The sequence below is a fragment of the Nicotiana tabacum genome, chromosome 3 (genome assembly GCF_000715075.1).
Source record: "Nicotiana tabacum cultivar K326 chromosome 3, ASM71507v2, whole genome shotgun sequence".
Lineage (NCBI taxonomy): Eukaryota > Viridiplantae > Streptophyta > Magnoliopsida > Solanales > Solanaceae > Nicotiana > Nicotiana tabacum.
The window spans coordinates 127,102,590-127,246,768 of record NC_134082.1 but is presented as its reverse complement, the minus strand read 5'-3'; the positions used below and the strand labels follow the sequence as shown (position 1 = coordinate 127,246,768).

Genomic DNA, 144,179 nt, shown 5'->3' with positions numbered 1-144,179 from the left:
AAATCGATCTCGCCTATTGTGTCTTTTTTGATGCCATCAAAGGCACGAACACAGACGTTGTTGGGCCTGATTCTCTCAGTCTCGATCTCCATTCTTTGCAGAGTTGAGAGAGGGCAGATATCTACTCCGGAACCGCCATCCAGTATGACTCTTTTCACATAGTACCCCTCACATTTAACTGTTAGGTGGAGGGCTTTGTTGTGGGTGGCCCCATCCGGTGGCAGGTCATTCTTGCTAAAGGAGATCTGATTGATTGTGAAGAATCTTTCTGCCATCCTCTCCAGTTGTTCCACAGTAGTTTCAATCGGAATGTAAGCTTCATTGAGGGTTTTGATCAACACTTTCAGATGTTCAGTTGAATTCATTAATAGAGACAACAAAGAGACCTGAGCAGGAGACTTTTGGAGTTGGTCAATTATCTCGTAGTCCGCAGTTTTCATTTTCCTGAAGAACTCTTCTGCTTCTTCGGCACTAACTGGCTTCTTGAGTGGGAAACGCTTCTTCGTGGCATTATTCACTTCCTCCAGATTGAGGTATTTCTCAGCCGGGTTAGTTTCATTTACTTCTCCCAGGACTTCTTTTCCTTTGTAGGTTACTACCGCCTCGTTATAATTCCATGGGATGGCAGTAGGATCTGCCATGGGCCTCTGCGGTGCGCGGCCAATAACCACGGGCTCATTCAGCCTTGGTGAAATTATTGGCCCTCGTACCACATAGGTCCCTTTTGGCACATACATTTTAGATCCTTTATTCATCTCAAACCTTCTTAGAGGGCTCAATGTCACTTGTCCTTTCCTAGGACCCCGGGGCACATAAAGCATGGCATCTTTCGAGGGTACTACCTCAGTTTTGGTTTCCACTGTTTTTTCTGTGTTTTGAGGGGTGGGTTTACTCGTCTTCTCCCTTTTTCTTGCTTTGCATCAGCCTTTGGCTTTTTCTCGACGTCAGCGATTGCAATGATGGCTTTCAAGGCAGGATCAAACTCTTTATCTTCGCAGATCATTCCAATAACCGGTCCATTATTGTGAGCCGGTAATGGGTTGTTGGTCACATTAGGAATGTCTTCATCCTTTAACACTATCCTTTTTTGTTCTATGAGATTTTCAACAACCCTTTTCAAAGTCCAACAGCTCTTAGTGTCATGCCCTTCCACCCCAGAATGATAGGCACATCGGGCACCAGGTTGGTAAGAGGGTGCTCTGGGTTTTGCCTATATGGGGGTACGGGTTGTAACAAACCCATTTGGACCAATTTAGGGAAAAGGCTAGAATATGACTCACCAATAGGTGTAAAGTTCGTCTTCCTGGGCGGCTCCCGAGCACGGGCATTGTAGGGGAAATTATTTTGTGGAGGTCGGGGATTATACTGAGCTTGGTGAGGAAGTTGATTTCTGGGAAATTGAGCTCGGTTTTGGTGAAATTGTTGTTGTGGACTAGCGTATGGTTGTGCATTCATCACTGCGTATAGCTGAAGATCCATAGCATAGGCCGCATCTTGATGGGGGTAGTAGTATTGTAGGGTTCTTTAAGAGAAATGAAGTCTGGCCGAATGGGGTTTTCTTACACTCGAAGTTGCCATTGCTACTTCTTCCTTCTTCTTTCGGTTTGCTACTCCTCCAGACCCATCTTGGATTGCTTAGGAGGTAGCCCTTATAGAAGACTGACTCAAGATTCGCCCTGTTTTCAACCCATTCTCAACCATTTCACCGATTTTGATGGCTTCGGCAAACGGCTTTCCCATTGCAGACATCATGTTTTGATAATAATCAGCCTTTTGGGATTGAAGGAAGACACTGACCATTTCTGTTTCATCCATTGGAGGCTTGACTCTGGCCGCTTGTTCGCGCCATTTGACAGCATACTCTCGAAAGCTCTCCGAGGACTTCTTCTTTAGATTTGATAATGAATTCCTGTCAGGGGCAATGTCGATGTTATATTGAAACTGCCTGACAAAATCCCGAGCCAAGTCGTCTCAGATATGCCAACGAGATATATCCTGATCCATATACCATTCAGAAGCAATGCCGACCAAAGTCTCTCCAAAGTAGGCCATAAGAAGCTCTTCTTTTCCGCCCGCTCCCCGCAATTGGTTGCAGTACCTTTTGAGGTGGACAATGGGATCCCCATGCCCGTCATATTTTTCAAACTTTGGGGTTTTGAAACCCAAGGGTAGATGTACATGCGGGAATATGCACAGGTCAGCATAAGATACGCTCTTTTGCCCACTCAGACCCTGTATATTTTTGAGACTTTGCTCCATGCTTCTCATCTTTCTGGTAATTTCCTCTTGTTCAGGTGTTTTTTCGGCTTTTTCCTGCCCGGCAGTTAACTCATACCGGGGCGGCTGAGGGTAAGCATTGGTAGTAAACTGGGTAGGTTCCAGTGGGAAAGATGGTGCTTGAAATGTGAAGGAAGATGAATCGAAGCTAGGCCTGGGTAAAGCAGGTTGTGCCATAGCTGAACAAGCTGGAGCGGTGAATATGTTTGAAGTTGCACCTGAAGCTAACACCTGGGGGCGAGACTCAGAAGGTGTTCCGGCAAAGTGGGCTGAAATGGTAGGATATCCCAGTGAGGTATTTGGATAACTCATGGGGATGTTGGAAGTCCCACTTGCCCTGGGAAAAAGCTCAGGGAATCCAGGGATCGCACTTGGTGGTTATTTTCCATTGGCCCAGGCATCCCACATTTTCATCATGCGGAGACGCAGAATTCTATTTTCCTCACCAGGTTCTGACTCAGAAGTGTAAGCACATGATTTTTGCCCTATATGAGAAATACTCCCAAAAATGCAAAATAAAATGATTTTCCTTGGTGTGCAATTTTGAGTATTTTTGTGACATTTTTGGATTATTATTTGTATTTGTCTGTGTTTGTTTATTTGCTAAATTAATAAAAAATACAAAAATATGTTGCATTTGCATGTAGGATTTAATTCTATAATTTTTAGTAATTAAATTAGTTTTACAAAAATTAAAAAGTTACAAAAAATATGCATCTTTTGCATTTTTAGCATTTAATGTCCAAATGAACAATTTTATGCTTAATTATTACTTAATTGTGCGTTAATTGTTATTGGTAGTTAATTTGCGCTTTTATAACTTAATTTAGTTCTTAATAATAATTTAAGTATTTTTATAATTTAGTTTTAGAAAATAAAAGAAGAAAAGATAACAAAAATACAAATAAAAATCGGATTGGGCCACTTCTTCAATTTTCAACCCCAGGCCCAAACAATTGTCCACGACCCAGTCCACTTCACACGGGTCGACCCGGTCCGCCCCATTAACCCATTAATCCAACACCCCTCTTCATTCAAAAAACAAAACAAAAGAAAAAAAACAAAAAGAACAAAAAACCCTAAAAACCTAAAACTAACTACCCGCCCCCCTCCATCTTCTTTCTCTCCCAAAACCTTCATCCCAAGCCATCCATGGCTGCTTTCCATGGCTGCCCTCGACCCCACTCCCTCACGTCCAAACGCCACTAACAAACAGTTCGTCTGCGTCGTCACTTCGTCTTCTTCGTCCTTCGTCAAGCTCGAGTTCGAGCTCGACGTCCATGGCTGCCCTCACCCTCGTCGTCACCACCAAGATCACGTCAAACCCCCAGCTCCCCGCCACCACCTAACAACCAGTCAAGACCACCCCCCGCACTCCCCAGCAGCGAACCAAACACCACCACCATCCACCACGAACAAAGCTCCAGCCATCGCCACCACCAAGCGACCCTTCCGGCGATCCACCATAACCCGTCACTGCCCGACGTCCAGTTCCCCCCCCCCAGCTGCTGCTTCTTCACCTCCAAACAGACCTCGTCGACCATTGTTGCTGCGTCGATTGCCTCCCCGTCGTCACCACCGTTACGCCCAGTCGTTTCCATGGCCAAGCTCGTCAACCAGTCGTTTTGGCTGTGTTGTTGCTGCCTCAACGAACAGCTGCTTCTCTCTCTAAGTTGCTGCCTCACTTTCATCTTCTTTGTCGTCCGCTTCAAGCTCCCGCTGCTGCTTCATCGTCCACCATTTCGTTCAGTTGAGTTGCTGCCACCATTTCGTTCAGTTGAGTTTTAGTCGAGGTCGTCGAGCGTAGTTTTGAGTTCACCAAGTTTACAAGGAAGTCGAGTTCGTCGTTGAGTCCGGGCAGATTTATTCCCATCTGAGGTTCGTCGAAACAGTCCATACAATCGAATCCGTCGTTTTTCATCTCCGGTTAGTAGTTTTTTTTTAGTTTTATTTTGTCCGTATTTTGTTTTGATATTTTCGAATCTAAAATCAACAAATGTTTGTGTTGTTTATCGTTTGAATTAATTTTTAGTTCATGTTCATGTGTTGTTTGTTGAATTAATTTTCAGATTCCAAATGAAAGATTAATTAATTGTTTTTCATGTTTATTTCATGTTTGTATTGTTGTTTAAGTGAATATTTGTTAGTTTAATGTTGTTAGATTCAAATTGAAATTTAATTAATTATTTCTTCAATTTGTTTCATGTTGTTATGAATTTTCCAGAAAATATTAATGTTGTTTGAATCGTTAGAGTCCGTCATGTTTGTTGCTTAAAAATAGATTTAATCCATGTTCATCTTTGTTTGAAGTTCATGTGTAAATTCAGTGATTTAATGTGAGTTTATGTTTGTTTGTGATTTGTTAATTTAATTTGAATCATGCATATTGTTGTTTGTATTGTTGTCTCTTTGTTCATCCATTGATGGTCTAAATTAACCAGGATTGGTTCCCAATATGGTTGATTTATTTCCATTAATTTGGAGTTTGTGTTGTTCATCATGTTCATATGATTTGTTGTTGAAGATTGTTGAGAAATTGGTCATCTTGACTATATTTTGGTTGAGTTATGATTAATTGTTTGTTTAGAGCTGAGGGGTAGTTTTGGTAAATTGCATTGCATTCGGGGGTAGAATGGTAATTGCAATATGGTCGGAGGGGTAGTTTAGGAATTGTACATTTTGTAGTTGTTTATTTGAAGCATGGAGGACAAAATGAAATGGGGTGGGTTGTGATATGGTTATTTAATATAAAGGGGGGACAAGACAAAATTTAGTGGGGGGAATCTTGTATTTATTTATGTTAGGCATGGGAGACAAAATATAATGGGGTGGTGTGATATGTTTATTTAATGTAATGGGGATGAGTGGGAAGATAATGGGTTTGGTAGAGAAAATGGGTTGATTTTAATTGATTAAAAGATTTATGGGATGGGATATAAGTAGAAGTCTTGAAATCAGATAGAGACACAGACAGAGAAAAAAAGAGAGATTAGAAAGAAATAAAAAGAGCTGAACATTTATTCCGAAAAAAACATTGAAACTCTCAAGAAAAGAAAAAACATACAAAGAAAAATAAAAAAAAGGTTGAAAATTAGAAGAGAAAGTAGTACACACCTGATAAATATTCTGGTATACAGGTGTAGAAATTAAGGGTTGAAGATTAACTAGCCTTTCAAAAATCTGAAAATTTTCCCTTGGTTTCTGTCCGTTATTTTCGGCATTCCTGAATTTTATTTTGAATTTTTCAAATCTGTCACTGGGATTTTCGTTGACTGGTTATTGCTGGTTATTGTTGTTGTTGATGTGTTACGTATTACGTTGCTGACTTTCTTCTTCTTATATTGACAATATCAGGTACACAACTGTAATTTTGGCATTTTGTAAGCTGAAATGAAGAATGGAGTGTTAAATTTTTAATTTCGTTTAATTTTTTTTGTATTGTATTTAGGTTATTCATGTATTATTATTCTGTAAATCACTGTCATTTGGCATAACTAGGCATATTATAGCGACATATTAAAAAACGCCTTAACCAGATTATTAGGAAATATATTTAAGCCTGATTATTAATTAAAACTGTTTAATAATAAAAAATAGAAGAAATAACGTAAAAATGGCGTTATTGAATCAGTTTGGCAAAAATTGACTAAGTTCCTTATTCATAAGGTTTTTCGTCAATGATAAGTTAATCGGAATTATGTAGTTAATTTCAGTTAAAACATGAATTAGTTTGCGAATCAAGTATTAGGACATGATGTGAATTAAAACAAAGTTAGTTAAGGTTAAATTGTTTAAATTTTTAGAAATATGGTTTAGTAATCAAGTTTATTTTTTCTTTCAATTTTCAGTATTTGTAAATAATTAGTTTCAATAAGCTTAAGTCTTACTAACAATTTGAATTTTAATCCAACTATGGGATAATTAGTTTTTTTTTATTTTTTATTTTATTTTATTCCATGTTGTACTTATGATTATAATTTTTATTACTTTCTGTTAATATTTGTTTTTCTCTTCTATTTAATATGTTATTTTCAAGAATGTAGATATTGATTTTATATTTATAGACAAACTTAGTAATAATAAAAAGGTAGTCATTAAAGGATATTCTTAAAATAAGGAAGGATTTCGCTAAAAATAAATAGATGTAAATAATACAAAAATTTACAGGATTCTCCAATCTCATTTATTTATTTAATTATTTTTAAAAAAAATTACTTAGAATTTGGGATGGATTGTTTAGTGAATTTCACTTCCTTCCCCAAAGATAATGACGCGCTAGACTCTTTGGGCGTGATTTAATTAATTTTACCTTCTTAAACTCGGATGCGCATTTCATGCGACCCAAATCTAAATCCTAAAATATTGAATAAAAATGTGTTCCGGATTGCGGGTGCATTTCATGTGACGTAATCTAAAGACATGTTTTAAACGATCTTCACAATTTTTTTTAAAAAAATAATAATTATTATAAGAATAAAGTGGTAAAAAGTTAAGATTGGCACATCGGTTCATAATTGTATTAAAATCAGATAAATAAGTTAAATATGACAATTGAGCGACCGTGCTAGAACCACGGAACTCGGGAATGCCTAACACCTTCTCCCGGGTTAACAGAATTCCTTATCCGGATTTCTGGTACGCAGACTGTAATATGGAGTCATTCTTTTCCTCGATTCGGGATTAAAATTGGTGACTTGGGACACCCTAAATCTCCCAAGTGGCGACTCTGAAATAAATAAATAAATCCCGTTTCGATTGTCCTTTAATTGAAAATAAAAAATAAAAAAAACTCCTACGCCCTTCGCGGGGTCGGAAAAAGGAGGTGTGACAGCTCTGGCGACTCTGCTGGGGATACGGACCCAGAATCTCTGGTTCAGGGTTCAGAATTCGAGCTTGGAATAATCGTTGTATTTGGCTTCGTTTGATTTTGTTACATGCTCTGTGCTTAATGTGCTAATTAACTGCTTTTACCGCTTTGATCTTATGTGAACTGTATATAAGCTGTGCCGAAAACCATCTCCTCTCTGAGTCTTCTAAATCATGAAGAAGGGTGCACTTCGTGTGACTTCTTTTTTGTATAGTGTCTAAATTCCCAATTTAGAACGAGGTTGGATAAGTTGCAAAGCCGGTGAAACTTCTGTATTCCCGGTACGCTGCCTCCCCCTCGGCTCGAGCTGTCCGCTCGGGTAAGCCAGGTCTAGAACAAACACCCAAGTTCTGAACCTAGAATAACTCAGTTTCATGTCGGATCCCTAATAGGAATGCTTATTTGCATCATGTGCATTTTGACTTAGGGGACTCAACACAGGGGTTGAGTCCGTCTAGGGCTAGCAACCTGAAATAAAGACCATCCTGATGCATCTTATTTGTTTTATGTGCATTTATTTGCTCAGTCTTGCATGTTGACCGGCTTCTGAGTCTCGGGAGTGTAAAAAATAATAATAATAATAATTTAAAATAAAATAAAAATAGCAAGTGGAGAGTTAGATGATTAATTTAGAAAAATCAGTGTCCAAGTACTGTCGAAATGCTGCCGAAATTTTGAAAAAAAAACATATATATTTTTACTTTTAGAATTGTTTGTTTGCCTAGAAAGCAGAAAGTGTGTAGGAATAAGTCTTTTATTTTAATTTGCTTTATTTTCAAAAAAAAATGAAAAAGGAAAATAGTTTTTTTTTTGCTATAAAAGAAAAAGGAAAAAATTTGTTTGTTTTCAAAAATTAGTTAGTTTATAGCCTGAACTACGCGGGTCTGATTCTCACCAGATGTGAAATCAGAGGCAAACCTCTTTGGTTTCGGCTCACCGTATTCAAAAAAAAAATCCAAAAATATTTAACATTACTCACTTCTTTAGAAAGTTTTTCTTTTAGACCTCAATGTTTTTTTTAAAAAAAAATAATAATATTTCCTTTTAATCTCAAAATCCCAATTATTTGTTTAAAAGATATTCAAAAGAAAATTCAAAAATATTTTTTTCTGTAGTATTTCTTTCATAAATTCAGAATAATAGTTCAAAAATATTTCCTTTCTCCTTAAAAGTTTTTTCAAAAAAAAAAAAAAAAATTAAAATCCAAAAAATATTTCTTTAGAATATAGATAGTTTTTAAGTCAAATAAAAGTTTTTCCTTCTTTAATCACTATAATAAATGTGCAGGATGAGCACAAGTCAAAATGAACCATTCTCAGTGTGTAGCGAGGTCCCTTTGCAACTCCACATGTGGTGGAATGATATGGGAAAGGATAGTATAAAGATAGTGGAAAGAGTTTTGGGAGGTTTTGTCGATCTGTTGAATATCAAGCCAAGGACAGATATCATCGAGGCTCTAATACCGTTCTGGGACCCAACCCGCAACGTGTTCCGTTTTGCTGACTTTGAACTTTCACCTACACTAGAGGAAGTCGCCGGATATGCGGGGTTGAATGGGAAACTAAGAGGGCAGTATTTACTTTCACCAAGATCAGTATCTCCGCACGCGTTCTTGGATTTGCTAAGCATTAGTCGGAAGGTGCATAATGATGATTTGTCGAAGGGATGTTGTACTCTTCAATTCTTGTATCAACGGTACGGAATTCCTCAGGGTTTGGAAGAACCAAACCTCGGATTAATTCACACTGGGAACAGAATCAAGTGGGAAGCAAGACGTACTTTGGCATTTATCACAGCATTTCTGGGAGTTGTGGTATGTCCCCGCAAAGATAAAAAAATAGAGATAGGCCTTGTAGGGATGGCCGATGTTGCAATCAAAAGAACCGACAGTACTGTGGTTCCTTTGATTTTGTCCGAAATCTACCGAGCTTTAACTATATGCCGAGAAGGAGGCAAGTTCTTTCAGGGATGCAATCTGTTACTCCAGCTGTGGATGCAAGAACACCTCCATCACCGAGTGGGATACATGAACCACGGGTTGACTGAGAGAAACTGCATTAGCGGCTTTGAAAAACGAATGACAGGCGTCATATTTCCCGAAGGCGTCGAAGCATGGCTTGCACAATTGAGGTCAACAACAGCCGACCAAGTTGAATGGGCATTTGGGTGGTTGAATGATACTGAGGTAATATACATTGCGGCCGAGGAATGTCATGTTCTTTTGATGGGACTTCGTAGCATCCAGCCATATGCTCCTCATCGGGTACTGCGCCAACTAGGAAGATTTCAGGTAATTCCCACTGATGAGGATCTAAGCAAGCACGCCATTGAGTTGAGTCCAGGAGTCGTGTTCCCCGAAGGAAAAATTAGAAAGTTGTGGCACGAATGTAGATTCCTTGAACCCAAGACTATGGTTCGAGAGCTGGCTAAGGGTGAGGTAGACCCAAAATACGATGTTTGGTTCGGGAAAAGGTTCCAGATTCGTCAGAGGCCTGCTAAAAGAGCTCACGTCCAACAATTTACGGATGATTCGCAGGAACAGTGGGGCTGGTTAGCGAGAGAGGAAGGCTACCGGGTTGAAATCGGGAAGCTGAAGCGACAAATTGAAAGGCTTATGTTTGAAAACAACGTTCAAGTAGCCTCAGAGCAGGGTGAGAAGAACAAATTAGCCAAAAAAAACCAGGCACTGAAAGCCCGAATTCGCCAAGTCGGTAAGAGTGATAGCGACCAACAGAAACGTCGCTCTGATGAAAGGTTGATAGCGGAATTGAGAAATCAAGTCAGCCAAAGCCGAGAAGACTTGGAGAGATCCCAGGCTTGTATAACAAGAATGCGGGTCAGGTGGTCCACAGTTACAACATCACGGAGAGAGCACCTATGGCAAGTAAAAAGGGACTACGAAATGAGTGTTGCGACATTGAGAGAGATAAACTCCATTCTCAATAATCGGGTCCTCAAACAAGCCCAGGATGCTAGAACAGATAGAGAACGCTGCTATGAGTCGATAGCCCGGATGGAAGAACAAATGGAGAGGTTCCAAGAGCAGCTCATTGACAATACTAGAATATTGGGACTAAAGAATCAACGGATAGAACAGCTGTGCATAGAGAGGGATAGAATCAGGGGTAGGATCAATGATATAGGGCGCTATATCACCACGAAGTACCTAACATGTGAAGAGATGCCTCGTGATATCCTTTTTGCCTCAGTCATGGGTTATGTCCATCAGATCATGGAGGAACTAAAAAGCTTGCAAAGAAGCCTGGCCCCCAAGCCCGCGGAAAGGCCGAATGATGCCTCGCGGGCACCAAAATTCAAAGCTTTAATGTATCCCTAGTTCAATCTTGCACTTGTTTGTTTTTCGAGTCTGTTGTCTACCCATATGTTTTTTCCTTTTCTTCAAACATTCTCAAAAAAAAAAAAAAAAAAAAAAAAAAATATATATATATATATATATATGAAGTCTGTATTTTTTTTTTGTGATGGCTTGTAATAGCATTATTTTGAGTAATAAAAAAAAATTTGGTCTTATGGCACGAACTACGCTTGGTCTGATTCGTGTGGGGTCACGATACGTAGGCAATCTCTATAGGATTCGACCGTAATTATAAAAAAAAGAAGAAAAAATATATATTTGTCAGAGCAAAAATAAGTCGGGATGATGCATGCGGTCAGAGCAAAAGCATGTTAGAAATGATTAACTGCCTAGGAGCATTGCATCCCCCTAACGTGCAATTACAATATCTGTTAAGACTCTAACACTGACAAGTTTGTTGTTTTTCCAATCAATATCAGTTAGTTGTTAGAGCGTACTGGCACCGTACCATTATCAAACAAGATCAAAAGGTCCTATACCAGAAAGCATGACTGGGTCAGACAACAGCGTTGAGTCAGAAAAAATGGCCAATCAGATGCTGAAGGAAGCCCTGGAGAAAATGGAAAAAATGAGGCTAGAAATGAATGAAATGCAAATAGCCTTAGCTAGAGCCCAGAAGGGGCAAGAACTACCCGTTACTCCTACCCTCCAACTAGTACACACGCCGGAATACCCCTCTCCCGGTCCTTCAACAAGTTTCCCAAGCCATCACTATTATCAGGGAAGAGAGGCTTATGATTCCCAAGCTCCACCACCCACTCAAAACCCTCCTCCACCAAATGTTCCCGTCTTTGTGGCACCTCCCCCAGCTCCACTACATAGATCATCCAGTGAGCCGCTATTCCAAGCTCACGACACCCAATATTACCCTCCCGAACCCACTTTCAAAGCGCCTGAGCCATATACCTCCTCTCCCCATTTTGAAATCCCGGGAGAAGTTGATAAACCGGTTAAGAATGCAGAACAAGAGGAGGTGATTCGTAAAGTCAAAAGCCTTGAGCAATCCTTCAGGAACATGCATGGTTTAGGAAACCAAGTTAGTGTCGCATACAAAGATTTGTGCCCTTTTCCTGATGTACAGTTGCCTGCGGGGTTTAAAATGCCGAAGTTTGACTTATATGAGGGGCACGGTGACCCAGTAGCCCATCTGCGTGGTTTCTGTAGCAAAATGAGAGGGGCTGGGGGAAAAGATGAGTTGTTGATAGCATATTTCGGGCAAAGCCTGAGCGGGTCAGCGCTAGAATGGTACATGAGGCAAGACCCCGGTCGATGGTATACATGGGATGATTTGGCCCAGGCATTCATCGGCCATTTTCAATATAACCTCGAAATAGTCCCTGATCGTCTGTCATTGTTGAAACTAGAAAAGAAGCCTGGGGAAAGTTTTAGAGAGTTTGGTTTCCGCTGGAGGGAACAAGCTGCAAGGGTTGATCCTCCTATGCGGGAGAGTGAGATGGTAGATTACTTCTTGCAAACATTGGAACCTACCTATTTTGGTCATCTAGTGACATATGTCGGGAAGTCGTTTAATGAAGTGGTAAAGATGGGAGCCATGATTGAAGAAGGATTGAAATCTAACAAGATCTTGAGCTACTCGGCGTTGAAAGCAACCACCCAGGCCATCCAAAGCGGTACTGGTGGTGTGCTGGGGAAGAAGAAGAAAGAAGAAGTTGCTGCAGTTGAAGCTAATGTTTGGTCCAAGCACAATAACCGTCCACTCTACTACAACCAACCCAGACCCCATCACCCAAACTATCAATATACCCCATATGGTCCACCGCAACACTATTATCCACCACCAGAACCACAATTTTCTCTTCACCACGCCCAGACCTACACTCAACCCCCAGTGCACTCGCAATGGCGTACACCAAGTCCCCAAAATACACAGCCACACCCACAAAACACCTATCCACCTCCCAGGGCTAACAGACCAGGAACCAGCTTCCGCCCAAACCAAGCTTCTAGAAATGAGAAGGCCCCAAACAAAAAAACATTTACTCCGCTGGTAGAATCTTACACTTCTCTTTTCCACAGATTGAAACAGTTGGGGATGCTGACCCCAGTTGAATCCAAAGCACCAAATCCTCTTCCCAGAAACATGGACCACTCTGTTAGCTGCGAGTATTGCTCAGGGATGCCGGGGCACGATACTGAAAAATGTTGGAAGTTGAAAAACGCAATCCAAGAGCTCATTGATAATCGCCGTATTGAGGTACAGGCTCCAGAGGCCCCGAACATCAATCAAAATCCGTTACCAGCGCATTATGAGGCCAACATGATCGAACTGATACATAAGGGGGCAGCGCCTAAGAAACCTTCGCAGGTGGTTATGGTGATTCGTTCTACGGAAACCAAAGAAAAGACAGTGAGTGCAAGGCCAGTGGTTCAGTTAAAAGCAGTAGAAGACAAGCCAGTGCTAGTAATGGGAAAGGGACCGTTTGTGGCCGAGAAAAAGCAGGAGCCAGTCAAGATAGTGGTACCAAGGTCAGTATCCACGCCCGTGGTGGTTGTGAAGGGAGTCTATGTAGAGCCGGTTGTCATAAAACCGGTAGTCCAGTTACCCATGGTTGATAGCAAAGCCGTACCCTGGAAATATGACAAAGTAGTGGTGACATACAAAGGAAAGGAAATTGAGGAAGAAAGTTGTGAAGCACAGGGACTGACCCGGTCAGGACGTTATTTCGCCCCTGAAGAGTTGAGAAAAGCTAAGGGCGCAAAAGACAATCCAGTGCCAATTAAAAAAGCTGTAACGGAAGAGGAAGCAGAAGCGTTTCTGAAAAAGATGAAAGGACAAGATTATTCCATTGTTGAGCAACTGAGAAAAACACCGGCCCAAATCTCGTTGTTGTCATTATTAATTCACTCTGATGAGCATTGCCGAGCTTTAATGAAGATATTGAATGAGGCTCATGTGCCTGACAAAATCTCAGTAAACCATTTAGAGACAATTGCCAACAAGATCTTTGAAGTGAACAGGATAGCATTTTCTGATGATGAATTGCCTATGGAAGGCACAGAACACAACAAGGCTCTCTATTTGACGGTCAAATATGAAGGTTCAATGGTTACTCGGGCACTAATCGATAACGGATCGAGCGCTAATATTTGCACGTTATCCACATTGAACAAGTTAAAGATTGATGAGGATAGAATCCAAAAAAATAGCATTTGTGTTCGAGGGTTCGATGGAGGGGGAACAAACACAGTAGGGGATATTGTACTCGAATTGACTATTGGCCCAGTCGAGTTCACGATGGAATTTCAGGTGTTAGATGCTGCAGTATCCTATAATCTTTTGTTGGGTCGACCGTGGATTCATGCGGCAAAAGCCGTGCCCTCCACACTGCACCAAATGATCAAATTCGAGTGGGACAGACAAGAAATTGTGTTACATGGGGAAGATCCCACATGCGCCGTGAATGATGCCATTGTACCCTTTATAGAGACCGAAGATGATAAGGGGCCATGGGTGTATCAGATCCTCGACACGGTTCCGGTGAGCAGGTTGCCTGAGGGTAAAAGCATGCCATGTCCCAGGGTGTCAGCTACGACCGTCATGGTAGTGTCAGAAATGTTGAATAACGGGTTCGTGCCCGGGAAGGGTTTGGGGGTTGAACTGCAGGGCATTACTCAACCTGTGTCTTTGCCCAAAAATCTGGACACCTTCGGGTTAGGGTTCAAACCAACAGCGGCAGATGTCAGAAAGGCCCGTAAATTGAAGAAGAAAGCTTGGGTGCTCCCTAAACCAATTCCTCGATTGTCCAGGTCCTTCGTCAGACCGAGTATTAAGAAACAATCATTGGCAAAGATGTCAGGTTCGTTAATTGAGGCGGATGGGAATTTGGATAAGGTGTTTGAGAAAGTATTTGCTGAAGTAAACGTGGTTGAGGTCGGGGAAGGGTCAAGCAGAGTAGACATACAGTACATCGGACCACATGCAAACATCAACAATTGGGAAGCTACTCCTCTTCCAGTTCGGAGGGAGTCGTGTTCTTTTTATGCTGATATCAATGACATGACATGCATGAGGAATCTTCGGCCCAGTTTTAAAAGCCAATCTAGTTCAGAAGTAATAATACAAGAGATCGAGTGTGATGATGGGATGGATTGTAATAATGATGAAGCTTATGAGGAAATTAGTAAAGAATTAAGTCACTTTGAAGAAAAACCCAAACCTAACCTAAATGACATAGAAGCAGTTAATCTAGGGGACCAAGACAATGTACGGGAAACTAAAATAAGTATTCATTTGGAGCCACAACTCAAGGAGGAGATAATTAAAGTATTGCATGAGTACAAAGACGTTTTTGCATGGTCATATGATGATATGCCGGGTCTAAGCACCGATTTGGTGGTTCATAAATTGCCCACTGATCCAGCACTCCTCCCTGTCAAACAGAAGTTGTGAAAGTTCAAAACAGACATAAGTGTGAAGATCAAAGAAGAGATCACCAAGCAGTTTGAGGCAAGGGTCATTCAGGTTACACAGAACCCCACTTGGTTAGCCAATGTCGTGCCTGTGCCAAAGAAAGATGGCAAGACCAGGGTATGCGTCGATTATCGAGACCTTAACAAGGCAAGCCCAAAAGATAATTTCCCACTGCCCAACATCCATATACTGATCGACAATTGTGCCAAACATGATATTGGCTCTTTTGTGGATTGTTATGCGGGTTATCATCAGATTCTAATGGATAAGGAAGATGCAGAAAAGACGGCATTCATCATGCCGTGGGGAACGTATTGTTATCGAGTCATGCCGTTTGGTTTGAAAAATGCTGGGGCAACTTATATGAGGGCCATGACAACTATCTTCCATGATATGATACATAAAGAAATCGAGGTATGCGTGGATGATGTGATCGTGAAGTCTAGACAGCAATCTGACCATGTCAGAGATTTGAGAAAATTCTTTCAAAGGCTTCTCAGGTACAATCTTAAGCTCAATCCTGCGAAATGTGCTTTCGGGATGCCATCTGGGAAGTTGTTGGGATTTATAGTTAGCCGGAGAGGTATTGAATTAGACCCGTCAAAGATCAAAGCTATTCAGGAGTTGCCACCTCCAAGAAACAAAACCGAGGTGATGAGTTTGTTGGGAAGACTGAACCAAAACTAGCAGGTTCATTGCTCAGCTCACGGCAACGTGTGAACCAATTTTCAAATTGTTAAAGAAAGATGCCGCGGTCAAATGGACTGATGAATGCCAGGAGGCTTTTGATAAGATAAAGGGGTATTTGTCAAACCCACCCGTGTTGGTCCCACCAGAACCAGAGAGGCCTTTGATTCTGTATCTGACAGTTATGGACAGTTCATTCGGCTGTGTACTGGGGCAGCATGATGTTACGGGCAGAAAGGAGCAGGCTATCTACTATCTCAGTAAGAAGTTCACATCTTACGAGGTCAAGTATACTCATCTGGAAAGGAAATGTTGTGCCCTAACTTGGGTGGCACAGAAATTGAAACATTACTTGTCATCTTACACCACTTACCTTATATCTCGCTTGGACCCGTTGAAGTATATTTTCCAGAAACCCATGCCCACAGGAAGGCTTGCAAAGTGGCAGATCTTACTTACAGAGTTCGACATTGTCTATGTGACACGGACTGCCATGAAAGCACGGGCATTAGCCGATCACTTGGCTGAGAACCCCGTTGATGAAGATTATGAGCCTTTGAAAACTTATTTCCCTGATGAAGAGATAATGCACATTGAAGAATTAGAACAAGCTGAGAAGTCGGGATGGAAACTTTTCTTTGATGGGGCTGCAAATATGAAGGGTGTGGGAATAGGAGCAGTACTTATTTCGGAAATAGGTCAGCATTACCCCGTTACAGCTCGGCTTCGTTTCTACTGTACAAACAACATGGCAGAATATGAGGCGTGTATATTGGGATTGAGATTAGCTGTGGATATGGGTGTATGGGAAGTCTTGGTCATGGGTGACTCGGACTTACTGGTACACCAGATTCAAGGGGAATGGGAAACACGGGACTTGAAGCTTATACCGTATCGACAGTGTCTGCATGAGCTTTGCCAGCATTTTCAGGCCATAGAATTCAGACACATTCCAAGGATTCATAATGAGGTTGCTGACGCTTTGGCTACTTTGGCATCAATGTTGCACCATCCAGATAAGGCCTATGTTGATCCATTGCAGATTCAAGTCCGTGATCAGCATGCTTACTGCAATGTGATAGAAGAGGAAATCGATGGAGAGCCGTGGTTCCATGATATCAAAGAGTACATCAAAGCGGGAGTGTATCCAACGCAGGCCACCGGTGATCAGAAAAGAACAATTCGACGGTTGGCAAGTGGGTTTTTCCTTAGTGGAGGAGTACTGTACAAAAGAACGCCAGAGCTCGGTTTGTTGAGATGTATAGATGCACGGCAGGCCACAACTATCATGACTGAGGTGCATTCCGGAGTTTGCGGACCGCATATGAGTGGGTATGTTCTAGCAAAGAAGATTCTCCGAGCAGGTTATTATTGGCTCACGATGGAGCGAGATTGTATCAGTTTTGTGCGTAAGTGTCATCAATGCCAAATACATGGAGATTTGATTCATGCTCCACCATCAGAATTACATGCGATGTCCGCGCCATGGCCTTTTGTCGCATGGGGCATGGATGTTATTGGGCCAATTGATCCAGCAGCGTCAAATGGGCACAGGTTTATCTTGGTAGCTATAGATTATTTTACCAAATGGGTGGAAGCGAAGACATTCAAGTCTGTGACCAAGAAGGCTGTAGTTGACTTCGTGCATGCAAATATCATATGTCGGTTTGGGATCCCAAAGGTAATCATCACAGATAATGGGGCTAATCTTAATAGTCATTTGATGAAGGAGACATGTGAGCAGTTTAAGATTGCTCACAGGCACTCTACTCCGTACCGTCCCAAGGCAAATGGTGCGGTTGAAGCGGCCAATAAGAACATAAAGAAAATACTCCGGAAGATGGTTGAAGGATCTAGACAATGGCACGAGAAATTGCCTTTTGCATTGTTAGGATATCGCACCACCATGCGTACCTCGGTAGGGGCGACTCCTTACTCATTGGTATATGGTACCGAGGCAGTAATACCCGCAGAAGTGGAAATCCCATCTCTGCGAATCATTGCAGAGGCTGAGATCGATGATGATGAATGGGTGAAAAGCCATCTTGAGCAGTTGAGTTTGATCGATGAGAAAAGATTGGCATTAGTGTGTCATGGCCAACTGTACCAACGAAGAATGGCAAGAGCATACAACAAAAAGGTACGTCCAAGGAAATTTGAAGTCGGGCAATTAGTACTGAGGCGGATCTTGCCTCATTGGGCTGAGGCAAAAGGAAAATTTGCCCCAAACTGGCAGGGACCATTTGTGGTAACCAGAGTGTTGTCTAATGGAGCATTGTATTTGACAGATGTGGAAGGAAAATGTGTAGAAATGACCATCAATTCCGATGCGGTCAAGAGATATTATGTATGATTTCTTTATTTTCTGAATGTATCTGTTCATATTTGGCATATCTTAAAGATTGAAATGATGAAGGCATTTTGTTCTGCTATCCAAACACTCATATCCCTTGTTATCCCCTTCGAGCCTTACTTATTTTTCATACACCTCTTTCGGAATCAGCAGCATTATCAGAGAACACAAGTGCGCGCCAAAAAAAAAAAAGAAAGAAAAGTGAAGAAAAAAAAAGAAAAGAAGAGAAACATAACAACGTAGTCTCGCCAAGTGAACTACGTTTGACTTGATCCCGAAAGGGTACGTAGGCAGCTTTACTCCGAGGTTCAGTCATACCAAATAGAAATCCAAAAATCCCCAAGCAAGAAACTGGGGCAGAAGTGGTGATTGTTATGAAAGTTGGATTCCGAAAGTTGTAATTTGAACCCAATTGAATTGTTTTGAGCCTTTTATACCTTTCTTTCTAAATCAATCCAAAAGCCTACATTACGGACCGAAGAAAGACCTTATGATCAGTTTTGAGAAATGCCAAGATGAACAAGTAGGAATAACCCACGACAGGGGCAACACTCTGGTTCGAGCAAGAAGAACAAAAATAAATAAGAGAGTCTTATGGGTGAAAACCCTCATGGGCACCGTAAGGCGACGGGAGCTGAGAGAAAAATAAATGAGAGAGTCTTGTTGGTGAAAACCTTTACGGACACCTCAAGGCGAAGGTGAGATAAGAAATGGAAAACTGAGAAAGGTCTGTTGATAGAAACCGTTTCGCGGTACCGCAGGGAAACAAGGTTAAGGTCTGGATAAATCAAACAAGTGATGGAAGTTCTGGGCAGTGAGGTACGGCAATTGAGAGTTGTTTATTTGGACAGATTGGGCTGATTAATCCAAAATGCATGTCTTGACCATTGGTACTAGTTGTCTCGTTCAGATAAGTTTCTTTTCCTTCTCTTTTCAAACAGTCATCTGGTTTTGGATTCTTCTTATCCTTAACTCAAAAATCATGGCATTTCATTTTCTTTTGAGGGTTTTATCTAGCTGAGATGTTTCAGTGCCAGTTTTGTTCAATGCAAGCAGAAAGGACTTCAAAGTTCACTACCAGCTTCTAGAATTGTAAAGCACAACGTGGTCAGAGCATGTCAAAAACAACTTGATGTCAAGTGGAATACAGGGAATTAACGGAAGTTTCATCGGTGAAATGATTGGGAAATGTCGTAGGAAAGGCGAAAGCTCAAACAAAAAGGTCAGAAAAGTGAAATAACAGCAGAGGTGTAAAACATTTAGGTTGCCAGAGGTTGGGAAATTTAAAAGTTGGTCAGAAAGTCAAGCGGTTTAGGGTCAGTGCATGGAAATTAGTCAACACAAAGCAAGGCAGTGGAAGGATTTTTCAGCAAGAATGCCATCAACTAACCACCGTTTTAAACTGACAAAATTTTCTTTGATTGAGCAGGGGGAGAAAAGTTAGTTGTTGAAGAGGAATTCTCCAGGAGGGAAAAACAAGCACTAATCAGGATAAATGCAAGTTGTCAGGAGTCCGCCTGGAGAACAGAGACGTATTTTTCAAGTTTGACGTCAGGAGTCCGCCTGAAGAACGGAGACATATAGTTTAAATTTTAAAAATCAGGAGTCCGCCTGGAGAATAGAGACATTCATTTCAAATTTAGCAATCAGGAGTCCGCCTGGAGAACAGAGACATACTTTTCAAGTTTGACATCAGGAGTCCGCCTGAAGAACGGAGACATACAGCTTAAATTTTAAAAATCAGGAGTCCGCCTAGAGAACAGAGACATACTTTTCAAGTTTGACATCAGGAGTTCGCCTGAAGAACGGAGACATACATCTTAAATTTTAAAAATCAGGAGTCCGCCTGGAGAACAGAGACATACTTTTCAAGTTTGACATCAGGAGTCCGCCTGAAGAACGGAGACATACACCTTAAATTTTAAAAGTCAGGAGTCCGCCTGGAGAACAGAGACATACTTTTCAAGTTTGACATCAGGAGTCCGCCTGAAGAACGGAGACACATTGTTTAAATTTTAAAAGTCAGGAGTCCGCCTGGAGAACAGAGACATACTTTTCAAGATTGATGTCAGGAGTCCGCCTGAAGAACAGAGACACATAGTTTAAATTTTAAAAGTCAGAAGTCTGCCTGGAGAATAGAGATATTCCATTTCAAGAGTTGAAGTTGGGAGCCCGCCCAGATAACAGAGGAATACATTTCAGTCTTTTCATTTCAAACATTGAAGTTGGTAGCCTGCCCAGATAACAGAGGCATACATTCAGTCTTTAATTTCAAATATTGAAGTTGGGAGCCCGCCCATAGAACAGAGGCATACATTTCAAGATCAAGTCAGAAGACAATAAAACAGAGGGTTACAACAAGAATCCCCAGCAGGAAATAATAAAATCCCAGCACCGGGAAACAGAAGGTCACAAGAGGTCCCAGCACAAATTCAGGCGCATGACTCAAAAGGAAGAAAAGACGCGTCTTGAAAGAAGCAGCTGGTGAACATTAAATCATGCCCAGCATAACAAGTCTGATGAAGAGAGCCGTACCCACCAGAGGAACCGCCAAAAAGCTTAATGAAGAAAGCCATGTCCCCAGCGGACCGAGCAAAATGATGAAAACTGGTATTCAGAAAAGCAAATGGTCAGTATCATTCCAAAATTCAAGGAAGAAAAGCACCGGATGAAACACAAGCCGACAAGAAAGCAAGGCAACAAGAACAAATTTTAGTCTAGCCTAGCTTCTTGTTTTCTTTTAAGCACGGTGTAACAAGGAGATCGGTAAGCAGTGATAACAGCATGCAACAATAGTAACATTGCAGTCCCACAGTAGTCCCAGCTACCAAAGCTTCCCGAACTACATTAACCTGATTCCCCTTTAGCCAAGGATATGTAGGAAACCTTTGAAGCAAAGGTTCGGTTAAATATTTTTCAAAAAATGCTTCACACGGAGTACTCGGATAGGCAAAAATCGCTCGCTTTATCTTTGCACGAAAACCTTTCGTGTCTCCGGGCAAAGAGGGCAGCTGTAAGCACGTAATTTTTGCCCTATATGAGAAATACTCCCAAAAATGCAAAATAAAATGATTTTCCTTAGTGTGCAATTTTGAGTATTTTTGTGACATTTTTGGATTATTATTTGTATTTGTCTGTGTTTGTTTATTTGCTAAATTAATAAAAATACAAAAATATGTCGCATTTGCATGTAGGATTTAATTCTATAATTGTTAGTAATTAAATTAGTTTTACAAAAATTAAAAAGTTACAAAAAATATGCATCTTTTGCATTTTTAGCATTTAATGTCCAAATGAACAATTTTATGCTTAATTGTGCGTTAATTGTTATTGGTAGTTAATTTGCGCTTTTATAACTTAATTTAGTTCTTAATAATAATTTAAGTATTTTTATAATTTAGTTTTAGAAAATAAAAGAAGAAAAGATAACAAAAATACAAATAAAAATCGGATTGGGCCACTTCTTCAATTTTCAACCCCAGGCCCAAACAATTGTCCACGACCCAGTCCACTTCACACGGGTCGACCCGGTCCGCCCCATTAACCCATTAACCCAACACCCCTCTTCATTCATAAAACAAAACAAAAGAAAAAAAACAAAAAGAACAAAAAACCCTAAAAACCTAAAACTAACTACCCGCCCCCCTCCATCTTCTTTCTCTCCCAAAACCTTCATCCCAAGCCATCCATGGCTGCTTTCCATGGCTGCCCTCGACCCCACTCCCTCACGTCCAAACGCCACTAACAAACAGTTCGTCTGCGTCGTCACTTCGTCTTCTTCGTCCTTCGTCAAGCTCGAGTTCGAGCTCGACGTCCATGGCTGCCCTCACCCTCGTCGTCACCACCAAGATCACGTCAAACCCCCAGCTCCCCGCCACCACCTAACAACCAGTCAAGACCATCCCCCGCACCCCCAGCAGCGAACCAAACACCACCACCATCCACCACGAACAAAGCTCCAGCCATCGCCACCACCAAGCGACCCTTCCGGCGATCCACCATAACCCGTCACTGCCTGACGTCCAGTTCCCCCCCAATTGCTGCTTCTTCACCTCCAAACAGACCTCGTCGACCATTGTTGCTGCGTCGATTGCCTCCCCGTCGTCACCACTGTTACGCCCAGTCGTTTCCATGGCCAAGCTCGTCAACCAGTCGTTTTGGCTGTGTTGTTGCTGCCTCAACGAACAGCTGCTTCTCTCTCTAAGTTGCTGCCTCACTTTCATCTTCTTCGTCGTCCGCTTCAAGCTCGCGCTGCTGCTTCATCGTCCACCATTTCGTTCAGTTGAGTTGCTTCCACCATTTCGTTCAGTTAAGTTTTAGTCGAGGTCGTCGAGCGTAGTTTTGAGTTCGCCAAGTTTACAAGGAAGTCGAGTTCGTCGTTGAGTCCGGGCAGATTTATTCCCATCTGAGGTTCGTCGAAACAGTCCATACAATCGAATCCGTCGTTTTTCATCTCCGGTTAGTAGTTTTTTTTGAGTTTTATTTTGTCCATATTTTGTTTTGATATTTTCGAATCTAAAATCAACAAATGTTTGTGTTGTTTATCGTTTGAATTAATTTTTAGTTCATGTTCATGTGTTGTTTGTTGAATTAATTTTCAGATTCCAAATGAAAGATTAATTAATTGTTTTTCATGTTTATTTCATGTTTGTATTGTTGTTTAAGTGAATATTTGTTAGTTTAATGTTGTTAGATTCAAATTGAAATTTAATTAATTATTTCTTCAATTTGTTTCATGTTGTTATAAATTTTCCAGAAAATATTAATGTTGTTTGAATCGTTAGAGTCCGTCATGTTTGTTGCTTAAAAATAGATTTAATCCATGTTCATCTTTGTTTGAAGTTCATGTGTAAATTCAGTGATTTAATGTGAGTTTATGTTTGTTTGTGATTTGTTAATTTAATTTGAATCATGCATATTGTTGTTTGTATTGTTGTCTCTTTGTTCATCCATTGATGGTCTAAATTAACCAGGATTGGTTCCCAATATGGTTGATTTATTTCCATTAATTTGGAGTTTGTGTTGTTCATCATGTTCATATGATTTGTTGTTGAAGATTGTTGAGAAATTGGTCATCTTGACTATATTTTGGTTGAGTTATGATTAATTGTTTGTTTAGAGCTGAGGGGTAGTTTTGGTAAATTGCATTGCATTCGGGGGTAGAATGGTAATTGCAATAGGGTCGGAGGGGTAGCTTAGGAATTGTACATTTTGTAGTTGTTTATTTGAAGCATGGGGGACAAAATGAAATGGGGTGGGTTGTGATATGGTTATTTAATATAAAGGGGGGACAGGACAAAATTTAGTGGGGCGAATATTGCATTATTTTATGTTAGGCATGGGGGACAAAATATAATGGGGTGGTGTGATATGTTTATTTAATGTAATGGGGATGAGTGGGAAGATAATGGGTTTGGTAGAGAAAATGGGTTGATTTTAATTGATTAAAAGATTTATGGGATGGGATATAAGTAGAAGTCTTGAAATCAGATAGAGACATAGACAGAGAAAAAAAGAGAGATTAGAAAAAAAAAGAGCTGAACATTTATTCCGAAAAAAATATTGAAACTCTCAAGAAAAGAAAAAACATACAAAGAAAAATAAAAAAAAAGGTTGAAAATTAGAAGAGAAAGTAGTACACACCTGATAAATATTCTGGTATACAGGTGTAGAAATTAAGGGTTGAAGATTAACTAACCTTTCAAAAATCTGAAAATTTCCCTTGGTTTCTGTCCGTTATTTTCGGCATTCCTGGATTTTATTTTGAATTTTTCAAATCTGTCACTGGGATTTTCGTTGACTGGTTATTGCTGGTTATTGTTGCTGTTGTTGTGTTACGTATTACGTTGCTGACTTTCTTCTTCTTATATTGATAATATCAGGTACACAACTGTAATTTTGGTATTTTGTAAGTTTAAATGAAGAATGGAGTGTTAAATTTTTAATTTCGTTTAATTTTTTTTGTATTGTATTTAGGTTATTCATGTATTATTATTCTGTAAATCACTGTCATTTGGCATAACTAGGCATATTATAGCGACATATGAAAAAACGCCTTAACCAGATTATTAGGAAATATATTTAAGCCTGATTATTAATTAAAACTGTTTAATAATAAAAAATAGAAGAAATAACGTAAAAAATGGCGTTATTGAATCAGTTTGGCAAAAATTGACTAAGTTCCTTATTCATAAGGTTTTTCGTCAATGATAAGTTAATCAGAATCATGTAGTTAATTTCAGTTAAAACATGAATTAGTTTGCGAATCAAGTATTAGGACATGATGTGAATTAAAACAAAGTTAGTTAAGGTTAAATTGTTTAAATTTTTTAGAAATATGGTTTAGTAATCAAGTTTATTTTTTCTTTCAATTTTCAGTATTTGTAAATAATTAGTTTCAATAAGCTTAAGTCTTACTAACAATTTGAATTTTAATCAATGGAAAAATTATTAGTTTTTTTTTTATTTTTTATTTTATTTTATTCCATGTTGTACTTATGATTATAATTTTTATTACTTTCTGTTAATATTTGTTTTTCTCTTCTATTTAATATGTTATTTTCAAGAATGTAGATATTGATTTTATATTTATAGACAAACTTAGTAATAATAAAAAGGTAGTCATTAAAGGATATTCTTAAAATAAGGAAGGATTTCGCTAAAAATAAATAGATGTAAATAATACAAAAATTTACAGGATTCTCCAATCTCATTTATTTATTTAATTATTTTTAAAAAAAATTACTTAGAATTTGGGATGGATTGTTTAGTGAATTTCACTTCCTTCCCCAAAGATAATGACGCGCTAGACTCTTTAGGCGCGATTTAATTAATTTTACCTTCTTAAACTCGGATGCGCATTTCATGCGACCCAAATCTAAATCCTAAAACATTGAATAAAAATGTGTTCCGGATTGCGGGTGCATTTCATGTGACGTAATCCAAAGACATGTTTTAAACGATGTTCACAATTTTTTTTTAAAAAATAATAATTATTATAATAATAAAGTGGTAAAAAGTTAAGATTGGCTCATCGGTTCATAATTGTATTAAAATCAGATAAATAAGTTAAATATGACAATTGAGCGACCGTGCTAGAACCACGGAACTCGGGAATGCCTAACACCTTCTCCCGGGTTAACAGAATTCCTTATCCGGATTTCTGGTACGCAGACTGTAATATGGAGTCATTCTTTTCCTCGATTCGGGATTAAAATTGGTGACTTGGGACACCCTAATCTCCCAAGTGGCGACTCTGAAATAAATAAATAAATCCCGTTTCGATTGTCCTTTAATTGAAAAAAAAAACTCCTACGCCCTTCGCGGGGTCGGAAAAAGGAGGTGTGACAAGAAGTTGGGATGGTCGAGATCGCACTATCCTCTGGAATAGGAACTGTTGGCAGAGGAATTTTCGAAGACATTTCAATACTTCCTTTTGACCTTGTGAAGTATGAATGTGAAGCCAGACTACCACAAAACCAACCACCTTACTATAGAACCTAAACTTAACAATAAACAACAAACCGGTCAGTTTGAAGCAATTAACACATAGGTAATCGCACGTTGGGTGTGATGCACCTATACAGTTAAATGTGTTTCTACATGTTTCGCAACGGTTGCATGTTTCATCCCGGCTCTACTTATTTTCCCCAATTTTCTTTTTCTTTCCACTTTTGGCTTTTGTACTTCTCCTCTTATTCCTATTTCCTATTTTCCACTCTTTTCTTTCCTTTCTTTCCTTGCTTTTTTTTCATTTTTCTTTTGGTTTTTCTTTGGCTCTCTTTTTCACATCCCTCTCTTATTTGAGTTATTTACAAAAATGTGATCGGATCCGATGAGGATTGCCTACGTATCATGATGCCGCGTGAATCAGATCATTACATAGTTCAAGAAAAACAAATGCGAAAAATAAAGAAATAATATTTGGGAATTTTCAAATTTTCATTAATAAAACTCCTAAACTTTCTATTACAAAAGACTTCCAACTACTCATTTTCTTGGAATTTTAAAAACTACCAACAGACTCAAAAATAACTTCCAAAATACAGACTCAATAAATGAAAATTCATGATTACATCAATGCTTCGACTCCTGGGGACCGTGGGACATCATCCGGTCTCACGGGCCTACGTGCGAGATACCCTTGAAGCCGCTCCAAATCACTCATTATCTGGCGGACAAATGTCATTACAGCAGCGAAGAAAGTGGTCTGAGTCATATCCTCACATGCGTGGCATTTCATGACGATATAGTAGGCAATGGCTCTAACCCTCTCTCGGACAATACCCTTTTCCTGAAGTAAACGCCCGATTTGCTGATTTCGAGCTTCCAACACTTGAGTGTCATGATGATTTTGATTCCGCAATTGTTGCATATCTTCGTCCATTTGGGCCATCAGAGCATAACAATGTTCCTTATCGGCTTTAAAATTCCTGGCTTGTTTGTCCGCCTCATTTTCAAGGGTGGTTAGCTTTCTCTTTAAATTGGCGATTGTCCCCTCATATTTTCTTTTCATTTGTCGCACAAACTCTGCCCGCCCTTCTGCATTCTATGCCAATTGTGCTCGGATTTTTGCTAGACTAGCCTCAGATTTTTCTAGGTCATCTTGACACTCAAGTACTTTCTTTCGCATACCGCTTATAAGCATTTCATCTGCCTGGCTTCTTTCCAGGTTTCTAGCAACTATTCTCATTTTATGGATTTGAGCTTTGAGAGCTTCGTTTTCCTGAGTTAGCTTTTTCTTTTCCCCTTCATCTGCGGCAGCTTGGATACTGTGGCCAAATTTGAGGTCCCTGATTTGTCCCTCTAATTTACTTATCATGGCCCTATAGCTTTCTTCTTTTGCCAACCAGCCCCACTGTTCCTGCGAGTCGTTAGTGAATTGTTGGACATGAGGTCTTTTAGCAGGCCTCTCGGGCTCTCGAGGAATTTGAAACCTTTTGCCAAACCAAACCATATAATTGAGGTCCACCCCACCTCTAGCTAGATCAAGCACCATAGTCTTGGGTTCGAGAAATCTGCACTCATTCCAAACTTGGCGAACTCTTCCTTCTGGAAATACAGCCTTTGGGCCCAATTCGACGACATGTACACTCAAATCTTCGTCATGGGGGACGGTTTAAAATCTTCCCAGTTGGCACAAAACCCTGTGAGGAGTATATGGCTGGATGCTCCAGATGCCCATTAGGAGAAAGTAGCACACTTTAGCTGACATGTATACGACTTCGGTGGCAGGGAGCCATCCGAACGTCCACTCAATTTTATCCAAAGTTAAAGAACTCAAGTGTGCAAACCAAGCTTCGGTACCCTCTGGAAATTCAACCCCCACCACTCGGTTTTCAAATTCTTTGATGCAATCCAAACCGGTCATGTCGTAGTTCATATACCCGACACGGTGGCAGAGATGTTCCAGTATCCATAATTGTAGTAGTAAGTTGCAGCCTTGGAAGAATTTTCCCCCTTCTCGACAGATGGTCAAAGCTCGGTAAATCTCAGATAAGATCAGGGGAACCAAAGTGCCATTAGCTTTCTTGATTGCGACATCAACCATTCCCACGAGGCCCAATTCTATGTTGTCGTCTTTTCGCGGACATATTATAACACCCAAGAATGCTACTATAAAAACCAAAACCCCGCCTTGCCTCCCATTTATCTTTATTTCCGGCATGGGTCAGACCAGTATTCGGTGCTTCGAAACCTTGGGGATTGCCATAGCGTTGGTACAGGAACTGGAAAGTGCAAAACCCTTCAGATAAATTCCCATCCTGAATATCCCGGCTAATACTCAACATATCCAGAAACTTGTGATGAGATACTGGTCTCGGTGACACCGGGTACCGACTTCTAAAGTTTCCGCTAAGGTCGGCGTAACCCGCAATTTCCTCTAGCGTGGGTGTGAGCTCAAAATCAGAAAAGCGAAACACATTGCGAGTCGGATCCCAAAAAGGTATCAAGGCTTCAATCACGTTCAATCTTGGCTTGATGTTCAAAAGTCCGACAAGACCACCCAAAACATTTATCACAGTTCCTCGGCTACCTTTTCCTAGGTCATTCCACCACATATGGAGCTGTAAGGGGATCTCTTCAAGAGCTGCGAAGGGTTCGTTTTCATCTGTGCTCATCCTGCACATTTATTGGGGTGATTTAATTTAAAAGGTTATGACTCATTTTGACTCGAGAAAAGGTGATCACTATTTATTTTTTAAAATTTTCATTAAAAATCCGTCTTTGCAAATACGGTCTTTCAGCACTTCAGGGAAGAAGATTTTAACGTTGTGTTTGCTAAACAGCCAAAACCTTAAAAAAAAACTACTAAAGGTGGCTGCTCTTGCAAAAATGGCCTTCCAGCGACCTTTTAGGGACATTCAACTATTTTAGACAAGAATGACATCACCTTACTTATTTACAATCAAAACAAAAAAAATTGTTTTTTTCGGGCTATTTTTACAAAAATGAAGTTGGACCCGATAGGGGTTGCCTACGTATCCCACATCCGGTGAGAATCAAACTGGCATAGTTCGGGAAGACCAGAAATAAAGTAAATAAACTCACTCTTTTTTTTTGGGAATTTCGAAAGAAGAAAGATTTTTTAAAAAAAAAAAATTAGACTTTTATTGTTTGTTTTTTTTTTTGGAATTTCGATAGAAAAAAACTTCTAAAGAAGAAAGAAAAATATTTTTGGAATTTTATTTTAAATCTATGAAAGAAATGCTTCTAAAAAATGAAATATTTTTTAATTTTGAATTTTCTTTTCAATTTTGAAAGAAGAATGAAAATATTTTTGGATTTTTGGAAGAAATTAAAAGAAAATATTTTTGTGTGTGTGTGTGTGTGTATATATATATATATTAAACAATTAGGGTCTAAAGAAGCAGTAAAAGAAAATATTTTTGTATATATTGTTTTTAAATAAACAATTAGTTTCTAAAGAAGCAAGTAATGGAAAATATTTTATTTTTTTGGATTTTTTGAAAATTAGAGTCTAAAAAAAGACTTTTCTAGAGAGGAAGTAAAGGAAAATATTTTTGGATTTTTCTTTTTTTGAAAATTATGGGCCGGAACCGATAAGGTTTGCCTACGTATCTCACATCCGGTGAGAATCAGACCCGCGTAGTTCGCCAGTTTTGACAGAACAGGGGAAACATGGCAGTTGAAAACTTTGGCTCATTTGGAGATGACTTCTTTTTTTTCGGAATTTCGGCAGAGTTTCAGAATTTTCTAAATACCTACCTCTCACTCCTATATTATTATTTTTTTTTGATTTTTTGATTTTTTTTTGATTTTCTTCCTCTGTTCTAGAAGCCGGTCAACATGCAAGCCGAAACAAACAGATGCGCAAGTAGCACGTAAGATGCATCAGGATGGTCTTTTTCATTTGGGTACACTTGTCCTAGATAGACTCAACCCCTGTGTTGAGTTTCCAAGGTCAAATGCACGTGATGCAAACAAACGTTCCTACTAGGGATCCGGCATGAGGCTTGTTATAATAGGTTTAAAAACCTGGGTTTATTGTTCTAGACCTGGCTTACCCGAGCGGATAGCTCGAGCCGAGGGGGGGCAGCGTACCGGAAATACAGAAGTTTCACCGGCTGTGCAACTTGTCCGAACCTCGTTCTAAAATTAGGATAAGACTCTAACAGAAAAGAAGTCACACGAAGTGCACACTTCCCAGATGATTTAGAAGACTCAGAGAGGGGAGAGTTTCGTAGCAATTTATATACAGTCCAAACAATATCAAAGCGGTAAAAGCGGCATTTAGCACACTAGGCTCAACATGTAAAAATCAAATAAAACAAGCCAACTATAACAGTTATTCTAAGTTCGAATTCTTGAACCCTGAACCAGAGATTCTGGGTTCGGTCCCCAGCGGAGTCGTCAGAGCTGTCACACCTCCTTTTTACACACCCGAAGGTAGTACAAGGGAGTTTTTCCAATTAAAGTGATATTATTCGAAATGGGATTAATTAATTCAATTTTGTTCAGAGTCGCCACTTGGGATAGTTTATTTGGTGTCCCAAGTCACCGATTTATTTTAAATCCCAAATCGAGGAAAATTTTGACTTTCCTTTTGAAATCTGCGAACCAGAAATTCTGAATAAGGAACTTTGTTAACCCCGGGGAAGGTGTTAGGCATCCCCGGATTCCGTGGTTCTAGCACGGTCGCTTAAACATATTATAATTGGCCTATTATTTGATTTATTACATGTGTTAAACCTATTGTGCATTTTTCCCTTATAACTGCTTTTAATTATTTTAACCCCTTTTAGGTTTTATGGAATTATTTCTTGAACAAGTTACAATTGTCGTACACTTGCCGTTTTGGAACACATCGAAAATCACGCTACATGAAATGCACCCGCGATTCGCAATATTTTTTATTTTATTAATATTCAAAGTTGTTATGATCGGGTTACATGAAATGCATCCCCGAATTTGGGAATTAGGTATCATGACTATGCTACGGGAACCGTACCCATAGTCACGATAGTTAATTAATCGCGCCTAAAGCAAGTTACAATGTATTTATAAATTAATATTCTAGGCTAACTTTGAGATTATTTGTGAAGCAGAATTATGGAAATGGAATTGATGTAGAATTCAAGAAATATTTTAGCTAAACAATTCTAACATAAAACTTATGAATTACTACCAAATTCAAGGCATAATGAGTAAATAAAGCTAGGTTCTTTCAGTGGTGGAAGACAACGCTTCTTATTCCCTATTCACATGAATATTATGTTAGCACATTCATTCTAAAAGAACACATGTCTCTGCTAGAATTCAACTGAAAAATAGTCCTTCAAATGCATATAACTTGGAAATGACAGAGAAATTAAAAAAAAAACTAACAAAATCTTCTTTGATCAATCACAATGGAAAGAACATTCAATAACTAACGCGAAGTAAAACACATGTTGGGAATTAAACTCAAAGAATCACATACTAAAGAGTGGAAGAAATACTACATGAATTTATCTCTAAAAATTAAATAGACCAAAGCAAAATTAATCATCTTAGAAAACAAACAAAGCAGGATTTGAAACTAGAGTAAGAATAAAAATGGACCTTTATTAATGAATTTGAGGTTGAGAGTTTGCAACTCAACATAACAGAGACAACGACCAAAAATGAGCAGCAAATGAACTCAAACAACAGAAACCATCGACCAGAGAACTTCCACGCCGACCTCGATGGACTCGACCCTTTCACGAACCCATAGCACGAACATTGTGAGGACGATTTGCTGGTCTTTTACGAATTTTTGAACTGGTTTTCGAAGCTGTTGTGCTGAAGTTTTGGAGCTGGATTTTGGTGTGAACTCCAGCTCGTTTCATGGTTGTTTGGTGGCAGAATTTCAGCTAGATTTGGGCCGGTTTTTCAGGTTGTTTTAGAAACTTTTTTGAGGAGTATTTTTAGCTCGTTTTGAAGTTATTTTGAGCAGATTTAGTGGCTGTTTTGGGTCAGTTTGGAGCTGGATTTTGGGGTTGATTTGGTTGTAGTTTAATGATGGTTTTTGGATAGTTTTTCAACTCGTTTTTGGAGCTGTTTTGAGGTCATTTCTAGGGTGGATTCGAGCTCGTTTTTGGTGCAAAATAGGGGTCCGTTGGGGCTGCTTTCAGCTGTGTTTTTAATGGAGAGAATGGAGCTGGAATTTCTGCTTCCTTTTTTCAAGGAGAGAGAGCTGATGGGTGTCTTAAGGTTGGGAATGGTGTGAGTGGAGAAAATATTTTGGGGAGAGTGGGGAACATGAGTAGGGAAAATGGGGAAAGTGGGTAGTGAGTGGAGAAAGTGGATAGTGAGTAGAGAAAAGTAGGAATAAATTCAAACATGGTCAAAAATAAGTTGCTCACAGCCCAATAGAGCTTTTGTGTTTAAGGGGTCCTAGAAATATATATATATGTAATATTTTAAAAGTATATACACATAATATATTGATAATTTTTTCGAAGTTACCAGGGGCCGATGACCCCCTCCCTTGGGTCCGCCTCTGCCGGTAAGTCATGTCAAACGAAACACGAAACTATCAAAAGTAGATTGTTAGGTGATTTTAGCTATTACATTTATTTGTACTTATGTGACTATGTTAGCAGTCATCATGAAGCTTGATTGTGTCCTCTGTCCTGAAAACCAACACAACTTAAAAAGCAGTTGAAACTTCACTAGGACTCGTGGTATACAAAAATATACAAGAAAACTTAAATGAATTGTATCACAAAGAAAGCCCAAAGGAAGAGAACTTTTCTGCAGAAATTTATTCTTCATGTTCTGTGTACAGTGTACTAACTCACGACTAAGACAAACATAAAGCATGATTGCAGCATTTCCAAGAGAAACTCTGATACAAGATTGAAGTTGCAGAGAGAAAACTAAAACTAAAGCTAAGAGAAAAGAAAAACTAATGCAAATAAGATAAAAGGTTTTTCATTCAAGTCTCCAAAATGAGCTAATGCTCATTACATATAGCTCAGACATGAGCAAAGACCTAAGGGGCGAAAAACTTATAAGGGGTGATTTAATAATAAATCAATCTAGCTAAATGGACTCAAGTGCAAGAAACAAAATTGTTTAACTAATCAACGGACCCCTTCCGCTAACTTCACGGTGCAAGCTTGCAAGCCCATTGTACAAGCTCCACCAGTGCCTCCAACCTCTTCCATTTAAATCGTATCAATTCTTCCCCGTTAAGAACTTCCTTGTCCCCAAGGAAGGAGAGATGGAAAATCATCTCAAAGCATTCGTATCTTCCTAGATCAATAATTGCGCAAGCATTATGCACGTTTAAAACCATGAAATGAGTTGGTTTGGTCTTTTTCTTCCATGGCTTAGGAAACATCCAATGATATTTGTAATTAGTAGGACCGGCAATTTGTCAACTTCTGCTACATGCAATCCAACAACAACGTCATGCTCAAAGAGAACTCTTGCCTTTAAAGAACCAATCAATGCATATAGAGAAACTATACCTTTAATCAACCATAGATGCAAAGGACCACATATATGAAAATGTCGACTTGTCTGATCATAAGAGCCTCTCTCACAGTGTCAACTACACCTTTAATTTGGTTACAAAACAATACTTCAAGTAGTTTAATATGCTGCTCAAGCTTCTTTTTGCCAATTCCAAGTGTTCCCATTTGAAATTCTGTTACAAAGAGCTGGTAGATTACAGTAGCAAGAATGCTAGAACTAGTTCGTCCTTCAAGTTTGTCAATGAAACCACTCCATGAAATAATTATGTCAAGAGACAAACCAATTATTGCTTTAAGATCCTGTCGGGTATTTCTTTCACTTAAACTGTACATTGCCAAGCAAGGCATTTAAGCCATTCTCCAGGAAACATGAGATAGATGACATTGCTGTAAGTTCCCGATCAAGATAAATAGCAGTGCAACATATAGCTGCCATTTGAAATGATAATTCAAGGATGGAGCCTAAAATAACTAGCACTTCCTTCGGAGGGTTGCAGGTGAAAACAGATGCAAAATTAGCAAAAGCCTCCACCAGATCAGACTCTTGATCACATATATATAAGGAAGTAAGAGCCATGATTAATGTTGACTTGGAAAAATTTTCAAAGATGTTGTCAAAAAGATGTTCATGCTCTTCTCTGCTGCCAAATTCCTCAATAAGAACCAAAAATATTCTAATGTAGCAGCCATGGAATTGGGATGATACAAAGTTAGTTGACAAACAATTTAGCATTTTTGTCAAAATAGATATGAAGAGTTGACCCGCTGACTGAGTTGCTTGAGAAAGAGATCTACAAGTTGACATAGATTTGAGTAACATTTTCAATGTACTCTGACTGAAAAAGTTTTAACATTTTCCAGAATACTCCAGGCATCATAATAAAAGAATTGCTCAAATCTGAACCAGCAGAGGACTCTGTTACGAGATGGCTAAATTTAGTTCCCAACTTGTACACACCTCTTTTTGCAACATTCACAAAGTGAGAATAAGAAGCAGGATTACACTTTATAGAATAGTCCTCATTTTCAATAATCTCTCCAACCCAATTTAAGATCTCTAAGATTGAGTGCGTATACATATGCGTAGCGGCACCTTCACATAACTTGTACAGAGCAATATCCATGTAAACATCAGTTGGTTGCTCTCCAGCAAACGAGTCGACGGCTGCTACCTCCATACTATCGCTTCCTAGAACAAAAATGGTGAACAGAGCTTTTCCCCCTTCCATTGCCTTACAACTTCAGCGACATATAAACCAACAACGATAAAGGCATGTCCAAAGAGACTCCTTGCCTTTGAAATTTCAGCCAACGAACATACACAGACTGCTTGTCCATGCACATGAACCAAACGGAAGTCCGCAAACCACTTCCCGTCAAGCTACTCTTGTCCTCAAGGGTGATATGTGAAAATGAAGAAATAACCACACTTGGATCGAATGGAATCTTAGAGAAGTCCCCATCTATAAGATTCCTTCCTAACACCTTCTCGTTTGCAAAGAATTTTGCGCCTACTATTGCTGGCGCATCCCTTCCTTTCAAAAACATATCATCACTACATAAGAAACAAAGTTTCCCATGATATTGGCATGCATGCTTCAATAACAAAGGAAGTATCTTCAACTCCTTAATACCAGCATCATCTACAAACATCAAAATCTTCTCCATATGTTCAGTTTATATGTTGTGAGCAGAAAATTGTAAGAGATACCTCAGACTGTGAATATCAACATGTGAGTCATCACTAGAAATAAATAGATTTAGAGCAATAGAAAAATTGTCTTTCAGAAACTCGCTCTGACCAAATAATTCCCAACTAAAACTGGAAGCTCCTTAATTTCCTCAAGTATTGAATAGGAAACCACACCAGCCTTCTCTGAAGTTTTATAATAGGTGCTCATAAGAGAAGAACTATAAAGAACAAATGCTTCAAGTTTCTTGGAGTTCATTCTCAATTCAGAAAGTATTTCAAAGTAACGTTCATTAGCAACAACTATCCCTGAGTCAACATGATAAAACTCATAGAAGCCTGTTTGTCTTAGCTGTTCATATGACATAGGATCAAGGAACAAAATCTCACTTAGCGCCTTCAATAACTCATGGCTAAAGTGTTTCACTGCCTTTTGTATAGCTAATTCACAAGCTTTCTTCATAGTGCACTTGCCCATTAATAATCTTGACAAGAGATATTCAAGATGGTTTTCAACATCAGCTTCCCCATCCTCGTATTCTCTCCATAGTTCTTCAATCCCTTTTGTATTTTTCTGAAGGCTAGTAAAATTAAACTGGTCACTTGGCTTCAGTAAGGAAGGTCTATCTTTACCAAAACCAATTATCTCTGCATTCGAAAGAACTACTACTCCCTTATCCATTACTTGATACTCGCCGGAAGGAAGCATAGTACCCTCGGAAATACAATTGGTTGAACTAGAAACACTAGAAGCCTCGCCTACATTTGGCGTTTCCAGTATTGGTTCTAGCTCCCTGGTCGTGCATCCTTTTGCCTCCCCAATAGGCTCATATTGTTCAGTCTTACTTTCATTCGTCGCATCTATTCTCATACTTTTAACTTCAAGAATTAAAAGATCTGCCTCTACCATTATTTCTCCATGCTCCCCAACATTGTTCAAAATTAACTTCTCAAAATCAGAGTAAGTATCGAAAGTCTTCCCCACAGGATCCATAACTCCATTTTTTATTAGTAATTGGCATTTCACCAAACACTTGTTGCACATGGGTTCCGGAACCCATTTTGATATGCACAGCAAAGGGTGAAGACTATGCACACAACTCAATCTCAGTCTTGTCAACTCTGTTATCCTCTAGTCTATCCGCATCAAGCACCAACCCTATTTGCGTGGGACTATTATCTTTGTTGCATACAAAAAGTGATACCAAAATTAAGAGTTTCGGAAATACAAACCCTGTGAAAAACGTCAGGATTACTTGCAAATCCTGAGGCAGGAGAAGATATGGTTTGATGGTGCTGAGCTACGACACCACGAGATAACAACGATTCAAGGTTCTTTGCTGGACGACTTAGTCCATGGTCAGCTTCGACCGTTCCTGTCTGCTCCGGAAAGGACTTGGATATGGCAGAAATGGTAAAATTGCTGGTACTATTAACGATAACAGTTGGCATCCTCTCAACAAATGAAAATTCCGCTGGAATATTTATATCTATATATATATTATTAAAAGGAGAGGAAAAAACCTTCGTCAAGTGGCAGCCTAGAAAAAAGCCACTTGGCATCTATCTATATTATATTAAAAGGAGAGTAGTATTCATTGTGGTTGAGCCAAGTGTCAAGTTAAAATGAAGTCATTTGACAATTTTAAGACAACATTAATAATTAAAAATTATAGATAAAAACATAATTAATGAAAGTAGTTGAATTAATCTTATATATAATCTAAATAGATCTTAAACAAATTTTATTTATGTATTTATATTTATATTTATATGTATATTGGTATCTACATCTATATCTATATTTTGTATCTATATATTGATCCACACATAGATTTTCTTTATTAGCTGGAAATATGGAGGTGAAAAATTAATTAGTATTCATTGTGGTTAAGCCAAGTGGCAAGTTAAAATGAAGCCACTTGGCAATTTTAAGACAACATTAATAATTAAAAATTATAGATAGAAACATAATTAATGGAAGTAGTTGAATTAATCTTATATATAATCTAAATAGATCTTAAAAAAAATTATTTATGTATTTATATTTATATTTATATGTATATTGGTATCTACATCTATATCTATATTTTGTATCTATATATTGATCCACATATAGATTTTCTTTATTAGCTGGAAATATAGAGGTGAAAAATTAATTGAAAAGCTATAATATAAACTAAACAAAAAATATAAAAAGACATAATTGAGACAACATATGACTATTTATACTTTTGAGTGAGTTAAAATATAAAATAAAGTGGTGTCTTAAGAATAAGACACATAGTAAAGTAAGACAAAATAAATAATAATTTAGGAAAGACTTAGGATAAAGTTAAAAGGATAAAATTAAAGCGACAAAGTAGACTATGACTATTGAGAAGCTATAATATAATGTATTAATTTTGTATCACATTCGAAAATTTGAAAAATCTTCATTTTTAATTGGACTAATAAATGCCTAAAGTTATGGGATATTGCAAATCCTATTAAACCAACTTTGTCGCTTTAAATTAAGGCATTTAAAAAGGTTGTTTGCAAGAAATATATATATTTGAAAGGGTAACATCGAAATAATTTTTTTTTGAAGACTACATTCTTTTTCCTAATTTGACATTGAGATTTTGTAATATTGCTAACTTCTTGGAAAATCAAAAAATTTATAAACCAAATTCCAAGAGAATATGTGTGTGTATAAATTATTACAAGAAATTAAAAGAAAAGAGAATATATATATATATATATATATATATATATATATATATATATATATATATACATAAATAAATATTTTCAATGTAGAAATATATGAAAGGATAAGACTTATTTGATTTTCGAAAAGAGAATGTGTGTGTGTATATTATATTAAGCCAAGTGACAAACTATTATAGAGCCACTTGGCAATTTAGGATAATATTAATACTAATACTTAACTTAAATTTAAACATATTTTTTCGAATCTCAATGAAAAGAAAGTGAATATTTTTGTAAAGATATTGTCTGACGTATCTTAATTAATAAGATTTTAAAAAAAATTACATTGGAAGATAAAAAAAGGCATCTATCTTAGTTAATTATAAAGATAAAAACATAGGTATTATAAAAAATATGATAAATTTAAACATTAATATGGACAACAGAAATTTAAAAAATTAAAAGAAAAAGAGAAAAAAATATATAAATAAATAATTATAATGTAGAAATATTTGGAAGAATAAGACTTATTTGAATTTTGAGAAGAGAAAGTATTTTAAACAATGATGAATAAAATTTACATTGTGGTTAAGCCAAGGGACAAACTACTATAAAATCGCTTGAAAATTTGCATAATATTAATACTAATACTTAATTTAAATTTAATTTTTTTTGAATCTGAATGAAAAGAAAGTGAATATTTTTGTAAAAATATTGTCTGCCCTATCTTAATAAATAAAATTTAAAAAATAAATAAATTGAAAGATAAAAACAACGCCTCTATCTTAATTAATTATAAAGATAAGAATATAGGTATTATAAAAAAAATATGACAAATTTAAATATTATCTATATTATATTAAAAGGAGAGTAGTATTCATTGTGGTTAAGCCAAGTGGCAAGTTAAAATGAAGCCACTTGGCAATTTTAAGACAACATTAATAATTAAAAATTATAGATAGAAACATAATTAATGGAAGTAGTTGAATTAATCTTATATATAATCTAAATAGATCTTAAAAAAAATTATTTATGTATTTATATTTATATTTATATGTATATTGGTATCTACATCTATATCTATATTTTGTATCTATATATTGATCCACACATAGATTTTCTTTATTAGCTGGAAATATGGAGGTGAAAAATTAATTGAAAAGCTATAATATAAACTAAACAAAAAATATAAAAAGACATAATTGAGACAACATATGACTATTTATACTTTTGAGTGAGTTAAAATATAAAATAAAGTGGTGTCTTAAGAATAAGACACATAGTAAAGTAAGACAAAATAAATAATAATTTAGGAAAGACTTAGGATAAAGTTAAAAGGATAAAATTAAAGCGACAAAGTAGACTATGACTATTGAGAAGCTATAATATAATGTATTAATTTTGTATCACATTCGAAAATTTGAAAAATCTTCATTTTTAATTGGACTAATAAATGCCTAAAGTTATGGGATATTGCAAATCCTATTAAACCTACTTTGTCGCTTTAATTTTAGGCATTTAAAAAGGTTATTTGCAAGAAATATATATATTTGAAAGAGTAACATCGAAATAATTTTTTTTTGAAGATTACATTCTTTTTCCTAATTTGACATTGAGATTTTGTAATATTGCTAACTTCTTGGAAAATCAAAAAATTTATAAACCAAATTCCAAGAGAATATGTGTGTGTATAAATTATTACAAGAAATTAAAAGAAAAGAGAATATATATATATATATATATATATATATATAAATAATTTCATATACATAAATAAATATTTTCAATGTAGAAATATATGAAAGGATAAGACTTATTTGATTTTCGAAAAGAGAATGTGTGTGTGTATATTATATTAAGCCAAGTGACAAACTATTATAGAGCCACTTGGCAATTTAGGATAATATTAATACTAATACTTAACTTAAATTTAAACATATTTTTTCGAATCTCAATGAAAAGAAAGTGAATATTTTTGTAAAGATATTGTCTGACGTATCTTAATTAATAAGATTTTAAAAAAAATTACATTGGAAGATAAAAAAAGGCATCTATCTTAGTTAATTATAAAGATAAAAACATAGGTATTATAAAAAATATGATAAATTTAAACATTAATATGGACAACAGAATTTAAAAAATTAAAAGAAAAAGAGAAAAATATATATAAACAAATAATTATAATGTAGAAATATTTGGAAGAATAAGACTTATTTGAATTTTGAGAAGAGAAAGTATTTTAAACAATGATGAATAAAATTTGCATTGTGGTTAAGCCAAGTGACAAACTACTATAAAATCGCTTGGCAATTTGGATAATATTAATACTAATTCTTAATTTAAATTTAAATTTTTTTGAATCTGAATGAAAAGAAAGTGAATATTTTTGTAAAAATATTGTCTGCCCTATCTTTATTAATAAAATTTAAAAAATAAATAAATTGAAAGATAAAAACAACGTCTCTATCTTAATTAATTATAAAGATAAGAATATAGGTATTATAAAAAAATATGACAAATTTAAATATTAATATGAACAATAGAATAAAAGAATAAAAGTAAATAAAATATTTTACTAAAAGAAAAAAAAATATTTTTATTTGTAATGTATTATAATGGAAGTAACGGATACGAATATGATAATTTTAAGTTATGGGTAATGCATTATGGAGAAGAAATTATGAGTAATATTAAGAGATTTGAAAATTTTCTATTTTTTATTAACATTTGTTTAATGATTATATATAAATTTTATCTGAAAGATTAATATTTTAAAGTTATTTGCACATAAATCAAATAACTCAAATCATAGGTTTGTGTCTGCGCATCGCGCGGAGTAATAATACTAGTATATTATTAAAAGGAGAGGAAAAAGCACTCTCCTTAAGCCAAGTGACAGTCTAGAAAAAAGCCACTTGGAATAATTAGTTATTTAGTTAATAATTAGTTATTGGTTATTGTTTTGAATTTAAATATCTATAAAAAATGAAAATAAGAAAAAAAATTAACAATTTAAATTGGGGAGTAGTTTCTTCCTAATATATATATATTAATTCACTCATAGATTTTCTTCTAAATTACCTAGAAATATGGAGGTAAAAAATTAATTAAAAAACTAGAAATATGGAGGTAAAAAATTAATTAATAATGTATTAATTTTGTATCACATTCGAAAATTTGAAAAATCTTCATTTTTAATTGGACTAATAAATGCCTAAAGTTATGGGATATTGCAAATCCTATTAAACCTACTTTGTCGCTTTAATTTTAGGCATTTAAAAAGGTTATTTGCAAGAAATATATATATTTGAAAGAGTAACATCGAAATAATTTTTTTTTGAAGATTACATTCTTTTTCCTAATTTGACATTGAGATTTTGTAATATTGCTAACTTCTTGGAAAATCAAAAAATTTATAAACCAAATTCCAAGAGAATATGTGTGTGTATAAATTATTACAAGAAATTAAAAGAAAAGAGAATATATATATATATATATATATATATATATAAATAATAAATAAATATTTTCAATGTAGAAAAATATGAAAGGATAAGACTTATTTGATTTTCGAAAAGAGAATGTGTGTGTGTGTATATTATATTAAGCCAAGTGACAAACTATTATAGAGCCACTTGGCAATTTAGGATAATATTAATACTAATACTTAACTTAAATTTAAACATATTTTTTCGAATCTCAATGAAAAGAAAGTGAATATTTTTGTAAAGATATTGTCTGACGTATCTTAATTAATAAGATTTTAAAAAAAATTACATTGGAAGATAAAAAAAGGCATCTATCTTAGTTAATTATAAAGATAAAAACATAGGTATTATAAAAAATATGATAAATTTAAACATTAATATGGACAACAGAATTTAAAAAATTAAAAGAAAAAGAGAAAAATATATATAAACAAATAATTATAATGTAGAAATATTTGGAAGAATAAGACTTATTTGAATTTTGAGAAGAGAAAGTATTTTAAACAATGATGAATAAAATTTGCATTGTGGTTAAGCCAAGTGACAAACTACTATAAAATCGCTTGGCAATTTGGATAATATTAATACTAATTCTTAATTTAAATTTAAATTTTTTTGAATCTGAATGAAAAGAAAGTGAATATTTTTGTAAAAATATTGTCTGCCCTATCTTTATTAATAAAATTTAAAAAATAAATAAATTGAAAGATAAAAACAACGTCTCTATCTTAATTAATTATAAAGATAAGAATATAGGTATTATAAAAAAATATGACAAATTTAAATATTAATATGAACAATAGAATAAAAGAATAAAAGTAAATAAAATATTTTACTAAAAGAAAAAAAAATATTTTTATTTGTAATGTATTATAATGGAAGTAACGGATACGAATATGATAATTTTAAGTTATGGGTAATGCATTATGGAGAAGAAATTATGAGTAATATTAAGAGATTTGAAAATTTTCTATTTTTTATTAACATTTGTTTAATGATTATATATAAATTTTATCTGAAAGATTAATATTTTAAAGTTATTTGCACATAAATCAAATAACTCAAATCATAGGTTTGTGTCTGCGCATCGCGCGGAGTAATAATACTAGTATATTATTAAAAGGAGAGGAAAAAGCACTCTCCTTAAGCCAAGTGACAGTCTAGAAAAAAGCCACTTGGAATAATTAGTTATTTAGTTAATAATTAGTTATTGGTTATTGTTTTGAATTTAAATATCTATAAAAAATGAAAATAAGAAAAAAAATTAACAATTTAAATTGGGGAGTAGTTTCTTCCTAATATATATATATTAATTCACTCATAGATTTTCTTCTAAATTACCTAGAAATATGGTAAATTACTTAGAAATATGGAGGTAAAAAATTAATTAAAAACTATAATTGGAAAAAATAAAAAATATATAAAAACGTAAATTGAGATAACCTATGACTATTTATACTTTGAAGTAAGTTAAAATATAAAATAAAACTAAAATTTACTTATGCTATTAAAGATTTATTGACTTCAAAAATTAAAATATTCAAGCAGTAAAATAAGATCTTACATAAAGTATACAATTATTTATAAGATAAGAAAAAACTTAAATATTTGTATCTTCTATATATATTATATTAAAAGGAAGGTAGTGAGGCATGACATTAAGCCAAGGGGCATATTCAGAAAATGTCACTTAACATTTTTAAGATATAATAGAAACAATTTCTACGTATCTTCTATATATTATTAAAAGGAGAGGAAAAAGCCCTCTCCTTAAGCCAAGTGGCAGCCTAGAAAAAAGCCACTTGGCATAATTAGTTATTTAGTTAATAATTAGTTATTGGTTATTGTTTTTGAATTTAAATATCTATAAAAAATGAAAATAAGAAAAAAAATTAACAATTTAAATTGGGGAGGATTAAAACAAATTAGATTTGATCAAATTTAATTTATGATAGAAATCAATTAAAATTGACTCACATTCTTATAGTAAATAAATTTTGATAGCTTTCCAAATATAATTATTCACTAACCACTTGATCTGTTTTCTTTTCTTTCATTTCATAATTTTATTATTTTTAGAAATAGTACATAGAGAAATAAAATGATAATGAAAACATTATCATCAGATATAATGTGTTCAAACAAATAAGAAATTAACTTTTATGATTAATACTAAAATAAGAGTGGTAGAAATAGATACTAAATTAAACAAGCTAATGAAAGCCACATAACAATGTAATAATATTATTTATTGAACAATAGAATAGCAAAAATAAGGAATAAATAGAGAGAAATTAATCAAATCTTTCATCATAAAGAAAATGATAAAACTTATTTAAAATTGAGAAGAGAAAGTTGTTATTTATCTATTATGATAAGAAATATCATATTGTGGATAATACCACACAACTTATGTCTAACAGATAAAATAAGAACTTAATAATATTTAAAATAAATTAGAAATAGCGTGAGAATATTTATGCTAAGAATTGGTTTAGAAAATAAAATAAAGTGAAATAAAATAATTAAAAATACTATTGATAAATTTAAATAACTTAAGAATTCAAGAAATATTTTAAAAATAAAATAGATATTTATTTTAAGATTAAAAAATTTCTGGATTATCTATATTATATTAAAGGATAGTAATGGATAATAATACTAAATAAAGTGGCACCAAAAATTAAAGTCTTGCTAGATAGAGAATTAAAATTTAAAAATATAAAATAAATATCTAATATAAGTAATTTTATTAACTAAAATTAAAAGTCAAATTTTGTATGTTGAAACTAAAAGAGAATTTTTTTTATTGTATGTAATACAAAAAATAAATATAAGAAAACTTAATAGATTTGGAATATAATAATCAAAGAACTTATATATTAATATTTTATACTAATCAAAGTTACAACTTAAAGTCAAATATGATATTATTTTGATTACGGGTAAAATACTAATTAAAAATTTCTTAATAGGGAAGAGACTGTATAAAGAAAAAAATAGATACAATGTGAGAATATTTATACTTTAAATTAATTTAAAATAAAATAAAGTAAATAATTGAATTATTTTCAAAAATATTATTGATAGATTTAAATAGTAAAATAGATTTGAGTAAGAGGATAAAAGCGTAAAATATATTAAATTTCAAGAATAAAAAATATATTATAATTATTAAAAGGATAATAAGCAAAATATAAAGTCAATTAGTAAGCCGAAAAAATCACATGAAAGTATAATAATATTAAATAATAAATAATATAATAATTATAAGCAAAGAACAAAAAAAATTGTGTAAAATTTAAAAGAATAAGACTTATTAAAGCTTGAGATAAAAAATAAACTAATACTGAAAATTTTATTAAAATAATATAATTTAATATGTTCAAACGAGACAAATCACCACATGACATAGTTAGTAATTTTTAATATTGATAACGAAACGAAATTCAAGTACTAAAATTAACCTATTGGATTATATAAATATAGAAAAAGAAAACAGGTTATCCACTATGAGATTTGCGAAATGGTTTCATGTCTTGCTTCTTAATTAATATCTAATGATTATCAATAAATTTTATCTGGAAGGTTTATATTTTAAAGTTATTTATACATAATTCAAATAATCAAAATCACAATCCGACATGATTTGTGTCCGCGCATCGCGCTGGTACTAATATTAGTGACCATTAACAGTAGTGTTATTAGGAAGTTGTTCCTGTGGAAACGGCAAAGGCGACTGCCAATTACCAGATTGGGAACCTATCGCGTAGCCTCTGTCTGAAACCACACTAGCAGACCAACCATGGGAGAACTCCGGTGGGTGATACAAATAATGAGGAGACTGAAAATCAATGGCTTGTGAAGAATGTTGCGGACTAAAATTAGAGGTGTATAGAGGGTTTTGATTGGATTGTTGCCCCTAACCACCATCACGGGCGGCCCCTTCGCAACCGCTTTATTCCATGTTTGTAGAGGCCCCTTTTTTTGTTAAATAAAAAGTTTAGTAAAGTCTTTCTTTAACAAATATAGATAATAAGGATTTACAACTGTTATGACTTACTTGAAATGAATACTGAACCCGATTTTAAGAAACGTGTGATATGAGAAGTAACAATTTAACGTGAATGTTGATAATAAAATCTCAAAATCTTTCGAAGAGCCTTTTAGAGTTGATTAATTTTATAAATACTAGGCAAGACTATTTTTCACTTCCTAATAGATTTGAATAATTCGAAGTATATGAAAATATTTTTGGTTTTCTATTTGGCAATAAAAACTAATATCACTAGATGTTGGAAATTTAAAAAAATATTGCCTTAATCTTGAATGTTCCTTAAAGCATAATAATTAATTCGATATTGATGGTTTAGATTTATTTTCCAAATTAAAAGCATTAAGGAAAATAGTACAATTAAAAAATAGCAGTTTAAATGATACACTTAATCAAATAAAAAGATTTAATTCTTTTCCAAATGCCTAAATTGCTTATGAAATAATGTTCATAACTCATGTTACCATTGCTTTAGCGGAAAGAAGTTTTCAAAATTAAAATTGATAAAATCTTACCTAAGAACAACAATGTCACAAGAAACGTTAAATAGATTAGTTATATTGTCAATTGAGAAATACTTATTAGAAATTATTGATTATAAGAAAATTATTAATAATTTTGTATCTAAGAAAAGCTAAAAAACGTAGACTTCAAATAAATAATAAGAAAAAATAAAAATTTAAGGCCCCTTATAAAATTTGGCTTTAGGCCACAAACTTCGTCGGGCCGCCCCTGACCACCATAATAATTCTCATATCCCATATTGCTATAACCAAACGGATTACTATAACCATAGGGATTATTACCTTTTGCATTGCTGAAATCCTGCAATATAATTATAGGTAAAACAACTCGCAAAGAGTGACTGAGAGTGAAATTAGAGCCATATAGAGGGTTTTGGAATGCCATTAGTGACGACCCACAGAGCGAGGATGATTGCTCTGATATTACTGATATACGATTGAAATTACTGAGAAGAAAACTAAAGCTAAAGCTAAAAAAAAAGGAAAACTAATGAAAATAAGATAAAAGGTTTTTGATTCATGTCTCCAAAATGAGCTATTGCTCATTACATATAGTTCTTACTTGAGCAAAAACCTAAGGGCTAAAAGGAAATAAGGAAAACTTACAAGGGGTTATTTAGTAATAAATCAATCTAGTTAAATGGACTCAAGTGCAAGAAACAAAACTTGTTAACTAATCAATCGACCCTTCTGCTAACTTCACGGTGCAAGCTTGCAAGCCCACTGTACAAGCTGCACGAGTACCTCCAACCTCTTCCATTTTAAATCGTATCAAACTGAAGTGTTGAATTAATATGAAAATATGGCATTGAGCAATGGAATGGCTAAAATTTAAATATTTTATGAACGTCGGTTAATTTTGTAATAGCAGCCCTAGAAGTGGCTACTGGTGCATTTCTCTCTAGAACGCCGTCGTTTCGTTAGCCCAATAGCCTCCACGCCGATGCTTATGACAACTTGACTTCCTTTGAGTATTTTCCAAATTTTAACAAGAAATACCAACTGAGTTACAACTCTGGTCTTTCAAGAAAGGGGGTTTATCTTCATTCGCTTCAATTTCAAGCTCTTCTTTAGCATCCCAATAATCTGATTCCCTTCTTTATCAAACATCGGATGTTCCTTCATGCAAAACACTTGCGGCAATTCGTCTCCAAAGGTTGTGTTTTGGCCAACCTGCTCTCAAGCTCCAGATTTGTTCCATTCAACCTAGATAGTTCAAAAAGTTAGTTTTACTGTCTATTCATCACTTTAGATTGAACCTCTAATTGACTGATTTGCGGTTTTGTGATTTTGAACAAGAATTTTAATTGGTGATCATAGTATAGTGTAGTTGTTGATATTTGGTATAATTGATAGTTCTTTGCCAATTAAATACTCAGGTCAGTTTATGTATTTCTTTTGCCCCTCTAATTTTAATTTTCTTGCTAACTTTTATTTACTCTAATTACATCCCCATGAAATTATCTAAGGTCTCAATATACATCTGATTTTGTCAGGAGAAATCTGGTGAGTTGTTGAGAATTGGTTTTAAGGATCTTGTATATGATATTTACAGATATCACCACCAGAGCTTCAGGTGAGCTTTCCCTCTTTCTCCGAGCACATGCAATTATGCAAATACTACCTCTCTTGCTGTATCGACAGTATTGTATACTTCTTTTTGAAGATGATCAAGCCATATTGGAAATTGTCGATATAGTTAGCAATTGGCATGTATTGTCCACCATTGAAATTGGATCTAATATGTTGTGGAGATCCTTAATAAACAGATTTATCTCCTTCATTCTTTGTTTTTGTAGGAGAGCAAATGGAAAAAAAAGGTCTTTTAGTATTAACTTTATATATTTAGCGAAGAATTGGGTTGGGTTTTTAACTTATTTGGTGCCATTTACATTTGTTGTTTTATGGAAATAACTCCTCTGGTGATACTTCATTCTCATCAGTGTAGTCTCTAGAAACCCCTATTGTGGATCTGATATTGCATCCGCTAAAATACTGATGTGTTTAAGAATAAATAACTTATTTTGCAGCATATTTACAAGTAATGAGTCGGAGATATGATTAGTATTATGAATCCTTAATTGCCTGTTGACCATCACTGATATGTTAAATAGTGCAAAGATATCGATTCCGAGCTTCAATAAATATTGAAATGTCCAGGAGATGACTCCTTTGTAGTTTAAGAAAACAGTGCAGTTTATCACCTAGAAATAGCCTAAGTTTTTTAGGGCCAGCAGGCCGGGCCAAGACATAATTTTCATCATGGTATTGAATTCCAAAAGTTATAAGCATGTCGATGTCCTGGTGTCATTTTGTTGCTTATTGGATAATTTAGTTTTTTAGGTTGATGGTACTGAGAAAATTGAGAAGTATGATATTGCAAAGCGTTGGTAAAACATGCTCCATATATCCCAAGCTATGTGGCGATGTAAGGCAAAAAAAAAAAAGAACAAAAATTAAGAGGCAAATGTCTTCAAAATGCTGTAGACACTTACATCTACTGCTTAGGATAAATCCTCTTTCCGGTAGGTTCTCATCAGTTAAGCATCCTCCTAATATCACTTGAATTCTCTCTACTTAATTGAAATGGACTATATACCTGAATTATGCTTATAATATCAGTTTCAGAGGCAACAAGTTCAAAAGCAATATTTCAATAGTTGGTCCCTTTTTCTTGATTTCCTCATTAATCTTATTTGTTTGTAGAAGTTGATAGACACTGCTTCTGATAAAAAATTGTTCTATTATTACATAGAAAGGATAGAAGTGAAGTAGTACTATTTTTGCTTCAAAAAACTGCATCATCTTTTTGATAAAGATAACAGTATATTCATCAACACAAAGCTTGTGTTGGAAATCACAATTACAAAAAAAAGAGAAGAAGGAAGAGACCTATTTACATCTGTCCAAGATTCTTCTTACAAGGACTCTAACAACTCTACTAAAGTCTCAGTTTCATCTACGCAAAATTCTTTACACCAAAAGTAGAAGGACAAAATACAGTTGAGCTTAATTTTCTGTAAAGAACTCCTCCTATCTTCAAAACACCTATCATTTCTTTCCTTCCAGACATTCCACCAAATGCATGCTGGTATAGCCCTCCACCATCTCTTCTTCCTTCCCCAGCCACCTACATTGTTCCAGCACCTCAAAAGATCGCAAGTAGTCCTGGGCATAACCCAAGTTGTATTCACCAATGCAAGGAATAACTGCCACAACTGAGATGTAATAACACAATGTAGGAAAAAGGTGGCTGTTGTCTTCTTGCTCCGCTTGGCATAGGTAACATCTAGAGCTCAATAGTAGTCCTCTTCTTTGCAGATTCTCATGGGTAAGACAGGCCTTCTTGGCTACTAGCCATGTAAAACAGGATACTTTAAAGGGAACTTTTACTTTCCAGATAAGTTTCCAAGGCCAGGAGCATTGTTGTTGTCCAGGATTGCATAGAAGTTTGTAGGCCCCCTTGACTGAGAAACACTTGCCGTTGTTCCCTTTCCAGATGATAGAGTCCTCTGCTTCAGATGTTCCTTCGAAAACCTCCAGAGCATTGAAAAATTCAGTCACTCTTACAATCCCCCAATCATTTAGTGCTCTTCTGAAGTTAAGATTCCATCCCTGTTGACTCCAAACTTCCTGTATTGTTGATTCAGGTTCTACCACCAGACTATGTAGATCAGGGAAGTCGTCTCTAAGTGGCCCATGTCCCAGCCAGTTGTCATCCCAGAATGATACTTTCCTGCCGTTTCCAATAATGAACCCTATATTTACTGCAAATTCCTCCCACTGGTTTCTAATTGCCCTCCAGTTGCTAACCCCATAGGCTGTCCTTACAGGATTTGTACACCAATTGTTCAGTTGTCCATATTTCTGAGTGATCACATTCCTCCATAAAGCTTGGTTTTCACTGTTGTACCTCCATAACCTTTTCATTAGCAGACTCTTGTTGTGCATTTTTAGATTCCTAACACCCAGACCACCCGTTTTTTTAGGAGTGATAACTGTACTCCATTTTACCAGATGATAACTTTTCTTTTCTCTGTTTCCTTGCCAGATGAAATTCCTTCTTAATGCATCAATTCTCTTTTCCACCTTCACAGGAAGTGGGAATAAAGACATCACATAAGTGGCAATGAGTCAAGCACACTATTAACTAGTGTGGTTCTGCCTCCCAAAGATAGGTATTGGATCTTCCATGTTGCCAATCTTTTTTCACACTTTTCAATCACCACGTTCCATATTTCCATTGCCTTGTTTTTAGACCCCAGTGACAGCCCCAGGTATGTTGTTGGCAAGGTTCCCACTTCACATCCCAGAACCCCAGCTAAAACCTGGATTCTTTCCACCTCATTTACAGGGAATAAATTACTCTTTCTCCAGATGCAGTCCAGAGATAGCTTAAAAAATGACCAGAATTATTCTCAGTTGTCTCACCTGCTCCAAGTTGGCTTCACAAAATACCAAGGTATCATCAGCATACAGTAGGTGTGATATTTCCAGACCATTTGGTACCCTGTTATTCTCCTGGAAACCCCTCAACCAACTATTGAAAGTAGCTCTCTTCATCATATTGTTTAGACCCTCCATTGCTAGGACAAAGAGAAAGGGAGATAGAGGATCTCCTTGCCTTAGACCCCTTTGGGAAGGAAAGAACCCTTCTGGACTTCCATTCAACAAGATGGAAAATCTGACTGTACTGATGCAAAATGATATCCACTTTAACCACTTCCTTCCAAAACCCATGTCTTCCATGATTTTAATTAAAAAACCCCAGTTAACATGGTCATAAGCTTTCTCTATGTCCAATTTGCATAATAGCCCTGTAACCTGCCCTTTCATTCTTGAATCCTCACACTCATTTACAATTAAGGCAGCATCTATAATCTGTCTCCCTTTTATAAAAGCCATTTGTTGTTTGTCTACCAGCTTATCTATCACTTTTTTCATTCTTTCAGTGAGTAATTTAGCTATTATCTTGTACATACCCCCTACCAAACTGATTGGTCTAAAATCCTTCAGCTCTTTAGCTCCATTCTTCTTAGGAATTAGCACCACGTAAGTTGCATTAAAACTCTTTTCAAAATATTCCTGTGAATGGAAATTTTGCACAGTTTCCATGATATCACCCTTCAATATATCCCAGCAAGCAAGAAAAAAACCCATAGAGTATCCATCGGGGCCTGGTGCCTTATCAACGGCACAAAGTTTTATACTGTCTAACACCTCTTGCTCCTCAAACTCCCTCTCCAGCCACCCTTGTTCTTCTTCATTGATGCTCTCACTGTCCATGAGATTGAAATGGGGCCTCCAGTGTTCTGTTTCTGTATATAGATTCTGATAAAATGAGACAACTTCCCCCTTGATGCTCTCTAGATTTGTGATTTCTTCCCCATTTACCTCCAACTTGTCAATCTGATTGAATCTTCTATGAGCATTTGCAATTCTATGAATTTTTTTTGTGTTTTTATCCCCTTGCTTTAACCACATCACTCTTGACTTTTGTCTCCAGTCAGATTCCTCAAATTTGGCAATTTCCTCAAACTCCATTGCTAGACTAGCCTTGATCACCAGTTCATCATCTGTCTATCTTCTTTGTTCTTGTAATCTATCAAATTGAGCCACTTTTTCTAGTATTTTTGATTTTTTCTCCCCAGATTCCCATAATTTGTGGTGTTCCACTCCTTTAACTTACTTTTTAGTAGTTTCAATTTTGTTGCAAGCTTGTAATCAGGTCTCCCTTGTACTACAAAAGATTCCCACCATTCCTTAACCTTTGCCTTAAAACCTTCAACCTCCAGCCACCAATTGTTAAACTTGAAATATGTTTTTGTATTTACCTAGTCTCCACATTTTAGCTGTATAGGGCAATGATCTGAACCCAATCTTGGCAACAATGATTGCTTTATATTACTGAAAGCCTCATCCCATTCAGTGGAAACAAGGAATCTATCTATCCTTGATGCTGTACCCTCATTATTACCCCTGTCCCAGGTGAAAATTCCATCACTTAGTGGCAAATCAACCAATTCCAGATTATTGATTAAATCTGAAAATTCTAACATCGCCCTCGATAAATTTGAACTAAGACCTCTCTCCCCAGGGAATCTAGTGACGTTGAACTAAGCCCTCGATAAAAACTGCATCATCTTTCTTCTCCTCTCATCACCTTTTAGCTCCTTCAAGCCAGCGAACCCTTTCAAAACCTTTACTAATGAGTCATACTCACCAACAAGGTCCTAATGCATGATTGAAGCTTATAAAATATTAGTGGTTTCAGCTAAATAAGACTATCCAGGAGTATAATAATCTATCTCTGGCTCAAAGTACTATTTAGGGATGGTCAGAAGATTATAATTTCATTATATACTATGCATTGGTTTTCATATAATTTCTTCTGCCTCCAGGCATTGGATCGAAGGTGATGTGCTACTTGAACTCAAATCTATCTGACCTTCAATTAATCTTTGTCCAACTAGCTCATAACAAAAATATTAGACTAATCTTAGGGCTGACACAATCGAATTGGTTAAGGAGTTGAAAATACTTCTAGGTTTGACCAATCTTTCCTTTGTTCTTCAACAAACCACAATTGTAACTTTTGTACATATCTCTTTTTGGGTATTTTATACAAGACTTTGGCTTTTACAAAAATAAAAATAAACAGAAAGCACACTCTTCCAATGAAAATGGATAAGAAAAGTGATGTTTGAGGATTAAGATATAATAGGAAGAGGCACAAAGGGACAGAGCAATGCATGCTAGCAACGTTGCGAGTGTTAATTTTTTCCAGGTTAATGGCTTTTTGTGCATCTCTCACAAAAGACTTACACACATGTTAGGTCAAGATAGAGAAACAAATTCTTGCAACATTTGAATTTTACTCAAAAAGTTCCAACATCTTACATGTTCCTCGCAACTTTAATACTTATGTGATTCGGAAGTAAGTTCTTCAAAATTCTTTATTATTTGTGTCACTATTGAGTTATGATACTAAATACTGCGTTATTTATGTCACTATTGAGTTTATGGTACTAATTGATTGCTTGAACGTTACAGCAAATAGAGAACGTGGTAAATTTTCTGGCTAAGCTGGATTTTATGATTTATGTTACCATTGTCTACTGTCCGCTATTACTGCTGCCCTATCTATCTATGTTGGTCGACACACTCCATTGGGACAATTTGGAATGAGACGCTTAAGCTGCATACTGGTTTCTCTATGTCTCAATAATGCGAGTCATTCTTTTTTCTACAGAAAGAAAATGTCGTATTTTAGCATCTAATAGTATGATGTTCAACAATCCATGAGTGAATATTTTGTTCCAAAAATATATGTAAATAAATATGCAGCAATTAGTATACGATGTTGTCTATTATATTTTATTTGGCTTAAGTGCATCAACTTCTCTTCCCCCTGCAATTTCATATCAAGACAAACTTGAGCTCCAAATTTTATAATGTTGGGCCCGTGCTTGGGCACGGGCCAATACTATCTAGTCTTCTTTAATTTACAAAGACTCCATTTTTATCTCTTAAATTGCAGTAACCAAATCAATGGGGATGGAGGAGAAGCCAAAGAAGCTAGTGATTTTATATGCATCTCAGACAGGTAATGCCATAGACGCCGCTGAGCGTGTTGGTCGTGAAGCTGAACGCAGAGGATGTCCCGTCTCTTTGCTCTCCATTGACGATTTTGACCCTGTAACTTCTCCTTTACCCTAAACTATTACGCCTCAATCTTAAACTAGTTTAAATTCAATTTTGTCATAGTTGTTATTTTTTTAGATTATTTTTAGCTGACTGTCAATCTACCGGACCCAATGCCAAGTTCATTTTTTTCTTCGTTTTCGTATTTTGAGCTTATAGATTGTGATTAATTACCTATGTGTGACTAGTTGTTAATAATTTTTTTTTAGAGTTGTCTGCCGGAGCAGGAAATTGTAATATTTTTGGTGTCAACTACAGGTCAAGGGGACAACCCTGATTCTATTAAGGTTTGTTTGTTAGTATCTCTTTTAAGTTTCTCGTGTGTTTATCTATAGACATATCTGTACATATTTGAACTTTTTTTGTTTGTTTTATTAACTTGCTTGTATAGGTATTTTGGAAGTTTCTCTTGCAAAGAAATCTGACCCAAAATTGGCTTAGCAGTGTCAGCTATGCTGTGTTTGGTTTGGGTGATTCGAGCTACCAGAAGTATAATGTACGCATTGACTCTACCTAATAAATTCCATTTCATGGTTTCACTGCCTCTTTGGCAAAAGATTCTCTGAAAGCAACTCACTATGATTCAAAAAAACAAAACTTAACTGCTTCAAGTCCACCAGGAGGATCTCGATATCCCTAAGCTTTTACTACTCCAGCTTTTTCTTAAATATAACTCTGGTCTATGCATTTCTTATTGGGGTTTTAGGCTTATCATTTCATTATTACGAATTGCTTTTCAACTTTGTCTTTCCATAAGATATGTTTAGTCTCTTTATAACAAAGACAGGTTAATTTCTGTACTTTATGTGTTTCTAGATGATTTTTTGCTCGTTTGCTTTTTTTCCCCGACAAAATATTTAATTTAGAGAATATATTAGCTTTATGCAATTATGTATTCCATCTTTGAATGTTGATGTATGAATTTTATTTCTGCAGTTTGTTGCAAAGAAACTTGACAAAAGACTTTCAGATCTTGGTGCTACAGCAATTGTGGAAAGAGGTCTTGGAGATGATCAGCACCCTTCAGGGTATTGTTATGGTTTAATCTTGTAGAGGAATAGTTGATTCATTTAGTCGGTGAGGTGCGCGTAAACTGGCCCGGACACTACGGTTATCAAAAATAAAAAGTATGGATTTTTGTTGATAGTGTACGGCACAAAGATGGTGTTGACACTTCTGTACTGGTATAGCAAAAAGCAAAAGTATTCCCTTATATTCCTGTAGGGGTTCCAATTCCATGAATGCTAGTGGTGATTCAGCCTCATTTACAAATTCCTTTCTACACCAAAGTAAAACAAAATTATGCAATTAAACTTGATCTTTTGATTGAGTTAGCACTATCTTCAAAACACCTTATGTTTCCTTTTGTCCAAACTATCTTATCCACCAGATGCTGTTGTTTTCGTTTTTTAAAGCTGTTAAATAGGAGAATCCAATTTGATATACAGGATGATTATTTGCCCATTTATTTAACCAAACCATAGGGATTGAATAGCCTTAAATTTCTTCTATCTAATTTTTCAGGAGACAGATCTGAAAGAATTATAGGATCATGAATCTTCCTAGCTTTGTAAGAAATGGTGTTTTAAATATCCAGAAGGTTTTGCCATCAAGCTGATTGAGGTGGAATACATGCGTTGAAGCTTCTTTACTTTAGGGCTAGAATAGTTTTACTACTATGGCGAGGCTCACCTACTTATGTTGAATACACCTCTTCCCTCGCCTCTTCTAAAATTCTACAAATTCTCAAGTGGAGTTTCAGGTTAAAGGGTGAGGGAGGTTGAAGGGGGTAGAGGGGCAGGACCATTATCCACTGAATTCCGATGATGAAACGAGCGTATTACTTTGTTATCATAACAAAGAATTTCACTTTATAATGCTGTTGGTTATCATGGCACCTGAAGAGCGGCTTGTTATTTAGCAGTTGTTCTAGTAAAAGCTCTAATAGAAAAAAATTGCAGGTATGAAGGTGCTCTGGATCCTTGGATGCCCACTTTGTGGAAGGCAATATACCAAAAAAATCCGAAATTATTCCCTAAAGGTCCAGAATGCATGACTTCAAATACAAGTTTGATGGATCAACCTAAAGTACAGATTACATACCATGATGTTGATGAAGGGGCTTTACAATTCTCATCTATCCCAGGTAACTTGCTAAATTGGACTTCAGCAATCAACATCATTTTCATCTTCAGGTCATTGTGGGTTCAGAGTTCTGGCTGACAGTCAATAAAATATCAATGCATGAAAGCATTTACATGCATGGATTTATGGAGAAACTTACCCCTAAAAGTAAAGATCAATTTCTCCCTCTAAAACCTTGATTGATACAGAAGAGAACTCATCCACAAGTTTGTGTAGTTTGTTCTGGAGTATCTTCAATCAGGATACTTATCCTGAGATTTTTACTTTATGCTGTCACTATGGAGCTTTGGATAATCATTTTCTTGATATCATTTTGATGCACAAGTGCATCTCAATATTGTTCCTTGTGCTTTTCATATTTTGTTGTATGGTTTTGTTGGCTGAAAGGTTTTCTGACAGTTGTCTTCCAATATGTAGTAGCGACGAAACAACTGAAAATTGCAGATTTCAAACTTCTTGAGATGCAGATTGAGAGCACGCGCTTCATATTACCAGGAAAACTTTCTGGAAAGCACCCACCTGATTGCTTCTTAAAGATGGTAGGTGATCTCCATTTACATTTCTTTTGTTATGTCTCAGGGTTACTTTTGTCAGCCTAGTACTGTAGGGTTTTGTCTAAGATAGCTAGGGGCAATGTCGCGTCTTACTATTTTCTATTTTCGACGCAGGATACATTTACTAGCCATCGTTTTTGCTTTGCATTTTTCTTCTGCATTTTATGTTCCTATTTTTCCTATGATCTCCATGGTGATTCTAATATTCTCCCCTTTTGTCTTTTTATTATCTTGAGCCGAGGGTCTTTCAGAAACAGCTTCTCTACCCCTTCGGGGTAGGGGTAAGGTCTGCGTACACACTACCCTCCCCAGACCCCACCTGTGGGATTTTACTGGGTTGTTGTTATTGTTGTTATGTCTCAGGGCATACAATGGAGCTGTTGCCTGCAAAAGTTAAGGAACTCCTTCTCTGAATCTGGGAGTTCGGTTGTGGATCCACTTGTGGTTTATACCAAGCAAAAGTGGAGTTCATTACTCAAACACATCTATTCATGTCCTTAACCAGGAAAATCGATAGTGGAAGTTAAGTGATGTGACAAATTGATAGTATCTCACTAGAAGTAGCACATATACTGAACATCTCTAAGCTCCCACAGAAATGAGATATGAATGATTCCATCCTTGAATGTATCATAACTAGAAGAACAGTTTCTGAAATGAGTCCTCTATTCTACAAAGCACTGGCGTATATTGTGCATTTTCAGAAAGGCGGCTTTTATGATCTTACTTGAAGGTGTAAGATCCTTTTTCTCGTCAATGCGATGGCTGTGATCTAGTCATTGACATGTTTTTCTTATTCACTCTATTGTTGTAGGTTAAAAATGATCCGTTAAGTAAAGCTGATAGTGGGAAAGATGTCCGCCATTTCGAACTTGAAGCTATTTCATCTGTAAGTCACGTTGTTCATTTTTATATCTCTTTTACTCCTTCACTTTGTACAATACATCTAATGATTTCCTTTGTACTCTCAGTCTATTGAGTATGAGGTTGGTGATGTAGTTCACATTCTCCCTGCGCAAGATGCTGCAGCGGTTGATGCTTTCATGAAGCGCTGTAATTTGAACCCTGAATCATACATCAGAGTATGTACTTGTCTTACGTTCTTGACTTTCTTGCTGTCACTAGGACCCTGCTAGTCTTCCAATCTTCCTCCTAGATATTATTTTGTGTTCATGCATCTTTGAAGGTTTTTATTGTGTAAAATTTTCGTGGAACATGATTCGCATGATTTACATTTCCATGTTAATATGAGTCTATTATCATGTGGATTGTCCTTATAAAAAAAATTATCATGTGGATTGAAAAGTACTCTGAATTTTTAAGTGCCACTGGAAGGAGAAGTGTACAAGTATTGCAAAGGCTTTAGGATGGGAGGGATACCCTAGTGGTAAAGATCCTCCACCTCTAAGTTAGGTTCTGTAACCAAGGGAGCAAGTGGGAAAGGACCATTATTGGGCTCCCATGAGATGGAACCTCTTTAAAGTTGAAGAAATCAGAAATAGATAGGTAAGCAGCAGCAAAAACTGTCACAACAGAGGCACCACCAAGACCTTTCTTGTAGGAGAGCTGATATTGGGGGGGGGGGGGGTTGTACTTCTTGCATGGGTATCATATTGAACCAAGGCCTTTTTAATAAAAGTATTGAAGTGGTTGAAGCTCATTTTCTTTGGATTAGTTAATGAAAACATGTATACAAATCTGTTTTACAATGTCAAATTTAAGATTTGTTGTCTCTTTCCTTTTCTCCCCTTTTTGTGGTGAGCTTTGGATCTGCAGTGTTGGCTATTACATCAATTGAAAGGGCAAATTTATCATGTATCAACTCTTGAATTCATATGTTACTAATTATGAAATTTTTTTCAGGTTGAGCCTAGAGATAATAAAGAAAATGGACAAAGTCATGACTTGAGAAATACATTGAAGGTCCCCATAAGATTAAAAACTTTTGTGGAACTGGCAATGGATGTTGCATCAGCTTCCCCTAGACGATATTTCTTTGAGGTAAGACACTGGAGTGTCTGGATTTCTTGTCTTTCAAACAGTAATATCCGATGACATGGTATATTTGATATTTTCTGCTGTTGTCTTTATTATTTGCCTGTACTTCACTGATGCATGTTATGTTCATCTTCCTTGTTCCGCTTGTGGAATAGCATGTTATTCATGATCACCACATATCAGAGTAAATTAATAGGCCATTTGGATCGTCCATTTCTTCAGGTTATGAGTTATTTTGCCACTGCCGAACATGAGAAGGAGAGGCTTCAATATTTTGCCTCTCCAGAAGGAAGGGATGATCTTTATGAGTACAGTCAGAAGGAACGGAGAACTGTGCTGGAGGTGATGAAAATATTTCCACTCTTTGTATAGATTAATGAAGCTGCTTGCCTTTGAGTGGTCACTGACATTTTCCTGTACTGCCAGGTTCTTCAATAATATGGTTTCTCTTATGGTAGATTTTTGTTTCATGAAATGTATAGGTACTATAGTTTAAGAAGACATACTAAGACGCAAGAAGTTGGCCCAGTTCTTTTGGAAGTTAAACTGGTTAGCCAACACCAACTCTGTCATACGTTCACATTACAGCATCTTGATTGTCAAATTAGAAAACTAGTCTCTCTAATGTGAAGTCTGTAAGTGAGCATATCTTGCACTAGTCCTTTTACTTGCAAGCAATAGAAGCTTAATACTTAGTTAGGTTACCAACACTACGTTTAGCAAGCTACAGAATTCTAAGTTTTTGTTTTTTGAAATCATGGAGGCACTTGGTCTTCTCCTATGGAATGATCCATCTATTAACCAATAATGCCTTTTTATGGTTAAGTTATTGATTCACAGGAGATAACTTCTTGATTTTGAAATAAACTGTAAAACTGTTTTTGCTGTTATCTGTTACCTTCTTCTGAAAAAACTGTTTTTGCTGTTAATATCTCATTTTCTTTCGTTGTTTGATTTTTTACTCTCCATATTGTAATGCAGGTATTAGAGGATTTTCCATCCGTTCAGATGCCATTTGAATGGTTGGTTCAGTTGGTACCTCCACTTAAAACTAGGGCTTTTTCCATCTCTTCTTCTCACTCAGTTCATCCAAATCAAGTACATTTAACAGTTAGCGTGGTGTCATGGACAACACCTTATAAGAGGAAGCGCACAGGTCTTTGTTCATCATGGCTAGCTGGACTTGATCCTCAGAAAAGTATGGTTTTTGGAGTAATCTATAATTAAAACGCCTTATTCATTTACTCATGCACCTCTTGTAGCTCTCTGATGATGGTTTTTGGATTATGCTAAACAGGAGTTCTCATACCGGCTTGGTTTCAAAAGGGTTCCCTTCCTTCCCCTCCACCTTCACTTCCGGTTATTGTTGTTGGACCTGGCACAGGGTGTGCACCTTTTCGTGGATTTGTGGAGGAAAGAGCCCTGCAGAGTCAATCGGGTCCAACTGCTCCCCTTCTCTTCTTCTTTGGTTGTAGAAATGAAGAAAATGATTTTTTGTACCGAGATTTTTGGTTGTTTCATTCACAAAAAGGTGGAGTCCTTTCTGAAGAAAAAGGTGGAGGCTTTTTTGCTGCCTTTTCCAGAGACCAACCACAGAAAATCCACGTGCAACATAAAATGAGAGAACAAAGCGTTAAGATATGGAATCTATTAACTGAGGGCGCAGCTGTGTATGTTGCAGGCTCTGCCAACAAAATGCCTTCTGATGTGCTGTTGGCATTTGAGGAAATTGTATCTAAAGAAGGCGGGGTTCCAAAAGAAGCTGCAGCAAGGTGGCTTAGGGCATTGGAAAAGGCAGGCAAGTATCATGTTGAAGCATGGTCTTGAGCACTCCTTGGTATTTTTTCCAGTTATGATTAGCCAAAAAGCCGTGCCCTTCTCAGTCATGTTATTTCTACATGATTCTTATAAACCATATTCGTCCGTGAAATTTGTATCAAGTGTTCTCAGAAAGAAGCTGGTCTATTGAGAGAACAGAGTCGTTAGTAAGACGAGTTGATTATTCCCAAGGATGAGGTCTCTTATCAATTCGGAGAGGATTTTATCTGCTTGTTGGAATAAGTTCAATATGGAGTTTCAATAGGAGCTCTAAATCGAGAGCAAACTGCTGTATGTTGCAGCATTTATGTTGGATGAGATACTATTTATGATATGAGTATTTTGTCCGTGTAGGATTAAGAGATTTTGAAGATGTATTTATTGATAGCAATCCAAAAGCATAAAAGAAATAAGATTGAACCGATAGAAAGTATCTCAATATTTTCAAGTGGCTTGGTTGATACAGTGGCGGATCTAGAATTTTCAAATCGTGGGTGCTCAACTAATTTTAATCTGAAAATTGCTACTGAAACTGGGTGCTCAATTGATGTATTTATATGAATTTACTAATTTTTTGTACAAGTAATAGTATTTGGCTCTAAAAGTAATGGGTGCTCAAGCACCCATAACCCATAGAGTAGATCCGCCACTGGGTTGATAGCATGACAGGAAATTTAGAAGGATTTGGCTGAATTGTACAATGATCTATTATTTGGTCCTTCTCCTCTTCCTATTTCAGGCTTACCCTACTTGACAGTTTTTTTTTATTTGATTAAGAATGAAGATATATGAGCAAAGTTTGGAAAAGTGATTGACAGTCATTATTTAGAGATACGGTAGTCAAGAGGCTATAACTAAAATTGTAATGCTGCGAGGTCAAACCTAACCACTAACGAGTAAGGCACGCTTATTTGATGGGCATTTGTATCTATACTTGCTTTTTGTGTCACGTTTTAACTTGTGCTCGCTTTGCAAAAAAAATTGCAAGCGTACCCGTTTTTTGCATAACTTCAGCATACGGGGCTGAAGTAGCAAAGGTAATCACGCAAAACTTCAGCATTCTAAGCATTCTAGTAGTCGGGCCTAAAGTTTTTGTTTTGTAATTGACGAACTTTAGCTCTAGAGTTGAAGTTTTTGTTTTGTAACTCGCGAACTTCAGCTCTAGAGCTGAAGTTTTTGTTTTGTAACTCGCGAACTTCAGCTCTAGAGCTGAAGTTTTTGTTTTTGTAACTGGCGAACTTCAGTTCTAAAGCTGAAGTTTTCTATTTTTGGGGAGGAAGATTGACCTTTCAAATTCCATATTTTAAGTACGGAGATGACTTCATTGATTTATTCTGGATCAGCAGTGTTTAATTTTCTTAAACGCTCAGAGTTAGCAGCCAACCTCAGTTGGAAAGACCTTCATCTCCACTCTTGGTTTATACAATTTCTGATCTGAAGAAATTGATATGACATGAACATTGATATCATATATATGGTTGTATTTATCAACTTCTACAACGATAAGTTCTAAAAACAGCTGGCTGTATTAGCTATGATGTGTGAAGGACAAGTTGCTGCGGCAATGTTTGTTTTTTCAGTTCTAATGTTTTTGATAGAAATCTCTGGAGTAAAGACTAAAAATTAGATATGGTGGAATACAGAGATCTAAGAATCTGGAATAGCTAGTTCAATGGAGGAAGCTTAATTATGATGGCTATGGCGTCATTTCTTTTTGTAGGGGAGAGAACAAGATGATAAATACAACCATACAGAAGGAGAGATATTGTTACATCAATGTTAAGTTCAAGAGAGATATGGAGATCACTGGGAGAATGAGGAGGAGAAAGGGGGCTGAAGTTGTTTAAAAAGTGGGTACAAGTTAAAAGTTTTTAAAAAATGGGTATAGGTTGTGGCGAACAAATAGGGCGCTCCGTGCAATTTTTACTTATTTGATCCAGTTGACGACTTGACGTACATGAAGAGTTTAATTGGATGTAAAAATTTGGGATTATAATTATCTTCGATGATGAAACATGCTAATAGCTGTCACAAATTGTAGGGAGAATGTTTATTTTACTAGTAATAATATTGCTACTCCTTTCGTTTCAAATTAGATGATGTCTTTCTTTTTTAGTCTGTTCCAAAATAAATGACACATTTCTAAATTTGAAAATAATTTAATTTTAAACTCTTTATTTTACCCTTAATGGGAAGTTTTTTAACCACACAAATATCATGACCTCACAAAGCTTTTACCCCTTAAGCTTTTAAAATCACAAGTTTCAAAAGTCTTTTCTTTTTCTTAAACTCTGTATCGAGTCAAACTATCTTCATCTAAATTGAAAGAGAGAGAGAGAGTATTACTTTATATATTGATCTAAGACTTGCTGTTTTATAAGAGAAAAGGAAATATTGCAAGTACTAATAGTCTCAATCGAGAAATTTTATTGTGTGCCTCACATAACTGACATTAGTTGTGTGAGATTACTTTTACTCTCACAAATTTGTGGACCTCAATATTATACTTATGGTTTCACAAAAATCTGGATCCACAAAAAAAATACTTCCTCCGTTCCAGTTTATGTGAATCTATTTTTCTTTTGGTCCATTTCAAAAAGAGTGATCCCTTTCTAAATTCGGAAATAATTTAGCTTGAACTTCCAATTCTATCCTTAATGAGAAGCTTTTATAACCACACAAATACACCTTTTTGACTTGTTCAAGACCACAAATTCTAAAAATTTTCGTTTTTTTCTTAAACTTCGTGCTCAGTCAAATAAGTTGACATAAATTGGAACGGAGGTAATAGCTAATAGAAGTATATAAGTTAGATGAGATACAAAATAAAATTTTCCGTGCGTTTTCATTTTTGCTAAAAGGAGAAGCGAGATCTCTTTATCCAGAAAAATCCAGAGTTCCCAAGTCTCCTTCCACTCCCCCTCCCCCTGAAACTTGGTGATCAGTAGATAAAAGCGGTAAGATGATGTTATCACAGGCCAAAGTAAAGTGGGTGCCTTGTGCATTTTCTTCTCAAATGTCATCTTTCCCAAGCCCCCCTCAGATTCTCCATCATTCCGTATCTCTGCCTTGAACCCCAAAAGAAATCGTGGCGTTTTTGCGGAAGAAACCTCAGCTGATGCTTCTGCCCCCTCAGCTCTCCTTCAGAAAGAGGTCTTTTCCTCCGAAATTGCTTGGCATTGTTTGAACGGACACAGATTAGGAAAAGATGATGACTTTTGAAATCATAAAGTTATTTCTGCATAATTCACCTTATATATCCTTGTACCAAACAATTTGTTTTTTTAACCAGTTGGACCTTCAACAACTTATGTCTATGGCAAAATGTGAATGTAAAAATAAACTTATTTCTAAATTAAAAAATGTGCCGATTCTGAGGGGACAGAATAAACGCTGTACATATGTATGTATCTATAAGTAGTATAATCTAGTATGATTCATTTTGCGGCTCTTAGTATTGTTGTTATAACTGATACAATCTGTAGGATGTACATAAACTCGGGGTGGTGGTGAAGCCAATGGAGAAACCTAGTATAGTGTTGAAGTTTATTTGGATGGACAAGAACATTGGAATTGCGCTGGACCAGGTAATTCCTGGTCATGGTACAGTTCCTGTGAGCCCTTATTATTTCTGGCCTAGAAAAGATGCTTGGGAGGAGCTTAAAGTCTTGCTGGATAGTAAGCCCTGGATATCCCAGAAGCAGATGATCATTCTCCTTAACCAGGCCACTGATATCATCAATTTGTGGCAACAGAGTGGTGGTGATTTAGCGTAAGCTGTCATCGAGCAAGATTTATCTTGCTGCCACTGAATGTCATAATTCTGTTTGTTGTAACTTATTTCACTTAAAAAGGTTAGTACCTATTAAAAAAATTCACTTAAAATGTTAGTCAATTCTTGTAGATTTCCTCAATTCTTTTCATATTATGAATTGCAATTTAGACCTTGTAATTGATGATGTTACAGAGTTTTTGTAATCCCAAGATGATTTCTTTTTTCCTATGTGGTTACTGCTGGTGTTAATTCTACTTCATGAAGATTAATATGAAACGCACAAGGATAAATTTATAGTACTAATTTACAAATTTGGCTGTAACCGTTGTTGCTGATTATATTAGTGATAACATATAAGAGTACCTGTTGCCTCCTGTAACTTTTTGTTTTGCTTTTTATTAGGGTTCTGTTTTGGTGTAAGTAGTGTGGTCACCTATTGGTGATAGGGTTCTTTTATAGTTATACTGGCTGTTTTGTAAGCTGAATGTGGTCGATGCTTGTTTCAGAACTTTTGAAATTTGCTCTTTTTCAATTAATATTACTGACTGATTCAGTTTTAAAATTTAACTTCATCAAAAAGGAAGGAAGAAGAGTATCTCTTGGCCATTTTTCAGGTGCAATTACATCTTCTATTTACAATCAGCATTAGTAAAATCAGCGAGCCTTAGACTTGTATTCACTATTCACCAAGTACTTGTAATATGTTGCTTAGATCTTAAATGAAAAAACTGTTTGCGCGAAACATCTAATTGTGAATCTTGCTTCTGTTCTTTTGGATTTCATTATGATCTATTTCCTACATGAGATCCTCATTTGAGGAACTCTTACAAACTTAACTAATAACAAACTTGGTGTAATCCCATAAGTGGGGTCTGTGCAGGGTAGTGTGTACGCAAACCTTACTCCTACTTTCATGATGTTACTTATCTGATTGGAGAAAATCTAATTGCATTTTCTTTATCCAAAACTTGCTATTTGATTCACTTATGTTCCAATTGATTGTAATCATTGTGTAATACTCTCATGTTAAGAAGGATAACTAGACGTCAATTCTGATGCGCCAAACAATTAGAATAAACAAAAGATGAGAATGTAATAAAGGTATTATCTCAACTCTAAACTCTGCAGAACGAATGTGATTGTTTACTGATCTATATCTAAAGTATGTCTGTCTGCATATATACATACTCTGCATAAATCATCTGCAGAAATGATCTGGTTTCGATTAGTACTACAGATCCTCCCCCCCCCCCCCCCAAAAAAAAAAAAAAAAAAAAGCAAGTTCCGATCCTAAGAACAACAATATGAAGAAAGCTTGGCGCTCAATGTAGCACCAATGAATAAGTTGGAGCTAGTAGTTCATCCCTGAATAGCTTCTGTCACATGAAGCTGCTCTATTGATGCTTTCCTAGGAACTTGTCTGATGATGCTTTTTTCTTTCTGGGCCCTGTGGCATCTCTTCACGACTCTGTCCCTACTGAAAATGTATGGTTGCATGATTGCAAAGATGCTTGCCAGTCAACCATGCCTTAATCCTTGCTCTTATTAGGCTTGGATAAATCCAAACAATTCTTGGTAGTAGTGCTGCTGCTGCATTAGCTGCTGATAGAGAAGCATCAGGCATTTCATACTATCTGACTATCCTCCAATAGGATCACTGAAGCTGCTTCTGTGCCTCCCTCTTCATCTATAATAGTAAGAAATGTCAGGCCCTTTGAAGTTTCAATCAGAAGTAGTGATTGTCATTAAAGTAGTTTTTAAAATAAAAAAGTACCTTGAGCACATTCCTCCTTGCTGTTAACCTTAACCTCGATTATGATATCTGAAGTCTCTTCATCCTCTGCACACAGAGTGACACCACAATGGGCTGCAATATCATTAAGCATATTCCTTCTTTTCCCTGATCCTGTGTGACGTTTTGATAGCTTGGGTATCATCTGGAGAAATGTCATGATCAGATTAGTTTGAGAAGTCAATCTCCTTTAGATTTTAGGGGCAGGGGGATAAAGTGCACATCATTCAGCTCCTACCTTAGGATGCACGCTACAATTATTTCTTAAATCAACACATTGAGCCGCAAATTCATTCCCATATCTTGAGGTGAAAATCTCTCGAAGTTCATGCAGCTCTGGGAATTCTCCCCATCTTGAAGCTGCAAAAATCAAGCTTGAGATTGCCTCTGCAAGCTCCTCAGGACATTCCCTGTTTAAACATTGGCGGGTACATCGTCAAGCATTGGACAAAAGGAGGTAGGATTCTTTTTGTGGATAGCCATCTAAGAGAGGCCTAATCTAGTTATAGATTTCGTTAAGATACGCGAAGAACTCACCCTTTAGTTTTTATCAGCACCCTTTTGTCTATTAGGAGATGGCAGTAGATTTCCATCATTGCAAGTGCATCTAGAGTGTTCTGTTCCTTGATAACATGTTCGACCTGTTAAGTAAAAATGATCAGAAGTTGAATTGCTTGAGAGGGAGAAGACGAGGGAGTAGGGTATATCATTGGAACCTACCCGATGAAGGGCATCTTCTTGGCGACCAAGATGGAGTAGCTGGATAACATCAGAATGGGCGAGTGAGCACCTAACTTGGTGTTGATTTCTGAGAATGGCAATCCTTGAGATGGCAAGGTTAGCGAGAGTAGTAACTCTTGATGCCTTGAATTTTCTTCCAAAAAGTCCCATGTTTCTTCTTTGTATGAAGCTCTTGAGATAGGCTGTTGCTTAGTAGGAGATGGAGTGAGATCTTGTTTTATATATAAGCGAGCACGCACACATGCAAATTGAAGTAGTCTTATTTAGGAGAAGCAGCTGTTGTGGACAAGTTGATTTCTTATTTCCCTTTGTTTGATAACGTGTTAGACTCTATTATTCCAACCTTTGAAGTTGTCAACAACATTGTTCAATTCATGGATGATCGACGGCTGTCGTGGAACATGTCATTTTCCATTGTTACAAATACTTTAATTCGATAGTCTTTCCATTTGATAAACTAAAACTACTACGTATTAAAGAACAGGCGAGTGCTAGAAACTAGAAAGACCTGGCAGCCTTTTTACACTTTTTCCTGTTTATTTTTTGATAAAGACGTTTTCATGTTTATTAACTAGTCCAACAGCTATTTCGTGCTGGCTTGTTCAGCATGATTGGTATCGTTCTTTTTTCAACTTTTCACTTTTCCAGTTACATTTTTCTTTCTTCACTCTGAAAATGAATGTTCTAGAAAATTATTTTATGATAAGAACCATGTAAAAAGCAACCAATGCGACTGAAAAATCTAACCAGGTATCTAAAATTTCGAATGCACAGCCTTTTATTTAATGGTGTCTTCTTTTTCCACTGGAGTGGCCATTAAACAGGAAAATATTGGTCTGTGTTGCATGATATACGTTTAAGATTAAACTTGCAACCATTCACTTTAGATACACATTACTAAAAGTTTAAAGTGAGATATGTTGGTTTCAATAGTTTCGGTCAAACTTTTAAGCAATAAAATTTGAGGTGACGGGAAGAAAGTGGATGTAACAACATTTCCACTTTGTGAAAAGCAACAGAAGACCACACGAGATAAAAAAGGACCACAATAATGCCACTTTCCGTGGAGACCAACTTCTCTTCCATAATAGTTCTTTGATTAAGAGGTTGAGAAAAACAAAGAGATTTGATTGTTAAAACAGAGATGCTCTTGTTATCTCACCATATTCTATAAACGAGAACATTCTTTTTCGTTTAACGTTTATACATTTGGTTGGATAGTTAAGAAAAAGGAGTAAATAGTAATTTAACAATCATCCTCTAATCTAGGAATTTTTACATTCCTATACACTATATGAAACTATATTACTCTCCCTACTCAAGTTTTACTATAATTACATTTTATATACCCAATTACCATTTATGTACATTTTAAGGGAATTAATGATAATAATTAATGTTCTAAAATTATTTCAACGTATCTTCCACTCCCCCACGTTTCTCTCTCCATCCTACCCCCCTCCCCCACGTATCTTTCACCCATCCACGATTCCACTATTGACAACCATTAAAAAGCTTTGAAGCTTTGAATTTGAATTTGGGTTTTCAAAAAATATTATTTGTTTGAATTGGATGTTGTTGCAAAGAATTGAGAATTCTCTTTACGTCTCTCTCTATCTCTCAATTCCTAATTTCAGTAATGTAAAGCAAAGGAAAAGAGAGCAGCAATTCCACCATTGATAACCATTAAAAAACTTTGAAGCTTTGAATTCGAATTTTGGTTTTCAAAAATCATTATTTGCTTGGATTGGGTATTGTTGCAAACAATTGGGAATATGGTTTGGAGTTTATATCTCAATTTTGAGGGGTTTTGGTGAAAATTAGACTTGATTTTTGCTGAATTTCAGATTGAAACTCGAAGAAGAAGAAGAGGAAGAAGACATGCAACAACAACAACAACATCCCAGTATAATCCCACAAGTGGGGTCTGGGGAGGGTAATATGTATGCAGACCTTACCCCTACCCCGAGGGGCAGAGAGGTTGTTTCCAGGAGACCCTCGGCTCAAGAGAGCAACAAGAGACAATATATTAGTACTATCAATAGGCTCATAATAAAACATATAATACATAACATAAAATAAAAATAACAACAATATAAGAAATATAGGAAATACGAAAATGATGGAGAAAAGGATGTAAGGTATACTAATATCCAACAGATATAGCGCTGCATCAGTAGCTGATCAGTAGCATCCTAAGACTAACTCCTAAATGGTTAGTCTCACTCTAGTGCGCTGTATTAATATTCACAAACTACTCTCTAACCTACAACCTTAATGCTCGACCTCCACACTTCCCTGTCAAGGGTCATGTCCTCGGAAATCCTAAGTCGTGTCATGTCCTGCCTGATCACCTCCCCCCAATACTTCTTAGGCCTCCCTCTACCTCTCCTCGTGCCCACCACCGCCAGTCGCTCACACCTCCTCACTGGTGCATCAATGCTCCTCCTCTGAATGTGCCCGAACCATCTGAGTCTTGCTTCCCGCATCTTGTCCTCCATGGGGGCCACGCCCACCTTCTCTCGAATATCTTCATTCCTAATCTTGTCCATCCTTGTATGCCCGCACATCCACCTCAGCATCCTCATCTCTGCTATTTTCATCTTCTCGATGTGTGAATTTTTAACCGGCCAATATTCGGTCCCATACAACATAGCAGACCTAACCACTGCTCTATAAAACTTACCTTTTAGTAATGGTGGCACTTTCTTGTCACACAAGACTCCCGTTGCTAAGAGGAGAAGACATGATATACATTATATTTACGAAATTGTAGTAAAATTGTAGAAAATTTGTATTTTGTTGTTTATATATTTTTATTTTATTTATTTAACTATTGTATGAAAGTTGAACAACATTGATAAAAATTATATTTAAGTTGTATGATATTGTAGTTATATATAACTGAGTAGAAATAATGTATGAAAATTGTAGATAAGTTGTATAATATATAATTAGTTGTATGAAATTTGTTTTTACTATGTATAAATCAGATACAAAATATACAAAAGACATATTGTATAAAATTTGTATTTAAGTTGTATGTTATTGTAGTTGTATTTAACTGGTTAGAAATAATGTGTGAAAGTTGTAGATGCCAAACATCCAAAAGGAAGAAGGCGCAAATTAAAGAGGAAATGCAGAAAGAAAGAAAGAAAGAAAGAGAAGTGGTGACACTGCAAAGCTAAATGTCACAAGATGTCTTATCCATTTCCCCTTCACTCAAACTACTGCTCACTTAATTAATAAAGTGCCCAAATTCAGGAAAAAAAAAAATACTCCCTACAAACAAGCAACACTCCTTATGTCCAATCTATTTTCATGAGGTTTGTTATTTTTACTTCTTTATGTTTCCAGAGTGTTTGAAATTTCTTGCAAATGAATAAGACAAGAATTAATTTGTTGGTCTTTTACTGATTGAATATGATTCTGCATTTGTATTGTATATGTGCCCTTCATTTTAGCTTAGAGCATTCTAAACTTTGGTTCTCTGGGTGCAACTGGAAAAAAAGAAAAGATATTGCCAATGATGCTATTTTTAGATGCTTGTGCATGTTTAGCTTTGTAAAGGTGCAATTTCAATGTTGAAAAAGAAAACTGAAGTAAGTTTTGGCCAAAGATACTTTTAACATTTTCTGTACACTTTGGCCACAGTGATCTCTTTTGATTCGGTGCTGTCTTCCCACTTCACTACCTATTATATACAAGTTTTAGCTTTTAAGGTGGGATGTATATATTTTATAAACAAAACTTGTATAGGTAGGGTAATTTACTAAACATGAACATTGAGGGTAATAAAGTTTCTAATAACGTATAGGAATGAAAAAATCCCATATCTACCAATGTTTTTCTCCTTTCACTTTAGTACGATATGAATTCTATCTGTTTAAGGGGAACGAATTGTCGTACACTTTCCTTGCCCCAAAAGTACTAATAATAGTATTGTGGTCTCATGTGCAGCCATTAGTCAAGTAGCTACCAGCATTTGAGACAAGGGATATTTTTCCTCTACAAGGGACATTCTGTAAATTAAACACAAAAGACACCGAGGTAAGGCGAGAGCGGATTTGGCAACTGGGTGGCCGTAACTAGCCTCCAAAATGGGGAAAAAGTACCTAATCTAACTTGAGGAATGAGGAGAGAGCTTGAGGGCACGATTTTACTGATATAATAAGATCCATTATACAAAAGGGTCAGAGTATCCAAGGTTTGCCACTGGGAATGAGGAAATAAAATGTACTCCATATGGCAAGATATATTAGTCACAGATTTAAAATGAATAGAAGAAAAACAACGTATAATGGAAACTGTAACAGGTCAAATACCACCCAGTTCAATCCATGTCATTCGTCAAACTCATGCATGTGATCTAATAGATAGTTTGCAGCCAGCTCCTCATTTTTGTTGCACGCAAAGTATACTTCCAATACTAAAGCTCGATCAAACCCCATAGCTTCAAGCTGCCAAAATAATATCACCAACCGTAATAGACATTAGACAATACAAGAAATTTATATTAGCTGACAATATATCTTGCCTAGCTTGGTCAATCAGCATTTTCAGCTATCAAAGTAAAAATATTCACATTAAAACATCAATAATTGTAAATGCAATCTTTCTCAGAATGATAGTGAGATAATTCAAAACCCAACTCTCAATATGGCCTAGTGTTACGTCAAAACATTTGCAACAGTGACTTAACCATTTAAGTTCCCCGTGACATTTTACCCCTTCTAGAATCTATTATGAAATACAGTCTACCATTGACGACTTTATTTGATGCAAGCTAAAGGATAACTAAATAACTTACACGTTCAATAGCCTCACGCTCTTCAGGTGTAACAGTCACCGCTTGTGATATTGCTCCTGCCATCTGCCCTAGCGCATTCCTTGATACACCATATAGTGAGAAAATCAGTCTTGCATACATGCTCAAGATGGTAAAGAAAGGATCTAGAATAGATTGACTCAGACACATATAGAACCAGCTCTTAAATGCAGAAAAACAGTTTAGGCGGGTAATAACAAACGTTCTCACCCCTCCCCTTCAACAGGTTCATTGATGAGGCGCAGAAAGTCAGGTTGATGCTCTTGAATAAGCCGCATCAAATGCGGATTTTGCTTACCCAACTCCTGGAGCATAGGCTGCAGATAAACAAATGTCATGGTTCTATCAAGTCTGAAAGTACTTGGAGCAAACAAACAATTAGTCATAGCATGTATAATCCAATACCTGCAAGATTTGTGGATTGGCTTGAACCATTGTTCGAAGGGCCTGAAACTGTTAATGGAGAAGGATATAAAATTATGCTTTCAAATTTATATAATCTATTTTGGAGAAAGTGTATAACCTACCTGTGGACTATTGCGTAGAAAATCCAAATTTCCAGAACCGGCATTTGAGCCCACATTTGGGAGACCCTGATTGGGTAAATGTAAATTTAGGATAAGGCCAGAATGAACACTAAGCAAGCAAATTTAACCTTCCAGGTATACTTACTACCTGAGGAAACAGATCCAAAGGATTAGCATTTGGCCCACTTGAAGGAACTGCAGGTTGTGAAGCCTCTTGCGCTGAAGGGTTTACAGCCTGTCCACTGGCAGTAGCAGCGGCTGTAGGGGCAACAGGTGGAATTTCGGCTTGTTCAGGAACACCCTGAAAGAAAATCATGTGTTTTCAGGATAAGTTAAAGATGCAACCACAGAAAGTAAAGGAACATAGCAGTGTACACCTTAATAAGACAACAAACAAGGACCATATAAGATATTTTCTTACTTCATTTAGTAGTCCCATTTCCTAATCATAACAGGTTTAAATGGATATTAAGCCCTAGGAATGAATAAACTAGAAAGGCAATGCAATACACAAAGTGTAAGAGTGTATGTTTTGGATGACCTAGAAAGAAATGCAACAGATGGGCATTTGAGGAGCAGGAAAAATTCAATGCTACACAGTAAGAACATTATGCTATTTTTTGTATATGCTTGGAGTACACAGCAAACCCATGTTTATTTTATATAGATGATTGGATAGGATTTTAGAAGCTGTTTTTGTATCGTGAACTCTCTCTTGGATACAGCTTGTAAATCGGGGCTTTCCCCGTTCGTAATAAAAGATACTCCCTGTAATTTCAATTTATGTATCTCTTCATTTTAGGATGTTCCAAAATGTTTTGATGCTTTTCCATTTCTATCCATCTTTCACAACTTCCATGAATTCAACACAATTCGATATGATTTTTGGTTATTTTTCGCAATATTTTACCTAACAGTCTATTAGTTTCATCAATTGTGACTAATAAACTACCTAAGTCAAAATGAGTATCTTAAACTCCATGCCAAATCAAACACCGTTAAATAAATTGAAAGCGGGGATAACTCATCAATCAAAAAGTAATGCATAAAATAAAGAAACAGGAGGGAAGGTTCTCTCCAAGGTCAAGAAGGTGAATCAATCTGCATCACTCTCACATTAACCAGACAAATGGATTCATCATTTTAACCAATTAAATGAGAAATTGCAGAAGAAAAATATCCTCAATTGTTTGGAAGACAAACCAGGGAAAGAGAAGGATAACATAGAGAGAGAAGGAAGGTGGTCATGCAGAAGGAGAAGAAAATCAACACTAGACTACATGATACACAAATACTCTTGCACAGCCAACTGCCGCATAAATTTGAGTTTACCACATAGAAAATCCGACCAGAAATGAGGTGTAAGAGAATGAACACGGAGAAAGATCTCAAAAGCAAAGTTAGCCGCAGACTCACAGAATACAAGTAGTCAACAGCTCTCTCTGGATTGTTATATGCTGCACGTAAAGCACGCACAACTGTCTCCCTATCCCAACTTCCACCACCCATATCAAGAATGTGTTGAACTGTGGCCTCCAACTTACTTCCAGCAACAAGGTTTGATGCTGCTTGGTCATACACATCTGTTACAGTACTGTTTGAAAGAATGGAGTAATACTCAAATAAAGACAAATTAGTTACATAGTAAATTCGAGCATAATTAAAAGGGATGTCCCTAAACCAAGCATGTCATATGTATTCACCTAGCATCACCAGGCACAGGGGCAGGAGCAAACTCAGAAGCAGATTGTGGACTGCAAAGCAAACAAATCTTAAAACTAAACCAACAAAAGGGAAAAGAAATTTCAAGTACAACCTACCAGTGACGAAATCAAAGATGTCAGGAAGAGAAACTTACGGTGCAGCACTTGCAACGAGAGCTTGAGGTGCTGTTATTGTCTGTCTAGCTTGGGCTTGCCCAGTGGAACTAGCTGGTTGTGCCTAGTCAAACAGTTGTTATCAGCTCAAGTGTTTTAAAAAGCGATCGCTTCGTCGCCTTAAGCGAGAAGCGACAGGCCTTTGATTTTTTGAAGCTGAGGCGACTCGACCAGCAAAAGCGATCACTTCAGGTGTTGAAGCGAGAAGCGACGCAGAAGCGAGAAGCGACGCAGAAGCGAGAAGCGCAAAAACCAATTGCTTCGGTCAACAAGGGTCAATTTTTGTTTTAAAAAAAAAAAATTGGGTCTTTTTTTATTATACAAAACATAGACCCCAACAAACCGAAGAAATTTCTTCTCTTCTTCCCTTCCATCGACCTCACTACCCCTTCTAGGGTTCCATCCAGCAGCCTACAGTCCAGGTAATTTCTTCTTTTTTTCTTTTTTCTTCTCCTTTTTTTCTCTTCTTTCTTCTTCTTCCCGTGCGTCTGCTCGCTGCTAGGGCAGGCACGTTTTTTTCTTCTTCTTTTTTCCTTTTATTCTTTTTATTTAGCCTTTATTTATTATAGTAATTTTTATGTGTATTTCAGTTTATAACATTAATTTTATTTATATATATATTTCATTATATCTTTTTTTTCCTTTTTTCCCCTTTTATTCTTCGTATTTAGCCTTTATTTATTAATTTTTATATGTATTTCAGTTTATAAAGTTAGTTATTTTCAGTTTATTTCATTATATTTGCTTTTCTTGTATCTTAATAGGGATTAAAAATGTCTCAAAATTCGAAAGAGAAAGATCCGGCTTGGCGCTATGGCAATAAAGTTAATGAGAAGAATAGTACAAATGTTATATGCAAGTTTTATATTATGTTTTTTTAAGAATTGCGCATGCACTTTGCTTCGCGCTTCGCTTTTGAAGCGAGGCGAGTCCCATTCGCTTTTTTGCGCTTCTCGCTCTCAAAAACACTGATCAGCTCTCAAAATCTAGATTGACAAAACCATCTTTCAACTGCTTAAATAAAATATTGTTACACTTGCAGTGCTACACAGCAATGGCATGTGAATCGACACTCTATAAGTTATGTTGCAAGCGAAGAGAAACTTAAGAAGGTAATTAAGCTCTTACCGTATCTGAAGGAGCTGCCGGAGAAGATGAGGTTCCAGTTGATGAGGCCTTATTCTACAATAACCATGAAAATATGGGCAATACCAGCATCAGCCAACAAAACAAAAGACATATTCACACAGCTCATAGAAGAACTGCCCTTCCAATTTCAAGCCCCTCCCCCTAAACTTTTCTCAAGTCAAGCTAAACAATAGAAGAGCCTATTGCTCAGCACATGCTTGTAACTGCACAGTTGATACCTTGGAAAGCATAATGACCACGAAACTATTTTCAGCAACTTTGTTTTCCTCGAGCGTTGTACTGTCCTTGAGTACTTTACCCTGATGAATAAGCATCTGTTGTGCAGCGGGGTAGACATCTTGTCCCTGAACTGATTCTATATTTCTCTTCACATCCACAACCTGAATAATTAGCCATCTTGGTCACCGGCTTATGCAAAGGAAAAGGCAGGGGAGGGGAAGAGGGGAAAGGAGGGAACATTACCAGAGAAATGATACATAATGCAACACTAAAACTAATAGTAGGATTAATACATTTATATTCAAACGCATATCCCCTATTTCAACTAAGTATGATATGGCCGCATGACATGCCTGATCAGGCAACTTGACATAAGAAGTCTTAAAACCAAAACACCTATATCCACAACCACTGTCTCCGGCAAAGATAAAAAGCCTAAGTAATTCAGATAACCTCCCCCCCCCCCCCCCCCCAAAAAAAAAAAAAAAAAAAAAGATAAACTATATCGAAGCTCGCACCTCTTGAACAAAACCACAACTTGAAGCACTTTTTGCAACCCAACTATCATGGAACTAGTCCAATTACCGTGGCCATTATGCAAAATGGTAAAGGGAACATTTTAAACAACACCAGCAACAAGTAATTGATCGTCAAGTACTGCAATATTTGCAGTACAACAATTAAAAACTACTGAGAAGTAAACAATTATTTGCGGAATACCAAATTCTTTAAGCAGTCACATAAGCATTACCCAAAAAAAAAAGGTTAAGCAGCATTCACATGTATACTAAAGTGGTTCCCTAAAACCACATGAACTGCAACTAAAAACCCTAAGCAGATTACAATGCTGCTAGAGCTAATTAATTGACGGTCACATTAGATTGCACAAAAATAAACATATTCGAACAGCGTATACGATATAAAATAAGAGAAAAAGGTTGATATTTACGGTGTCTTCCGGTTTCACTTCGATCTCAAAGTGAGTGCCTTTCAAAGTCTTCACAAAAATCTTCATCTTCAAACTACTGTACCCGTTCCTCTACTTTTTTTTTTAACCGGCACGTGCAACTTCAGGCTTCCGGCCGTCGCCGGCGGAACGTCTGCAGAGAGAAGAAAATCTGAAGTCGGAGTCGCAGTGAAAACCGCAGCGGACTTCTCTGTCGTGCTTTTATATAGCCGATGGAAAGGCAATTATTTGGTGAGCGCCCAGACCTGACAGCTCATATTTGGCCAAAATATGATGCCATATGGAATGCAGCTTCCGCCAGTTCACAGTATCTTCAGTTTACTGTTATCCGCAGTATCCATAGACTATAATCTACTAATTTGACAAAAAGATCCAAAACAATAAAAATAAAAATAAAATAAAATAAAATAAAAAAGTCTTTTAATTAAATTTAAAATTTGTAGAGTGCTTTATTTTAATCACTTCATTTTTAAAATGCTTCTATACTGTTAACGAATGTCTCGTGTTGCAACACTGTGATTAATTTTCTTAGGAAAGAATTATATCCCATGTCACTTGGCCCAACAGCCTAACTGAAAATCGCCCGAGTTTGAAGTCCTTGCGTTGTTTGGCCGGGGTTGTGCATAACCTAAAAGAATCTTTTCATCATTTAGCCCATTATTAGATACTCAGTTTCTTCACCGTCCATAACACACCTAAGCTTCTTGATATCTCTCTTTTATGCGTATTCTGCCTTATCATATAAGCGCCCTTCAACTCCAAGAGCGAAGCTGATCTTTGAACAAGATTTGAAGTTGTTCAGTTACGAATTTGCCTCATCCTTGCTACTAGGTTTAGTATTCTCTTCGTTCAAGTGTATATAATCATAAAACCTCCATTATTGGAGCTCAAGTTTCTCAAAACTAAAATTGATTGATTAAAAAAAAACTCCATTGAAGGCTGAAGCTTTATGTTTGAACCATATTTGAGATTTTGAGTTTGAAAGCCCACTCTGATCTAAGATTTGAGATTAATTTTGAAATGGGTGTTATTGAGTTTGCTTGAAAACATGATTGGGTGTTGTTCTAATTGATTGGAAACATCAAGAGGAGTTCAAAGCTTAAATTTGAAGTGATTTAGAGCAGATTTGAGCTAGATTTAAGTCAAATTTTAGTAAAGGCTCAAAAAAGAAGAAGAAAACCCGTTAAGCTCCATTGATCTTCTTCTTCTTCTTCTTCTTCTTCTTCTTCTTCTTCTTCTTCTTCTTCTTCTTCTTCTTCTTCTTCTTCTTCTTCTTCTTCTTCTTCTTCTTCTTCTATTTTAGTATTAAAATTGAGGTGTAATGGTGGCTAAAAGATATTTTCTCTATAAACGTATTATAATTGTTGTTTATGCACAATTATACAATGTAAATACATTGTTTAAACATTATAAATATAAGTATATATATACTATATAAATATGTATAAGTGTGTATAATTTTGTATAATTATGTATATACCAGTGTATAAGAATGTAGAAAGGCGAAATTCAATTTTTGTATGTTTTCTTACCTTTTCTCGAGCTGGAGAACCTCCTTTATTTATTTTTAACTTATTCTCTGTTTTGGGTTAAACTCTATTAGTGACACCATTAAAGGAAAAAATTAACAAAATTAAAATCTAGCAATGATGTGTGTATAAGAAGGAATTACCATCTGTTATACCGTTGACAAGGCAAAAAGCTGCCAAATTTATTTTATTTGTTTGTTTATATTTGAATGTATATTTTGCTAATTATTTAATCGAATTCTTCTACTTTTATATTCGTATACTATATATTTAATAACTATTTAATTGAAACCCAGCAAATTCTCCGCTTCTGACTAAGGGAAAAAAGCTACCAATTCTTTTTTTTCTTTTTCTTTTTGTATTTAAATATATTTTTATTAATTGTCTCATAAAGTTAATAGTAAAACACTGATTTTGGTAGAAGATAAATACAGAAGCTCTCCTCAACAATAGGAATGTTGAATAGCACTGACCACAGGAACTGCTGGTTGCGTCAAAAAATGCTGAGTTTTTCGGATTTGGGCCTATTGTCTTTGGGCTATAGATTTGCAAAGTTATAACTGGGCTACTCATTTGCAATGTGTGTGTATGAGTTGTATTTATGTGCAATTCTTCCTTTTCTTAATGCTACGCAGTAGGGAAACAAATTGTCCTTTTATTTTCTTGTGTAATTGTAGACAAATTTATTGTCTACAAATTCTGGCACGCCCAGTGGGACTACTTCTGTCATTCATCTCTTCCTCCCGTAAATCGAAAATTACAAGTTTCAAAATTATCTGTTGCGATAATCGAGTACTTCAAGTCTGACCTTCAAGTTTCGATAAGCCTATACCCCGACAAACCTTAAAGTAGGGGGAATTTGTAGACATCTAAATTTTAACGAATTAGCTTAAATTCTAAATTCAAGATACTACAAGACGACTCTTGAAATTTTAGGAGTTTGTTAGGGTTGCTTGGAGGCTAATCTACCAAAAACCTAACTTGGAGGCTATTCTACCCTAACTCTAGGTCACTCCTATAGAAAGGGTTACATATTCCCTTAAGAAAGATCTCAAAAAAAAGAGAGGTCATCTCAGCGATGTTGTCCCTTCTTCTACCTTGTACGAAGAGGATATCACTTTTTTCGGAGAAGACAAACCAAAAACATGATTTATGGACGGAATTTCAAGCACTTGTTGTCCTAGTCTTTCGGCTTTGCTTCTTTTGATTTGGCCAATAATCTCCATTGCAACTTTCAATCTGCTTTTGGAGTCAGATCTAGGTCTTTTTTTTTATTGTAGCCATTTTGGTGTTCTTGAACTTTGAAAAGAAAAGATGAGAGGTAGAGATGGTCCCACTGGGCGTGCCAAAATTTATTGTCTACAAATTCTGTACAAGAAATTTCAATCCATAAGATATTTGAATTTTACCACATATTAAATATATATTAGTCCAAGCAAAATTATGGGCTAGTAAAAATTGAGTCAATTATTTAAATTCAATTAAATTGATTTAAATAAAAGTTCAATATACGAGTGAGCTAGCCCATTTGTTGGCCTTCCATCAAATGGGTCGGCCTATGAGCCTCGGGCACAATGGCCCACTAGTATTTTCTAGGACGCTACTCCACCTCACACCTATATTAAGTGTTCAAAGGAGAAAGCTAGAAGAACAATCAAGTAAGTAGAAGGAAAGGCTAAAGAAGCTCTGAAGAATAACATCAAGGTCTCCATCCATATATGCAATCGTCGTTTGTGGTCAAATTCCAAATGCGAACTCAAATTATAGGCGGACGGCTTCAAATTTTCCGTTCGTGATAACCCAACACCAAATCCCGGTTCATGATGACCTTCAAATTGTCCGTGACGTACTACAAACTTGAAATCTGTCAAGATCAAGCTCTCTAGCTCTTGAACTATCGTTCGTGAGGAGAAGAATCAGAGGACTACATCTCTTTAGATTTGAGATATTTTAGAGATTCTAACTCCATCACTTAAAGTCGAATATAATATTTGTCGCTATATTTCTTATCTTGATTATTATTTTTCAGGAGCGAAATTTAGTTGTTACATATTTTGGCACGTCTGGTGGGACCATCTCTACCTCTTATCTCTTCTCAACTCTCAATATTCAAGATCACTAAGATGGATTCAAAGAAGATCGACTCAAAAGTTGTAGCCTCCAAGGTTTCTTCTGAAGTTGAAAGTATCCTGAACGCTACTATGGGGAGTCTTGGGCCAATCACCTGAAGCAAGGCGAGCGTCATGGGACAACAAGCACTCTAAGTGTCGTCTGCACCAATGCATGCTTTGAGATCTTTATCATTCAAATAAGAAAGGTCCTTTGCTAGCAAATCAGAAAGAGGAGATAATATTGCAGAAGTTGTGGAGAAAGCTCTTGCCCAACTTACTTTATACAATACCAAGAGTCAGCTTATCTAACCCGATGATGAAGTTTTAAGTGTTGGATCCACGCCAATCTCGCCACACGACATTCCCCAAATTGAGTTCAACCCATGGGAAGATCTTGGTTACTCTTCATCATCTGCAATAATCATGGAGGCAATGATGACTAACACTTCGATAATGGAGGATCAACTCGCAAATTTGACAAAGGCGATTGAGGGCTTAACAATGTATGCTCAAGATCAAGATGTCCGTATTGCAAAATTGACAGACATAGTTGAAAGCATGATGGATGGAGAATAAAGTCATGCACCTAAAAATCTCCCTGAAGTCCATGAGAAGGTTGATCATCCAACAAAACAAGTGTCATCTACTAAAGAACTTCATGTCTCCTCTGAAGGATCAATTCCCATCGAACAATTGAAGGAATTCATCATGGGAACTATCAAAGATAATTATAAGGTCGCTGCAAAGTCTTCTCTCACGTATGTAGAGCCGTATACTACAAAAATCGATCGCTTGAAGATGCCTGCCGGTTATCAACATCCCAAATTTTAGCAGTTCGACGACAAGGAAAATCCAAAGCAACATGTCGCACACTTAGTTGATACATGCAACAATGCATGGAATTATGGAGATTACCTTGTCAAGCAGTTCATCCGCTCACTAAAGGGGAATGCTTTTGAATTGTACACCGACCTCGAGGCTTGATCCATTGATAGTTGGGATCAATTGGAGAAAGAGTTTCTCAATCGCTTTTATAACACGAGGCGTATTGTGAGCATGGTGGAACTTATGAACACTTGCCAATGAAAAGATGAATCAGTTATTGACTTTATCAATCGATGGAGGAATGCAAGCCTCAACTGCAAAGATAGGCTAAGCGAAGCTTCTGGCATGGAGATATGCATCCAAGGAATACATTGGGGACTTTGTTACATCTTGCAAGAAATTAAGCCTAGGACATTTGAAGAACTTTCCACTCGTGCTCATGATATGGAGTTGAGCACGGATTCTGTGGGAAATGAATGGCTGCCCGTCTACGAACCTCACAAGGGAAGAGATAAGTAAGAAGTCAAGAAATGGAGCAAATTCGTACCAAAGAATGAAAGCAAAGAATCCATGAACATCAATGCCTCTCTTGTGAAGTTTACTACCAAAGGGGAGCAAGAAACAGAGTATGAAAACAACTTCCTCTCAAGACAATGCAAATCGGAAGTTGAATCTCAAAGAGATGCAAGAAAATGAGTACCCATTTCTAGACTCTGACGTGCCTGCGATATTTGAAGAACCCCTCGAGCTAAAGCTTATTGAGCTGTCAGAGATTAAGCTGCCAGATTAAGTTGGAAAAAGCAATGACTCGAATTACAGCAAATACCATCGGCTTATAGGTCACCCTCTTGTGAAGTACTTTGTCTTTAAAGATAAAGTTATGGATTTTGCTCGTCAAAAGAAGATCGAGCTTGAAGACGAAAAGGAAAGCACAAACCATGTGTCTATTGCCTTTGGATCATTCGATCCAATTGAGATATGCACCTGTGAAGGGAATGAAGTTGAAGAATTATTGAAGGATGACAAAGTCCGAGTTGATCAACCTGATGAAGAAGGTGGGACCCTGGTGACTCGCTGAAGATGCCATAAATTGAGTCTGCAAAAAGGACAACAAAGCAACCACCAAGGAATAAGATGGTGAGAAGATCTAAGAAGCAAAAAATGCTTAAGAACCCAAAGAAGGTGAAGATAGAGACATATCATCACCAAAAGCCATGCCACCCGGTGACTTTGGGAGAATTCTTTCCGAGTTGGTTTCGCATGAGGATTTCTGACGATGATGACAAGGCCTTGTGTTGTAATGCTGATAAATAAGAAGAGGAAAAGAATAAAGTCATATCAACACCATCTCCATCACCGTCTAATAGTCTTGTTGAGTCATCCTTCCAAGAAGCAGATGTCTATAATGTAAAAATCACCTTCATTGAAGACGATTTCCTACTTGGTGAGACACCACACAATTGCCCTTTGTTTATGGTGGGCTATGTGCTTGAACAGGGGATAAACATAATCATGATAGATGACGGATCTGCGGTTAACATTCTTCCCATTCGCACAATGAAAGAACTTGGCATCTCAACTGAAGAACTTTCTGAAAACCATCTAATGATTCAAGGATTCAATCAAAGACAAAGGGCCATAGGGGCTATCAAACTGGAAATCACCATGGGAGATATGCAATCAACTACATGGATGCATGTGATTGCTGCAAAGACTTCTTACAATTTGTTGCTTGGCAGACTGTGGATACATGAGAACAAAGTTGTCCCATCAACTTACTACCGATGTTTGAAGTATAATAAAGATGGAGTCGAAAAGAAAATAGTTGATGATGACAATTCATTCGCTGAAGTTGAGGCATACTTCGTTGATGCAAAGCTCTACTTGAAGAACTACATCGTAAAGGGAGTAAAAGTTGATGACACCACTAAGGCCAAAGGTGATAATATCGTGTCCAAAAGGGCTGAAGTAGCTTCTGGTGAAGATAAAGTTACAACAGAAGCATACCAACTTTCGAAAGCTCACAAAAAGTAGTTGCAGCCGCAAGCAAGAAAATAGCTCCTTTATTTCGTTACATCCCAAAAGTGAAGAAAGATGAAGGAGAATTATCAAGCCTCCAAAATGATGCGCTAGAAGAATTAACCCTTCCTATCAAGCAGATTGATGCCATAAAGTTGTCTTCAAAGCTACTGGAAAAGTTTGTGGCCCCAAACATGCCTCAAAATAAGGTACTCCCCACAAAGCGCACAAATGAAGGTTTTGATCTGAATGCTTATAGGTTGTTTGCAAAGGCTGGATATGATCCCAACGAACCATCTAAACTAGGGAAGCTCCCACCTGAAGCCACAAGGAAAGCAAACACGATGAAGGATAAGGAGCATGTAGTGACGCAATCATGTGAGTGCGTGGGTTACAAACAACCCCCACCAGTTCACATCTCCATTAAAAGAGCAAGTAGTAACTATATCACGATGGAAGATGAACCCGTTGATCCTAATAAAAGATCTTATGTCTTTGATCGACTTAGAGAACCAACTACAAGAACTTCTATATTTGAGAGGTTGAGGGCACTGAAAAGGAAGAAGAACAAGTCCCAAAGAAATTATAAAAAAATAAGAAGACATGTGCCATCTAGAGTCCAAAGTATCTCCAAAGAGTGTTAATGTCTGATCCCTTCCAGAATGAGGCTACAATCAGAACTTCCGATTTCATGCAGAGAGGTACTCAAAGTGAAGACTCACACAGTGGTCTGCACTAGAGAGCCTGACGAAGATGAAGAAAGCGTAGGATCTTCATATCACATTACTGTGAATGAGGAGCAATGCGCTTCATTTCTAAGGAAGGTCGACAAAAATTTATGAGACGCCTCTTGGTGCGGCCATACATCTTTCAATGATGGTGATTGATAAGTGGGGATTTTGATTGCTTATTAGTGCCTTTTAGTTTTTGTTTTAGCCTAAAAGCATTGAATTGTATTCTCGAAACTGATGAAACTGTGCAAAATTTTAGGAATGATGGAAGTTGAGCTCTCGAGATGAAATCCGACTCAAAAAAGAGTTTCCAAAACACAAGGCAATGAAAGGCACATAAGCATAAATGTGTAGTCCGCAGAAGAAATTGTGGACCGCAGAATTCCATATGTGATCGTAAGCCAAGAAGATAACTTTAGCAGACATTTGCGCAAAGTGCAGACCGCACATGAATTGTGTGGTCGCAAAGTTGGGCTAAGATTTGAAGATCAGAGAGTGTGCAAAAAGACCAAGTCCAAAGCCTCTGTGAATTGCGGACCGCACAAGAATTGTGCAGCTGCACAAGAATGCCTCGCGACTGCAGTCCTAATTCTGCGGACCGTAGAAGAGTTGCCACGTGGCCGCAGTTTAGAAATGTGTAGCCGTAGACCTCCAGTTCCTGATAGAGGAAGAAATCTGCAGATCACACATGGAATTGTATGGCTGTAGAACCTCCCGAGGGGTATTTTTATCCGAGATTTTCAGCCTTGTATAAATAAATGAGTTTCATGAAATCAGGTCAAGTTTTCACTACTAGAAAACTGCCTAAAACTGTCCATAAATACTAACCGAAATCGGTCAGAAATCTGAAAAAATCAACCGATTTCCGAACGACTTTAATCGATCAAAATATATTGGTCGGTAAAAAATAGCAACCGAAGTCGGTTAATTTTCAATCGATTTCGATCGGTAAATAAATTTTCACAAACGAGCCAAAAAGAAAAACTCTATCGTAAAAACCAACCGAAGTCGATCAGTATTTTTCGACCGTATTCGGTCGGTATTTTTAATTATTCAATTAAAATATATACCATTTGGGAATCGATATTGTGGCATGGTACTATTCTACTACTAGACTTGGTACATTTTGGTTTAAGACTTTCTTTTAATTTATTTGTACTCCTTAACTTTATTTCACGCGAAAATAACCGACCGATTTTGGTCGATTTTATTAAAAATCTAAAATTAGCGACCGAAGTCGGTCGGTCTTTTAAAATGACTGACTCAAATAACTGACCGATTTCGATAGGTTTTTTGAATATTAGTTTTAATTTATTTTATATGATTTCGGTTGGTTTCTTAAAAAATAAATTTTGCAGGATTCTAAAATAGTTTCCCACATTTTTGCACTAAAAAATTGACTAAAGTCGGTCGATTTCGTAAAAAAAATTAAAAATTAAAATATTTTGGAAAAACCGACCGATTTCGGTTGGTTTTTCGGTCAGTTTTTGACCGGCCGAAGTCGGTCGGTTGGCCGCGGTCGGTTTTGATCGAATTTCTAATAGTGTTTAAATATTTGAAGTAGTGTAGCCATTTTTCTTTGCCTCTTTAGGATGTTTTAGCTTATTTTGGTGTTTTAACATTAGATTTCTTTATTTTAATCTTTCAATATGAGTTTTATTAGTTTTTCTTCTTTGTTTTCTTCAATACCCACTATGAATAGCTAGATTTTTACTAGGATTGTGACACAACCCTAGTGTGTAAACCTTATGGGTTATTAATTTTATGCTTGCTTATGATTGGGTGTTTATTATTTAGCTTAGTTCGTGCTTCATTTGTAGAATTGATTGTTGCAAACATTGATTCATGCCTATCTGACTTAATCTCTACTTGAAAAAGAGGGACCTAGTCTATGTTAACTTAGCTAACAAGAAATTGGGTCAATTGAGAGATTGATTAACCCAATTAAAGGGTTCAACCTAGAGATAGTAACAACCCGACTTGAGCTCTTATCAACTATTTTGGTTGATACCCATTTGGTCTTGAGAAATTCAAATTGGGCAAAGCCACTCTCTGACCGAGAGGTATTGAGTGGGTAACATAGAGTTGTGAGCTATAATACTCCCCAATCAATAAAACGAGCATAAAAGTCTTTATCTCATTAGGCAAACACCTAGGTCATGGTCACAACTAGGCCTTTTATGTATTTGAAAAACCCTCAAAAACAACTATCTCTAGTCTTCTGTCTTATATTTGCAATCATTATATTAGATGTAGAAACAAAAATCCTATTGTGGAAGTGCGATCTAGATACTTCATTTGCTCATTCCGAATATATACTCCTAGCTCTCATCTTAGCTCCCTTCGGATTCGACTCCGGCCTTTTCATTGGCTTTTATTATTGCATACGACCATGTCATATCTCTTTTGAGATTTGTATTTGGACGTGATCAATTTTTTCCTTCCGTGTTACTAATTTGTGTGAATCAACAATAAACTCGGAAAACATGCCTTTGGGGGATGTGGACATTGATGATGACCAAGTTGAAGAGGTTTCTCTTGAACCTCAAGCCAATAGAAGAGGACGGGCGCCTCATGACAATGTCCTAGTTCCACCCTCACCTCCACCACGAGAGGCTGCACATATGAGTGTTGCCTAATGAAGGGTATGCAAGTGTAATAGTCCCTCCCCATATTAGGGTGGGCAACTTTTAAGTCACTAATGTGATGCTCACTTTGCTAGAGCAAGGTTTCTTCACCAGGGCTCCGATTCAAAATACGTATAAACACTTAAAAGTGCTTTAGATTGGTTCGAATGATTGCCGAACCATTCAATTCATACTTGGGATGAGTTGGCGGAGAAATTTGCTAAGTTCTTCTCTACCGGGCATATGGCTACACTTAGAGATGAGATTCTAGAATTCAAGAAAGAGCCCAATAAACTACTACACGAGATATAGGAGAGGTATAGAACAATGGTCAAAGAATGTCCCAGCAATGATATGACGGAGAATATGATTCAACAAACTTTCTATCGTGGGATTAACACGACCAACTAATGTGTGGTGAATCGAATTGACGGTGGAAATTTTATGACTATGCCTTATGCAGAGGCTTGTGAGATTATGGATGAAATGGCGGACACATCATCAGCATGGTAATCCTGAGCTAATGTTCCATAAGGTGATCTAAACGTGATTCACCTCCATAAGGCATTGAAAGACCATGGGCAAGCCATTACCGAATTGACCACCGCCATGAATCAATTAGCAAAGGCCCAACAAGTGAAAAATCCTAGGAAAGTCAATGTCATGGAGGGAGTGAATATGATGGTGAACAAAAGAAGGACCAAGGGTCCACAAGTGCAAAATCAAGTGGAGAATTATGTGCAAGAGGATAGTGGGTTTGATCAAGATGACTCTTATAATGAATAAGAAGAGGAGGTGCAATATGTAAACAACTTTCAAGGGCAAAGAAACAATTTCCAAGGCCCGAATCAACAACAATGGCGATCTCAAAGCAATCAAGGTAATTGAAACTCTAACAATCAAGGTAATTGGAGTAATGACAACAATCAAGGGAATTGGCATAACAACAACAATCAAGAAAATTGGAGTGGTGTCAATACTCAAGGTAATTTGAGTGGCAACAATCAATTAAATTGCGGGGGGGGGGGGGGGGTAACAATCAAGGAAACCGGTGATCGGGTTTTCAAAGGCCCCCAATGTATCAACAACCGAGCAACCCGCCCTATCCTTCCCATGGTCCAATTTCTTCCAACAATGAAATGGTACATATTGAGAATATGTTCAAGCAAATGACGAAAAAGAATGCCGATTCGAATGCCCAACTTGCCTCCCAAAACACATCAATCCGCAACTTAGAAGTTCAAATGGGGCAAATCTCTCAAGCTCTAAATACTTTTCCTAATGAGGCACTACCAAGTGAAACAATGGTAAACCCAAAGGGTGGAAATAACATGGGGCATGTCATGGTCGTTACTACAAGAAGTGGAAAATGTGGGAATGCACCTACCTCAAGCTAAAGGCAATTTGTGGATGAAAAGCAAGTGGTACAAGAAGAAGAGATCCCTAACAATGGAGATCAAGCTAATGATAAGGTTCAGATTGATATTAATGAGAGTGTGGAAGAGACTCAAGATAAGGTCAACCCGTCCATGAATCATATTATTGACCTACCAGAATCGGTAGTGCAAAAGGCTAAGGCACCATTGCCTAAGCCTCCACCTCCATACCCTCAAAGACTTGCAAAGCAAAATGGTGAAAACCAATTCTAGAAGTTTATTCAAATGATGAAGAGTCTCTCAATCAATGTGCCATTAGTTGAAGCCTTGTAACAAATGCCCGTTTATGCAAAGTTCATGAAGGATCTTTTGACAAAGAAGCAGTCTATTGATTTTGAAACTATCAAAGTCACTCATCAAATGAGTGCAATTGTGCATTCAATGGCTCCCAAGTTGGAGGATCCTGGCGCTTTCACGATTCCTTGTACAATTGGAACTGCTAAGTTTGTTAAAGCTCTTTGCGATCTTGGGGAAAGTATCAATTTGATGCCCTATTTGGTTTTCAACACATTGGGAATTGGGCAACCAAGGCCTACCTCTATGAGATTGCAAATTGTAGATCGTACTATGAAGAGACCTTTGGGAGTGATTGAGGATGTTTTGGTTCGTGTTGATAAACTTATTCTTCCGATGGATTTTGCCATTCTAGATTGTGAGGTTGATTATAAGGTGTCGATTATTCTTGGAAGACCTTTCCTTGCTACGGGGAAGGATATTTGTGATGTTGAAGCCAGAGAACTTACTTTCCGGGTTGTTGATGAAAACGTGGTTTTCCATATGTATAAGTCCATGAGGCCACCCATTGCAATGAGGTGTGCTCTTTTGTGGACTTGGTGACCGATGTTATTGTGGATGAAACAAGTGCGGTAATCAATGTTGGTGATATGTTGGAGGCCGTCTTGCTCAACTTTGATGATGATGAGATGGATGGCTTCGTGGAATGTGTGAACTCTTTCAAGGAATGGGGTCGTACAATTATGAACCCTGATAATTGTCCTTGGATCTTGAAAATAGGACAACTCCTCCTACATAGCCTTCAATTGAAGCGCCTCCTACTTTGGAGTTAAAGTCATTGCCTCCACATCTTCGGTATGAATTTCTTGGCCCTTATGCTGCTTTACTAGTTATTCTTTCCTCTTATTTTACTAACATATAGGTAGATTCTACATTGGCGGTACTACAAAAGAGAAAGAAGGGTATTGGGTGGACATTGGCGTATATTCGGAGGATAAGCCTCGCATTTTGCATGCATAAGATCAACTTGGAGGAAGGTTCCAAACCATCTATTGAACATTAACGGAAACTCAATGAGGCTATGCAAGAGGTTGTCAAGAAGGAGATTTTCAAGTGGTTGGATGTCGCGGTTGTCTACCCTATCTCTGATAGTTCGTGGACTTCTCTGGTTCAATGTGTCCCAAAGAAGGGGCGCATGATGGTGGTCACAAATGACAAGAATGAGTTGATTCCTACAAAAATGGTGATCGGTTAGAGAGTGTGTATGGACTATCTTAAGCTTAACAAAGTCACAAGGAAGGATCATTTTCCACTTCCCTTCCTAGATAAAATGCTTGATAGATTGGCTGGTCGTGCTTTCTATTGCTTTCTTGATGGGTATTCGGGCTACAACCAAATTCTTATTGCTCCGGAGGATCAAGAGAAAACAACCTTTACATGTCCCTATGGTACTTTTGCCTTAAAGCGGATGCTATTTGGTTTGTGCAATGCACTGGTGACTTTTCAAAGGTGTATGATGGCTATTTTCACGGACATGGTAGAGGATTACCTTGAAGTTTTTATGGATGACTTCTCGATGGTCGGGAATCTTTTGATGATTGTCTCGCAAACTTGGATATAATGTTGGCAAGATGTGAAGAAATAAATTTGGTGCTAAATTGGGAGAAATGCCATTTCATGGTCGAGAAAGGCATTATCCTTGGCCACAAATCTCAAAGAATGGAATTGAAGTCGACAAGTCAAAGATTGAGGTGATTTCTAAACTTCCACCTCCAACTTCGGTAAAGGGCGTACACAGTTTCTTAGGTCACGCGGGGTTTTACTGGCGCTTCATCAAAGATTTTTCTAAAGTGTTGCACCCGTTGTGAAAGCTTCTCGAGAAGGATGCTGAGTTTAACTTCAATGATGATTACATGAGAGCTTTTGGATTGCTAATGTTCAAGTTGACAACTACTCTTATCATCACCGCTCCAAATTGGAGTATCCTTTTTGAGCACATCTGTGATGCAAGTGACATAGCGGTGGGGCTATTTTGGGGCAACTCATCAATAAGATTTTCCATCCGGTTTACTATGCTAGTAAGACCATAAATAATGCCCAAGTCAACTATACCGTTGCGGAAAAAGAGCTCCTTACCATTGTGTTTGGATTTGAGAAGTTTCGCCCAGAGGTGATGGCTGCAAAGGTCATTGTCCACACGGATCATGCGGCACTTTGTTATCTTAAGAGCAAGAAATATTCCAAAACTCAGTTAATGAGATGGGTGATTTTGTTGCAAGAGTTTGATATTGACATCCAAGATAGAAAGGGAAGTGAAAACCAAGTGGCAGACCACTTGTCTCATTTGGAGGAGGATGGGAGGTCGCATGATGGCCTTGAAATCAATGACTCCTTCCTTAATGAGCAACTCTTGGCTATTTCAATGAAAGAGGTGCCATAGTTCGCGAAAATAGCAAATTTCCTTGTGTGTGGTATCATCCCGGATGAGTTTTCTTCAAACTAAAGGAAGAAGCTCAAACGGGATTGTCAAGATTATTATTGGGATAAACCATATCTTTTCCAGATTTGTAAGGATGGGGTGATTAGAAGATGTGTACCAGAAGAAGAGCAAGGTGAAATTCTTAGGGCTTGTCATTCTTCGCCTTATGGTGGTCATCATGGTGGAGATAGAACGACAACCAAAGGGCTGGTGGAATCTTAAAGAAAATTGAATTGCCCCTCACCACCATTTTGGAGATTGATATTTTTGATGAGTGGGGTATTGACTTCATGGGTCCTTTTGTGAGTTCTTGTGAAAACACCTACATCTTGGTCGCAGTTGATTATGTGTCTGAATGGACTGAGGCCGTTGCTCTACCCAACAATGAGGTGTGAAGTGTGGTGGCGTGCTTGAAGAAGAATATTTTCAAAAGGGGGTCACATTTTTGCAACAAGAATTTCAACACCTTACGTATCAAGTATGGTGTTACCCATAAAGTCACGACTCCCTATCATCTACAAGCAAGCGGTTAAGTGAAAGTCTACAACCGGGAGATAAAGAGTATTTTGTCCAAACTAGTGAATGCTAATCGAACAGATTAGTCCAAGAAGGTTGATGATGCATTATGGGCTTATCGGATAACTTACAGAATACTTATCGGAATGTCTCCATACCGGTTGGTATTTGGAAAAGCTTGTCATCTTCCGGTGGAACTTGAGCACAAAGTCATGTGGTCTATAAAGAAGTTGAATCTTGATTGGGATGTAGCCGCTAATTTTAATATTGCACATTTAAATGAGTTAGATGAGTTTCGGTACCATGCTTATGCAAGTTTGTCCTTGTACAAAGAAAATATGAAATATCTTTATGACAAATACATTTGGAACAAAGAGTTCAAGGTGGGTGATCTTGTAATGTTGTTCAACTCACGGTTGAGAATGTTTCCCGGGAAGTTAAAGTCTAAATGGAGCGGCCCTTTTGAAGTTAAGGGTGTGACACCCTATGGTGCATTGGACTTGAAGAATAAAAACAATGAGGTATTCTGAGTCAATGGTCACCGGGTGAAGCACTATTTGGAAAAAGTTGGAGATGACCACGTGGTAGTGGTCATTCATTTCAAGTGATGGTATTCTGCATCAGGTCGTGACATTAAATCGGGCGCTTCTTGGGAGGCAACCCATGTTTCTTTTTCCTTTCTTTGTTTCTTTTGTAGTTAGGTATTATTTTTGTGCTAACTTGATTTGAAGTGTGATGCAAGGATGAGTGTGCCTTACAGGAATTATGGATAGAAAATCTGGTTAGGTATTGAAAGAATTGCGAACCGCAAGTGCATTGTGCGGACCGCACAATTATGATTGCTGAAGCAAAAGTGCTCTGCGGTCGCACAAATATCTTAGGGACCACACAAATAGGAGATTGAAAATGAAAACTCTCTGAAGTTGGTCTGTCAGAAAAATGGCCTATCTGTGGCCGCAACAGGAAATGTGTGGACCGCACTTCACATCTGCGACTGCACACAAAATTCTTCGGATCGCAAACAAAATGATGCTTTAAGCTCAAAAGGTAAGTAAGTGCGGTCCGCAACTGAAATTATGTGGCCACACTCACCCCTTATTCCCTTAGCAAATTGATGAGTATAAATAGAGGGGCTAGGGCTTCTGTTACATTTTTCTCTCTCTGAGCACAAAATTTGCATCAATTTGAAATCTCTTGGTAAATCCTCTGCCCACACACCCAATAATTATGATCACTCATTTCTTGAACTCATTCGTATCTGCTATGCTTCAATTACTTATTAGAATTTTTCAAATTTTAGTTTAATTTATCGCGTTTTAGTTAGTTTTAGTCCATTTGTTAGTAGAACTATATTGTACAATCATATGGGGTTAAATCTGTAGTGGGTCAACTAGTTCATGCTCTATGGGGAATGGATCAATAGATTTTCATGCTTGAACGCTGTTACCATGTCAAAATTTGTGCAAAAAATTGCAAGCCCTAGATAAAAGTACTGGCCTATTCGTAATTGTTTGAAATCTGTAGCCGGAAGAAAATTGTGCGGTCCGCATATGTTGAGTCTAGGGAAACTTTAGTACTGAGTGGGTGTACGGCCGCAAGAAAATTGTGTGGAACGTAAAATTCCCATTGCGACTACAGAACGGCCCTTTTCCTGTTATCAGAGAGATTACATATTTGTGACTCACATGTGCGACCACAAGACAAATTGTGTGGACCGCAAAAAACAGGTTGCGACCGCAAAACAACCAATTCTCTATTATTAGAGAGTTGGCCTATTTTTTGGTTTCTGAGTTGCGGCTGCAAGGAAAAATGTGCGGACCGCAGTCCACGTTTGCTACCGCAAGAGAGAATTGTGCGGTTTGTAAGTCCCTATTTGCGGCCGCAAGGAAAAATGTGCGAACCGCGGATGCCCATCCTGCAAGCATGTTTCCACTGTGTTTAAAGGTGCGTCTTTACATATCTCTTTGTATATCTGAACTTGAATTACAACTAACAGTTACCTTTGCTTGATATAGAAAATGGTTTGATCTAGAGGCAGAGGTGATACTTCAAAAGGGAGAGGTGAACCTTCCAGGGGTCAAGGCAAAAGTGCTTTACCCCTCGACCTATAAAAGATAATTATAAAGAAAGTAACAATCGGTAGAGGGAGAAGTGCAGATCTCTCCGAGTCAAGCTCTTATGTCCCATCTAGGGAAGTATCAGAGGGCAACTCAGCCTTAGTTCAAGAGCAAGCCAACTGTCCAGTCAAAGCTGTCAGGGAGATATCACCTTAAAGACGAGTCGTCCACATCTCATAGCACTTCCGAAGGTTTGGAAAGAGCTAGTCAGGCTTCTGAGCCATCCACTGCACCTGTCCCTGAGGCACCGGATACAATAGTATAGGATATCTCCGATGATGGAAGGAGGGGAGATGCTATAACTGCCGACATTGAAAGGTCGAAGAAGAAAGAGGTCTGGGAGGGCCGATTTGTTAGTTTGACTACTTTTACTAGCTTCTGCACTTGGTGGCCAGTGAGGTCGCTCACTTTTGAATGACAATTTCAGTTGAAAGATCTAGAAAGGTATAACCCCGCGGTATTGAGACAGTTTAGAGGATGCAAAGGGTGGATTGCGTTTACCCAGAGCGTAGTGGATGCTACAGAATACCTTGTCCGGGAATTCTATGCCAATGTGGTGCATATTAAAAAAAGGACAAAGGTGACGAAAGTAAGAAGCCTCAAAGTGCGATTGATCATCACACATTGAACACATACTTGGAATTTGATGATATCGAGCCCATAGAGTACTTAGAGAAGTCTGCACTTAGGGATGCAGCTCGTCCTTGGTTAGCGGACATTCTAGCTGCATTAGGACCACCACCATCATGGATCACAATAGGGGTGCCTATCTAAAGGAGCACTCTGAGTTTCGAGGCAAATGGGTGGCAAACCTTTGTCTGCACCGGACAAGACCTGAGCCAGAATGAGATATATCTTCTGATTCCCCGGGCAATTTTGGTTGCTTCTATCATGGTCGGGTACCTATCAATGTGGGTGCCGTGATGTTGGCCAATATCTCAATAATTGCCAGGTAGGATGACTCTTCCTACTCGTATCCCAACACTATTACAGAGTATCTTACGGATGTGCAGGTAGAGCCGAGGGAATATGATACAAAGGTGCGGCTGAAGAATCCTTTCTCATGGTACTCACTCATGGATGCGAACAACCCAAAGAGAAAAAGTCAGTCGTCTACCACCACAGGCCAGTCTGATGAGCCAGCTGTGGTAGTTGCGGAGGCAGTTGATGTTCCATCTACTTCGGTCGGGCCTTCCTCTAGTGCAGCAACTATGCCTCCCCTTCATCTTCAGTTCCTACTGTAGTTCCTGCCACAGGTTCCACTTCAGCTTTGAAGCCTGTGCCCATGCCTACTGTCCTACTTTCTATGCTGCAAGTCTACTAGACACTGGCGAGCCTCAAAACTAGATGCAGACAGCCACTACAAAGCTGTCTGAAAAATCCAGTATTGTTGCAGCATAGTCCTCTATTCAGGCACCTCAGGTTCCCCCGACAATTAAAGAAACATTGAAGAAGCTCCTGGAGATACAAACTACTATTATGGCTACCTTGTACAACATGGGTCAGTGATCGAAAAGCTGGGAAAATAAGTAAAGAAAATGAGAAAGTCCTAGGCCATCAAGAAGTCAGTTGACAAGCTCCGGAGGCAGGTCACCAAGATTGCAACAGCTTGAGATCTTCCCTTTAACATGTTGATTGATCCAGGTCTTACAACGCCGTTGGCACCAGCTGGTCAGTCTGAGGAGCCAGACCTGGCTGCCGACACTGCCGAGGCAGTACGTTAGATGTTCACCAACCCAGCCACTCCCAGAGTTGAGGATGATGAGATCCAGTTGGAGCTTGATGCCGGTGACATTGCTGGGGACACAGAGATGTCCAAGGAGCCATAGGGTGTCTTCTTCACTCTTTCCCTTCCTTTATCTTATTTTGTTAAGCATTGGGACAATGCTTATTTTTATTCGGGGGAGGGGGTGGAGTTTATTTGATCTTGTTTGATTCTGAGACATTTGGCATGTACTTAGCTTGATACTATTTCTTTTTCTTTCTCATTATGTATATATTCTCTCTCTTCTCTCATTATGTATATATCTTCTCTTTCTTTCTCATTATATATATTCGTTATGTTTTTAATAGTTTTTGCTTTGTATCTTCTTTATGTTTGTTTCCTTATTAGTTAGTGTTTGATTTAGTAGCATCTTTTTGATTTAGTAGCTTTTTTTATGTTTCAGTAGATAATAAGCCTTTGGTTTTCTTAATGCAATGATTCTTTCCAAAGGTAGTTATTGTGTAAACCGGGTAACTCGTCCCAATGATGGATGAGACAATCTTCTTAAGGGAATGAGTCTGTTTTGTGTTTAGGTAATAATAGTAGTAGTAATGAATAAGACCTAATTAAGTCAAACTCGAAGAATCAAACATTCTTCATTTGGCACAAACACATTTAACTACGTGTTTATGGTTAGAGACAAGGTTTTTAAAAGGAAATAGCTCTAGTTAGTGACTTTGCGACTCTTGTGTTGACTTTGGTACCATCGAGTGGTCTATTTGGACCATAGTGATCTTCAATCTTGAATTATGGGCATTGTGGGCCCTCGACTTTACCCTCTTTAACAATCTAGTTATATGAGGGGTGAGATGCTTTGTTGCTAGTCCAAGTACTCGTGCAAAAGATCTAGAACTTGCCCCGAATGTGTTTTAAGGCGAAATCCTAAGTTTTTCTTGGCTTGAAAAGTGATTGTAGGCTTTTCTTGGCCCGTTTGAGTTTTTTATTGCCTACCAATGATGTCATCCCTAGTCAATCCCTTCGAGACTTTATCCTTTCTCATTTGAAAATCATGTTACAATTATTTACCCGTTCTATCGTGACCCTCGCCTCTTTTGGAACTCGAGTTTTCCTTAACACTCATGTGAAACAAATGGCTAAAAACATAAGTTTGGGGGAGAGACGAGGAAATTGAAAAATGGTATCAAGGCACAAAAGGAGAAAAGAAATGATGAGAAGGAAAGGCAAAGCAAAGAAAAGAACAAAAAGAGAAATGCAAAAAAGTGAATAAGTGGAAGAGTTGAAGGGATTCAAAGAGAGGTAATGATCCCAAACACGGAGAAAAATGAATGTAATCAAGAAAGAGTGATGTTAAGTCTCTCTAGTCTCCCAAGGAAAAGAAAATGCCTAAGGAATTGGCAAACTGTGAGCCGAGAAATGAAAGATGGAGTGCTTAAGGAAGGTGTAACCACTTACCCATATTATATCAAACCCTAATCCAAAAGCCTTCACTACATCCCGAAGGAAATTCTACTTGATTTTGAGCCGAGCGAGCTTACATTAGTTGTGATCTACATGAGGGTCAAGCCTATGGTACTTAAAGCCGTACTTGTGACATTCTCTTGAGAGAGATGAGTGAACATTTCATAAATCTTTGAATTGAGTGCTAATTTCTTAAGTGAGCTTGGCAAATGGAAGGTAGAGGAGGAAGAGGAAGAGTTTGGAGTCCACCCTAACCTACAAAATAGAACGAAAGTCTTTGATTAGTAAAGTCAACTCTTTAAGCTTGAATGGCATATTAGAGCTATATATGCATAAATGTTTAACTTCTTGTCAATAATGCATGAGTGGTATGGGTAATTGTAGGTCCCAACTGAGGTATGAATGGCTCACCTTTGGCTAGCTGTAATGACCCTTAACTGCTGGAGGTGGGAACTAATTTATTTGCTCGAGGACAAGCAAAGACTTAAGTTTGGGGGAGTTGATAAGTGGAGATTTTAACTACTTATTAGCGCCTTTTAGCTTTTGTTTTAGCCTTAAAACATTGAATTGTATTCACAAAACTGATGAAATTGAGCAAAATTGCAGGAATGATGGAAGTTAAGCTTCCGAGATGAAATCCGACTCAAAAAGCAGTTTTTAAAGCACAAGGCAATGAAAGGCATAGAAGCACAAATGTGCGGTCCGCAGAAGAAATTGTAGACCGAAGAATTCCATTTGCGGTCGCAAGCTAAGAAGACAACTTTAGCAGATATTTGCGCAAAGTGCGTACCGTACATGAATTGTGCGGCCGCAAAGCTGGGCTAAGAGTTGAAGATAAGAGAGTGTGCAAAAAAACACAAAGTCCAGAGCCTTTGTGAATTGTGGACCATACAAAAATTGTGCAGCCGCAGAAGGATGCCTTGCAACCGTAGTCCTAATTCTATGGACCGTAGAAGAGTTGCCTCGCGACCGCAGTTCAAAAATGTACGGCCAAAGACCTCCAGTTCTTGACATGTGAAGAAATATGCAGATCGTACATGGAATTATGCAATCGTAGAAACTCCCGAGGGGCATTTTTGTCCAAGATTTTCAGCCTTGTATAAATAGATGAGTTTCAAGAAATTAGGTCAAGTTTTGAATATCTGAAGTACTGTAGCCGTTTTTCTTTGCCTCTTTAGGAAGTTTTAGCTTATTTTGGTGTTTTAATATTAGATTTCTTTATTTTAATCTTTCAATACGAGTTTTATTAGCTTTTCTTTTTTGTTTTCTTTAATACCCACTATGAGTAGCTAGATTTTTACTAGGTTTGTGACCAACCCTAGTGTATAAACCTTATGGGTGATTAATTTTATGTATTGAGTATTTATTATTTAGCTTAGTTCATGCTTTATTAGTAGAATTGATGGTTGAAAACATTGATTCATGCTTATTTGACTAGTCTCTACTTGAGAAAGAGGGACCTAGTCTAGGTTAACTTAGCTAACAAGGAATTGGGTCAATTGAGAGATTGATTAACCCAATTAAAGGGTTCAACCTAGAGATAGTAAAAACCCGACTTGAGCTCTTATCAATTGTTTTGGTTGATACCCATTTGGTATTAAGAAAGCCAAATTGTGCAAAACCACTCTCTGACCGAGAGGTATTGAGTGGGTAACGTAGAGTTGTGAGCTATATTACGTCTCAATCAATAAAACGAGCATAAAAGTCTTTATGCCATTATGCAAATACCTAGGTCATGGTCACATCCCTAGGCCTTTTATATGTTTAGAAAACTCTCAAAAACAACTATTTCTAGTCTTTTGTCTTTTATTTGCAATCATTAGATTAATATTAGATATGGAAACAAAAACCCTATTGTGGAAGTGCAATCTAGATACTTCATTTGCTCATTCCGAATATATACTCCTAGCTCCTATCTTAGCTCCCTACGGATTCGACCCCAACTCTTCGTTAGGTTTTATTATTGCATAAGACCGTATCATATCTCGTTTGAGGTATGAATTTGGACGTAATCAATTTTTGGCGCCGTTGTCGGTGAGTTAAAAAACGGTGTTAGTAGGGAAGTGCCAACCTTTTAGCCGTCTCATGAAGGAGGGTGTATCTTTTGAATGGGAACAAGCTTGTAGAAACGCATTCCAAAGCATCAAATCCTATTTGATGAAACCTCCGGTTCTAGCAGCCCCTATACTAGGAAAGCCATTGATTATATATATATATATATATATATTGAAGCTAAGAAAGGTTAGTTGGAGCCCTTTTGGCCCAAGAAGATGGTGAAAGTAAGGAAAATTCCCTCTACTACTTGAGTAGGATGATGACCCCAAATGAGCTGAAGTATTCTCTGATCGAAAAGTTGTGTCTGGCATTGGTTTTCGCAATTCAAAAGGTGAAGCACTACTTTCAAGCTCATGTCATCCGCCTAATCTCAAGGGCGAACCCGATCAAGTTTGTTATGTTAAAACTCGTCCTCAATGAACGATTAGCAAGGTAGTACCTCCAATTTCAACAATTGGAGATTGTGTACATCCCACAAAAAACTATGAAAGGACAAGCTTTGGCAGATTTCTTGGAGGGTCATCCAATACTTGATGATATGGAGTTGACTAGAGAACTACCTGATGAGGATGCATTGGTCATCGAAGTACAACCATATTGGAAAATGTATTTTGATGGTACCGCACATCGTGAAGAAGCTAGCACATGTGTCGTATTTGTCACTTCTCAAGGAGTGGTCTTGCCATATTCCTTCACCTTAACACAACATTGCTCCAACAACGTTGTAGAATATCAAGCACTCATACTTGGGCTTGCGATGACCGTTGATATGAGGCAACTTGTAATGACCCGACCGGTCGTTTTGAGCTCTGACGCGTCATTCAGCAGTTTGAGGCCATGAGAGGCTTCATCTCAGGTATATTGACTTGTGTGTATGGTCAGAATTAAAATTCAGGAAGTTTGGAGTCAATTCTAAATGGAAATTCTCATTTTGAAAGCTTAAAATTGAAGAAATGAACTAGGATTGGAATTTTGAGTAAACGACCTCGGAATTGGGATCCAAAGGTTCCAGCAGGTTCGTATGATAATTTCGGACTTGGGAGTATGCCCGGATCGGGTTTTGGATAACCCGGGAGCGTTTTGGCGCCTATTGTGGAAGATAGCATTTTAGAAGAAATTGCATCAGTTTGGTTTAAAATGCATTTTAGTGTTATTGATGTCCGTTTGGGATTTCGAGACTGGGAGTAGCTCCGTATGGTGATTCTGGATTTGGGAGCGTGATTGGAAGAGAATTCGGAGGTCCGTAGGTCATTTTGGAGTCGTTCGGCTAAAGATGGAAAATTGAAAGTTTTTGAGAAAATTTGGCCGGAAGCGGAAATTTTGATATCGGATTCGAAATGCGAATTTTATGGTTTGGATAGCTTCGTTAGGTTATTTGGGACTTAGGAGTGTGTCCGGAATATCTTTGTGTTGAAATATATGAATTATGGGAAAAATTTGAAAATTTTTGATATTTAATATTGTTAAAGTTGACTTTGGTCAACATTTTTGGTAAACGGACCCGGACCCGTAATTTTTCGGTCTCGAAAGGTCCATAGAAAAATATGGGAGTTGAACGTGTTTCCGGAATCGAATTCCGAGGTCCCAGGCCCGAGAAATGAATTTTTTCGTGAAATTGTTTTCTAAAAATGTTTAAGGAAAATGAAAATGAAATTTGATCAGAAAGTAATGGTATCGGGCTCGTATTTTGGTTCCGACGCCCGGTACAGGTCATATATGTTGGTTAAGCGCTTTATGTAAAGTTTGGTTACAAACGGACATTGTTTGACGGGTTTCGGCCTTAAATTGGAAAATTTGAATGTTTATGAAATTTGAAAGAATTCTTGGATTTAAGGCTCAAATCATTGATTTTGATGTTATTTTGGCGATTTGATCGCTCGAGCAAGTTCGTGTGATGTTTTAGAGTTAGTGTTCATATTTGGTTTGGAGACCCGAGGGCTCGGGAGTGTTTCGGAGTGATTTCGGACTTAGGAAAAATTGCAGAAAATTCTGTTGTGCACAGAAAATTTTAGGTGCGAGTAGTCCAGTTTGGAAGCTCATATCTTATAATCTATAAGAAATAAGAAAAAGTGCAAAACACAAAAAATGTAGCCCATACATTCTAGTTTTCGTAAAATTAAACCATTTGCGATTTGGATATCATCTCAGAAAGTTACGATGGATCGAAAAGGGCTGCTGGAGCAATTTCGGCAGAATTTACGATGCACTTTAGAAGCTCATATCTCGGGATATATAAAGGGTTATATGGTGTACAACCTATCAAATTAAAGATATTTGAGTCTAGTTTCGAAATCTTCAAACCGTTTGTCATTTGGATATTTATACAAGACGTTATGGGTATTTAAACAAAAGGTGTCCAACAAGGAACAATTTTAATAGGATGTACAACTTGTATAGCACAAGTGCAAGGTACAACTTGACGAAGCACATGCAGATTCTTTTATACACGGATTTAGCTCACTTTTCCTCATTTCTTCAAAGTATGGACGATTTTTGGGGAGCTTCAAGAGGGGATTTTCATCATCAATGTGAAGGCAAGTTATCCCCACCTATTTTGGGTTAAGTACATCAATTATATATGGATTTGAGCATGAAAATTGTAGAAAAATTGAGGATTTAGGCCTAGAGATTTGAAAATAAGATTTGGTAATTTGAGGGGTCAAATGAACTCCGATTTTTGTAAATTTTATATGTACGGACTCGTGGTGAGACGAGGAATCCGGTGATATGACTTTCGTAATTTTTCGAGAAGTGGGCCCGGGGCTCAGGTTTTGCAAATTTCGTGATTTTCGATATTTTTCGAGTCTTTTCGATTGGGTTATATTACCTTAGCCTATTGTAATATATTCCTTGTGGTTTTGGCAAGATTTGATGCGTGAGGAGGTCGATTCGAAAGGAAAGGGCATCGCGGAGTAGACTTTTGGCCATCTTGAGGTGAATAATAGATATAAATGCTGTTCTGAGGGTTTGAAACCCCGGACTTTCACATCGTAATGCTATATTGAGGTGTGACACGCACTCCATGGAGAGTGCGGGGTCGGATACTATTGGGGATTGTGACTTGGTCCATCCCGTGTGATGTTTATACTATACTGGTGATTGATACACATACTTCATTAATATTACTGGGCTTGATGCCATGTTTGGGGCCTTGTGCCGATTTGTAAAATCCTTCGAGGATTGATATTTCTGCTTAGCATGATTTGCATATCATTTAATTTCAGTCCAAGGTTTTAAATGCTGTTTTGCAAACTCATCCATAATTCTAAGTGTTGAAAACTTAAATGATATTTTTAAATGTATTCCGGGCTGGGAACTTCTGTTTTGTAAATGCCCAAGGGGCTTATTATATTATTTTCTGGACTGATTATAAAGTGACTTGAAACAGTGGTAACAATGACACTGTGTGATATACTTGAAACAGTGGTAACAATGACACTGTGTGATATACTTGAAACAGTGGTAACAATGACACTGTGTGATATACTTGAAATAGTGGTAACAATGACACTGGATGATATACTTGAACAGTGGTAACAATGGCACTGTATGATATAAATTGGTCAGGTAACAATGGCTGACCGGTCAGGTAACAATGACTGACCAAGATATTGCGCTTGGGCTGTAGGAGCCCCTCCGGAGTCTGTACACACCCCCAGTGAGCGCACGTCGACGATAAATAAATATGGATGGCTCGGGCTGCACGCCGCAGTGGGTACTAGAATGTACCATCATATGCATTGCATTGCATTCATGTATTTGTATTTATACTGGTGTTTAGCTGCTCAGTTCCATATGTTGTTGTATATTCGGATTGTAGCTTACTTTGTGTATTTACTGGATTTTCTTATCTTCGGACTGTAGTTACTTTTATTACTCACTGGGTCGGAGTACTCACTTTACTCCCTGCACCTTGTGTGCAGATCCAGGGCAGTCTCAGGCTCAGTAGATCCAGTTGATCAGCAGATCCAGCCTCTGGGAGTATCGAGGTAGCTGCACGGCGTTCGCAGCCATTAATCTTCTCCCTCCTATCCTATCTCTTTATTTCCGCATTATCGAACTTTGGATATACCATGTATTAGGATGATATTCTGTATTCTAGAGGCTCAGATTCGTGACACCGGGTCCTAGTGAGATTATATTGTGTATTTTGTTAAAATCTTCAGTACTTTAATCTTGCTTAATTGATATTTCTTTCCGCTATTTTTGATAAGTTGGGTTAAGTGTTGAATAATGGTCGGGCTTGCCTAGTAGTGTGCTAGGCGCCATCACGACCGGGATTTGGGTCATGACAAGTTGGTATCAGAGCCTAGGTTACTTGGTCTCGCGAGTCATGAGCCAGTTTAGTAGAGTCTCGCGGATCGGTACGGAGACGTCTGTACTTATCCTTGAGAGGCTGCCGAACCTTTAGGAAAACTTCACATTCTTGAATTCTTATCGTGCGTCCTTGATTTAGCTTGAAAAGAAACTTTTGAAATTCCTTCCGCGTGATCGTATGCACTAACGGGCGCTTAGTATCAGATGTGCCTCGATGTCTTTTGATTCCCCGATCGAGGGGCGAGGTGTAGTTGTACGACTTGGTAGTGGCGAAGAAGCCTACTGGATAGTAGATGAACTGTTAAGTGATTCGTTTCTTATTGTGATTTGTTGAGTAGCAAGAGTTATGGGCGCATGAAGAATATTTTTTGTGTCTCCTAGTTAGATAAGTCTGGGAGCTGAGATCGCTTCCGTAAATGTATTATGACAAAATCGTTGACTCAAGGAGACCACCTTGAAGGTCGAAAATATTAAAGAAAGAATATGTTCCTACTTAGTTGAATAGCCCAATAATGGAGGGTTGAAGGGTATTTTCTATGTGTTATGATTCAAATAGGTGCAACGCATGTCCATGTATCAATTTAGATTTATGTAATTGATATGCATTGTGATGCTTTGTCAAGTTGTGGATGTGTTGTTAGGATGGTTTTGGTGATTCTTTGGCAGGTGGATATGACCAATTACAAAGGAGGCTCTGCCGAAATTTTTGAAAAATTTAGGACTTAAAAAAAAATTGGTCGCCTAGAGAGTGGGCTTAACTATTGTGTGAGTAAATGCAAGAATTGCAGAAGAGTTAAAATTCCAGATGATTCGTGTTTCCACGAGCTTATGATGGAGTGAGTTTAATCTCACCATGATATTACGACAGCAATAGAGTATATGTGTTGTGATCTATGGCTTCGAGCCAAGTTGGGGAGCTTGCTGTTGATTAGCTGATTGCACGGTTTATTACCTGTGTGAATTCTGGTTATTGGCGTATTGGTGGGTTATTGCAGCTACGGAAAAGGACCATGAGTGGTAATTTGAGTAAATGAATTGTTGGATGCATGCTATGGTTAGCCTTATTGGCTCATGTTCAGACTTGAGGGAAGATTCATGATTTATGCCTCGTATAGGTGCAGGCTTCGAGGGAAGTGATCCCTCTAGGTGCTTTATCGAGAGGGTATTCATATGTTATAAAATTCAGTAGAGTTGGTTGCATTCGGGGCCAAGTCAGAGCTGGGTGGCTCTCAATAGCGGTCCTAGTTAATTCAAGAGGTAAAGTGTGGTGCCTAATGATTTTGAGTCTATAAGTACGGTTAAGAGTCAAGCTTTTGAAGCAGCTTATGAAGAAAGGCACAAAATGTTCTATGATGTTTTGACTTGCGGTGTAGCATTTGAGAGACATGAAATGGTCATGGTATTTGAGACAACATGGTCTCGTGATTTAAGGTCACTCGGGGTGAGTTTGGTTGAAATAAGTTAGGTATTAAAGGGAGATATTATTATTTCTAAGGCAATCAAGGATAAATTGGAAGGAAGTAGATTGATTAGTCATAGTTGAGTTGGTATACTGGTGTCAGTGATCGGTTCGTTCAGCGTGATCGAGTTATGCATGTGAGGCTTGTCGGCCGCAGTGATTGATGTTATTCTGAAGCATTCTTTTCTTAGGGCCTATTATGAGTAGGCGAATCCCAGAAAGTGTTATGGTGGCTTGGACAACTACTTAGAAATTGGCATATTCGACGATTATGAGGATTTGCCTGTATGCTGCTATAGTTCTCCTGAAGTGAGTTAAATGGAAAGTCTTATGTGATGAAGTATTAGCCTATCGGCGGTTCCAGAGTTGTGATGGAAATCGCGTCTATCGTATATTGGCACGTGAGGTGCAGTGAGTGGTATGGAATTTGAAGTAAGGACCAAGGTTGCAGTTTGGTCAATGACTGTGATGTCACGATCTCGGATGAGCAGTATATGAGTTTCAGTGTTTTGAGTAAGATGGGTATTGACGTCAGTATCACCTGAGGTCGGTGTTCTGTGAGAAAGGCTTTCCATCCTGGTTAGGGATTCTTGATCGCTTTTCAGCGTTAGTGCAGCCGGTGGTTTGGATGTGCAGACCCGTTAATTATTTCGGAAGATGGTGGGAGCTTGTCCCACAGGAATATTGTATAAGTGTAACATGTAGTCACTTGATTAATTAGAAATTTAAACCAAGTATGAGGATTTTGGTAATATCATCCATTTGAGAATTTATGCCTGGAGGGCACTATGTTTATTGGGTTATGGACCTGTGAAAGATTATTGGCCTAGCTTGGCACGATCAGGATCGACTTGAGGTCGGTGGATAGATTTAAATGTGGAAGTGAGCCTTACGTCAGGCCAGTTGTGTTTATTTCATCAATGCGCTCTTTATGGAAGGATAGTCGCGGTCTTATTTCGTGGTCAGTTAATTCATGTAAAGATATATTGCACCGTATGAGTTGTGAGACGGCTTGGTAAATTCCTTATGTGTTGAGGTTCCGCTCAGCGGTGATGTTATATGAGCATGATGAGACTTAGATCATGTATCGCACCTCAGTTGTGCTTGAGTTTGTAGCCTATAGCGCTATATGTTTCCTTGGGAATGATATTATGCACCTTAGTATGTTTATGACCGATATTCGGTATTTTGATGTGATGAGCTATTCAGCTCGACGTATAACTCCTTATGTGAGTTCTATATGTAGATCAGGTGGCACACCGCCATGGGTATGTTGTTTGGATCGGGTTGCACGCCGCAACAGTGTGATGTTCAGTTCAGTGCCCATACTTGATTTTGCATGTTCTGTTTCCCTGTTTTCTGAGGAAGTCTATGTTAGTGTGCGAGTTGAGTAGTTCCTTCTAGAGTTTGCCTTCCTTTTGTATCGCGTTCGAATTGATAGCATACTGGCACATTGTGGCGTCTTGTGGGATTTTTGATTATGTCTGAGGTGGCTTATTGCCTGAGCAGTTCGTACTAGGTGAGATGAGGTTACTAGATTTGGGGTCAGTGCAAACTGATTATATGAAGTATATTATAGAGCAAAGATCATTCTTTGGTTTGGGACAAGGTAATGGAACTTGTCAGGAGTGTAGATCCAATGAATTGTTGATTCAGCAGTTGGTTGTGAATTTCGGCACATCTCTTCAGTCGTATCGGTGTTGAAAAAAAAACTAGAGCAAGACCTGTGTAGATCATGAGATGCAATGGGAGCATCAGATTCGTGGAATTTCGACTATTATGTTTAAAGAATGTTATTGTGGTTCTATGAGTAAAGTGATGCAAAGTGTGAATTCAGCAAAGTTATGCAGTCATGTTTGGGTACAGCGTGTGGAGATTGATATGGTGGTCGTATGATGGAAACAGGCTTGGCAGGGAAATTCAGGATGTTGGAATTGGGCCTAATGGCTTATTTGCTTGAATAAATAAGTATATCTACAGAATTATCGAGCTAATGTGCTCAACGGAGTAGTGGTAGCATGGGAAGGTGCATGATGTGTTAAACAAGTGATTTCAGACTACTTCAGTGTAGTTCTCAGCACGTTCGAGGACGAACGTATGTTTAAGTGGGGGAGATTGTAACGACCCGACCGGTCGTTTTGAGCTCCGACGCGTCATTCAGCAGTTTGAGGCCATGAGAGGCTTCATCTCAGGTATATTGACTTGTGTGTATGGTCAGAATTAAAATTCAGGAAGTTTGGAGTCAAATCTAAATGGAAATTCTCATTTTGAAAGCTTAAAATTGAAGAAATGAACTAGGATTGGAATTTTGATTAAACGACCTCGGAATTGGGATCCGAAGGTTTCAGCAGGTTCGTATGATAATTTTGGACTTGGGCGTATGCCCGGATCGGGTTTTGGATAACCCGGGAGCGTTTTGGCGCCTATTGTGGAAGATAGCATTTTAGAAGAAATTGCATCAGTTTGGTTTAAAATGCATTTTAGTGTTATTGATGTCTGTTTGGGATTCCGAGACTGGGAGTAGCTCCGTATGGTGATTCTGGATTTGGGAGCGCGATTGGAAGTGAATTCGGAGGTCCGTAGGTCATTTTAGAGTCGTTCGGCTAAAGATGGAAAATTGAAGGTTTTTGAGAAAATTTGGCCGGAAGTGAAAATTTTGATATCGTATTCGAAATGCGAATTTTATGGTTTGGATAGCTTCGTTAGGTTATTTGGGACTTAGGAGTGTGTCCGGAATATCTTTGTGTTGAAATATATGAATTATGGGAAAAATTTGAAAATTTTTGATATTTAATATTGTTAAAGTTGACTTTGGTCAACATTTTTGGTAAATGGACCCGGACCCGTAATTTTTCGGTCTCGAAAGGTCCATAGAAAAATATGGGAGTTGAACGTGTTTCCGGAATCGAATTCCGAGGTCCCAGGCCCGAGAAATGAATTTTTTCGTGAAATTGTTTTCTAAAAATGTTTAAGGAAAATGAAAATGAAATTTGATCAGAAAGTAATGGTATCGGGCTCGTATTTTGGTTCCGACACCCGGTACAGGTCATATATGTTGGTTAAGCGCTTTATGTAAAGTTTGGTTACAAACGGTCGTTGTTTGACGAGTTTCGGCCTTAAATTGGAAAATTTGAATGTTTATAAAATTTGAAAGAATTCTTGGATTTAAGGCTCAAATCATTGATTTTGATGTTATTTTGGCGATTTGATCGCTCGAGCAAGTTCATGTGATGTTTTAGAGTTAGTGTTCATATTTGGTTTGGAGACCGAGGGCTCGGGAGTGTTTCGGAGTGATTTCGGACTTAGGAAAAATTGCAGAAAATTCTGCTGTGCCCAGAAAATTTTAGGTGCGAGTAGTCTAGTTTGGAAGCTCATATCTTATAATCTATAAGAAATAAGAAAAAGTGCAAAATACAAAAAATGTAGCCCATACATTCTAGTTTTCGGAAAGTTAAACCATTCGCGATTTGGATATCATCTCAGAAAGTTACGATGGATCGAAAAGGGCTGCTGGAGCAATTTCGGCAGAATTTACGATGCACTTTAGAAGCTCATATCTCGGGATATATAAAGAGTTATATGGTGTACAACCTATCAAATTAAATATCTTTGAGTCTAGTTTCTAAATCTTCAAACTGTTTATCATTTGGATATTTATACAAGACATTATGGGTGTTTAAACAGAAGGTGTCCGACAAGAAACAATTTTAATAGGATGTACAACTTGTATAGCACAAGTGCAAGGTACAACTCGACAAAGCACAGGCAGATTCTTTTATACACGGATTTAGCTCACTTTTCTTCATTTCTTCAAAGTATGGACGATTTTTGGGGAGCTTCAAGAGGGGATTTTCATCATCAATGTGAAGGTAAGTTATCCGCACCTATTTTGAGTTAAGTACATCAATTATGTATGGATTTGAGCATGAAAATTGTAGAAAAATTGAGGATTTAGGCCTAGGGATTTGAAAATAAGATTTGGTGATTTGAGGGGTCAAATGAACTTCAATTTTGGTAAATTTTATATGTACAGACTCGTGGCGAGACGAGGAATCCGGTGATGTGACTTTCGTAATTTTTCGAAAAGTGGGCCCAGGGCTCGGGTTTTGCAAATCTCGTGATTTTCGATATTTTTCGAGTCTTTTCGATTGAGTTATATTCCCTTAGCCTTTTGTAATATATTCCTTGTGGTTTTGGCAAGATTCGACGTGCGAGGAGGTCGATTCGAAAGGAAAGGGCATCGCGGAGTAGACTTTTGGCCATCTTGAGGTGAGTAATAGATGTAAATGCTGTTCTGAGGGTTTGAAACCCCGGACTTTCACATCGTAACGCTATATTGAGGCGTGACACGCACTACATGGCGAGTGCGGGATCGGATACTATTGGGGATTGTGACTTGGTCCATCCCGTGTGATGTTTATACTATACTGGTGATTGATACACATACTTCATTGATATTACTGGGCTTGATGCCATGTTTGGGGCCTTGTGCAGATTTGTAAAATCCTTCGAGGATTGATATTACTGCTTAGCATGATTTGCATATCGTTTAATTTCAGTCCAAGGTTTTAAATGCTGTTTTGCAAACTCAGCCATAATTCTAAGTGTTGAAAACTTAAATGATATTTTTAAATGTATTCCGGGCTGGGAACTTCTGTTTTGTAAATGCCCAAGGGGCTTATTATATTATTTTCTGGACTGATTATAAAGTGACTTGAAACAGTGGTAACAATGACACTGTGATATACTTGAAACAGTGGTAACAATGACACTGTGTGATATACTTGAAACAGTGGTAACAATGACACTGTGTGATATACTTGAAATAGTGGTAACAATGACACTGGATGATATACTTGAACAGTGGTAACAATGGCACTGTATGATATAAATTGGTCAGGTAACAATGGCTGACCGGTCAGGTAACAATGACTGACCAAGATATTGCGCTTGGGCTGTAGGAGCCCCTCCGGAGTCTGTACACACCCCCAGTGAGCGCCGTCGACGATAAATAAATATGGATGGCTCGGGCTGCACGCCGCAGTGGGTACTGGAATGTACCATCATATGCATTGCATTGCATTCATGTATTTGTATTTATACTGGTGTTTAGCTGCTCAGTTCCATATGTTGTTGTATATTCGGATTGTAGCTTACTTTGTGTATTTACTGGATTTTCTTATCTTCAGACTGTAGTTACTTTTATTACTCACTGGGTCGGAGTACTCACTTTTCTCCCTGCACCTTGTGTGCAGATCCAGGGCAGTCTCAGGCTCAATAGATCCAGTTGATCAGCAGATCCAGCCTCTAGGAGTATCGAGGTAGCTGCACGGCGTTCGCAGCCATTGATCTTCTCCCTCCTATCCTATCTCTTTATTTCCGCATTATCGGACTTTGGATATACCGTGTATTAGGATGATATTCTGTATTCTAGAGGCTCAGATTCGTGACACCGGGTCCTAGTGAGATTATATTGTGTATTTTGTTAAAATCTTCAGTACTTTAATCTTGCTTAATTGATATTTCTTTCCGCTATTTTTGATAAATTGGGTTAAGTGTCGAATAATGGTCGGGCTTGCCTAGTAGTGTGCTGGGCGCCATCACGACCGGGATTTGGGTCACGACACAACTCAAATTACATATTTTTGTAGACTCTAAGTTAGTGATCAATCAATTGCTAGGTAGCTACAAGGTTAAAAAGCAAAAAATTGCGTCCTTATCATGATTATGCGCAGAAATTGATTGGATGGCTTCACTATATAACTCTTCATCATGTGCCAAGGAAGGAAAACAAGAAAGTTGATGCCTTAGTTGCTCTAGCTTCGACACTGACTCTGCCCAGCCAGACACAAATCACTATCTACCAAAAATGAATAGTGCCACCAGACGAGAATGTGGATGAAGAAAGAAAGCTCTGGCATTTGGTAGCCGTCACTGAAGATGAGAAGGTTGATTGGTAATAAACCATGATCGAATACTTATGTCATGAGATACTTCTAGAAGATCCAAGGAGAAAGATTGAAATTCATCGCGTGCCCCTCGCTTCCCTTACTACAAAGTCACTTTTTATCGAAGATCATTTGATGGAGTTCTCTTGCGTTATTTAGCAGAAAATGAATCAACTCAAGCCATGCAAGAGGCACACTCTGGAGTTTGTGGATCATATCAATCTGGGCCGAAGCTTTACTTCCACATTAAGAGGATCGGTTACTACTGGCCGACAATGGTGAAAGATTATTTAGATTATGCTCGAAGATGCAAGGCTTGCTAGTTTTATGCAAATTTTATACACTAACCACCTTAAATGTTACACCCTACTTTTGCATCTTGGCCATTTTAAGCTTGGGGATTAGATGTTGTTGGACCACTTCAAAAATCTTCTGGAGGACATCTATACATTTGGGCTGCAACTGATTACTTCTCAAAATGGGTCGAGGTCGTCGCTCTCAAGGAAGTGAAGAAGGAGAATATTTCACACTTCAATCGAGTGAACATCATCTATCGTTTAGGCATTCCTAGTTATATAATAACAGATAATGGCAAGTCGTTTGATAAAAAATTGATGACCAAGATCTGTGACCTTTTTGTCTTCAAGCAACGTAATTCGTTATTGTATTATGTTGCTGCAAATGGACTAGCCAAAGCATTTAACAAGATACTTTGTAACTTGTTAAAGAATGCCGTCTCCAAATCTGAAAGAGATTGGAATGACAGAATGGAAAAAGCTTTGTGGGCATATCGGATGACTCATCGCACGTCTACACGAACAACTCCTTATTCTCTTATTTATGGAGTCAAAGTAGTTTTTCCTATTGAGCGTCAAATACCATCCTTGCGACTCGCTGTCTAAGAAGGTCTTACTGAAGAAGAAAACGCTCTTCTACGCCTTGAAGAACTAGAGTCCCTTGATTAAAGAAGGCTAGAAGCTCAACAAAGTCTCTAATGTTATCAAGCTCGTCTTTCTCGTGCTTTCAACAAAAAGGTTCTCTTGAGATCCTTCCAAGTTGGTGATCAAGTTCTTGCAATAAGAAGACCGATTATTACCTCTTGCAAATCTAGGGAAAAATTCACTTCAAAATGGGATGGTCCATATGTTTTGCAAGAAGCCTATTCAAGTGGAGATTACAAGATAGTTGATGCAGATGACATGATAATTGGCCCTATCAATGGGAAAGTTTTGAAGAGGTATTATCCTTGAAGAAGATACACTCCTTAACGCACAAGCCTAAACTACATGTTACTATGTTCCTGGCTCACATGAGCCTAAACTGCGAACGACACCCAAAAAAAGGAGTCTGCTAGGTTGAAAACCTCGAAAGAGGTAGCCTAGGCAAAAGTTAGGACATAAAATTCTCTAGGTTGAAAACCTTGAAAGATGCGGCCTAGGCAAAAATAAATTCGCTAGGTTGAAAACCTCGAAAAAGGTGGCCTAGGAAAAATCTAGGACATTAAAAGAAAAGTCTACTTTATCACAATGACAAAGAAAAGCTGATGATGCTCTCTTCCGAAGCTAGAAAGATGGGGCATTATATGTATTATTTCATCGAGTTGTGAAAAGAATGTTCTATGCAAGAAGAGCTTGTTTTACTTCAATGATTTTGAAGGATGGAATGATCCATAAAATTCTTCTCCAAATTGCAAAAGGATGTTGTTCTATGCTAAAGCTTGGAATTTAGGACACTCCATGGATTTCTTAATCAAATTGCAATAAGGGGTTGGTCTACATCAAAAATTGAAGCATAGGACGCTCCATGGACTTCTCCAAACTGAACGAAGATGTGGTTCGACACCAAAATCTTGAAGGTTGAGGCACTCCATGTAATTCATCACCACAAGGTTGAAGGATGGAATGATCCACGTGCTCGCCTACCAAGGATGGTATATGGTCGCTCCAAACCTCCTTCTCGCCAAGTCGTAAGGAGGAGATGCATCATGTGTCTTTTCATCAAGCCGCAAGAAGGAAACGTGAAATACACTTATAGACTTCTTCAAGGGAGGTAGCATACCAACTATTATCTCACCGAGGTCATGCATATGTAAAGAAGAGACACCAAGTGGTTCCCCTCCAATCATGTGGACATCACTTTCGTCTTTTTGGACAGACATAGAGACTGATTGTGCTTATTTATAAACCTACAAGATAAGAAAAAGAAGTGCAACCCAAGGTATTGGTGACACAATGCTTCAATACAGATGGAGATCATTGTGATGTGCACTTCTCCATGAACTTCTTCACCAAGTTGCAAGAAAGGGGTTGTTCCACGCCAAAGCTTGAAGGATGAGACGCTCCATGAACTTCTTCACCAAGTTGGAAGAAGGAGTTATCCCGTGCCAAAGCTTGAAGGTGAGGGATGCTCCGTGAACTTTCTAAACAAAAGTTATAAACATAAGTCCTCCATGTAATTTTGTCACCAAAGCCACGAGGATGAGGAGGCACCAACCTTTCTCTCGCCAAACCAGCAAAAAACTAAAAAGAAGTATGCTGCCCGAATAATCCTTCCAATTTCGACCTTTGATTCAAATATTCACTGTGACTGGATCAAAGAGGATGGAACATCAAGCTCTGTATATATTGAATCTCTTAGAGTCTTCTTTTCAAGGGCACAAACGACTTGTGATCTTGAAGCTCCTATCTCGAGATATGACATTTTCACTGAGAGTGCACAAAGCTGTGAGATCAGCATGCTAGATGCGTTGATTAGGTTCGAAAAATTAATTCCATCCAATCCAGAAGGTGGCTGGAGGTGAAAATTTTGATATATTTTAGTCATTTGAGTCTAGCATCACCATAATCAATCAGCTTTCAATTTCGACGTTCCTATAGTAAGAAACTATTTTTTGGTGAAGGCGCGCAAAGCTGAAAGAGCCAACTAGTTGGAACTCGTCTCCTAAATTCTGAATATTATCTGGGATGATCTAGGAGCAATATGATTGTGATATTTACACAAGTCGTATTTCGGGGAGTCTAGATTTTATAGCCTCAAACCGCTTGTGATTTCGGTATTCTTGCGCCAAGATAAGAATCTTTCAGTGAAGGCACGCAAAATTGAAAAAATTTGAGTGTCGCAAAATCTGAAGCAAAGTTTTAAAAATACTCATGACATGGTACATAGTGAATTTGGCTTCAAATTTTTGATATGTTTTAGAACTCTGTGTCTAGTGTCAAGGATATCATGTGGCCTATCTTTTTGACGCTCCTACACCATGATGCGACTTTTTCTCCGAAGGTGCACAAAGCTGCGAGATCAGCAGGCAGATGCGTACATCAACTTCAAAGATTAGTTCCATATGATCCAGAAGGAGTTTGGCTGTGAAATTTTGATTTTTGTAATCCTGTGACTCTAGAGTCAGTAGAATCAAGCAGACTGCAATTGGACACTCGTACACTAGGTTATGAACCTTTTTTTGAAGGCACGCCAATCTGAAAGGTCAAACGCTGCAACACTTGAAACAAAAATATAAAACATTACCTAGATGGTGCAAAAAGATTTTTGCTCCAGTTCTTGGATATGTTGCAGCTCTCCATGTCTTGTTTTAGTAGAATCTAGTGGCTCACAATTTGGAGTCTCCTACAATAAGATGTGAACTTTTTTCCATAGACGTGCAAATCTGAAGAATATAAAACAGCAAATTACGATCTGACGTTTAAAATGTTAGTCGAGGAGGTACATAACATATTTTAATCTGATTTTTTTATATCCGTATTCCTATGAGTTTTGCATCAAAAGAATCAAGCGGCTTGTGTTTTTGATGCTCCTATGCCAACATATAAAGTTTTCTTTTGAGGAGAACAAGCCATGAATAGATGCCGAAGAAAAAGGAGGAACTGCAGAAAACCTTCATGAAGAGCGCTCTAGGACCTCTTCTATTTATAGAAGTGTTAATTCAGTTGTTGTTAGCCTGGTAAACGAGAACTTTCCTTTAAAAATAAAAGTCAATCACTAGTTGACTAGCAAGTCCTATATGAAAACTTTGAGAGAAAAATTTAAATTGGAGAAGAAGGTTGCTTGAACCGGAGGAGAACTAACTTGTCCTATTAGGTTTCAAGTGGATTGTTACCAAATTTGGTAATCCACACCCATAAAGAGCTAATTTCGAGCCGTATTATTTTTGTAATCTACTGCTTAGTTCAATTTTGATGGTGCAATGTGTATATTATGGTATTTACCAAAGGAATTTGATGTTACCAAATTCTTCTCAAAAATGGAGAGGAAAACAAGATGGTTCACCTTGGTATATCGGACAGTTTGATTAAGGGAGTCATAAAGAGACGTTATCTTCACTTTTACTTCAAGTCTCCTCTTTGATTTTGGAAAAGCCTACTCTAACAAGCCTTGAAGTAGGGGGCATTTGTAGACAATTTAAAATTATCAAATTTAAATCCATAAGAAATTTGAATTTTACCATATATTAAATATATATTAGTCCAAGCAAATATTATGGGCTAGTAAATATTGAGTCAATTATTTAAATTCAATTAAATTTATTTAAATAAAAGTCCAATATATGAGTGGTCGAGCCCATTTGTTGGCCTTCCATCAAATGGGTCGACCCATGAGCCTCAGGCCCAATGGCTCACTAGAATTTTCTTGGATGCTACTCCACCCACACCTATATAAATGGGTCAAAGGAGAAAGCTAGAAGAACATTCAAGTAAGTAGAAGAAAAGGCTAAAGAAGCTTTGAAGAATAGCATCAAGGTCTCCATCCATATCTGCAATCGACGTTGGTGGTCTAATTCCAAAGACGAACTCAAATCATAGGTGGACGACTTCAAATCTTCCATTCGTGATAACCCAACACCAAATCCTAGTTCGTGACGACCTTTAAATTGTTCGTGACGTACTACAAACCTAAAATCCGTCAAGTTCAAGATCAAGCTCTCTAGCTCTTGAACCATCATACGTGAGGAGAAGAATTAGAGGACTACATCTCTTTAGATTTGAGATATTTTAGAGATTGTAACCCCATCACTTGAAATTGAATATAATATTTGTCGTTATACTTCTTATCTTAATTATTATTTTTCAGGAGCGAAATTTAGTTGTTACAGTACTGATTTTTCAAAAATCAATATATATAGTAAAATAAGAAAAATTGTCTATTAAGTGTGTATACGGGTAAAATCGGGGGCAATGTCTATCTCGGTTCCTAGATGAAAGAAAGAAGGGGGAGCACGGGCCTGATTTTTACAATCGAGGTCAAACACCCTTCGTATCAAAACCCAAGAAGGTTGAACGGTATATTTGACATCAGACATGGAAAAGCGACGGGCCCGGGCTGAGTGTAAGTTCTAGACCTCGGAGACACATTGAACAGTTATGCATGATGGATATAGGGCCATTTACCCACTCTCAACCGAATATCACGGCTCAAATCTCACTCGATATCGATCAACTATTATCGGGAAACGAAGGTTTTTACCTTTTTACAACTTTTACTAGGACTGAAACTCTCCTACTATAAAAAAAGTTTTTTTTAGTCTGACACAATGTAACACACAAGCCAAGACAATAAAAATTTATTTTTGTTCTCTAAGCATCTGTTGATAGTTTTACTCGCTTGTTCTATTCTTTATTCATGATATGGCTTAAATCGAGGGCATAATCGAGGTCGACTTCACTATTCCATCTAAGATAAGTCCTGGTCTTAACATTGCAAGCGGTTTGATTGTTTGTTTCATTTTAAATTCATTTTTCTATCATTCTTAACTATTTGTATTGAATTAAACTACGTATCCTTTAAACCGCGTACAAATTTAATTATTACCCAATAGGGTCGAGCCCGAACAATCCCGAGAAAGCACCCGAAGAGACAAATGATTATCGAGAGACCGGGTGAAGCTGAGCCCGAGGTAAATCCTGAGGTAATGAAAATGCTCGAAGCGTTAACGAAATGAGTAGAATCAGGTGAGAAAAAGATTGAGGCTAATGACAAGAAGGTGGAAACATACAATTCCTAGGTCTATCAAATCTCGGGAGCACTCTTGATATTTAAGGGGCCGGATTCCAAGAAATTTATCTCGAAGCCCATTCCTCCGAGCACGATACCAAAACTGATCTCAAAGACGTTTGGTATGCCCGACATCCCCAAATATAATGTGATCATGGATCCAAATAAGCATGTGACTTCCTATACGTGCGAAATCACGGGGAACAATTTGGAAGACGATGAGATTGAGTCGGTGTTACTGAAGAAGTTTGGGGAGACCTTGTTCAAGTGAGCAATGATATGGTATCACAACTTGCCCCCAAATTCTATTGAATCGTTTGCTATGCTTGCAGATGCTTTCATAAAGGCCCATGTCGGGGCCATCAAGGTCAAAACCAGAAAGTCAGATCTCTTCAACGTCAAACAAAGGGATAACGAGATGCTCATGGAGTTTGTATCAAGCTTCCGGATGGAACAGATAAACCTACCACCATTTCTTATAGATTGGCCGTTCAGGCATTTACTCAGGGTCTCAACCCCCGAAGTTCCTTGGCCTCTCAACAGCTAAAACAAAATTTAGTGGAGTGCCCGACGGTTACCGACATCCACAATAGGTACTGGTCGAAGATTAGGGTCGAGGAAAACCAACTCGGGGCCACTTCTAGATCTATTTATACCATCAAAACCGATGATAGATCTAAGAGAGCCATTGATCAAGAGCCAGACCGGTCCAACATCGGTATCAACCATACAACGTAGATCGAAGGGGAAATAGATCCAGGTGTCACCCCGCAAGGAACAAGAAAAGAAGCGATCGAGGGCCTAGTGGTCGAGGTCTGATGAGCAAAAATGGGTTTATCAAGCCACTCGAGAATATAAAAGTACCAAGATTATCGGAGTGCAACTTCAATGTGGACATTGCCAGCATCGTATCAGCCATAGGACGTATCAAAGAGACCAAGTGGCCCCGACCATTGCAGTCTGACCCCACCTAGAGAGATCCTAATTTGAAGTGTAAGTATCACGACACTCATGGTCACTGGACTAAATATTGCCAATAATTGAGAAAAGAAGTTGATCGGTTATTCAACAACGGGCACCTCCGAGAATTCATGAGAGAGCGAGCCAAAAACCATTTCAGGAATAGGGATGCCAACAAACATGTCGAACAAGAGGAGCCTCAACACGTGACCAACATGATCATCGGAGGGATCGATGTTCCCCAAGGACTAATGATAAAACGCACTAAAGTATCTATCAAGAGGGAAAAATGCACCCGAGATTATATTCCGGAGAGAGCCATTTTGTTCAGCGACGAAGATGCTTAGGGAATTGTATAGCCTCACAATGATGCATCGGTAACATTCGTACTTATCAATAAAACTCGAGTTAATCTTGTGTTGATTGATCTAGCTAGTTTGGCAAAAATCATCAGATCAAGGGTTGTAGAGCAATTCTGGTTACGGGACCAAATCGTACTGATTGTCTGGGTATTGAACGAATTTAACATAGAGTGTGAGACCATAAAAGGAGAGATAACATTGCCAGTAAACACCGTCGGGACAATCCAAGAAATGAAGTTCTACGTGATCGAAATGGACATGAGGTACAATGCTCTATTAGGAAGGCCATGGGTCCATAACATGAGGGCGGTACCCTTGAACTTGCACCAGATGTTGAAATTTCCCACACCAGAGGGAGTCAAAACGGTCTATGGAGAACAACTGGCCGCAAAGGAGATGTTTTCCGCCGACGAGATAATCCTAGTGACCGCAGTTTCGACATCAAAGAATACGGAACCAACCAAAAAGGAAGAGATTAAAGAGCAATCACTGATACCGGCCTCGACGAACTGGAGAAATAGGAAGAACGAGGAGCAGACGAGGAGAACGATTATGGCATCTCGAGATTATTCATATCTCCTGATGACACTGACGCCACCAAATCAATGGTTGAATATTTGGAACAAGTCATATTAATCGAGCATCTGCCAGATTGAAAGGTATACCTGGGCAAAGGGTTAACCCCAAAGCTTAGGAAAAAACTTATTATTTTTCTTAAAGCTAATGCCGATTGTTTTGCTTGGTCCTATCTTGACATGACAAGGATCCCACCGGAGGTAACCACTCACAAGCTAAGTTTGGACCCGAAGTTTCATCCGATTAAGTAGAGGAGGAGACCACCGTCCGAGATCAAATATGCATTCATAAAGAATGAGGTATCCAAACTTCTAAAAATAGGATCAATCTGGGAAGTTAAATACCCGGATTGGCTAGCTAACGTAGTGGTATTACCTAAAAAGGAAAATAAACGTGTGGATTATAAAGACTTAAACCACACGTGCCCTAAGGATTCTTTCTCTTTGCTAACATCGATCGAATGATCGACCTGATGGTCGGGCACGAGAAACTTAATTTTCTCGATGCCTACTCCGGGTACAACCAAATTTGGATAGACCGGACGATCAAGAAAAAACTTCTTTCATAACCAAATTTGGCACCTACTGCTATATCGTAATGCCGTTTGGATTAAAGAATGTCGGTGCCACTTAACAACGCCTACTAAACCATATGTTCGAAGAACAAATAGGGAAACCAATGGAAATTTATATTGTCAATATGTTGGTCAAGTCCATGCGAGCAGAGGACCATTTGAAACATTTGCAAGAAACCTTCGACATACTAAGGAAATATAACATGAAGCTAAACCTAGAGAAGTGCACATTCAGGATCGGTTCAGGCAAATTCCTCGGGTTCATGGTATCTAATCAGGGGATATAGATCATCCCTTACAAAATAAAAGCCATAGAGGACATCACCGTATTGGACAACATTAAGGTAGTTCAAAGACTGATCGGGTGTATAGCCCCATTGGACCGATTCATCTCGAGGTCCTCGGACTAGAGCCATCGATTCTTTTTACTATTGAAGAAGAATAATTTTTCTTGGACTCCAGAATTCCAGCAAGCTTTGGAAGAACTCAAACGATACCTGTCGAGCCCCCCTCTGATGCACACTCCGAAGGCAGACGAACAACTGTACCTCTTCTTAGCGGTTTTCAATGTGGCGGTAAGTGGTGTCTTAGTCCGGGAGGAAGAAGGTACGCAATTCCCTATTTACTATGTCAGTAGAACTCTAGGTGATGCTGAATCGAGGTATCCTCACCTGGAAAAGTTAGCACTTGCTTTGCGAAACACTTTCAGGAAGCTAAAGCTCTACCACCATATATGTGTCGTAACCTCCTACCCGCTGAGGAATATCATGCATAAGCCCGAGCTCTCTGGCTGGTTAGCCAAATGGGCCATAGAGATTAGCGGGTACCGACCCTGAATTGCCATAAAATCTCAGGTTTTGGTAGACTTCATGGTCGACTTTACGCTGGCCTTAATACGCAATGTCTAAAAGGAATTACTGGTCACCTCGGGGACTAATTCGGGAATCTGGACCCTATTCATGAATGGTGCCTCCAATGAGAAAGGGTCTGGGCTCAATATAGTGTTAAAGCCACCTACGGGAAATATAATTAGGCAGTCTATTAGGACTGTAAAATTGACTAACAATGAAACCGAGTATAAGGCCATAATTGCAGGTTTAAAACTGGCTAAGAGCCTTGGGGATGAATTAATCAAAGCCAAATGCGACTCCCTCCTCGTGGTAAATCAAGTCAATGGACGTTTGAAGTAAAAGAAGAACAGATGCGGGGGTACTTGGACAAATTGTAGGTGACCCTACACTAATTTAAGGAATAGACTCTGCAACATGTACCTCGAGATCAAAACAACGAGGCCGATGCACTGGCCAACTTGAGGTCAGCTATTGACTCCGATGAATTTAGCTCGGGGGCAGTACTGTAACTTATGAACTCGGTGGTAGACAAAGGTTACACTGAAGTAAACTCTACAAGTCTGACTTAGGATTGAGGAAACAAATATATAGACTACCTAAAGACAAAATATTTCCTTCGGATCCCAAAGAATCAAGAGCCCTGCGTACCAAGGCCGCCAGATTTTGCCTAGTCGAAGGGGAATTGTTTAGGAGATCTTTCTTAGTCCCATTGGACAAATTCTTAGGGTTGGGAGATACCGAGTATGCCATGAGAGAAGTCCACGAAGGCACTTGCGAAAGCCATTCGGGGGGAGTTCTTGGTTAGGAAGCGAATCAGAGTCGGATACTATTCGAACAGGATGGAGAAGGACGCAAAAGACTTTGTGCGAAAATGCGATGAGTGCCAAAGACACGCCCCAATGATTCATCAACAAGATGGAAAGGTTCTCCACCCAGTCATGTCGCCATGGCCGTTTATGAAGCGGGGAATGGATATTGTCTGTCCCTTACCATGGGCACCCGATAAGGTTCAATTCATACTATTCATGAACTATTATTTTTCCAAATGGGTCGAGGCTCAGGCGTTCAAGAAAGTCTAGGAGAAATAAGTCATCGACTACGTATGGGATCAATAATATGTCGATTTGGGATACCAACTGAGATCGTTTGCGATAATGGAAAACAATTCGTCGGCAGCAAGGTAAGTAAGTTTTTCGAGGACCACAGGATGAAGAAGATATTATCAATGCCTTACCACCCTAGTGGAAATGGGAAAATGGATTCGACGAACAAAACTATACTCCAAAGCCTGAAAAAAGAGGTTAACCGATTCTAAAGAAAAGTGGAAGGAAATCTTGCCCAAAGTGCTATGGGAATACCGTACACCTTTGAAATCAAGTATCGAAGCCACCTTATTTTCTCTGGTCTATGGAGCGGAAGCCTTAATACCAATCAAGGTAGGGGAATCGAGCATCAGGTTCTAGTATGCTATCGAGGAGTCGAACAACAAGGCCATGACCACGAGCATGGAATTATTGGACGGAAGGCGGAAAGTCGCTCTGGTTTGGTTGGCCACCCAGAAGCAACTAGTAGGTAGGTACTACAACCGAAGAGCCAACCTTCGACACTTACAAGTAAGGGACTTGGTATTGATAAAGGTAACACTACACACCAGGAACCCAACAAAGGGAAACTGGCCCAAATTGAGAAGGACCGTATCAAGTTGTTGGAATAATCGGCAAAGGCTCTTACAAACTCGAAGCAGGAAACGACATTCAAATACTAACAATTGGAATATGGCACACTTAAAACGGTACTACTACTAAGGTATGAACTTAATTCCTTTTTAATTTTGTTGCATTACGAACTAATGCATACAAGTACTCGGCCAAGGGCAGATGTGGCTATTAGATTTGAAAGCACGTGTTGTACTCTTTTTTACTTGAACTGGTTTTGTCCCGAAGCGGGTTTTACGACAAGGTTTTTAATGAGGCAATAGGAAAACACGTTACCTTAGTTTTGAAGACCGGCCTTGAACCAGAATTAATGATCGTTTGCACCAAATCAACGGTATCCAAGCCCTCACAAGTTCGGCCTCGACTACTGGGGGCCATTACCCCTAGATCAAGATCTTTAGCAAATGAAAATAAAATATTCTGTGTCGAAAGCTAAGGTTTAATAGTTAGGATTCATTGTAAGAGTCAAACAGTCATATAAACTGGGCCTATATTGTCCACTCTAGCCACAGCACAAGGCTTATGCGCCCTTGATCATGTACCTTACATATTAAATAATGAAATAAATCTTTGCTTTTCTTATACTTTATTATTGCACAGTTCACTTCTCAGATCTTGGATCCTAAAGCCCACGGGCTACCCCTACTTAGGGACTGTCGACTGATAAAATTTTGACGACCCGGCTATCGAATCCCGGAGGCACCAAACCTATTAGGTAGTTCCCAAACATGAAAGGCTACGTCCTCCCTAAAAACGTCTCGGAGACGTCCGAAGTCTGTATTCAGAAAGTAAGGCCCTTACAAAAAATTAAAACCTTTTAAAATGTTACCCTCAACAAGAACATCGTCTAATACACTTGAACATCTTAAAAACCTTCGATTCTATCGAAATCTTGAAGCCATGAGTAACCCGAAGTTGCAATCGAAATCAGGCCCCATTCAGATCTCCGAATGACGGATACTCTAGATTACATTTGATTTTATGCTAAGGCATTTAAAACGATGTGCAAACAAAAAAATGCAAATAGATGCTGGAAAACAAAGATATGATATTGCCAAAAGGGGAAATTATATATATTCCAAAAAATATTTACAAAGGCACAATAAAACGGTCTAAAAATAAACAAAAAAGAAAATATACAAGGAAAAATAAAAAAGAACTACATTTACGCCTGGTTTTCACCGGGACTCGACTCGTCACCAGAACCATCGGAACCCTTGGAATCCTAGGATCCTTCCGGAACCTTAGGGTTATAGAGTTCTTTTGCCTCGGCTTCAAGTCTCTTGGCTTCTTCTATCTCGGTCGACAGGTCAAAACCTCGGGTATAGATTTCCTCGAGGGCCTCTCTCGGGGATAGCCGCTTTATGTACTTGGTCTTCATCTTTAAGTAGGCCTTGGCTATCTTCACATTATCCTTATACTGGGCCAACATTTCCTAGACATAAGAGGAATCAATCGAAGTTGCCTCCAACATGGACCTCAGCACGACATATTCTTAGCTGAGGGCATCCCATTCCGTAATGGCTGAGTTTAGTTGTGCCCGGAGTTCATCGTTTAGCCGATACCATTTGTCAACTTTGTCTTTTGCCACCCGGAGTTGGTCCTTGACCGATGCCAGCTCCGCTTTTGCAGCCTCTTTTTTCGAAGCTAATAGGTCTATCTTGTCCTTCCACGGCTCGGTCGTGGCCTTGAACTCATCCATCTCAGCCTAAATCTAGCCGATCAGGTCTACCTTCTCTTGGACCTGCGAAGTTGCATTATTAGTCACCACGAGTGCTTCTCATTTTTAGCCTCAATGATCCTTACCTTTTCGTAACGACCCGACCGGTTGTTTTGAGTATTACAGCCTATTTCCCCATTTATTGCTTATACTATGCTTGTTTGTTATTATGTGACTTGTGGGGGTAGTCGATTTAACTCTAGGGATGTTTCGGAATGAGTTGGGATACTTAGTCCCAAGATTTGAAAGCCTAAGTTGAAAGAGTTGATCGGATGTTGACTTATGTGTAAATAGCTCCGAAATAGAGTTTTGATATCTTCGTATGGTAATTTTGGACTTATGAGTATGTCCGGATATTGATTTGGAGGTCCGTAGGTGATTTTGGCTTGAATTGGCGAAACTTGGAAAAATAGAAGTTTGGAGAGTTGAGAAGTTTGACTGAGTTGAATATGTAGTTACCAGACTCGAATTTTGGTTTCGAAAGTTGAAATAGGTCTGTTGTGTCATTTACGACCTGTGTGCAAAATTTTAGGTCAATCGGAGTTGATTTGATAGGTTTGGACATCGATTGTAGAAGTTAGAAGTTCATTAGTTTCAATAGGTTTGAATTGGGGTGCGATTTGTATTTTTGATGTTGTTTGATGTGCTTTGAAGCATCGACTAAGTTCATATCATGTTTTAGGACTTGTTGGTATGTTGAGTTGAGGTCTCGGGGGCCTCGGGTGAGTTTCGGGTTGATTGCAGATTGAATTTGGCCTTGTAAAGCTGCAGATTTTCTTGTGTCTGGTGTTCTTATACGCGTTTGCGAGAGGGGTCTCGTGTTCGCGAAGAGTACCTGGGAGGCAGGTGAAGTTTGTTCTTCGCGCTCGTGAAGAAGGCCATGTATTCGCAAAGGTTCAGTGTGTTTGTGCATCACGATCGCGAGAAAGGAGTCGCGTTCGCAAAGAAGGGAGGCAGGCTGAGGGACCTCACACGTTTGGTCTATGCATTCACGATGGAGACTTTGGGTTCGGGAAGCTTCAAATTGTTTAGTCATCGCGTTCACGAGAGGTCTCTCGTGTTCACGTAAGAGGAATTTTGGCAGCAGAATATTTTGTGCTTCATGAACGCGAGGCACTTTCCGTGTTCGCGAAGAAGAGGCATCTAAGTAGAATATAAGAATTCCACATGAGGGTTAGAGTAACAATTTTCATAATTGGACTTTGGGAGCTCGGATCGAGGCGATTCTTGGAGGTATTTTCAAGATATTGATTGGTCCAAGTGATTCAAACTCGGATCTGGTTAATATATATGAATATATCATTATTTTTATTATTTAATTAGTGTTTTGGATTGGAAAAATTGGGAAAATTTGTAGAAACTTCATAGGCTTTAAATTGAGGATTTGAAGGTCGACTTGTGATCGGAATTGAGTAATTTTGGTATGGTTGGACTCGTGGTTGAATGGGTGTTCAGATTTTGTTAATTTAGTATGATTTTGAGTCGTGGCCCCGGGGTTGACCTTTTGACTTTTGTTTAAGAACTTAGCATTATAATATAGAATTGATTCCAATAGCTTGTGTTGATTGTATAGAGTTGTTTGTGGCTAGATTCGAGTTGTTCGGAGGCCGATTCGCGAGGAAAAGGCTTATTGGAGTAGAGATTTGCACGGTTTGAGGTAAGTAACATTTCTAAACTTGGTTTTGAGGGTATGAATCGTTGAATTACGTGTTATGTGGTTGGTGTTGAGGTGACACACATGCTAGGTGATGGGCGTGTGGGCATGCACTGTAGTAATTGTGATCCGGTCGATTATGTGGAACTGTATAGTTATATAATATTGTTATTATCCACATATTCTCCATGTGTTAGAGAAATTGAGTTGTGATTCATGTTATAAATTATGCTTGGGCTATATGCTGGTACTGTTGAGACCCACAGAGGTCGTGTTACAGTTGAATTACTTCCTTAATTTTTAATTATGCACTCAGTCATATCTATCATTTGCATATCATGTATCAGTCTCTCTTACCATATATTAATACATCATATCATCATTGTTTGGGCTGATTGTCATGATATTCATAAGCCCGAGAGACTAGAGACATTGATGACTGAGCGAGGCCGATGGCCTGATTGTGAGAATGTTTATGGGATTGGGCTGCACGCCGTAGTAGGCTTTATTGATTCATGCCATGATTGGCTTTTTTTTAGAGCTTGGGCATGATCCGCCCCTCTGGAGTCTGACTCACCAGTAGTGAGCGCATGTACCTACTGAGTGCGAGCGCGAGTGCCGAGCGTGAGTTTTGAGCGATTGGGAGGACTGAGTGACTATGAGAACTGAGTGAATTGATACTCCGAGAGTATGCATATGATGTTATCACTATGTTGCATTACAGTTGGCCTGCATAATTGACATGTAGATATAGAGATGTATCATTCCTCATTTCAGTCACACTTAGCATATTTTATCCGTATTGAGCTTAAATTGTTGAACTTGAAAGCATGTCTATATTTCTGTACTGTTAAATTATGTATTTGGACTATACCTGTTAAGCTCGTCACTGCTTTCAGCCCAAGGTTAAGCTTGTTACTTATTGAGTACATTGGGTTGGTTGTACTTATACTACACTCTACATTTTGTGTGCAGATCCAGGTACTTCCGGATACAACGGTTGCTAGATTTTGGAGCTTTATCTGTTGGAGACTATCGAGGTAGCTTCCTTGGCATCCGCAAACCTTGACTTTCCTTCTTCTCATTTATTTGTATTTTTCTATCTTTCTTTGACAGTATTTTTAGCAGCCAGACTATGTTATTATTTAGATGCTCAAGTACTCAGTGACACCCAGATTTTGGGGGATTTTGTATTGAGTCACATCATTTTCTTATTTGTTATTTTATGAGATTTTACTCTTAAGCTTACTTTATTATGCTTTCAAATTTAAAGATGTATGGTTTATTGGGATTTTAGGCTTGCCTAGTATTGCGATAGGTACCATCACGACATGTGAGATTTGGGTTGTGACACTTCTTGACCAGGTCGGCGTGCTCCATCTTCATGGACAAGGCCTACTTTTGAGCCTTTTCCAACTCGTCTCGAAGAATTGGGAGGTCCTTGAGGGCCTCGTCTTGCTGTTCACTAAGAGCCTTGTACATGTCCTCCTTTCGGACTTGCTCTTTGAGCTAGAACTCGAGCTACCTGATCTCCAAGCGGGATCGAAGGAAGCTTTTATGGTGAAGCACTAATGCCCGAAAAATAATGAAGTCATTAGAACATGTCTAAAACTAAGCAAGATTCGCAAGGAGTATGAAGGGTAGACACCTTACCTGGTTCAGTGTTTGTTGTGCCTCCTTGAAGAGGCTCGTTGTTCCTAATTCGTTCATTTTTGCCTGGTCCTTCTCGGTTACCAGGCAATGAAGGTAGGTGGTTATGCCCACCGGAGCGGACCGGGCATCTGTTAGGATAGTAAGAACGACCTTTCTCTTTCGGTCGGGGTCCACACTCGGGATAGGGAACTGCTTCACTAGTTTCAGGTTATAAACAACTCACCCGCTCCCCATGGAACATCCTTTTTTGGGACATTAAAGTGATCAAGCCCGGAAAAGTCCTCCAACGCGGCTATGTCCATGCCATTGAAGAACATTTTGAGGGCATTATTTGGGCCCGGCTCCATCTCGTTTGATTTCTCTTTGCCCGCTTGAGCCTCTTCGAGCATAGACTCGATATAGGATGGCATCTCTATGATGTCGATGACACTAGCTACCTCCTTCAGAACGGGAGCGACCTCTCGAAGGACCGCGATCTCCGTCTCTCCCTTTGGTTCCCGAGCTAAAGGTGGATCGACTCGTGGTCAATTTTCTCGATTGTCGTATTCCCCTCCTCGTTGAGGGTTGACTCATGAGCAATAAACTCAAGGTCATCATCCTCGGAGTAATCTCTGAGCCGATGGAGGAAATCAGAATCTGGTACCCAGGACTTGGTGCTCTTTTTGTTTTTTCGGATCCGGATGGCCACCCTTTTCTTTCCTCACCTCGGCATCCAGGGAACCCGAGGACTTCCTTTTCTTCTTTTTCTCCTCCTTTGCGGCGACCCCGGGCTTCCCCGAAGTGGAGGGTTCAGCAAGTGTGGATGGATCCTCGTCCTTGTTCAACAGCCTGAGCTCGGTGGTCTTGGGCAAACCTGTGAGAAAGAAGAAAACTTAGCTAAATACAAGTCATATGTATGGATGTAATCATTCGGAAATAACCTCACCATGGGAATGGCCCTCTCATTTGCCCTTTAGGAGCTTGCGCCATGTGCGCTCGGAGTAGGGCATCTGTTTGCAGATCCCCTCAATCCACTCCTTGAAATGGGGTATTGCATTAGGAACCCGGGAAACTGCTGCACAATGACAAACATAGGCAATATAAAAGAGAATAAAAGGAAACGACAAATACCCAATAAAGAAAACACTTACGGGATGCGTTCCATTTTTTGGGAAACAGTAGAAATTTAGAGGGGATGAGGTTTTCGATCTTCACCCGAACGAATCTCCCTTGCCAGCCTCGATCACAGTCCTTGTCAATGCTCGAGAACGGAGCCTTGCTTGATCGGTGAACAAGCTTGATCAACCTCCATCGGAAGATTCAGGGACTATATAAATGAAGCAGATGGTCAAGGGTGAACCGAGGTGCTTCGGTGTTGTTTACAAAATGTCGGAGGAGGATTACGATCCTCCAAAAGGACGAGTGAATCTGCCCAAGGCAGACCTCGAACCTTTTACAAAAGTCGAGGACTATGGGGTCCACCGGGTCGAGCGTGAAGGGGTAAGTGTAAACACTTAAGTACCCCTCTACGTGAATGGTGATGTCTTCGTTAGGCCCGGGAACGACCACCTCCTTGTCCTCCAGTTACATCCTACTCGGACTGTGGGTAGTGTTTCCTCTGTAACGGAGCATATGTTCCTCTATGCTCTCTCGCCCCGGTCCTATTGACTGGAGGCCTTTTCGAGGTTGAAGTCCCTCCCGATGGAGCAACCCCCGGGTATGAAGCTCTTCAAGGGAGGATTCTGGGCCACCTCGGGAATGGCTACTTCGGCATCTGTGGCTTGATTGGAAGATGAAGGGGCGGTTTTCTAAGGCACGGATTTGGAAGTTTTCGCTATTAAGTTATGGGAATTTGAAGATTTGAAAAAATTCTATGAAGGTTTGAAGATGGAATAAAGAAATGAAGGTCTAGATTGAATATTCAAAGAAAATCTATGAAGATTTGAAGGTGGGATTAAGATATGAAGATCTAAAGAGTAATGTGTGAAGATTTGTAGAAGTCAAAGGTAAATACTAAATTCGAGCGTAAATTCAAGAGTTCTGGAATCGAGAAGCAGGGAAGTAAAAAGGGGGGCCGTAGCTTTTATAGAGGAAGAATAGTCAATGCGCGACGTATCGCATTCGGAGACAGTCAACCGACGACTAACACATGTCCGAAGTCAGAGCAACGTGACTGATGGGACATTTCGTTGACCTAGCAACCCGATCATGACGTATGAGGGAAGGAACTGAGGATCATTTATCGCTTTCCGTCACTTCGATAAATCTACTCTCCGGAAAATAAGGGAACTATATGTATACGGGTAAAATGGGAGGCAATGTCTACCCTGATTCCCCGATGAAAGAACGAAAGGGGAGCACGGGCCCGATTTTTGCAATTGAGGTCAAAGACCCTTCGTATCAATACCCAAGAAGGGTGAACGATATATCTGATATCAGGCATGGAAAAGCGACCGCCCGGGCCGAGTGTAATTTCTAGACCTCGGGAGACACGCTGAACGGTTATGCATGACGGATAGAAGGTCGTGATACCTGCCTCAACTGGATTTCACGGCTCGAATCTTGCTCGATGTCGATCAACAAATATCGGGAAAAGAAATTTTTTACCTTTTTACACTTTTACTAGGACTAAAACTCTCCTACTATATAAAGAGAAAGTTTTTCTTTAGTGTAACACAATATAACACGCAATCCAAGGCAATAAAAATTTATTTTTGTTCTCTAAGCTTCTGTTGACAGTTTTCCTCGGTTGTTATGTTTTTTATTTACGACTGGGCTAAAATCGAGGGCACAATCGAGGTTGAGTTCATTATTCCATCTAATCTAAGATCAATCTTGGTCTTAACATTGCGAGCGGTTTGATCGTATGTTTCATCTTTTATCCATTTGTCTATTATTCTTAACTATTGGTGTTGAACTAAACCACTTCTTATTTAAATCGCGTACACATTTTACTGTTGCCAAATTTGGAGGTAAACAAAGTGCATTGGTATCTTCTGTCTATGTAGATTTTATTTTGGCTGCCATAATTGAGTCGGTTGTATGGGTAGTTTATGTTCGAATAGAAATAATTTTATAGTGTTCTAAGTTATTGTTGATTGTTGTGTCATAATTCATGCAAATATTTCATTTTCAGTTAAATATAGATTTGGACATTAACAATTTACTATCTTCCCATCCAAGTGATTTGTTAGATGATGAAAATCAAATTAGAGAAAATTTGAAAATAATGTAATACCACCTATAAATTCCACCTAGCCGTTTAAATTCTTACATACATTAATAAGCGTATGATTTGTTTGACTGGTATACTAAGAAGATTTAATTTTTGCACGAAATTTAGCATTGATTAATTGATGTTTGGTTGTTACTTTTCTTTTCCCCATAAATAGTATGTAAGAATTTTTCCTATTTTATGAGGTATAAATGCAAAAATAAAATTAGTAACACATGGATTAAAAGCACTAAGATGGAAAATTTAATCCTTATAATAGTAAATAAAGTTTTATTTTATTTAAAAAATAAATACATATTTAAATTATAATATATATACTAATTAGTATTTTCTTTGTTTAATTTTATGTGATTATATTTGATTAGTTACGAAGTTAAGAAATAAAAAAAAACTTGTGATATATATAATTCAAATGTAAAGTAGCAAAAAATTCTTTTTAATGAGTATGGGTTAAATTCCCAACGAATAATATCATTAATAATAAAATAAAAAATTAAAATTAAATATTTTCAAAAGAAAAAGAAATGTCATTATTTTTCATTTGTCACATAAAATGACACCAAGTATTATCACTAGCAAACTTCAACTTCAAGCATAAAATGTCTTTAATGTTATGAATATATTATATTATGGATGTTCATTTAGTACCCCGTTATAAATAAGCTTCCTGAAAAAGCTTATCCATATAAGACTCCGCCGTAAATATGTTTATCTATTTAGTACTCTATTGGAAATAAGCCTTCTGAAGAAGCTTATCACTTCGGTACCCGGTTATGGAGATTTCAGTTCATTATGTATATCAGTTTGAATTCAAATAATATATCAGTTTCTCTCTATACTTGTCTTTACTTTACAGTCTTTATTTTATAATACGTTATCAGCACGAGACTCTGCCATCTCGAGCAAATACTTTGAAAGTATCTGAGGTACGAACTTTCTTTTTCTATATAATGTCAAATCTTTCTAAACTTGAATTTGTTGCCCTGGATATATCAGACAAAAGCTACATGTCTTGGGTGCTTGATACTGAAATTCATCTTGATGCGATGGGTCTGGCAGACACCATCAAGGATAAAAACCAGGCATCAAACCAAGACCGTACCAAAGCAATGATATTCCTACGCCATCACCTTGATGAGGGCCTGAAAATGGAATATCTCACTATTAAAGATCCAGTCATACTGTGGAATAATTTGAAAGATAGATATGACCACCTGAAGATGGTCGTTCTTCCACATGCACGATATGATTGGACTCATCTAAGGCTATAAAATTTTAAATCTATCAGTGAGTATAATTCCGCTATATTCAGAATTATTTCCCAATTGAAATTATGTGGTGATAATGTTACTGATCATGATATGTTGGAGAAAACTTTCACCACTTTTAATGCCTCAAATATGCTCTTGCAGCAGCAATATCGAGAGATGAGATTTAAAAAGTATTCTGAACTTATCTCACATCTTCTTATAGCCGAGCAACATAATGGGTTATTAATGAAAAACCATAAAAGCCGACCTACTGGTTCTTGTCCATTCCCCGAAGTGAATGAGACGAACTTCTACCAAGCTAGATGTGGAAGAGGTCGTGGCCCTAGTCATAGTCATGGCTGTGGTCGGGGAAGAAACTCTAATCATGGTAATAATAATGCACCAAAGAACCCTCCTCACCACCAGCAGTGGAAAAAGAATGAACAAAAGCATGAAGCGGTGCAAGCACCAAATGCAGAAAATGCATGCTATAGATGTGGAGGGAAAAAGCACTAGTCACGTACCTATCGTACACCAAAGCACCTGGTTGAACTTTATCAAGCCTCCCTGAAGAAGACAGAGAAAAATGCTGAAGCAAATTTTATTTCTGAAGATAATTTAGACTTCATGCATTTGGATGTAGCTGATTACTTTGCACTCCCAGAAGGAGAAACAAGTCATGTAATCAGTGGTAAATCTGTAGAAATGTAAATATTTTAATTTTTGTTGTTTGTAATAGATAGTATGGTTATGTAATTGTTATACATAAATAAAAAGTATGCTTTGATAATAATGTTTACTATAATATATCTTATTCATGTCATTTTGAAGAATGCAGATAACATTATTAGATCAACTTAAACTCTAGCAGAGTTTGCAAGAAATATACAACCACCAGAATTGGTTATATTTCGTATATCTCATTATAATTATATTTTGTTAACCACCAAAAGTGGTATATGCCTATGATCACTAGAAGTGATAATTTAGGCTTTCTATGGTTACAATTGAAGATAAGCTACATAAATATTCTCTATATTAAATGCACGCCTCGATTTGCTGCTGAAGTAGTAAATATTTTAAAAGAGGTTGAATCATCACAATTTGATGTGATTAATGCGCATTCAAATAATTATATTCGATTTCCTGAAGGATGAGAACTTTTGATAATATTAATCCATTTCCTGAAGTGAATATGACAATATTAATAAATTTGATAAATATGAACGCGCTCCTGATGTGAATATATTACAATTCACCTCCAAAAGAGGTAATATAATTGAGAGAATATATATTTCGTATTTTAAATTTGCTCCTGAAGAAGTAACACAATTAAAATTGCCTCCTGAAGTAGAAAAATATTATGAAGAGGAGTTTTCTTGTGCTTAAACAATTGTTTTATATTGTTTATTTGATTGTGATTTTCTCTCATGATACCAGAAGTGTTTGAGCAATATTTGATAGTACAAAATGTATCAACAACTCTTGAAGAGCTAACTGTTTCCTAGAAGACACATGACACCAGTAGCGTCCGATAAATATTAGATTGTGGATAATAAATGAAGGCTCTTGAAGAGTTTATATAAAAATATGTCATTCATATGATATGATTATGGTCAAAACATATGTTGTAGTAAACCTGAAGTTTACTAATACAAGTGGCTATCATATTGATACTACAAATGATTGAAAAATTAAAAGTCTTTATGTTTCTACAATCATAGGGGTAAAATAATATATATGTGAAAAGTTACCCGCTTTATTCTTCAATTTGTACTATATCATGTATCATAGTGAATCAGAAGTTTACTAATGCAAAAGTTTTGTCATAGTAGACTAGAAGTTTACTAAGAGATAACACATGTCATGATAAACTTGAAGTTTTCATTTGCCATTTTTAAATGAGCTATTTGATAATTCTGATAAGCATATACTGAAGAACCAAAAGATTCTTCAACAATTCTCTTGTGCTTCTTGTTCTCATAATATTATACCGGCTAAAGTTGGGACTAAGACCCCTGAATTTTGGAATATATAAAAGGTGAATATGTGCTCATTCACCTATCATGTGAACCACTTATAGATGCATATATAAGATGGTTACATGTATATTTATTGTCAACCTGCAGTTTAGCATTTGAGATTGCTTTTCTCAATTAAGAGCATAACTTTCAGATTATGAAATCAAGATAGTTCATCTTGATAATGCTGGTTTATATCCAAGCTCGTTTAGCATTGAATACCTCCTATTAATGGCTAAACTATTGCTTATGAGAACAAAGCTTCATATGTTGGTCTAAGATTTTCTAATTTTCATATAGCAACACTTGTATGCATCAAACCAACAATATATGATAAGTCATCCCTTCATAATTGGTTTGGGATCATAAACCAAATATTTTTACTATCTTTTGTTGCGTGGTATATGGTTAATTTCTCTACCATAATACACAAAGATATATTTCCCAAAGATGATTGGGGATATATGTTAGTTTTTCTAACATTTGGGGGATGGAATAAACAACTGAAAAATATGCTATATGAATCGAATTATCATTAATATGATCCTCACTTAGAAGATAATTCAAGTCGAATGCCAGAAGCATTTGCTGATCCAAAATTAAATATCATATTTCAGCTTCAAATGCTCCTATTAAAATTAAAGTTTCTGAAGGATAAATTTTACTACACGCATGAAGCGTAGTAAATCGATCTGTTCCAAAGGTAACAATCCTTGAAAAATGATAGGAGCAAATAATTAAAATGATCATAATGAGGAGGAAATGAGCTCTAGAAGAGCCCACGACATAACATTTCATGAAACTCCAGAAGAAGTTCAGGTACCTGAAAATAAAGAAAGTTATGAGATCTCAACAAGTTATGCTGCTCAGGAACCGATACAAAATGATCGACGACGATATATTTGATACAATATAGTGCACAATATTCTAAAAGATTGTGAGGATCAGACCTGTAGTCTAGGCACTTGGAGATGCCATGCCATTTAAATGCAAGGAATAACCTATATGACTCATTTGATTAAGTCTATATGGAGATCCCTGAAGGATTTAAAATGCTTGAAGCATATAATTCAAAGTCTCGAAAAATGTACTCGATCAAATTACAAAGATCTTTGTACTGTTTAAAGAAATCTGGCGCATGTGGTATAATCGCCTCAGTGAAAATTTGCTGAAAGAAGGTTAGATAAATGATATTATTTGTACATATATTTTTATAAAGAAAATGTCATCAAAATTTGTTATACTTATTATTTATGTTGATGACATAAATTTTATTGGAACTCCAGAAGAGCTCCAAAAGGGTTTTAAAAATGCTTTTACATGGATAAAGTGTACCCATTAAGTACACCAATGGATATTCAATCACTTGAAGTGAATAAGGATCCGTTCCAACCTCTAGAAGAGAATGAGGAACTCCTTGGTCCTGAAATAATCTATCTAGGTGTAGATGGTGCACTTATTTATCTTGCTAATGCTAACAAAAGTAGTGCAGATCGTATTGGTTATGCAGATGCATGTTATTTATCCGATCCCCATAAAGCTCGATCTCAAACCAGCAAGCAGAGAGTGCATATGATTGAGATCAGTGATTCATTCGAGAAATATGTGGGTTGAAATGTGATAAAAGACCTACAATATTATACGGAGACAATATTGCATGCATAGCCCAATTAAAGGGAGGATTTATGAAAGGAGATCGAACGAAGAACATTCCACCAAAATTATTCTACACACATGATCTTCAGGAAAATTATGACATTGATGTGCATCAAATTAGTTCAAGTGACAATCCAGGAGATTGTCTTTACCAACTTCAACTTTTGAGAATATGATATACAAGATTGGAATGCGGAGACTCAAATATTTGAGATAAGGTTTTCTTCAGGGGAGTAAAATGCGCGCTGTACTCTTTTTCCCTTACTAAGATTGTTTCCACAGGATTTTCCTTATAAGATTTTTAATGAGGCAGCCAGCAGTGCGAATCTAAATATGTGTACTCTTTTTCCTTCATTGAATTTTTTCCCACGGGGTTTTTTCTAGTAAAATTTTAATGAGGCACATTATCTTTTAATGAACATCCAAGGGGGAGTGTTATGAATATATTATATTATGGATGTTCATTTAGTACCCCGTTGTAAATAAGCTTCCTGAAGAAGCTTATCCATATGAGACTTCGCCGTAAATATCTTTATCTATTTAGTACTTTATTGGAAATAAGCCTCCTAAAGAAGCTTATCACTTCAGTACCCGGTATGGATAAACATTACTCCCGATAGAAGATTATCCATACCGGGTATAATAAGTTTATACTTTTGATACTCCGTTATGAATAAATATTACCCTGATAGAAGATTATCCATACCAGGTACAATGAGCTTATCCTTTGAGTACTCCGTTATGGATAAACATTATCCTCAGTAGAAGATTATCTATACCGGGTACAATAAGCTTATCCTTTCAGTATTTCGTTATGGATAAATATTACCTCCAGTAGAAGATTATCTATACCTGGTATAATGAGCTTATCCTTTCAGTACTCCGTTATAGATAAATATTGCTCAGTAGAAAATTATTTATATATGGTATAGTAATAGCTTACACATCAGCTTCCTTTCTTCTATAAATAGAAGAGATTTCAGTTCATTACATTCATCAGTTTAAATTCGAATAATATATCAGTTTCTGTATACTTGTATTTACTTTACGGTCTTTATTGTTTATATAAAAGTCCGTTAAACATGGACTACTTGTAGTTTATTTACACGAAAGGAGCAGCCCGAATTCCTTTTCGGGTTGATTGAATTTTCCCCCCCTCCGCCAACCGATTGCGCTCTTCGTCTCCGCCCAAATTGAGTTTTAAGTTCCTAATTGTTTTTTCTCCGGTGGAAATCTCTCAGAGTAAAATGGAGAAGAAGAAAAAAGCAGCGAATCCAACAAGTGACGATTCCGAATCGAACCTCTGGTCTTTTCTGACTCCAAGGGGCACTACAGCTTCCTTCGTTTGCATCACTCTCTTTGCAATTTTAGTCCGAGTAGCAGTATCAATCCACCCTTATTCAGGCGCTGGAACTCCTCCCAAATACGGAGATTACGAAGCTCAGCGTCATTGGATGGAGATCACACTCAATCTCCCTGTTAAAGAATGGTACCGAAATAGTACTGTCAATGATCTGAAATATTGGGGTCTTGATTACCCTCCTCTTACAGCGTATCAAAGCTACATTCATGGTCTTTTCCTTAGATTTTTTGATCCACAGTCAGTTGCACTCTTCACTTCCCGCGGCTACGAATCTTATATTGGGTATGACTTAACTTCAAAGTTCTGATTTTTTTCGGAGTATCTACTGGGAGATGAGATAATAAAAGAATTTGATGCGTTTTTTATGCAGAAAATTGTTGATGCGGTGGACAGTGTTATTATCCGACGTCCTAATATTTTTTCCCGCTGTTATTTATTTTGTTACTGTTTATTACTCTGGTACTCATGACGGGCCGAAAAGTGGTAATATGTGGCACTTTGCCATGATTTTATTGAATCCATGTCTCATATTGATTGATCATGGTCATTTTCAGGTACTTGAATCCATGTCTCTCGTGGTCTGTGATTTGCCACTTGGATTTTGAAGTTTTTGTTCATTTGATTTTCGATTTCAATTTCTTTGATGCAGTATAATTGTATTAGCTTGGGGTTTACTGTTGCTGCTGTTTCTGCAATCCTATCTGATAGAGACATTTTTGGTTCTATCTTGTTCACCCTTTCTCTTAACCATAAACAGGTACTATTCCTGTCTGTGCATATTTACCTCAAAGCAAATCTGAATGTGTGCTTTGTGCATATCTTTTCTTGTATAGTTGGATATGGAAATACCAAATTGTGGGCGTTCACGTTTACTTTTCATTTCCCGCTGGAAAAGCTAAGACGTACAATTATATTAATGTCAAAAACCTAGTATCTCTTTGTACTCTGTGATGTTGAGGTGCTGGCCGTGCTTGATTTCTGAGTGGTGACTGAACGGCTATGCTCATTTGTATTTGGTAGTATCCCATGTCTTAGGAAAAAATGGATTTTGGACGTAACTCAATTCCAAAAGGTAGCTTATGAGATGAGGATTATCCAATACTATGTAACTAGAACACATTCACACCCTCAATCAATGTGGGACTCTAACAATATGAAGCCAATTTTAGAGATGAAAAGGATAGAGGTGCTAAGAGAGGGAGTAGGGCCATTCTCGAGAGATGAACAGACAAAATTTCTAAAGAGAGGAAGTAGAGTCATTTTCCAGAGATGAAAAGGACAGAATTGCTTAAGAGAGGAAGTAGGGTAATTTATGAGTTTGATGGATTTGACTACATGTTGATGTCCTTAAGCTGACCGGTTGACACGTCAAAATCTTCATACTTAGTAGATCTCCTTGTACGAATTTGAATGGTATGGTAATGACAAAAGTATGGTTTGAATGGTATGGTAATAATTACCTGGAATCATATTTAGCTACGTGCTTTTTTAGTTTGATGCTGAAGTTATGATATCTTGCTTGAGTAACTTGATGTGATTTTAAACTTATGCCAAAGGTTTGTTATCATGGTTGAATATCTACTAGAATTATTGGGAGTTACTCTTTAAAGTTATCGCTGTGTAGCTCTTAGCTCTGATGTATTATCAGATATTACTTAAAGATCTTGATTTATGCAGATGAGTGCCTATTTTGCACCTGCATTTTTTGGCTATCTCTTTGGTAAATGCTTAAGGCGGCAGAATCCTTTTCTTGAGGTCTTGAAATTGGGCTTGGCGGTGTTAGGAACGTTCATTGTTCTTTGGTGGCCATATCTTTATTCTTTGGAAGCACCTTTGGAGGTAAAAGGATGGTGCTTTAAATTACAAGTACATTGAATCATGATTTACGTGCTTTGGGTTATTGGTACCATTGGTTTGAAAGATGACGTCCAATATCCTAAAATCTCCCCAGCTACTAGTTAGAGGAGTTACCATTGTTATATCTGTTTTTTCAAAATAAGGACTCGTGCTAAGGCTTGCCTTAGTGAAGGACGAGCTGAAATTGCTTGAGGTAAATCAAAAGCCTAAGCAAGTCAGATACCTTTTGGCCTCAATTTTGTTAAAAATATAACAAAAATAGATGATATACTTATTTTGAAGTCTTTCTGAGAAGTAAATGAAATAGGAAAGAATTGAGTGAAGACATGAATTCTTATGTCTTACGATATCTTTTTATAGGCACATTGTACAACGTGTATACTGTATAGCTATATTTATGACGTCAGAGATTAACACTATATGACGTTATGTATGACTATTTTACACTTAACTAGCTAACAATCTTATATAAACATTTGCTGTAAGTTTAACTTTTGGTGAAAAAATGGGAGTGCAAAAAAAATCGCAATGCCAATACTAGTGCCTAGGTTTATGTGAAAATGGAGCTTTTCTTTCTAAGTATGATAATTTTTTCACCATTTAATTGATTTCTATGAGAAAAGAACAATGTCATATAAAAAATTATTTAATTTAGCAAAGATTCTTTTTACCCTAGGACTTTGGTCTAGTAGTAAGAGCGCAACACGTGATGTGTGGATTAGGTGCATCTAACAGGTTCGAACCCTGCTACAGACAAAAGCTTGGTATGTTAATGGAGAAGGGAGGAAGGGCGAACCTATTATCCACCGAGTTTCGAACCGTACAACATGGGCACAAGGGAATTTCTCGCTTATCAATAGAAAAATATAACAAAGATTCTTTAGCAATGATGAGCATTATCTCATTTCTAACCTTTTTTAGTATTTTTTTTATTGAAATAGTATCTCAGTGTACTAACGTATACAATTTCAAAACTCTAGGCTGTCACGCGTCTTTCCTTAGGGTTTATATCCCTGCCAGATAGAGGTAAAATGTCATACCTTTGCTTTTAAAACAATGATTCTACCATATTGTCTTGAATCTGCTTATTGCATCTGGAAAACTTGCGTGTACACTAAAACATTTCGGGATTATCCATATTGATTACACTAGAAATTCATAACAACATACTGAAGATGCTTTAGCAGTTTTTTACTGCGTTAGATATCTTTTTCAGTTTTATAAAAAAAAGCGTTGTTAGTGCCTCATGATGGCGTTAGAGTGGCAACCGAAGATGTTACCATAATACCCAGAAGGGTTTGGATGGGAATGACTTATGCAGAGACAGGGTAATTTCACGCCCACGGTGGAATTTGCATATAAATAAGAATTGATTTCTAGTCATATCTAATAAATGTATAAGGAAGACTGAGTTAGCGTTGAAAGGTAAGTATACTTGAAAACGTGTGTTCTCGTTTACTTTTTCTATAGGAGAATGGGAATTACTATAGTGGGAGCATATAGTGGGCTTTCTTAAATTAGATATATGAGTAACAACCTTTTAGAGGTAAAGTACAGGAGGAAAATTCCAAAAAGAGGTTTGAGTGAATGAGAACACTAGTAAGATGATCATGTACAGGGTCTGCTTACCTGAGGTTTTACTTGTCTATGTGATGAGAAATTCTGCGGATTGTTTCATCTTTCTTGCCTTTTGATTTCTCATGAAAGTTCACCTAGTTGGTGAGTTTCTCTGTCTGAGTGTATTTTTTAGATGTTCGTGAGGAGGATTTGGTGGATAACACATGATAGCAGTAAAGAACTAAAAGTTAAATTGAGACATAACTGTAGTGATTACTAAGAGCAAGCTCTGTCTCTCTTGTAACTTGGTAGATACCCCATTCGACATCCTCTCGAGCCACTTAGTTCATGTCAAATCAAGTGCGCAGAAGTCACAACAGTCAGGTTAATGTACCATTGAAGTCGTTTACCAATTTATATTTTTCTTGAAAGTGGTGGTGTCTGGTTAGCGTGCGTGCACCTTGACTATTCCACTGAGTCTACTACCTCCCACCAACACTAGTATCGAGTAACTTTCCCCACCAAGGGTTGTGAAAATTGAAAAAAAAATTACCTGGCCTTTTTGCCTCTGTTGGGAGTTGAACTCTGGTCTCCTATGATTTTCATCCTACTTCATTGATTGCTAGGTTGCATCCCTGGGTTACCCAATTTATACAAGACATAATTACACTCTATGTCAGTCGGCCCAATTTCAGAACAAAAAATAGCCCATATTTTGGAACTTTACCCGACATAGCCCATTTTGCAAATAATGCATAGCCCATTTTCATTGGTTAACCTAGCCTCCTTTATCCTTCTTTTGTCTTTCTTCAACTTTTCACCAAAACCTATATCCAAATGCTTCTTCCTCTTTTAGAAGCAGCAGTCATTCTTTCATTCAACCTAACAGGAAGGCCTTTTCCATTACTGTAATAAACATCTCCTCAAGGAGACTAAATCGCTATTTCTATACTGTAATAACAACAGTCCTCTTTTTTTTGTGCAATGTGAATTTTTTTAAGACAAAATGTGTTTATCCTCCATTAATAATTTTTTGTTTCTTCTCAAATTGCTGGAAAGAGGTTGAAGAGTTGCAGACATCCTCCATTTTTTCCTTCAATTTTCAAGGTAAATAGGTCGACGATGAAGTCAGTAAAGTCACCGAAGAATGAAAAAGAGGTCTTGTGTTGTATTCAGACATTTTTCAAGTTCTTCAGATGATGTTCCAGTTTTATCTTCTTTTATAAAACAATTCCATCTCCATCTTCTCTCCTCTTTAATTTTCAGATCTAACTTCCTCTGAAAAACTCTCTTTTGATATTTTGATACTGAAATAGAGGTGTAATATTGAATATTAGATGTGTTCTGGTATAAATATTGTATAACCACTATTTATACACACTTATACATTATTGTATAATTGTGTATAAATGTGTATAAATATATATAATTATATATAAATGTGTATATATGTTCATAACATCACTTATCTTCTTCTTCTCTTTCTCTTATTCTTTTGATATACATTATTATACATTCCATATACAAGTTTATACATAGTTATACATCATTATACATGTACCGCATATGTATAATCAAATTAATTTCTTTTCATGTTTTCTTCCTTTTTTTGGAATAATTCATGTATAAATCTACTTTTCTTGTTGATTCTTAGCCAAATCACGAACTTGCAGCAATTGTTTCTAAATTTTACAATATAAGTTGAATCAACGAAAAATTGGGGGACAACTTGCAGCAGTAAAGACAAATTGGGGGAGAAATTATACGACAGAAGAATTAGAAAATCTCGTGACTTCATCTAAATAAGATAATTATCCTGATTAAACTCCGTTGCCGAATAAAAAATCTAAAAGATACTCTTTTTACAAATATTAGCCGACTATTTTTGGGCTACAGATTTGTAAATTTATAACTGGGCTGTTATGTTGCAAGTCAGATGTGTGAGTTGTATTTATGTAAAATTATTCCTTTATACAATGACCATTAAATAATTAAATTTCAGGAATTTTGAGCTATACTTTTAGTTTAAAGAAGTTGTTTGGGAGATTGTTAACCGTGCTAATACACCCTCGTAGCATAATGGCACGAAAGTTGTAACCTGATTATATTTATGTCTTCTTTCTTGATTAGAAATTGCCGACTTGATTGAGGATTGAGTCCTTGTCCATCTTGTTTGGCAAAGATCATCACGATCTGCGGAATTATTAATCAGTTTCTTTTGATGCTTGATGCAGGTTCTTTCCCGCCTAGCTCCTTTTGAGAGGGGCATATACGAGGATTATGTGGCTAACTTCTGGTGTACCACTTCAGTCATTGTGAAGTGGAAGAGATTGTTCAGTACCCAAGCACTAAGGATTCTTAGTCTTGTTTCAACTGTTTCCACGTGCCTACCCTCAATGATGCTGTTAATATTGGCGCCAAGCAGAAAAAACTTTCTGTTTGGACTGCTCAGCAGTGCTTTATCATTCTACTTCTTCTCATTTCAAGGTACAAAAAATTAGTTTGTTTCCCATATCTGTTAGTGTTTCTACTTATATGTGATTGGCTTCTCTCAGTATAACACTAATTGATGCTTTTTTGGTTGATATACAGTTCATGAGAAATCTATTCTGCTGCCTCTTCTTCCAGCAAGCTTCTTGGCGATAGATGAGCCTCTTATTTTTCGCTGGCTAACATATTTTGCCTTGCTCTCTCTGTTCCCTCTTCTAAGGCGTGATGAACTGATTCTTCCATATATTGCTTTATATGGTCTCTTTGTCCTCCTGTACAACGCACCTGTTCAAAGAAAAGACATAAGGGAGACCCGCTCTCATTTTACAACTTTAAAATATTTTCTCATCACCAGCTCTCTTCTTCTGCATATTGTTTACTTGATGGTAACTCCACCAAGAAGGTATCCTTACCTCTTTGAGGCAGTAATGATGCTACTCTGTTTCTCTCAGTTCTTTTTTATTTTTATGTACGCAAACATGAAACAATGGGAGTTTCTGAAGCTTTCTAGTCAAATAGTTAGAGAAAAGAAAAATCTATAGTACTTCGGTGATTTTCTTGGAGTACATTTTTGGAAGGGCCATATAGTTGTTTCCACAGAGAATCTTTAAATGGAAGATTTTAGTTTCACTTCCAAATAGGAAAGATGCTTATAGTTTCAAGTCTGCGTAACACTTGTGATTTACCTTGTACGGCTGAGCATAGCAGAACTAGTAGGAGGCCACTCTCTCCTATTTTAGCCCATTTCATGTGGATTTTGATTGGCCTTATCTCAATTTTCATTATTTTCGAGTTACCTTTATTTCTGTGACCCCGATCCCTGCTCTCTCTGATTGCACCACCTTTGTTTGGGTATTGTTTGTTATCTGCGTATCATAAGAGGGACAGATCCAGTAAGTGGTTCTCGTGTCTGACGTGGTTAACTATGTTTTATACATTGTTTTCTTATGTCTAAAATGAAATGTTTAGTGACAAACGTTTTACCTTCAAAGAGATCCGAATACTTGGTGATAGAAAGAAATGAGTACCCCTTAATTGAGCTAACCTTTCCCCATGCATTGGTCATGCCTATGTATAAGCTGGTCTTTCCTTCAATACTTGTGGAAATAAAACATAAGAATGAATATAATAGGTAGAGGGATGGATATCAAGTTCGTAATTCTCCTTTATTTTATTTTTTGGCGGGCATAAGGTCTACTTGCTCTATCCAAAGTGTTTATCTGTAGGAAAAAAGTTGTTGACTTTCATTTCTATGACCAATTGATATTGAGTATAGTTATTATTCATACATTCATTATTGGATTGTATACTTAGTTAGCGGTTAGCTAGCTTAGTTAGAAATTAGCTTGGTCAAATAGTCAACATGTATATATACTTGTACAGTTAATGAAATCAGTTGAAGGTTCTCATTTTTACAGAAAACACATGGATCTTTCTGCTCTCTCTATCCCTATCTCCTGTTCCCTTTCTTCTCCTCCCTCAGAACCTTCCAGTAGACTCCATGGGAGCTCTGTAGATCTGAGCTTGCATGTGTAATTTGTTAATTGAAAATCCTGTGCTATGGCTTCAGATTGATATTATCATATGATGTAATGGAGATATAGCGCTTTGCAGAATTTGGAACTTAATGATGTTTGGTTTGTCATGTGAACTGAACGGTAATACTATATTACTCCTCGTGCTTCGCGCGAGCTAAGTTGTATCCACCCTCTCCCTTTTTGGGGGAATGGCTACTAATCACAAGCAAGTGATATTTTTGTGGGGGGAGTCATTGAGGAGTTTGTGTTTGTTTCATTGTCTCTCCTTTTCTAGTTTTTTGAGGTGCTATAGTAGTCGTTGTAATTGTATGTGTGAACGTGTGTAGCCAGCCGCTCACACTTTGAAGTCAAATTGAGGTGTCTTAAGTGAGCAACTACTAGAGTAATGACACAGCAGTTCTTTGAAGTCCAGTTTGGTTTAGGTCCCTTTCCATTTTATTTCATATACCAATCAAGTTAATCAATGCTCCAAACTGTATTATTAGGAAAGTTGAAAAGTTTGGGGCTTTGAGGAGGAAGCTGACTTTAACTCTTCGTCCTATTCAAACCTTTCAGTTGAGAAGATTTTTCTGTTTAGGGATTATTTCATCTACTTCTCAATTTATTTGTTTATTTCATATCGAAAACATGTATTGTGAAAGTTATATCGATGATGTAGCAAAGAAAGCATGGCAGGCTAATCATTTTTTCACCCTTTTTTTTTTCTCTTGTGATGTCGTTTTTACACCAAGTCAAAGTGTGAAACTCCATAAAAGCTTTTAGTAGTTGAAAATTTATGTAAACTCGCGGAAAGGGTTGACTTGATTAAGATACCAAATATGACAAAAGAACCCCGTGGGGGAGGGGCAATAAATATGACTACCCATTGCCTATTAGCTTTATAATTGAAAGTGATCGTATTTTTGTGCTGTACAGAAAGGGATATAAAGAAAAATGACGATCGCGTTAAGTGGTTGGGAGTTGGATATAAGTCTAGAATCTCATTTTGGATGTGAATTACTTGACCTAATTAGCGTTGACATGTCAAATCTTGCTACTCTACTATGTCCTCTGCCCCCCTCTCCTCTAACCAGAAGTGACAAGGGAGAAGGAAGAAGGGATTCAAGATTTTAAATAAATGTGTGCGGTGATAACAAGATAGTTTAAATAAATACTCATGTGATTAAATTAAATGTCTTTCTTAAAGGGGGTGTGCAATAACTCGTTTAGGGTGTACATGGATCGGGTTGGTTTGGTTTTTATCAAAATCAAATCAAACCAACTATATCGGTTTGGATTGGTTCGATATATAGATATCATGATTATATAGATATATAGATTGTGATTGGGGGAACAAGCCAAGAAGATGTCATGACTTACTTTTGTTTCCTGATTACTTCGGATATATTTTAATGGTTACTTATGATTGTTTTGCAATATATTCTTCATTCATATTCATAGTGCATGTGTTGTCGGGTATGACTGTAACTCAATTTCCTTGAGAAACTAGGTTGTTTGAATTCAAAAGTTGCACGATATATGAGTTTACAAGGAAGTTATGTCACGATTTAGTTAAGTCATGCATTTTGTTTTTTTTCCTGCTAAGCGTTAGTTATTGTATTGCATGAAATATACTAATTGCATTTGCAATCAACTCTGGGAATACATTGGAAGAGATATATATACATTTAAGATCTAGATTATGTTAATGGAAGTGTTTTGTTTTTATTAAATCTTCACCTTGTATTTCTTAATTTAAAATACTCTTGGTTGGTGTGTGATTTAGGATATGTTCTCCAAAGTTCTAAGAATAAATACTCTTTTGTTTGGTGTGTGATTAAGGATTTAATGCTTCTGCATATTATGTTATTGAAAAGCTTGGTTTTGATTCTTGTGAAAGTTGTCCCGTTTCTTTCTCTCCTTTTCAAAATAGGTTTCCCTGGCCTCTTTAATTACCAGCTAAAGATTTCAGTTCTTATCTAGATGCTACAACATATTCCAAATTGCTAAGGCAATTGATAATCAATCTGGTGGCAGATAGTATAAATGTATCCTCTTGCAAGTGTTTTAAACGCGAAAATAAGACTTTCATCA

The 144,179-nt window shown here is 37.4% G+C and overlaps 4 protein-coding genes and 1 long non-coding RNA gene across 8 annotated transcripts; 3 read left to right on the top strand and 2 right to left on the bottom strand.

Annotated features, from left to right (window-relative positions):
- The first annotated feature begins 46,391 nt into the window (after positions 1-46,391).
- On the top strand, positions 46,392-60,062 carry LOC107785014 (NADPH-dependent diflavin oxidoreductase 1). 3 transcript variants are annotated; one of them, XM_016606229.2, is made up of 14 exons: positions 46,392-46,567; positions 46,908-46,987; positions 52,952-53,109; positions 53,325-53,402; positions 53,507-53,611; positions 54,052-54,143; positions 55,077-55,261; positions 55,678-55,799; positions 56,629-56,703; positions 56,786-56,896; positions 57,678-57,815; positions 58,035-58,154; positions 58,794-59,010; positions 59,110-60,062. In XM_016606229.2, the coding sequence occupies exons 2-14, from the start codon at positions 46,954-46,956 to the stop codon at positions 59,637-59,639; spliced, it is 1,965 nt and encodes a 654-aa protein (XP_016461715.1). In that variant the 5' UTR covers positions 46,392-46,567; positions 46,908-46,953; the 3' UTR covers positions 59,640-60,062. The 3 variants fall into 3 exon arrangements, with proteins under 3 accessions (XP_016461715.1, XP_016461716.1, XP_016461713.1); XM_016606230.2 differs by having other exon boundaries at positions 46,392-46,633; positions 55,705-55,799; XM_016606227.2 differs by having other exon boundaries at positions 46,392-46,633.
- Positions 60,063-62,404: 2,342 nt separating this feature from the next.
- Positions 62,405-63,633, top strand: LOC107785011 (uncharacterized). The gene is made up of 2 exons (XR_001647796.2): positions 62,405-62,783; positions 63,116-63,633. It is a non-coding gene; the product is annotated as an uncharacterized LOC107785011 (long non-coding RNA).
- An 895-nt stretch (positions 63,634-64,528) lies between these two features.
- Positions 64,529-66,193, bottom strand: LOC107785010 (uncharacterized). Its single transcript, XM_016606225.2, has 5 exons — positions 65,918-66,193; positions 65,735-65,838; positions 65,436-65,607; positions 65,180-65,342; positions 64,529-65,092 (listed from the first exon to the last, which is right to left on the bottom strand). Exons 1-5 carry the CDS (start codon positions 66,086-66,088, stop codon positions 65,031-65,033), a joined length of 672 nt encoding a protein of 223 aa, XP_016461711.1. The 5' UTR covers positions 66,089-66,193; the 3' UTR covers positions 64,529-65,030.
- A 3,890-nt stretch (positions 66,194-70,083) lies between these two features.
- On the bottom strand, positions 70,084-75,858 carry LOC107785012 (ubiquitin receptor RAD23d). The gene is made up of 12 exons (XM_075249891.1): positions 75,488-75,858; positions 74,538-74,699; positions 74,299-74,352; positions 73,152-73,234; positions 72,997-73,047; positions 72,710-72,887; positions 71,442-71,594; positions 71,294-71,359; positions 71,172-71,219; positions 70,977-71,083; positions 70,749-70,827; positions 70,084-70,398 (listed from the first exon to the last, which is right to left on the bottom strand). The coding sequence occupies exons 1-12, from the start codon at positions 75,551-75,553 to the stop codon at positions 70,282-70,284; spliced, it is 1,164 nt and encodes a 387-aa protein (XP_075105992.1). The 5' UTR covers positions 75,554-75,858; the 3' UTR covers positions 70,084-70,281.
- Positions 75,859-134,414: 58,556 nt separating this feature from the next.
- On the top strand, positions 134,415-141,309 carry LOC107810872 (putative dolichyl pyrophosphate Man9GlcNAc2 alpha-1,3-glucosyltransferase). 2 transcript variants are annotated; one of them, XM_016635699.2, is made up of 6 exons: positions 134,415-134,946; positions 135,035-135,218; positions 135,314-135,421; positions 136,342-136,503; positions 140,313-140,565; positions 140,671-141,309. In XM_016635699.2, the coding sequence occupies exons 1-6, from the start codon at positions 134,549-134,551 to the stop codon at positions 141,108-141,110; spliced, it is 1,545 nt and encodes a 514-aa protein (XP_016491185.1). In that variant the 5' UTR covers positions 134,415-134,548; the 3' UTR covers positions 141,111-141,309. The 2 variants fall into 2 exon arrangements, with proteins under 2 accessions (XP_016491185.1, XP_016491186.1); XM_016635700.2 differs by lacking the exon at positions 136,342-136,503.
- The last annotated feature ends 2,870 nt before the right edge of the window (positions 141,310-144,179 follow it).

What these genes read in the sequence shown, in the direction of transcription:
- LOC107785014 (XM_016606229.2), top strand. Translation starts at nt 46,954, where the DNA reads ATGATATTTACAGATATCACCACCAGAGCTTCAG. An exon ending in CTGATTGCTTCTTAAAGATG is followed by an intron (nt 55,800 to 56,628) that starts GTAGGTGATCTC and finishes CTATTGTTGTAG; the next exon opens with GTTAAAAATGATCCGTTAAG. An exon ending in AACTTGAAGCTATTTCATCT is followed by an intron (nt 56,704 to 56,785) that starts GTAAGTCACGTT and finishes TTGTACTCTCAG; the next exon opens with TCTATTGAGTATGAGGTTGG.
- LOC107785010 (XM_016606225.2), bottom strand. Translation starts at nt 66,088, where the DNA reads ATGGGACTTTTTGGAAGAAAATTCAAGGCATCAAGAGTTACTACTCTC. An exon ending in AAGAAGATGCCCTTCATCGG is followed by an intron (nt 65,839 to 65,917) that starts GTAGGTTCCAAT and finishes TTTACTTAACAG; the next exon opens with GTCGAACATGTTATCAAGGA. An exon ending in CAAGGAGGAATGTGCTCAAG is followed by an intron (nt 65,093 to 65,179) that starts GTACTTTTTTAT and finishes TTACTATTATAG; the next exon opens with ATGAAGAGGGAGGCACAGAA.
- LOC107785012 (XM_075249891.1), bottom strand. Translation starts at nt 75,553, where the DNA reads ATGAAGATTTTTGTGAAGACTTTGAAAGGCACTCACTTTGAGATCGAA. An exon ending in AAGTGAAACCGGAAGACACC is followed by an intron (nt 74,700 to 75,487) that starts GTAAATATCAAC and finishes CTAATTATTCAG; the next exon opens with GTTGTGGATGTGAAGAGAAA. An exon ending in CTCGTTGCAAGTGCTGCACC is followed by an intron (nt 73,048 to 73,151) that starts GTAAGTTTCTCT and finishes TTTGCTTTGCAG; the next exon opens with TCCACAATCTGCTTCTGAGT.
- LOC107810872 (XM_016635699.2), top strand. Translation starts at nt 134,549, where the DNA reads ATGGAGAAGAAGAAAAAAGCAGCGAATCCAACAAGTGACGATTCCGAA. An exon ending in CTTTGGAAGCACCTTTGGAG is followed by an intron (nt 136,504 to 140,312) that starts GTAAAAGGATGG and finishes TGCTTGATGCAG; the next exon opens with GTTCTTTCCCGCCTAGCTCC. An exon ending in CTACTTCTTCTCATTTCAAG is followed by an intron (nt 140,566 to 140,670) that starts GTACAAAAAATT and finishes GTTGATATACAG; the next exon opens with TTCATGAGAAATCTATTCTG.